General features: G+C 39.8%; 1 protein-coding gene across 3 annotated transcripts; it reads left to right on the forward strand.

The window, feature by feature from the left end:
- The first annotated feature begins 12,028 nt into the window (after positions 1–12,028).
- On the forward strand, positions 12,029–119,024 carry LOC133214750 (versican core protein-like). Of its 3 annotated transcripts, none has more exons than XM_061357964.1 (15): positions 12,029–12,395; positions 22,423–22,498; positions 28,456–28,827; positions 40,087–40,261; positions 40,371–40,498; positions 51,036–51,329; positions 63,202–66,360; positions 85,981–91,467; positions 93,624–93,737; positions 94,497–94,610; positions 100,295–100,453; positions 101,220–101,302; positions 115,870–116,014; positions 117,140–117,322; positions 117,790–119,024. In XM_061357964.1, the coding sequence occupies exons 2-15, from the start codon at positions 22,429–22,431 to the stop codon at positions 117,918–117,920; spliced, it is 10,614 nt and encodes a 3,537-aa protein (XP_061213948.1). In that variant the 5' UTR covers positions 12,029–12,395; positions 22,423–22,428; the 3' UTR covers positions 117,921–119,024. The 3 variants fall into 3 exon arrangements, with proteins under 3 accessions (XP_061213948.1, XP_061213947.1, XP_061213949.1); XM_061357963.1 differs by lacking the exon at positions 12,029–12,395 and adding an exon at positions 12,600–12,670; XM_061357965.1 differs by lacking the exon at positions 12,029–12,395 and adding an exon at positions 12,605–12,670 and having other exon boundaries at positions 63,202–63,612.
- Positions 119,025–136,150: the final 17,126 nt, after the last annotated feature.

Genomic DNA, 136,150 nt, shown 5'->3' on the forward strand with positions numbered 1-136,150 from the left:
TAGTACAGCACCTACAACAATGAAAAAATTCTGGTCTTCAGAAACAGATCACCTTTAAGGGATTTCACTGTCAGAGCCCTTGGCTTCAGCTCTGTACTTACAAACTGGAACATGATTTTTATTGTCATCTTTGAAATATTATAGGTATAAAAACACTTTCATCTTTTATCAATCCAGCATTTTGTACTGAGGGTCAGTTCTTTTCTTTTTTCCCCTCCTTTTTGAGTACCTAGGTTCAATATAAGGCAACTATTGCAGTGTGTGGCTGCAGTGACTTAATTAGTATTTGTTAATAAGGCACCGAATCTGTTGTACAAAGTGGTGCACTGAAAGTCTTCAACATGATGCGAAAGGACTGGACTATGTTAGGAAGTTTTAAAAGGCATTAATCCTGAGGGAAACTCACAGGCAGAAACAATCTAGCCCTCTGTGAATCGAAGTGAAGTGATTGTGGCAGTGCAGGGAGAAGAGGGTGATCTGCGTAGGTTACATTCTGTGAAGGGTTCCATTAGGAATCGCTCAGCTTCTTATAGTGCAAAAACCAAAATTACAAAGAACTGAGCAAATTCTGAGAAAAAGCATTGCTCAAGTCTTAGTTTGTGCTGCTTTAAGTCTGTGAGAGTTTATTAAACTATTTCACAAAAACAAAACTGCACGTGTTTTCATTCAGTGTCATAAAAATACAAATACCTCTATTAAACCGAACATCTCAAGGCACTCCACAAAAACACCTGTACAGACCTTGCCCTGCAAACTGAGGTCTCAATCCTCATGTAACAGCAGTCCCACTGAACACAGAGGGAAGTGGCTGAGCACAAAAAAAAACATGTAAGACTTTGCAAAATCTAGAGCCCTGAGTTCACCAAAGCACAGAGCTAACAAAGATGGATGGATAAAAAGTGCAACAGCAGTGTGCAGGTATGAATGGATATCTGGTTACATCACAGACAATACAGATGCATCACAGTGCAAATACATCTGTGCACACATTAAAACAAGAAACCATGTATAAATCCCCTCATACCCTTTTCCCATGTGCATCCCACATGCTTCCGCTGAGCCACTCAGGGCTGTGTAAAAGAGCTCACTGTTCACCAGCAGCCAGGGAGCTGGGGGCAGCTCCTGAGCTTGGAAAAAGCCACATTTCACTTATCTTTCCCCCTCTTCTCATACCCAGATGTTTTGCAAAACAAACAAACTACATATCTACATATCATAGCCAGAACTATGTATCAGACTACATTCACTGAAAGCCTCACTGTCTGGGGCTGTAAGATTCAGCAAAACTTTGGCTGGGGTGTCCACAAGCCTGCTGCTTGATTTATGTTCTCAGATGGAAACTATATGAAGCTCTTAGTTATCCTGGTTTTCTGCCAGAATCAGTTTGACCTAAACTAGGCCTTATAGAAATTTAAAGCACAAGGTGAAATGTCACGTAATCCTCAGCAAAACCTGGCTTTTTATTTTTTATTAAAGAAGGTGTACATTTTCTTGTGCTGAACTCCGAAGTTTTCACTCATTGTAAAGTTTCTCTGTGGGGTGCTGTGAAAGGAGTAGCTGGAAGGCCCAAACTGGCTTTCTGCTCTTGTCTTTTTCTCATGGAGTATTGGTTGAGTCTGATACCAAGGCAACAAAGAAGGAATGAATGTTGAATTGGGACTTAGAGTTGTCTGTTTTCAATTACAAACTATCTCTAGAGAGAAAGATCCAGCTTTACACACGTGTAGGAGGCTGACAAGTTTCAGCAAAACAAATGCAGCAGCAAAGAAATCATTGTGAGCTCTGAGCATCTGAAAGAAAAATAGAAGAGATAAGAAGCTGAGCAGGAAAACGCTCACCAATCTTTCCTTTAAAAAAAACACAAATCAAACCAAACCAAACCAACCCTCCCCCCCTCCCCCCCGCCGTACATCCGTTTCCATCCCCTTGAGCCTATTAAAAATATTAAAAAGAGTGGGCACCGTTCATTAGCAGCATCAGAGGTTAATTACTGTAATTTGTAAGAAAGGAAGTGCCACCTAGTGGCGCGGGTCCTGTGGCTGCTGCTTAGAGAGGCATCGAGCTCCCGTGCATGGCTAGAGGTCCCGACAGAATTTGCTAAGTACTCCAGCCTCATACATGCTATTAATTCTTCACCAAGTGCCAATGGGAATCATGGCACCAGGCAAACACAGGGGGCCTCCTGGTCTAATTTAGGGGCCCTCCTGGTCTAATTTAGAGGGGACAATAGGGCCCAGGGACCCAAGATGGATATCCCCAGAGTAGATACATTCATTTTAATTCTGTTTGGTTTACCAAATAGGAATTCCTCTAGGAAGCCTCAACAAAGAAGTAGATTAATGAGAACCCTAGCAGACAGTCTTTGCTGTATAAGCAATTCCAAGCCTAAGTAAAGCAATGGGGCAAAGTCTGATCAGTATTCAGCACCAAACTCAAATAAATTCTGACAGAAGTGGGTAAAAAATGCACCAGCTGCAGGTCAGCAAGAAATGCTAACAACTCCCAAACACTGGAGTGCTTATTTTCATTAATAGGCAAACAGAGAGAAAAACAAACACTTATTTTCTCCCTGCCTTTTGTTGTCCTGTGGAGTTTGTTTTGACACTCATCCTCCTCCAGTTATACTGTCCCTTGGTTTCTTCTGTTTTCACGGAATCTCAGTGCTCCTTAGTCAAGAGAGGGAGGTTCCTGTACTTCAAAGTGCTTTGTTGTAACAGCTTGGTTATAGTTGGCATACAGCAGTGATGTCTATAGGACCAGCCAGCTTTTCCTTCACTATGAGTTGTTGCTTCCATGCTGAGGGATTTCCTCTGACTTATACACTCTGTATTACTTGGCTTTCCCAATAGGCCCTACACATTTTGGGGTTGTGGAATAGTTGGTGGGAACTGGCCAGAAGGCAAACTTCCCCCAGAACTGTGATCTCTCCTACAACCCCACAACCAGCATGGACCCTGGAATGGCTGACACCATCTTCAAATGGTTTGCTGCTTGATCCACTGCACACAAATAAGTGTAATATCCTGCAGTACTAGTAATAGAACCTGGACACAGAAGCTGTGAAACTGGGTATGCTACTTCGCAGTGTTACTAATTTGTAGCCCCATCTTCCCTTATCCCTCATATGTGTGAGCCAGGGGAAGAAAAATATAGAAAGAACATGATCCGACTCCTGAAAGCTGGCTTTTCTTGGAATATTCTGGGTAATGGAGCTGAGACCAAAGACAAGAAAAACAAATATGCCCCTTCCCAATATGAGCAGACACAGACCCCCTCCCATCCTTCAAGATGAAATACCAAGCAGCTGGGTTTATCTATACGCTACAGTCCCCCTCATTTCATGGCTCACAGGACCTTTACTGGTGGCAGGACCAGCGGGAAGGATCAGCAGCAATTACAAAATGTCCCTATGGTAGCAGTTTTGGTAGAGTCTTGAGGGAACTTATGCCCTCAGTGTGAGAGCTCCTTATCGGCTCAGCAGCACACCACTGACCCCGTTTACTAGCTCAGCACCCAGAAGAGATAGCACAAGCTGCTATCTAAGCACTTCGGGCATGGAAATGTCAACTGCTGGGGCTATTGTACTGAAGATGTGCTCAGCCAGGTGTCCTGTTCAAAATAGAAAAGAAGAGCCCTCCACTGCTTTGCTGCATCAGACTGGCAGCAGTGGTAGATCCACTTGGATTAGAATGGAAAAGGCTCACAAAGTTTATGGTACTTTGTTCTGGTTTTGTACTAAAAAGGCATTTTTTATCTCCTGTATCCAGTCTTATGAATATTAAAGTTGTTTCCATTCTCCTTCATCCTGGGATATCCCACTCACCACAACAGAGCAAGCCTTCTGCTGATTACCTCAATACAGAAACATTTCCTTTCATCCTTCTTTCAGCATCACAGCCCAGAAAGCCAGCCGTATGCTGGGCTGCATCAAAAGGAGCATGACCAGCAGGTCAAAAGAAGTGATCCTGCCCCTCTACTCGCTCTCCTGATACCTCACTTGGAGTACTGTGTGAAGTTCTTGTGTCCTCAACAGAAAAAGGACATGGAACTGTTGGAACAAGTCCAGAGGAGGGCCATGAGGATGATCAGGGGACTGGAACACCTCCTGCATGAAGACCGGCTGAGGAAGTTGGGGCTGTTCAGCCTGGAGAAGAAAAGGCTCTGTGGAGACCTCATAGCAGCCTTCCAGTATCTGAAAGGGGCCTATAGGGGTGCTGGGGAGGGACTCTTCGTTAAGGACTGTAGTGACAGGACAAGGGGTAACGGTTCAAAACTTAAACAGGGGAAGTTTAGATTGGATATAAGGAGGAAGTTCTTTACTGTAAGGGTGGTGAGGCACTGGAATGGGTTGCCCAGCAAAGTTGTGAATGCTCCATCCCTGGTGGTGTTCAAGGCCAGGTTGGACAGAGCCTTGGGTGACATGGTTTAATGTGAGATGTCTCTGCCCATGGCAGGGGGATTGGAACTAGATGATTTTAAGGTCCTTTCCAACCCTATTTTATGAGTCTATAATCTAAAGGATAATAAACCTGGAGAGGGGCTTTTGACAAGGTCTGTAGGGACAGGACAAGGGGGGGAGGCTTTAACCTGATAGAGGGGAGACTGAGATGGGCTCTTAGGCAGAAGTTCTACCTTGTGAGGGTGGTGAGGCCCTGGCACAGGTTGCCCAGAGAAGCTGTGGCTGCCCCATCCCTGGCAGTGCTCAAGGCCAGGTTGGATGCTGCTTTGAGCAACCTGGTCCATTGGAAGTTGTCCCTTTCCACAGCAGGAAAGTTGGAACTGGATGAGTTTTGATGTCCCTTCCAACACAAACCAGTCTGTGATTCTGTGATATTAAAATTCTATGTGTCCTCAGGAGTGTCCATTGCTCACAGTGGCCAAAATTGGTGAGGTTGGTTATAACTGAGCCCTGTAGAAAACTGCTATAACAGAGCTCTGGGAACAGAAAGAGGGTGGATATGGAGCTTGAGGCTCCCTGAGCAGAGTGCCCTGATTTGGTAGAGAGAGGCATTTTAGCAGCATTGCCTGATGCTGGCCTTCAGGGCTCACCAGGGGAGGTGTCTTTGTTCACTGTACCTGCATGCTGGTGCTGCTGGAGGAGACATAAGCTGCAGAGTGTTTCTGGTGCTAGTAGTGTGTGCTGTGAATGGATTTTCACTTACTGACAGTTCCAGGCTTCCCGAAGCACTGAGCCCATTTTCCTCTCAAAAAATGAGATGGCTTTATAGATCACAGAGTTTTTTTCTGTCTTTGATTATTTTCATCTGTGCACTGGGCAAACTTTAGGGCAAAGTTGTTTCCTTTTCCCAAACTTTTCTCTGGTACCACCACGATTTATGTTCTGTGTCAAATGCAAATAAGCTTCTCAACTACTATATTTCTTGCTCTGAAAAAAGCCCAGCGCTAATGATCACAGAACATTCAACAAAGCATGGTAGTTTTCATCTAAGAGAGACTCCTCCAGCAGCTCCAGCAAGGTTTGGAAGCTGTGCTTAGAGGTCAGCAGGGAGGAGCAGAGAAGCCATAACAGCTACTGGCAGGAGACAAGACCATGTACAGCCATGCCTTCTCCTCAGAACCAGAGAGTCAGTTCTCCAGTGGAAGGACTAGATATTTCTCTCTGCTTTTACACCTCTCCTTTCCCCACTGAGCACAAAAGCGATCACTTCCTAGAATAGGATGTGATAAGCTTTCTGTGGGGGAAATGTTTGCAGCTACCCCAGGTGTCGTATAAACTGAGCAAGACATATTTGCAGATGCCCTTGCCTATTTACTTACTTATTTTAAGTGAAGGTGTCACAGATATTATCCTGGCCATGTCTGGGAGACAGACAGAAGATGTGGAATGCCAGGAACAGGCCTGGCTCAGCTCTTTCAACCTGCTTATACTCTCGTTTTCTCAAGGTGAGTTATGAACTCTTCTTGTAGTCATGCATCTTTTCATCTTCCTTGCCTGCTATCAGCTACCAAAATTTCCACCTTCTAATTCTGATCTGGAAAAAGGAATTTTCAGGGAAGAAAAGTAAAGGTTTTCTTGTATGACACAGGACAGGAAAAAAGCCTTCAGTCTCCCTTTCCTCATCTTTTTGAGTCTTCCTGCTCTATTTCATTTTCTTGCTCCCTTTTCTCACATGGCAAAGGAAAAGAAACTACAGACTGACATTTGTGGAGTCAGTGGGCTCTTTCTAGTGACTTCAGTGGACTTTGGATTAATCACACTGCGAATGTTTGTTGTTGCTTTAGCAAAGGATGAGAAGGCCCAGGAAAAAGGGTTAATCTCTCTTAATCTGTTTCAAGAGCTTGCCCTATCAATGTGGAACCAGACTCAGTGAGTTTACTCTTTGCACAATGGTGGTACCGTAGTATTATACAAAGAGAAAAGAAAAAAACCCCGAATTTATGGAAGGTTCATTTCATTTGGTAACAATAAGTGAACAAAACCACGCTTGATTGTTCAGGATTACTTCTGCACTAAAGATTATGATGCAGCCACAGAGTTATCAAAACAAAAATAATGTGTGTCAAAGACAGAGTTTATCAGAGGAAGCCCAGGACAGTATGTATTAGCACAACACTTGACTATGGTTCAGGCCGCCCTGTGCTGATAAGTTTCTTAGTTTATCTCCCCCTTGCTTGCCTTGCGTTTGGTCCTTATAGGGATCAGTGTGGAAAAGGATCTCAGCAGTGACCTGCCCACCCGAACAGCTCCTCCCCAAAATTACAAAGCAGCTATTCTTTAAAGTCTCGGATCTGGATGCATAAATCAGACTGCTTTTTGAAGCCTGATGTGAAGATGGAGCCTGATACTTTGGCTTAAAGCAGGCAGAACCAAATGCCACCAGCTTTCTGACACAGGTGCTGGTGGGATGAGTATAAGTAAAAACATCTCAACCTGGCTTCTTGTCCTTTGAGTCAAGGCAGAAACACTGAGGCAGAACAGAAATACAGCATTGAAATGCAAGAGAAAAGCATACTCTCATGTTTGCCATCATCCAGTGCTGCTGAAAGCCTCTGTGTTCTGGACCTCCTCCTGATAAACTCTGTCCTGGAAGCTGACTATCTTAGTGTAGGTAATGCTGTGTCTGCATCATTACATTTAACGTAGAAATAATACCTAACCATCAATTGTGGTTTGTTCTGTTACCAGATGAAACACTCTATTCATGGTTTTCATTGCTGAGTGAGTGCTCTCTCTCCTCCGCTACAGAAATACGGAGTAAAAATAGGTGGAGAAGGGTTGTGCCACAAAAGAAACATTGACATAAGCAATCAAGTGCTTCATTTGAGAAAGTGGTTGTATACACTACGGTTACCTCTGCTGCTAAGGTGGACGCCTTTAAAGAGTTTTAATTTGGCTCTAACAACATATTCGACTTGAAGTGTAGGAAAGAAGAACTGGGAGAAGCTTTTCTTAAACACGAATCTGAGAACTTGCAGAAGTCTATTGTTTCGAAAGGTTTTGTGGTTTCTGAAAACACATTGGGTTTTAGATAACTGAATCACAGCAGAACCAGGAAGCAGCCTGCATTTCTGCATCTTTAAGAGGAAAATTGGGCTGATGGACTCATTTTCAGCAGAGCTGGCATTGCACAACCCTCTGCAAGTGGATGGGAATGGGAAGTTAGACCTTCAGAGCCAGCGGCCAAGTGGAATAACTTTGCAAGGAGCTTTGATTTGCCTGAACTGACCTTAGTACTCTTGGCATCCAAATCACAGAAATTATTTCTTTGACTTTTACGTAATGGTTTTCACACACAGCAACTCAGGAGAGAAAAAAAAGAAAAAGGAGAAAAAAAAAAGTATAGGAAAAGACAAAATAAAGGTAACTGTAAAGTCACAAAAGATGGCTTGACAGAACCTATGCCAGATAAATTAGTGTTTCCTTGATAGACTATATTTCAGAGTCACGATATTCTCTCAAGTGATGGGAAGTTGTATTTTCTTCTTTTTCACAGATGTTTAATTTGATATTTGCACATTGGCTGTAGCCAAGGTCTAATTAATTTCAGATATTTCAAAACAATGGTTTCTCATAAAGAACCCTTTAGGGTCTGTGTTTCACGTTTAAAATGGTAATCATTGTTGAGTCAGTAACATAAAACCTGTACTTAAAAAGTGTGTAATGAAAATAGTATTTTTCTTCATCTCAGGGCTACGATGTAGCTGGAAGGATTATTTTCCTTTTTCTTTCCAATGATACTGCTTTAGGATGAAGACAAAGCCTAATTATTTTCCCTTTGTTGGGTTTTCTCACACAAATCTGAACATCTGAAAAGAATGGGAGGTGTTTGGCAGCCTGAGCAAAGGTTTACTGTTTCTACTTTGCCTAAAATATTTACAAAGAAAAATATCTGACATTCACAGTAAATCAGACAATGTTTCAGGCCTCTGATATAACTCATGGGGGAAGTCTGTGTGGTCTCTCTGAGAGAGGAGGAGAGTTGGTCCTGTTTCTGGAAGCTTTTTGGTTCAACTGCTCTCAAGGGAGGAGAGTTAAATAAAGTGGGATGACAATACCTAGAGGTTGCAGGGGACTGTTTTTCTAGCTTGACCAGCTCCTCACTTTCCCCAGTTCTCCCTCCAGGGTCTCAAAAACCCTGAGAGGGAGGGTCTCCAGTGCAAACCACCCTCCTTCCTCCAGGGTTTCTTTCTCTCCCGGGCTGGGGATGCTCAGGATGAGTTCCCTCTTCTGTCCCACCCCACATTTTGGCAGCAGCACACCCCGAACATGCAAAGGGGGGTGGGGGATCCCTACCATCTCCTTCACCTTGTGCCTTTGTCTCCCCATCTCACCTCCCAGTCCAGAAATCTCCATCCCCCCGCGGAGGAGAGCAGCCCCCTAAAAAGGGAGGGGAAGAGGGGAAGCGGCGGGGGGAGAACACTTGGGTTCTCGTCTGCGTCCTCCCTTTGTCGTCTCGCTCGGTTTCATCCTTCGGGAAGGTGAGCAAGGGGAAGGAAGGGAAAGGGGCGGCCCCGCTCCCACTGCCGCGGGGCGCCTCCAGCCCCGGGGCCGTGAGGCTCTGCGGGGGCGCCGGGAGCTCCGCGCCGTGGAGAAGGAGGAGGAAGAAGGGGGGTGGGGGGGGGGGTGGGGAAGGGAAAAGGAGTGGTTTCTGCATCCTCCGCTTTCTTCCTAGCTCCATGAATGAGCTTCTCTGTCGTCCGGTTCCCATCAAGGCTCCCAGCATTCGGAGTGTGTGAGAAGAAAGGGAAGGGAAGAAAGGGAAGGGAGGGGAAGGCATTTTCTTTAAACGGTAATCGCTTTTCTTTCCCTTCGTGAGAACTGAAAAGGATGCAACCAAGCAGACCTGAAGCTGGGTTAGTCCCGGGGTTTAACTCCTCGTTGCTTCTCCGTAGGGCCTGTAGGCAGGAAGCACCATTTCCCACCACTTCCCATATACAAATTTCCAGTCATACCCAGTGTCTCCCAGTGCCTTCAGCTGTACCCCAGTATGTGACCCAGTGCACACAGGCAGCCACGGATTCCCCTCATGGGGCTGTCCCACTCACTTCCAGAGCAGCCACAGCTATGAGAGGGTGCTCATAGACCAACCGTGCAGAGCAGGTATCTTCACATGGCAAGGACACCACCATCTCCTCTCCCCTTCCTTTGCCTGGAGCAGTTGCTCAACCTTCAGTGGCCAAGAGTCAAGACGTGATGGAGAAGCAAGACCAGGGCTGCAGAGGTGGCTCCTGCTTTGTCAAAACCTGAAGCCAAGGCAGGGAGCAGAGCAAAAAGAGGTGAAGCTGGAAAGAACAGGCAGATGGTGGAAGCTAGAGGGGACAACTGAGCTACCATCAGTTGGACCATGGTGCCTGATCATTTATAAGTTTCCCATTTGTCCTGGAGGAGTGGAGGCACCCAAAGCCACAGGGTGTGTCCTGCCCTCCTTTCATGAGGCCTGGGATGACGGCGGAGAGTCCTGCCACTTTGTCCAGAAAAGAGAGTGGGCTACTGGCACTGATGCAGAGGAGATTTGTCCAGACAGGTTCTCGCATTATGCATGTGTCTTCAAATGCAGCCCGAGAGGGGGCTGAGATAGTAAGGAAAGAGGAAACAGTGCCCTAAGCATGCATCTCACACAGCCCTTTATGTCTGGGAGGGCTGAAGAGGCTTGTCTGAAGCAACACTGGAGAAATTCAGTGGTAGATTTCTCCTTTCATCACAACATTGTGATTGGGCTGCCAATGAGGCAGGCAAGGCCAGGCTAGAAAAGAGCAGAGTTAACTCTGAGAACCCCCTTTGCATGGCTTAATATGAATTAAAATGCCTTTTTTAATGTGAACTGCAATGCCTTTGTGTGAATTTGCATCAAAAAGTCTCAAAAATAAGCCTGCAGCTTACATTTCTGTCTGTTGTGACACTGCAGAAGGTTCAAGGATGGAGACACCCATCCTTAGGTGGAGCAGGTTCACACTATTGCTGTGGCTGTCTCACCTCTGGCAGTGCTCAAGGCCAGGTTGGACGTGGCTTGGAACAACCTGGTCTAGTGGAAGGTGTCCCTGCCCGTGGCAGGGGTTGGAACTGGATGAGCTTTAAGGTCCCTTCCAACCCAAACTAGTATGTGATTCCATCGAGACAGGGCACAGCCCAGGAGGCACACATGCCATGTAGGGACAGACCTGTGCAAGAGGGACTGGAGGAGCTGGTGCCAGAGGGGTGGCCATGCCAGGGAGGCTGCTACACACCGTCTGTGTTCACATGGAAAAGCAGGGTCATACTCTCATTGCACCTGCTAGGAAGCAAGCCACTGTGGATTTACTCTTTTTAAGGAGAAAAGACCACCAAGCTCTGTGAAGATGAGATAAAGATTCCACCCTTCTGTCTAGCTCCACATGCAGGCCACAGCTCAGGCAAACTTGATCTGATTTAAGCCACTAGGTCTCTGTTTCCCATTGCTTGACTGCCATAGCTTCCACCTCCTGCTCCCCCAGCTTGGCACTGAGGGTAGTCTTTGGAAACGTGGGCTTTGGGCTTGTCTCAAACCTGCTGTCAGCACAACACTGTGGATGGAGTAAGATAGAATGGTACCAGTGAGAGGAAATGGAGGAAAACTCCTCCTGCCTCTTCCTCACTGTTGTACCTGAGGCTGCCAAAAATCAGAGTGCCCAGAGAGCTGCAGACACACCTATTTCTCCAGGCTTTTCTTTTCTGGCTCCAGATTTAAACCTTCCTAAAGAAGGGGGGATTGTGGCATACATTTTTCTGAGAGAGAGCATGCCAGAAGCACTGCTCTTGCTAGCATTTTGTGCCTGAAGGGTGCCCTAAACGCCTGCCACATACCAGGATAGGTACACCTTTTGGAAAAGGAACTGCTTGAAGAGCACAGCAGACCCTTTACTAACTGGTAAATGTCCCTTGTAAAAGGGTGGTTTAGAATTCTGCTTATGACTTCATCTGCGAGAGGCTTGGAAAGCAAAGGCAGAGTGTAATCTTAAAAAAATAAGGGAAAGAAAAAGGAAAAGAAAAAATAAAAAAGAAAAGTGGCTGGATATGCATGAAACTAGGGTGGAGGAGCTTGGCTCAGGAGGCTGCCGATGCGAGGCTGCCTGTGAATTGGCACCGGGAAGGGAAGTTTGGAACAAGCACCAAGATATTCTTTCGTTTCAGCCTCCGCTGAGACTGGGGGGGGGGGGGGGGGAGAAGGAAGAAAAAAAGGGGGGGGGGGATTTCGGTCCCAGTCACTTTCCCCCATTTCAACCGGCTTCAGGAGCCGGGGTGGAGGGAGGTCTCTCCATTCTCTTCCCTGTTAACTGTTTAATTGGGGAACAATGCGCTTTTCTCACCCTTGCTCCTCTCTGGAGGGCCGGTGTCGGGCGAGCAGAGACCCGTTCCCGCCGTAAGGGCTGCGGGGCTGGGGTATGAGGGGCCCCGAGGGCTCTCCGAGGGCTCTCCGAGGGCTCCAAGAGAGGCAGCGAAGGGAAATTGGGGGTTATTCGGAGAGTGCCGGGGGGCGGGGGGGATCGGGTCCGCGGGGGCAGCGCTGGGGGCTCTCCTTGTGCCCAGCAGCTGCGGGAGCTTTGGAAACTGCAAGGAGGCTCTTGCAGAGCTTGTGAACCCTCCTCTCCCCAAGCCAGCGCCCCTCCTTCTGCAGTGCTGACGGTACAACGATATAATAATGATGGGTGGCTGAGGCTCGCATTTGAACTTGCAGGCGAGCTCCCTGTGCTCACAGCTCGGTCCAGGCTCCGCAGACCGGAGGCAGGTGCTAGCCGGAAGGGAGGGAGGGGAGGCCGGGGAGGCCGAGCGCCGAGAGAAGGGAAGACACGGGAACCACCGTCCTCTTAAAGCACTAACGAGAGGATTTACTCTTTCATGAGGCTACTGGAATCTCTGGACTAGCCCTAGCCGCCACGCTGTAATTTTTTGCAGTCTCTGCAGTACGCTACCTTTTAAGGTAACTATAAGTCTTTCAGTGCGCGTTGGGGTTTTTTGTGTATTTTTCTTTTTCTGCCTTTTTTTTTTTTCTTTCCTCTCCTCCCCTTTTCCTTTTTTTTTTTTTTTTTTCTTCTTCTTCTTTTTTTTTTTTCTTTTCCATGAGATTACGGACAAACACCTAGCGTAAGATTTAAACCGGTTGTTTTACGGCCGGTACCTGTAAGGACAAAGAGTTGTACTGCAAACCTTAAGCGGGAGAGAATAGCGATGATTGGTGAATTTAAACAACCTGGGGTAAGTTCAGCGACACGCGGGGCGGAGGAAGGAGGGAGAGGAGAAGGGATGCTCGGGGTCCCACCAAAATCCCCCGGTGCAAAGAGGAGAACAAAGAAAAACTAGGAAATAAAAGACTTTAGGGTGGGAACCCTGACAGAAATCTTTGGCACTGGTTCGTGTAAGCGGCCGGGAAGACAGAGATGCGTCTTGGTGTGCGGTAGGGCTCTGGAGGGAGGGAAGAAGCAAGGCTGCGGGTGTTTTAATACACAAAGCGTCCGTGCAGTAGGAGAAGCGAGACCTTTCCTCTGGCCACTGGCTTTTCCTGCGCTGGAATAAGCCTGTGCTCAGCTTCCTCCGCTCCTGCGTGTTCCTCACACTCTCCTTCGGTTTTATCTTTATTATTTTCCCCCCTTCCCCCGGTGTTCCTGGAAAGCCGCTAACAGGGCAGAGCGAGGTTGAGGTCCTCGGGCAGCATCTCTCCGAGACGGGAGAGCAAAAGGCGTCCTCTGAGCCACATTTTCTGTACTGGAAGGGGGGCAGTGGGTGAGGAGAAGAATCACCGCGTCAGTGGAGCGAAACGCACACCGGTTTTGTGTGCACGCACAGTCCCCTTCCCGGGGCGCGGGCACTGCCTCGGGACCTCGCCTTTGTTGTAAAAAGTGAGAGCATCGTGGAAAGAAGTTGAGGGAGTCCGGACGGCGGGAAAAGCGGGTGTGTGTGTGATGGGGGGGGGCGGGGGGGGCTGTCCCCGCTGGCACCGGCCCCACACAAAGGGGCGGCAGGGGTGGCCAGAGCCAGCCCTCATTGTCCCCTCGACACGTCCTCCCCGGCCGTCCCTCTTCTCCCCAGGCAGTCGGGATTAAGCCCCGATGGCTTTTCTTTTCATTTTATTTCCAGGCATGAGTGTTGAAACGCGTGAAAGAGTGTCGATATTGGGTGTGTTTGGTTGTGTGGGGGTTTGGGTTTCCCTTTGTTTTGGGTGTTTGTTTTTTTTTTTTTTTTTCTTTCTTCATTTTTCATTGAAAGGGGCCCGTTTCTTCCCCAGAGGAGTGAGCAAAACTTGGCGGGGCGAAAGGGGAGCAGAGTCCAGCGGGGAGCCAAGGTTGTGGCAGCTGTGAAGGGCGGACGAAGGGAGCGGCTCTGCTCTGAGAGTCTCCGACGGCCGCTGCTCAAGCTCGTCCCGGGTCCACCGGGGGAGGGTTCCCCAGGCGGGCGGAGTGATGGTGAAAAAGGCTGGCAGGAGGCGGCGGGACCGGGGTCCCGCCTCGGGCGCGGCCCCGGCCGCTGTCTAGGAACGGCACGAGCCGGGCACGGCGGCAGCGGCACTGCGGCGCCCCCTGGCGGATAAGCTACAGGGTCTTCCTTTCTGTACGCGCTCATTTCCCGCCAGAGGGCTCCGGTGTCCCTCGCCTTCAAGAGCAGGGGAAAGAAAATAATCGTAAATAAATTAATGTATTAATTATATATTTAAATTAATGGTCCTCACCGCTGCGTTTCGGGCTGTTCGTCAAGCTGCCCGGATGGCAGCCGGAGCCGACAGTCGCTGTGGTGGTGACAGGGGGGCGGATTTCCTGCAGCTGGATGGGCTCCCTTTGCGCCCCGGGCGTGAGACGGGTCGGCGGGGAAGGCGGCCCTGCTGCCGAGGAGGGATCAGGACACCCGTTGCTTACCGAGCTCCAAGTGCCGACGCCGGACAAGGAAACAAACCCTTGTCCAACTAACAGACTGGTCCTGGTGCTGAGCTCAACAATGGAGAGGCAGCGTTGCAGAAACCATGAGCTGCATCTCTGTGCCTCTCCCCACCCTGTACTGGGCACTGGTGAGACCACACCTCAAATCCTGTGTTCAGTTCTGGGCCTCTCACTACAAGAGAGACATTGAGGTGCTGGAGCAGGTCCAGAGAAGGGCAACGGAGCTGGTGAAGGGCCTGGAGCACAAGCTGATGGGGAATGAATGTCTGAGGACTGTCTGAGTGACCAGGGTGGGGGGTGGGGGTGTTTAGTCTGGAGAAGAGAAGGCTCAGAGGGGACCTTCTTGCTCTCTACAGCTGCCTGACAGGAGGATGGAGACAGGAGGTGGCTGGTATCTGCTCCCAAGGAACAAGTGACAGGACAAGAGGAAACGGCCTCAAGCTGCACCAGGGGAGGTTTAGACTGGATGTTAGGAACAATTTCTTCCCCAAAAGGGTGGTCAGGCACTGAAACAGGCTGCCCAGGGCAGTGGTGGAATCACCTTTCCTGGAAGTGGTCAAACACTGTGTAGACAAGGCCCTTAGTGACATGGTTTAGTGGTGGGCTTGGCAGTGCTGGCGTAATGGTTGGACTTGATTTTAAAGGTCTTTAGCACCGTGGTTGGTTGTGTGATTCTATGATTTTATGCACTGGTAGAGCGAGAAATGGGAAAGATTTCTTGTGCCTTTGTCAATCTCAAACCCTTGCTAAACTGGCACCAACTTCACTGGAGCACTTTGAAGTCTTTGGCAGGAATGTGCTGTCAGTGTATGGAATGTGTTACAGACGTATGGAATGTGGGGGATCTTATTCTTCATTATTATTGTAAATTCATGCTGCACTTAAACGACATTGAATGTTGACTGGGTTAAACTCAATTAAATATAGTGGCAAGGACCTTAGGCTTTAAGAGGCTGAGGGTCTTACACACCCCTCATATCCCAATGTGAAGTAATACAATATATAACAGAAATCTGATGTTAAATACTCTTAATTTTTAAAACAATAAGATCTTAAATTTATTAGAACAGAAAAAAAACTTCTCCTAGAGGACTACTTTTCCTATGCCATCCAAGCAGTAAATAATTATACTCCTAGGTTTTAAAATGCGTGCTTGCAATCAATGAAAACTTTCATAAAGGAAGTTTCAGTTACTTTTATCTAAAACTTTTACCCATGGAAACAGAAGCAATTTGGGAGCCTGATGGAAGGTCAAGCTCATTAGCTTAAGTTCTGGAAAATGTGCTCTAGTGCTGATAAGAAAGAGCACTCCACTAAAGCTGAATGGATTAAGCTGCTTATTTGTGCTAGAATACATCAGTTTTCATTGAGAAAAGGTATTGTACAAAGAACCGCCATACTTTCATGTGAGCAAAAGTGAGGCAGGTGCACCAGTTGATGAGGGATCTAAGTCATGTTTTTACTGACAGCCTGTGGCACATGGGCAGGTCTAAAGCAGGTGCTCAAATTAATGAAGAAAATAAATGGGGAAACATCCCTTTATGCTAGAGAAAGCACTACACACGTTTCATAAAGAAGGAGCTTGGGACTTCATTCACTTGAGTGGAACAGGAATCCCAGGTCCCTCGGGATAGTGAAGGGCCTGGAGCACAAGTCTGATGAGTAACAGTTGAGGGACCCTGGGGGTTTAGTCTGGAGAAGAGAAGGCTCAGGGGGAACCTTATCACTCTCTACAACTGCCTGACAGGAGGATGGAGCCAGGAGGTGGTTGATCTCTTCTCCCAAGGAATAAATGAAAGGGCGAGAGCAAATGACCTCAAGCTGCACCAGGGGAAACTTAGACTGGAGGTTAGGGACAATTTATTCCCCAAAAGGGTGCTCAGGTGTTGGAACAGGCTGGCCAGGGCAGTGGTGGAATCACCATCCCTGGAACTGTTCACACACTGTGTAGATGATGCTCTTAGTGACATGGTTTAGTGTTGAACTTTCAGTGCTGGGGATATGGTTGGACTTGATGATCTCAAAGGTCTTTTCCAACCCAGTTAATTCTGTGATTCTATGATTTCTTTTTCTCCTTGCCGCTCCTTGCACATGCTACTGGCTCCCTTCAAAATATCAGTGCAGGGCAGAGGTGGGGCAGCCAGAGGTCATGGGTGTCCTGGGCAGCAGGTATGAAGGCAGAGCCTGGGTGCTGCTGGAAGTTGCTCTGGGACCTCACTCCACATGCTGCCTCTGACAACCAGTGTTTCCACCGTTTCTCTGTGAGGCCACTGGGGAGGGCCCAGAGTCACTTCTGGCACAAATTAGCACACGCCTGGGAAGGATGTCTTCAGGCTGCAGCTTCTCAGCATCTGCCAGAGTGAGGAGCGCCAGAACGTGCTGTGCTCTGGTCACTTCTGTTGGCTCTCCAGTCTGTGCTCAGGCTGGGGCTCAAGCACTGGAATTGTTCCCTCTGTGGCTGCCAGTGCTTGAGGAAGGGAGGATGAAGCTGCCCCTAGAGCCTTCTTGAAGGCTTTAGGAGGACCTTTGTGAGTGATGATAGGCTAAGCAGACACCACTGATGAGCCACCACTGATAAGCTGGACGCAGGCTCATTCCACCAAGTGGCAGAGCCATGGACTAGTTAATAACAACATGGCAGAGACATGGTGAGATTGGTAAAGCTAATTAGGCAGCACTCACTGTGAGGTTGGTACATGCCAACAATTAACAGATGTATTGAAGAATAAAAGGCAGAGGAAAGTGCAGACTCTGTATGTTTGAGAAAGTGCAGCAGTGATGAAGGTTTCAGGCAGAGTTCAGAAGGTAGCAAGAAGTGTGCTGAGTCTGGGATTGGTCATTTTAGCTCAGTGTTTCACTGAGGAGCTGTGTAATTTACTGCTTTACTCATTAGTAGGAGCAGCAACCTCAGTTAACTTCTTTAGTGCCAAGTTCTGTTAGGATTTCCCCAATCCCCCCACCCCCCTTTTTATTTTTTTTTATTTTTAATTCTTCAGTGTGAGCCTGACTTTCACTAATTTGAGGCAGCAAGGATCAATCCTTTTTATGTGTTTAAGGAACATGGGCTGGCTTTCACAGTACAGCTGCAGCACATGCATTAAATCGGTCTCAGTGTGACTTGAGAAGCTGCAGCTTTCAGAGGCAATGTCACCTCTGTAGAAGTAGCTAATTTCTCATTGTCCCATCTTCTGAGAAGCTGGGAATAGTTTTGGAATGGTAGTTCTTAATCCATTTCACACAAGGACAATTCATTCTGTCTTAACCTCGAGTTTAAAACAGAGAGACACGATGTACTCCCATCTGGTTGAATTAAAATAGCATTGGTGTGAGATCAAGCTTACACTGTAAACTAAACATGAGCTAGAGTGTCGTCAGAACTTATTGTTCCTGTGAGTTTTTGCTGTGGTAAGGGAAGGTAGCAGTGTCTGCAAAAATAGAAGCCCTGCTCCCTCCCCACAGAGGCAACCTGTGCTTCTAGTTCTTAAAGATGTGGAGTTTGTCAAGAACTTGACATCTTTTTGATTAGATTATGCTGTGCTCAGGGTTACATCCAGTTCAAAAATGCAGTCCAATTCTTGTAGATTGGTCTGCCTGTAGTAGCTCCTAGTAAAATGGATCAGTCTAGTTGGAAACCGGCCAGCAGAAAACGCAAATTCAGTCACATTGAGTTACTTTTTTTAACAGAAGGTGGAAATTAAACACTTACTCAAGTCTTGCAGTCTTGAGTTGGCAGGATTTTCTTACTGTGTCCATAATATTATGGTTTTCTCTTACTCTCTATGGTTTTCTCTTACTCTAGGTGTAGTGACACCAAAGGGTGTGTGTGTGGGAAATGATATGGTTAGAAGGATTTTGGCTAATTATGATGAACTTAGGGGCAGTATGGCAGGCAGCCAGAAGAGGTTTTGCCAGCTGTAGAATGGGTGGGAATGAGAAATACAAACTCATTTTACTGGCTACAAGGAAGCAGTCAGCTGCAGCCCCTGCCAGCAAAAGGGGAGGAAGCAGGAGCAGTCACATCTGCCAGTGGTGGCCTGCAAATGTGGGCAGCACTGAATGGGCACTGTGATGCTATTTGCGAGCAGCAGCCTCTGCCTTCCCAGTGGCCCTTGAGGGGGATTGCTGGTACCAGAGCTCTGCTTTCACACAGTCACAGAATCACAGCCTGGTTTGGGTTGGAAGGGACATTAAAGCTCATCCAGTTCCACCCCCCTGCCACAGGCAGGAACACCTTCTACTAGACCAGGTTGCTCCAAGCCCCATCCAGCCTCACCTTGAACACTGCCAGGGATGGAGCAGCCACATCTTCTCTGGGCAACCTGTGCCAAGGCCTCACCACCCTCACAGGGAAGAACTTCTGCCTAAGATCTCATCCCAGTCTCCTCTCTGTTGGGTTAAAGCCATTCCCCCTTATTCTTCCCCTACAACCCTTTGTATAAGAGCTGCTCTCCAGTACCTTTTTAGATACTGGAAGACTGTTAAAAGGTCTCCCCTAAGCATTCTCTTCTCCAGGCTAAACAAGTCCCCTCTCTGGAGCTAGACTGACCTGGGGTGCTGAGCAAGGTACCACCACTGTGATCAGCACACTGTTGTTTGGAGGTGGTGGCAAGGGTAATTGTACATTTAATTCAGGCAGCTGTAGTGGAATAGTACTCAGCAACTGTTTATGGGATTTCACCAAGGACCTGGTGAAAATTTTTTCTCACCTCATGCCTGGAGAACTGCATGGGAACTGTTGCTCGTGTTTCCTAAGGGCAGAAAATCAGACCTTTGTTCCAACAGTTTTCATTGCTTGAGTAAGCACCTTGGGGTAGAGGATATTTAGAAAAATGAAAGGTTAAGAGATGACGTTCTGAGAGTCAGGTGGGGATTTTTGACAGGTGTCTCATACTAAGCTCCATGCTCAAAGTGTGCCAATTTTTCCTTTTTGAGCTATCCAGGCTCTTAGTGCAGCAAGCATAATTCCTGCACTATTCAGTAAAAGGCTAAGTAGCCATTACAACCATGAATGCTCTCTCCTGTGGCCATGGTTGAAATCAGCAGTCACAGGATATCTTGGAAATTGCCCTTCTGCAGTTGCATTTATATTTTCATATTTCATTGTGGCTGTATATATTATGCTTAGTGACTCAAAGCTGAAGATATGAGGGTCCCTTGAATTGCATTTGTAATGCAGTCTCCAACATGATGTTGGAGGATCAGAGCTCTGTGCCTGTGGACAAAGTGGATGGGAATATGAGATGTTCCCTGTATTCTGGACATGTAGTGTAAGGCAGAAGCTCACTTCTAGTCCACTGAAGTCCACTTCTTTGGACTTGGTGATTTTAAACCTCTTTTCCAACCTAGTTGATTATATGGTTCTAGAGCTCTCAGCTTGTTCTGTGCGTAGCAGTAGAGTTTGTCTTCTTGCTAAACGTGGAAGCAGTTACTCCACCTCTTGTCATAGCTGTACTGTAGTGAGCTTCTGAAAACAATAGGACTCCAATTGGCATGTGCCAACTATGCTGGTACTCTTGGTCAGGGCCAGTGCAGTGGTCTCAACACCCAGCCACCCCTGTTCAGGTGCAGCATGCCCATCTTTCAGGGAAACTGAAATCTTTTTTTTCTTGTTCTATGACTCTTTGTTTCTAGTCCCAAAAGCCAAGTTTGGCTTCTGAAGGAGGAGTGAGATAGAAACATGAAAACCTAAACTTATAAATAGTTTGTTCTAGATCTTTGTTTAGCTGTGGATGTAGCCAGTGTGTGACGCATGGAAACCACATGTGCGCAGAGTATCTCTAAGGGAGGTCTGGAGCCACCCTGCTTTCAGAGGGGCCAGAGCAGAGCACTGTCTGGCAGGCAGGTCCAGCATTTACCACCTTTGAAGGCAGTAGGATGTTGGTCTTCTTTTTGTGCTTTCTTCAGGGTGCTTGTGTTACTGAAGGATCTAGTTGGCTGTGGCTGTGGTCCTTGAGGCTTAAATGAGTTTCAGGATACAAGGGTTGCTTGAAGGCCCTTCTAGTCTGTGCACATGTGTAGTCTCAGCACAACCTCTCTTTTTCTTTTTTTTTTTAAATGTTGTGTAATAATGAGGATTATTTGTTTATCTAAGCAGTCACGTGACTGCATTTCAGAGCCAGTCCTTTGCATTAAAAAGACTTCAGTGTCTGCAGCTCTTATGCTACTTCCTCACTTGTAATAACCTTCTTCAAGGCACATATAATATACCTGGGCACAGTATAGATTTTCACAGTTAAAAAATGGACATTTTAGTTTTCTCCATGTGCAGTTTGGCCTGTGTAAACGTAGAGAGAGAGAAAAACTCTGTCTGGTGTTGAGGGCATGTGTTAGAGTCTTCAGAAAAAGTTTTACGGCAGATGTGGCTCAAACTGAATGAAGTCAAAGAAGTCTTAGTTCTTGTCTGGGACTCGGTCATAATAAGTGCAAATTCCACTAAGTTAGTATTGCAAAATAAGTGATATCACATTATACACTCAGCAATATTGAATGCTGAAGGGGAACTGGGGTGTCTTTGGCAATGTGCAGTCTGCTCTACAGAAAGCAGCTGTATTCTTCCCTCCACGCCCTGGGAATAGCTTGCAGCATATGTTTCCCAGTGCAACTGGAAGGCTCTGGCCATCCATGTATAGCAAATGAAAAGCTCATGGGTTTTCTGCCCTTTTGGGTAGGAATTTTTAACGTGATGCTGTTATGTTAGAGATTGCCTCATTGGAAAGGCTTGGTTTGAGATGTTTTGCATCTTTTCTGAGCTGTTCAGCCATTACAGGATAAATGCCAATTCACACAGACTCATGTGAAGTTTGGACTGCAGCTGTAAGCTGGGGAGAGAATTTTTCTGAGGTTGAACACGACACCAGTAGTTTTCTAAAGATGTGTATCTGTGTGTCTTGCTATCAGGTTCGGTACATCTTGCTGAGGTTTTTGAAATTATTAGTAATGTTCTAACCCTAAAGAATTATATGTAAGTACTAAAGAACTACAATGCTAAAAAATATATATGTGCACAAGTTTCATAGTTATAACAGACATTTAGCTACTAAATGTCTGTTTTGCTGTTCCTTAATGCAGTTCAGCTGCAATCTTTTGGGCAGGGAAAAAGATACTGGTTCAGTTTAGTGGCCCATGTAAAGAAATTAAGTAGGTTATTTTAACAGCAATATCAGCTAACTCATGATTTTGTGGTAAAGTTTCAATGGCAGTGTTTGACAGACTATTGCTGAAAGTCATTTTTTTATGCTGACTAGATAATACATATGTGTAAAAATATGTGGAAGAGGGACTATTTATAAACCCCTTATAGTAGCTGACATTTATAGGACTTTCAATACTTTTGTTAGCGTACTGAAATTTTCAGGATATTTACGGATTCAACATATGCAACTAAAAAGTGGAATAAAAATGAAGGTACACTGTTATGAACATGCAAGATATTGTTATGTGCATGTGATATACATGGAGAACTCTTCAGCTGTTAGAAGGTGGAGCCTGTAAAGGAAATGAGAAGCAAATCCAAAGGGAACTGACATGGCTGAGTGTCACTCTGGATTCGATAACCTGAAACACATTATGAATTTGTATTTGATAGGCACACATTGTCATTCTAGCAAGTTTCTACTGTAAAATTTTATATGGAGAAATCTTGATAGCAGGAAGTTATCTGGCAGCTTGCAGTGGGAAGGGTCATACTGTGGATGTCGACTCCCCATTGAAATTCATGAAAAGTTTGTCATGGGGAATCCCTTTTGACATGAACCAGGTTGTTAGCTCTTGACAAATGACAGGGTAATTTGTGTGATAGACATATAGCTACCCAGAGGTTGAATCTAAACTGGTAACATCATATCAGGAAAAAGTAATCAGATTGTACTCATACATTGCCACCACTATATAGGAATAGTTATAAACAGTGAATAAAATTGCAGAAGATCAATATACTAAGAATTATTCTCTGTCCCAATTAACTTTTTTTTTAAGAAGATGAATGATTTTAATATCAGTGACAAATACTGAGGTACTGAGTTACAACATTTGGTAAGGACACAATACAATATTAACTATGTCTTTGTTCTTTATTTGCAGGTCAAGATGTTGTTAAATATAAAAACTATCTTATGGTTGTACTGCGCTTTAGTTATAACATGTATGCTACCTAAAGGTAAGTCTGTTTTACATAGATCCATTTATTCAAATCTCTTTTAGTGGTCTAATCTGTAGGGTATTTTCTAGTATGCAACAAATAGCCAAAACTCAGGAGTTTCAGTTTCTGGTCTTTCCTCTGTCACTCTTTCTTGCTGCACTGTGTAACTGACTGTTTCTGTGTTCTTTTCCATACTGATATATTTAGAAAACTCTTGGTGTGTGGGCATGCTTTTGACAAGGTTTTACATAACTGTCTGGTGTCTCCTGAAGGTTTTTAAGTGTTGTTACTGCAATTCAAGTAAAAATAAAGTGCCATAGGATTACATTGTGTAAAGCAAAACAGATTGCTTTCTCCAAATATTCGAGAATCCATTTTAATCCTTTTACTTGTGTTTCTGAAATGTGGGACCTGTTGGCCAAGCTGCCTCACACCTTCATTTTCCATCATCCACCAAGGATTTCCGTGGACTAGGTGAGGTGAGGGGTGGTGGGAGGGCAAAATTTAGTGGGGGCAAACATCTTCCATGGGAGCTTCAGCCTGGTGCCACAGAAGGGACAGTGCCAGCAGCACAGGAGCAGAGCAGGTTCCTGGAAGAGACCTAGCAAGTGAATGAAATGAGGGAGCTTCTGGCCTACAGGAATACAGGTTTTGCATACCTCCAGGCAGATCCCAATGTGTATACTCATGTATGTCATGCCACAGCAGCCTTTTGGGTCTATAGGTCAGTACTTGCATCCTCTCTGTGTTCAGGCTGAAACCAGTAGCCCAGTTTCTGCTTTGATCTGTGATCTGTCAAGGAGCAACTGGGGACATGTCTCTGGAACAGGCAGTCTGCCTGCCAGCCTCCTGTTGGGGTCTGCCATGAGCTAAACCTGGTGGCAGGTCCCTTGGGTGCTGAGGTCTGTAGCAAGGATATGTTAAGGCAGCTGCTGGCCTTCTGTTTGGGTGGAAAGGAAGAGTCCTTACTACTTCTTTTGACAGTGACAGACTAACACTAAAGTATGTATCCATATGTGGTTGCCATGGCTATTTGAAAGTTTGAGTCAAACCTTTAGTAAGGAAGAGATCCTCACAGCAGCTGAGACTCACAAAATTGGGAAAATAGCTTTCCCAAGTCTCAAAGCAAGATTTTCCTTGATTTCCCACCCCTCCCCCCCCCTTTTGTTTTTTCTTTTTTCCGCAGAAACTCCTCAAACTGACTGTAGCTTTTGGGAAAATCAAATGCACTAATTCCACCCCCCCCCCCCCCAACACGGTTACCAAAGTCTAGGTCATCTTGTAAGATGAATTAAAACGCTGCTGTGCTTAGTTGAGCCAACTAAAAGAAGTGTGTTGTTTTTTCCTTTGCTTTTTCCCGCATCAGTTTGGGAGCACCATCCGTTACTGTTTCCCACAATCACATCTTCCATAGAATAAGCAAGGCAAAGGATTGTGACAAGAAATTTAAACCTAACGTTTCTCTTAGGACCTATTGAAAGTCTCTTCGTGTTTACTTAGGGCATAGTTCCATGGTCTGTCTAATAGCGCATGCATTTCAGCACTAGATGGGACAGTCCTGCCCCTTTTCCATCCCCTGGTGCTAGTTTTCATGCTTTTCTTTGTGCTGACACTAGCAATTATGAGGGTATATGGCCAGCTGAAACAGGTAAGCGACTTGTCTGAAAGAGCATATGGGATTTCTTGAAGGTTATTTTTCCACTGAATCAGACCTTTGACTCAATGACTTGCGCAAATGCTAGTTCTGGCAGAATTCAGGGACTGGATCACTGGAAGTGGAGTGGGATGGATCCTTAGAGTGCTAGAAAATGGGATGACACCTTTAGATGTCCCCTGACTTACTCCACCTTTTATCACCTCTTAAATGGCTTGTGTAGTCTCCACTGTAGAATCTTTAGTCCTTAAGTAAGTTTCATATGAACATGCTGGTAAAAAGCTTCTCAGGAATATAGATCAGGTTCTGACTGATCCTTATTTGCCTGAATCTTTTGGAATACATTCAGAAGACCATTATGTTCCTAGAGTACACTGTCAGCTTTGAAGTTAAGGGACATACTATTGCGATACAGGGTCTTAAATATGTTCAAAGTATGGTCATGGTGAAGAAGATGAAGATGAAAATTTTTTTCATGGATTGATTCTATAGAGTCTGTGGGATTAACTCATACCTTTCTGTTTTGTACAAATGTCAGTCAGTTTGTGTATTAACATTTTTCAGGTTTAGTATTACAAGATTACAGACGCTCCTTAGAAGTACAGCTTTTGTTTAAAAAATAAATAAAATATATGTCTGCACTTCTAAGAGGTACATATTTTAATTTTTATTTTTTCTTTTTAAATCCTTAATTTCAGTATAAAATTGAAGCCTTGAAATATTTTATGAAACACAAATTCTCATGCTTTCATTCCCACAGAGTATTTAACTTAATTACATTTAGTCACACAGTCACTTCAATATGATGTATTGCAATATTTCCTTTAGAAAGCTTTCAGGTGAAATTGCTCTGAAAATTTAAAATTTTTCTTTCAAGGGTCATGTGGGAAATTTGTCAAAATCAGCAGTTATTTTTAAACTGTAAATCCTGGAGTCAGTGAGTCTTAATGTTAAGTCATAACAAAATTGAAGCTTAATTTAGAACCACTAATCATTATTCCTCTCTTTTCCACCCTCATCTTTGTGAACAGTCCCATTCATAAATAGCTAGCCCGTTTGCATGGCACGCTCATTAGATTGTAGCAACAAAAGTTTTTTTCCTTTGAGGGTAAATTGAGAATGGATCTGTGTGGTTTCTTTGAGACTTTTAATTCTCAGAAGATGTGTGTCAGGAAGGCAGAAGGAAATACGGTGTAAGCTCCTGGGGTTACGAGTGTGCCCCTCTGGAAGACCTTTGCTGTTTGCTCTGGTTCATGTGAAGGATCAGTGACAGAAGTTCATGAGCAAGGTTTACAACTACGGTTAGTGTGGCATTTACTCATTTTGAGCCAGCTGGTGTTAAGATATTTTAGCTTGCTAGCTCAACATTGTGATTATGATTAACGCTGGAGTTCATATTACCTGTTTTAAGTGACTATTTGTCATGCCATGAGTGACTATGCTTTCTTGAAAGCCCTCTTATCCCAAAGACAGTAAAAATGCTCTAGAATACAGAATGTGATAGTCTTTTCAAATGTAGATGAATAATATACCAGTTTAAACATCAGTTTATCTGATCATGTTTATGATCTGTATGTGCTATAAAATACACATACGTATGCCTATGATGTCTGCATGTTATAGTATTCTGTCATGACTTTTTTGTTAGTTTGTTTGGGATATTTTTCCTCTTTAGGCTTCCATTTTAAGAGTTTTGTAATATTTACAACAGAAAAATGTAAAAATTCTAGGGGAAGAAAGACTTTGTTCTCAAGCAAGAAGTTCTTCACACACTAAGCTGGTGCCAATCGGCTGAGTAATTTCAAAACCATCCTTTTGTTTAAGGGTACATGATATTACAAGCATTGTAGGTCCTGTATAACGAAATGAAGATATGGTATAAAACAATGTTGGCAAATGCCTGCTTTTCTCAGCTTGTGTTCCAGTTTGCAAACAGTTACAAAATGTTTTGTTCATATTTTTGCCTGCCATGTCCCTTTTAAGGAATAGTCTGCCACATACTGTTGATAGTGGCTGAAAAGGAGATGTGACATGGGGTGTAAGCACTGAGAAAATGCTGAAGGAAAAAAAGGGCTATATGGATTCGTAGAAGATATTGATGCGTTCCGTATTGGCCAGTAAATTCTGCTTGACTAACCCAGACTGCTGCAAAAAAATCAAGCTTTTTGGAGCTGTTCAGGATCATCACATAATTTTATGTTTCAGTGGCAAATATTATTTTTTTCAATAAGGAAAATTTTCTCCTCTTTTCTTTTTCCTTTCCCCTCTTGTGAAAATAAAAAGTGCTTTTATATAGTGTTTTATAATGCTTTCTACACATAGACAGGCATGTGTGCATCTACATGGTCTCCTATTCTGGGATGTAGCCCAGTTTAGGCTAGATCTAGTTTGCATGCCATGATCATACATGATGTTTGCCAAGGATTTCAGTCTGTTGATGTGAAGACAGATTTTAAAGAGAAGAAATTTCCTCAGGGTTAATGCTGATGTTCCAGATCACTCAGAACCAGAAACAGTGTTCTCAAAAATTTAGTAAAATTCTGTCAGTCAGGATAATTATAACTAGGTCATTTTTCATTTAAGAAGTTCCTGTAATGTATATAAGATGACAAGTGATCATACTAAATACTAAATATTTTGAGACTGATTTTAATCTCCCACCTGTGCAATTTGGCATTAATTCCATTGCAACTGATAGGAGTGAGTGTTCATCCTGTTTCTTTATCTCTACCCCACTGTAACTTGGTGAAGTTTCAAGAAACTGAAACTGATATAAAAGGCAGTGGTGTTTCTATACTGTACATCTTCAGGATAAAAACAGTTCTTTCTATTTTTTATTAATTGATTCTCAGTGAGTTGAGTTTTTATTTCCTTATGAACATAAAAATCCACCCACCTGCCAATAGTTTTTTTTTTTTTTATTTTCACTTGAAAGTATATTCAGTGAAAGCTTTTGAGCTAGTCTTTAATCTCTACTAACTTCTGCAGGCTTGTCTTCAAACCTTGTGAATTCTCTAGTCTTCAGTTTTATATTGGACCTCCTTTTGTCTTTCCCTGTTTTATATATAGATTCAACCTAATGAGCAATTTTCCTTTTTTCCCTGCTCTTCTTTTTTTTTATTCTCTCTCTCTTCTCAAACCTTTTTGTCTTTATGGAAAGATTATATTTGTGATGATAGGTAAATTGCTAGATAATTTTCATGTGTTGGTGTCCTCTATTTAATGAATCACTCTGTTGGTGGCTAGTACTTGAAATTACTGTATTTCTACACTTTACTAAGCCTAGCTAATGTCAAATTAAGGCTCAGCATGTTTCAGCTTTCAAAAAATGTTAGAGTGCAGGACAATGAAAGAGGTAAGTTAGATACTGTTGTGCATCAGCTTTTAATCTTCATTAAGCCATTATATGTGATGAAATAATGTAATGAAAAAAATAAATCTAACAGAAATTCTCTCTTCAGAGAGCTGCTGTGTGCAGGTTGGATGATCAGTAGTCAACTTCTCCCTCAGGATATTGTCAGATGGAAACATTTCACTGTAAGATGTTTGCAGCTGGCGATGTCATGAAAATGATAAAGGTCCTATCATGTCAAGTCTGAGCCAAGTAGGGACTTTCTGTGTGCTTTGCTTCCTTTTTTGCTTAACATCCTAAAATACTTTATTTCTGCAATGTGTTAAAGTCCCTGAGGCCACAAGGAAATAATTTTAAAATAATGACTCTGTAGGAGGATCTCTCTGGAAAGGTTTTTGTTTCAGCACGTGTGCAATAAAAAGAGTTAACCCTTGAAAGAATAATGGAGTAAGGGTTATCATGTATGCAAAGTCATGGACTAGCTTTTACTTTGAGGAGAGGAGCAAATGAACAAGCTGCTGTGAGGTAAGGCAAAGTGTAAACATCAGTAGCTCCCCTGTATGCATACTTTTGGCCAAAAATAGATGTGAGGCAACTCATCCTCATTCAACTCAGAGTGGTCTTCCTCCTAAGAAAGTAAAACTCCACGACTCTTACAGTTCATGTCATCTGAAATACCAAAACACTTTCTAAAAAGGTCAATAACTCCGTGGCTGTAACAAATGGAGAGAATAAGTCAGAGAACAGTGAATTAAATTTGCCCACACACAAAAGATTCTATCAGCAGCCTAGATGAGAACTTTTTTTAGCTTATACTAATCAGTCCTGTTGCAAATCAGATAAGGTTCATGAATTTCAGTTATTGCATGCCTTGTATTGTTAAATAACTATATCTGCTTCCAATTTTGCTGTTCCATTAAAGCAATTTCTCCTTTCTCTCCTTTCTCCCCCTCTCTCCCCTTTTTCTAGTTAAAGCAGAAAAAGCCACCATGATAAAGGGATCCCTCTCTGGAACTTCAGTCCTGCCATGCCTCTTTTCAACCACACCCACCATATCTTCCAGCTATGCAGCTGAGTATCTTCGAATCAAATGGTCAAAGGTTGAACTGGATAAAAGTGGAAAAGACGCAAAAGAAACCACAGTCCTGGTGGCCCAGAATGGCAACATCAAAATAGGTCAAAGCTACAAAGACAGAGTGTCTGTTCCAACCCATTCAGAGGAGACCGGTGATGCTTCACTGACCTTCTCTAAGCTGCGTGCAAGTGATGCTGGAGTGTATCGCTGTGATGTTATGTATGGAGTTGAAGATACTCAAGACATTGTATCACTGGCTGTTGAGGGTAAGGATTTGTCTACCTCATCATAGTCAAAAATGATTCCAGTTAAAAAAGTAAAAGTTACTAATTAAACATATAAATAGGAACGTCAAGCACAAAGGAAGAGTTTATTCTGTCCAAATAATAAAGCTTTGATAGATAGGAGGAAACCTATATAGCAGAAGCTGCAGGAAAACAAGTAGGGAGGTGGCTGCTTATGTTCTTCCATGTACTAAGATTTTGCTTGTCATAGCAAAGCATGTAAGTGGCAAAAGGAGCATCTGAGCTGCAGGTATTTCTGTCCTGCTTATATAGCACATTAAGTACAGTGTGGAGACTGCTCCAGAGCCTGGTGCTCTATAGCCTTGTCAGTTTGGCACCGAGCCTGAGCTAACAAACTGTGCTGAAAGGCAGGACATATTAGCCAAGGCTCTGTGCCATGTAAATGCCAAATCTGGACGCAAATTACTGTCTGTGCTTAGAACAACACTGTGCTGTTTGGATGTACCAGCTCCCCTGAGCCTTAGTTTGGACTCTGTCTTGCACTCCTTTGCACATAGGTGTTTTTTGAAAGTTCAGTATTTACTCAAGTGACTGAATCTGAAAACAAACATTAATTGCTGCTGGAAATTATGGCTTTAGCTAAGATTTCTTTTTTTGTGAGCTTCATACTGCATTGTTCTTCCAATGTGCTTAAGCTAACTTGAACAGTCTTTTGGCATTGATTCAACAAAAGCTTCTGAAGGTGTGGTCTTAATTTGGAAATGCAGTAAATTAGTGTAACCATTAATGTCTTTATAACTTCATAAACTCTTTAGTCCTAATGGCAAAAGCAAAAGAAATCCTGTTTTAAACATTACTTTTCAGTAACTAGCGTACCTGGCATTCTTTACTCCTTTTCAAGTGCTCCCTTGACTACACATATATATGCATCTGCAGGAGTAGCAGATGTTTACTGCAATAACATATGTGATGATTTATGAAAATACTTTGACTTCTGTAGTTAGTGTTTCTGCAAAACACTGACATGAGATAAGATAATCAGATTTATTATTTTTTTTTTAACTGAAAAAAATTCACACACTCCATTTTCTTTCTGCAATTGTTCTTTTCAGGAGGGGAAAAGACCAGATCTTGATCAAAACGAAAAATAGCATTGTTAGACTGTAATTTGTGATCTCCATTCTCCATTTTCTGCATTAAGCAAACAAATGCCATTTGTCGCACTCATAAGAATTTCATATGAATGTTGCTGCTCAAATCTTCTGCCCTCATTTCAGTTAGGCTTTATAGTTTTTTGTGATTACAACTTCTATTTTAAAACGAAGTCACCACCACCGCACCACCCTCTCTCCCCCTCAAAATATTAGTCCCAAATATTATTTATTTCCATTATATTGTCTTTATGAATCTGCACCCCAAAGTCATAACAGTTGGAGGGACTTTTTGTAACCTCAGAGCTGAGGGCCAGCATGGTTCAGCACTGCACTTTGGTCAGCTCTCCAGGGTAGAGCAGGTGCTTGCAGGATGACCCATGAAGTAGTGCTAGAATTATCACCAGTTTTGATAGTCTGCAAGTTTTTTGTTTATCACAAATGAAAAGTAAAATGTGTTTGTGTAGCACTCGCTTGAGGACTAAGCAGGTGTGTTGCTTTAGCTTTTCAGTCAATTGAAAGTATGCAGAAAAAGTGGCAACTCTGGCTCAGGTAATACCTGTTTGATCACACAGCTTAACTCTGGAGTGAACTACAATTGCCTTATTAAAGATAGGAAGCTTCTGCAAAATTCCCCTGTGTGTGGCAATTTAGGTATGGTAAGAAATTTTGCTAGTGCTCTAGAAAGCAACATTCTTTTGTTTAAGTGCTAACACTGTTTGTTAAGCCTAATTTAATAAAATTCTTGAAAACAGCCAAATGAAGTATGCCAAACTTTGTCTGCAATATTCTCATGAAGTAGGTGAAATTGCTCTTTTTTATCATAATAACTTTTCAGGCTTTGTCATGCTGGTGTTTTTGGGGGGTATTTTGAAAGCATTTCAGGACTTGAGTTTTAGATATTGTCAGTATTTCCATTTCTTTCCATGGTCATTCCCTCACTTGAAACTTTCAAACAAAAAGCATATTCCAGGATTAATGAAGCCTAGTAGACAAGTTTAGACAGCTGTGCTGTTTGTTTTTCAAATCAACCTTTGCAAATAAGAGAATAAATAAGCTAACCGGAATGAGAAAAAAAAGTACTGTAATTGCTGTTTCTATCCTTTCATTTAGGTGTGCTACAAATATAAAACCTCTACTGAACCCATTGTGCATTAATAACTGTATTTTACCAGTGGTAGAATGTATTGTGAATGAAAAATAGGATTTCTAAGAATCTTTTTCTCTGTAGCATAGTTTTTCCCAGGTTAAGCTGTACAAGCTGAGCACCTGGTATGTCATTGAAAATAATCAGTAATGTTTTTAATGACTTTTTTTTTTTTTGCCTGAGCCTCCACACCAAGACTGTCCACAGAAGATGTGTATAATTGTGCATCTATTTTTCTTCGTATAGCTATCACAACAGATAAATTTGTTAATTTTCATGTAAATATCCAGCTGATTTGCTATTTTTACATGCCAGATGAACTTCTGAAGTTCAGAAAAGTCAGATTTATATATTATTAACAACAGTGTAAATACTAGCTTTACCAAGAAAATGGAATGTAAATGCAGAACTTCCCCCTTGGACCATGACAAGCCCATATTTCAGTGCTTTGACTCAGTGATTCATCATTGAATCCTACCTTGCCATAAATATAAGCAACTGTTGCCTGATTTATGCTCCTCAGAGATTAGGCCAAAACCAAACTCGTGTCTTTATCATTTCAGACAAAATGTTTGTCTGTCCCCGTGTCTTGTTCCCATGAAAGCAGCCATAGCTGATACCCAAGGGCAAACATAACCATTTTTGCTGTACATTCTGTTGTTTTCAGAGACTTGTAACCTGTGAAATTCCTGAGGCAGAGGCTTTATGTTAGACCACAGCTGGATAAGTTAGTTATTATTCACAAAGAAGATGTGTGCATTTAATTACCCACATTGCCTTTGTCACTACATTGTATATTTCTACTACATCCTTTCTTTTGGCAGGTAAACTAATTCTAAAGAATAACAGGATCTTGATAACTGCCATAATTCTATGGTTTTCCTTTGATTATATGCACACCGTCTGCCAACCAGTTCGGTATCAACAGCTGCTTTTATTCTGTTCATGAGGAGATAAGAAACATCACCAGAATACTGTAGTTTAACGTGGTGTCTTATATCTGCTTAGCAGTGCTAACCTGTGTGAGCACGAGTAGCTTGTGACAGAGGTGAAATAATTTGCTTTTAACACTGTTTAAACTGCTGAACCTAAAGCTACATCTGAACTGCCTTGTTTTTCCTAAGCATTTGTGTTTATGACTCTGTTGCGTGTTCAGTCCTGGTGATCTAATCTGGGAAAAGTCAGAGCAATGTAGGACTAGAAGGATATGCTGGGTCACTTATTCTAGTTTGTTTGGTTTTCCAAGTGAGCATGTTACATACTGTGCTATATGCCATTATTAATCCTGAAATCAAGTGAGAGCACACATTCACATGGGTTATCTGGCTCTTTTCATGTGTCACCTCTAAGGTCAGTGGGGTTAGATTGAACTGTACCCTATATGGTACTATTTTCATTTTACTGCTGATGAAAGTGTAAAAAGGAGGAGATAAACACTTAATTTTAGCCCACACAGGAAGTTTCAGGGCAGCCAGATGCCTGCCCCACTCATTAATCGCAACTGCAGTGCTGGCCCTTGAGGCAGGGGACGACACTAGTGCTGACAGGTCTACAGGCTCATGCAGAGGCAGTTTCAGCACAGGAGATACCTTCTTTCCTGATACTAATAGTGGTAAATAATTTCCTTACACACTGGTTGTTGCTGTAATTACATCGACCTCTCAGGGATATTTTACATTCAAAATGGATCTAACAGTATTGCAGTGTTATATGCGCCAACTTCTTACAAGAAGAGAAATACGGAGAACAAGTCATTAATACTCATTTTTCCTTCCGTGTGTTGTCTTCCCTTCATGTCCCTCTGAAATTTTCCCTTTTCCTCAGAAGCAACTTTTCATTTGTCAGTTCTTGTAATTTTGCCATTATTACAGTGTTTTGAGTGTTTTATTCTGATCCTTTGTTGATGTTACTAAACCCACACGTCATACTATTTTATCTTAGGAGTCCTTGGCCTCACAGCGTTTGAATGCTGAATGTCATAGCCATTCTATGATTTAACGGTCTAATTGGAGGTGTCGTTGCCCATTGCACAGGAGCTGGAACTGGATGATCTTAAGGTCCTTTCCAACCCAAACCATTCTATGATTCTACGATTTTGTCTTTATTCTTAGTAATTTCCTTACCACTGTGTCTTGAAAATGTCAGGTCTCAGGAGAATTCAAGTACTTGAGAGATGGTTTTCTCATCTCAGTAGTTAACGCTGAGCTGCCACTTCCTTCCCACCTTGAGCTTCTTTTGGACACTGTTGGATTTTCACTCTTGGGTTTTCATTGTATCCCAGTAGAAACACTTGGGACCAAGGTAGGGGTTGATGACCTTCTGAAGATCATCCCCAAGTGTTCACTTGCCTGCTAATAATTTACCAAGTGCTGTTTCACAGTCTTCACTTGGATGTCAGGCCTGAAATCAGGAAACCTGAAGTGAGGGTGGGGCTTATTTCACCTTTGATAATTTAAGGTCGCCTGCTAAGCCTAAGCTGAACGCACAGGCTGGTACTACCTTCAGTTCCTCTGATGAGAATCTTGGCTGAAATATACTCTCTGCCAATCCTATCCCTGGTCACCAGTTAGAGAGGTTTAGATGACTAGTTTAGACTAGACTTCTAACCTTCAGGCAAATAAAACTTTGGTAAGCTGAACACCAGAAAGGATTTTATAAAAGTATTGCTATTGTCCACGCTTATTTCCTCTTTCTGCTTATAACAAATCCCACTTACATAAAAAAGTTTTTAGATACTTTGCGAAAAGCTGACCTACAAATGCAATGTAACAGTGTTCTTCATTCTGGAACATAATTGGATATCTAATGAAATTCTCATTTTGTTTGGTGCTATGATATCGGGCAATAAAAAATAGCGCGTATGACCAAGTGTAATCAAAGGGGAAAAAATCCACTCATTTAAGATGACTTTTTACTATTCTTCTTGGAGATTACTTGATTTAAAGAGATCAAAGTAACAAATGGGATGCCTCCTGTTTTGCTGCTTTTTTTTTTTTTTTCATACCTTGCAATTGAATATATTTTAAAGAGCACTTTATCATTTTCTTACTGTTGTTTTGGGAAATCGCTGTTTTCATGGACCTCATTTTGGTACTTTGTGTTTGACTTTGATGCAAACCTGAGAGACTATTTTAGGCTTTATCCTTTTTTAAAAAGACAATAAAGAAAATCCTAGACTTAAAATAGTGACCTTGTTAATGGAAATAAGCCGCAATTAGGGAAGCAGAGTAGATGGCAATTCACATTTTCATTTTTATGCAAGCTCTTCTTTCTTACAAGCATTATAATGATAATAAATGGGAGTTGTTCGTAGTGTGCGAAGCTGCCACTCACTTGTGCTGTTAGCCCTGAGACATTGTGTGTTGACAACCTATTTGATTTGTTCTGTCCACAGCCATAACTCCCCTTCATTATCACTGACCGCATTAGAAGAGGTGCTTTTATTTAATCTTTTAGATTTATCTATCCTGAAACCTTACTGCCTCTTAATGATGAAGCTCTGTACTTCTTTGCTAACATTAACGTGGGCTGGTGCATTTTAAGCCCCTGTTTTACTCTCTTGCATCATAGATTCCAAGGAATCTCTGACTTTTGTAGCTGGGAAGGAGAGAGCACAACGGGTAGCAGCCATCAAAGGGTGGATGAGGGAAACTGCTTCTGGGTGAGAAAGTCCCAGCGTCTATATACGATGCACAGAAACAGGGAAGCAAATGTTCTGATCAAGCTGCTGTGTCCCTCATAGCATTACAGAGTAACGTGGTTGAAAGGGACCTTCAAATGTTATCTAGTCCAACCCCACTGTAATGAGCAGGGACATCTTCAAGTAGATCAGGTTGCCCAGAACCACATCCACTCTGGCCTTGAATGTCTAATGTCAGCTAACATGCAGGCTGGTGGAATTTCTACATCAAGCTGGATGGAGGGCCTTTGGTTCATGCAGGACGTGGCATGGCTTCACATGCAGGATGCTAGAGCAGAGACCAGTGCTAATGGCTAAATTGGTTTTAAGTTGTTGCCCACCCACAAGTATGGGAACAGTTCTAAGAGACTGTGTATTTTTATGTTTGTCTTTTTTTTAAAAATGATTTTAATGTAAGTAGCCTTGGCCTTAGTGAACACTTGTGTGACCTAGTATGTTGCAGTGCAGAGGCAACAAGCTGGGGCAGGTGGTCCTGCTGTGTATTCAGAGATTAATATAGATGTTGTAGCAAAGAAGTCATCTTTCTGAGAAAAATACATACAAATCTCAACATTAATCACTTTTTTAATCTGGATCAACTTTGTCAGAGGAGCTTGTGTACACCTGCACTCAGCTGCATCACTCTGTGAGGGTGGACATAAAGATTTTGCATTGAGCAGCATGGTGTGATTTGATCTCTGTGCCTGGAGAGCAGGAGGGCTGGGACTAGCAGAGCAGAGGGGTTGGTATGTGAATTCTCTCCCCACGAGGAAGAGTTCCCTGAGGCATTTGGCAAGGAAGCTCCCACCTATGCAAAGCATGCCTGTTCTTCTCAGATTGCCAAAGCCCAAGACGGGGTCAGAAGGTGGGTGCAAAACCTTAAATGAGGGACACAAATGAATTATTCATGCAGGAAGCTGAAAATCGTGCCCTCTTGCTTCCTTTCATACAGTGCTCAGTCCTGTAGCATTTATGTTAGCATGTATTTGTAATGTAAATTGTCTTCTGCATTCAAGGTGAAGAGGATCACCAAACTGTGTAGTAGCCGTGGCAGTGGGTTGGGAGTTATTTCATGGGTCTGCTCCGCAGTAGCTAAGACTTCAACATAAAAATTATCAGAGTGACAACCACAACCATCTTAGTATTTTCTCTTTAGATTTTCTCAGCTGTGTGAGACAACTTCTGAAATTCGGGCTTTATGTGACACCAAGAATTCATGTTGCCACAGTATGAGCTCAGTAGTGAAATGACTAGTGTTATTTCTGTATAACTGTAATTTATTAGCTATACCAAGAGCCCTTCTCCTGCAGTTCCATGACATTTTGCTGCACAGTACCCTGGCAAGTAATAGAGCAGTTGCAACCCAAAGGTTGTGAAAGCACAGAACCAGGAAACCCTAGTTTGTTGAAAGTGAAATACTTTGCTTTCATTTTCTGGTCTAAAAGATAAATGATTAAACAACATTCTCTTTTGCTCTGACAGAAGTGAATTTTGGATGCTACAAAGTACTTTTCTGTGAGTGCTACTTCTTTCCTGTAATTACACTGACTTTGTTTCCCAGATTTTCAGAGACAATGTTATACTGCTGTAGTCTGTTTTCCAGTTGCTTTATTTGTTCCTAGGACAGCTCCTTTCTTGCCTTTTCATTCAGAGAGGAAATAGACAAAGGGGAGGGGGGGGGGGGGGGAAGGTTTTACAAATGTTTTAAAGTGCAAAAACTTGGACAATGGATTTTGCTCCTCTCTCTCTGTCTAACTGAAACAATGAAAGTCCTGCACTTTAATCTTCTTAGCCCCAGGGGGTCTTCTAATTATTGCAGCTGTTGCACAGGCTTATACATACTGATGTCCTCCTTCTCATTCATCTTGGAGACTCTTTTATGTCCATTAGCTCCTCACTGGAAATGGAAAAGCCTTCAACTCTTAAGAATAGGTGAAGTTTACCTTCTGGATCAGAGTGAGGAGAACAAAGCATTCTCCAAGTTCCTTTCCAGGATTTACAAATGACCAAAGGCTATTCTCAGCACTGCAAAAGCTACTTTAAATTGCCAGTGACGTTAACTCTTTAGTCTTGCCTTACTGAGGTATCACAGGGATACCAAACATACACCAGCTAGGAAGGCCAGTGGTTGTTTCCAGCGTCGAAGAAGTGAGAGGTGAGATAGTTGTTTGTGGAGAATGCACTCATATATTTAAGTAGTAGGAAGCTTTACAAAAAATACAAGTTCAGAGAAATATCTTGCCATCTCCTACTAAGTTAATTAAACTTTTTGTGGTTGTACTGAGAAACTCTCCTCTTGTGCCCAGTTAGAGCCATATAACTTCAGATAAGCAATCTCACAACAACAACAAAAAAAATCAACAAAAAAGAGGCAAACAAGCTAATACAAAATGCATTTTAATTAATTAACCACAAATGAAATCAACAAATTGATTCACATACTTGAGGATTTGACCCTGAGTTAGTGCTAAATATTGTATACAATAGAAACACCAATGTTACAAAAAAATGTTTAAGATGTTTGTATATTTTCAACAATAACGTGTAGTAAAGCCAGATGCCCAGCTTGTGATGATTATTATAGGTTCACACTTATAATTCAGGGTAGATGTTTTATCTGCTTCTGTTGTAAGCCCTGTAGAATTTGCCCATTTCTTATTTCTGGAGCCAGAACACCAAGCAGGTCACCTGAGCTCATGCACTACTCTACCACTGAAAATAATAATGCTCATTTATACCAGCAAGTATATTGCTAATGCTGTCAGCCAATGTTACTAAATTCTGTATATGTCCAACATGTGCTACATGTCCAACATATATGTCTAACAGGCCTGTCGGACATGCGGTCAAGTACTGTGTTGTTTAGGGCACACAAAGCCAAAATATGTGTGTAAGCACACACAACCCATATAAATAAATATACTTATAGATAGATAGATAGATAGACAAAGTTTTGCACATCTTAATCCAATGTAAATGATATGTAAATTTGCCCTAACCAGGCAATGCTGGATGCCTTATAACAGAGACAGTGCAGGGATATAGGAGCTAGGTAAAGCTGTCTCTCTGATACTTCCTTTCAATCCAGCCTGGTACAGATAGTCCACATTAACAAGAAAATGTACTTGAGGCTGTGGTTTGACACTGATGCTGTCTGAAACAGTGTGGTCCCCTCCATACTGTTATGCTCATTTGCCTTCCAGCACACCTGAAGATGCCCACTGGAAGCTGATCCTGGTCTTTGCTTGCTCCTGAAGTCTGCCTGCAAGTTGCCTGGAACAGTGTCACGGGGCCTTGGCCAAATAATAAAGTGAACTACACTAACAATCTAACAATCCTGATGACTGAATTTCAGGCAGCTGGTATATTTAATTTAGCTATATTTAACATAACCATAATTTTTCAGGGTGCATTCTTGTCACTTTTGGTAAACAATGGTTGGGTCCTTTTGAAGCTAAAATTACACTGTTCTTGGAAGAAGTACCGCTTGTAATAGGTTCTGTCAGTGGTCTGAAAAGGTGCTTTATGGGGACATTAGTGGTCTATAAGCTTCCAGTTAGAGGCTGCAGCTGCTGTATGACTCCATGTTAAATAAAGAAACATGGGGAATCCCAGTGTTTCCTCTTCCAGTTCCTGTTTCTCTTCCAGCAGATTTGATAAAACAAGATGATAATTGAGGTCTACCTGTGATTAGTTTTCAGATAATGTATTCAATTCTAATTTCAGAAACTTTCTTAGTGAATCATGACAAGAACAAAATATGTATTTTCAATTTATTGGCCATATCCAGACCTTTGACAGTTGGCAAAACTCGACTGAATTTGCCTGCATGGGAAAAAGTATTTATAATTATGTTGGAAGCCCTTGAATCAACATTTTATTGTTACCTGTATTTCTGTTTACTTGTAAATTAGCAGACTTCTTCCATCTTTCAACGACATTCTAATAACAAGGATTTGTTGCCACCATTTTCCCAAGCTGTATTACAGTATGTTATTGCCTCATCATTAAGTACTCCAATAAAATCAGCAGAGAAAATGAACATTTTATGGTTTATTTTCTTGCTTTGTAGGCATTCTGTGCAGTGGCATTATATTCTGTAATGCTTTATGGTGCTGTAATTTTTCTGAAGCATTGAAAGTGCAATAAATGATGTTGAATTTTTTTTTTTTTTTAGAGATCAAGGGACATCCTTTTGGTGCTTAACTTTAAAAGACACAATAGAGGAGTGATTTTGCCAGGTGCAATATCTGTTTTTTTGCCACTTAGGAGTCCGTGCCCTTTATGGTTTTAGATGTGCATGTGCAGCTGTTGCTGAATTCAGTGGGACTTATATGTAGCTAGAAAACAGAATGTAGCTTCTAAGCGGATCCTGTCTTAACTAAAACCATCTTAACTCTAGGCCTCGAGCTCCAAAAGTCTGATGTGCTCAAGTAACTTCTGAAATTGTCGAGATTCTTTCCAGAATCAGAAAGGTCCCAAATAAAAACAAACTTTTTTTTGTCTGTGTTGTTTGTAGTGTTTGCAGGAAGAGACAACTGTGAAAAATGGACCAAGAACAGCCATGTATTTATAAATGTCATATTTGTAGTAGGCTTTGATGCATAGGAGCAGGCATTTGGGACATCATCTATTAACAAATTGGCATCAAAAAGTACAATTACTTTGGTGTTCAGGTTGGTTGCATGTCTCAGTGCAGCTACCAGACCTCAAGCACACAGGGATCCCCCATTCCATGTTGGCACCCCTGCGTGCTGTTACAGGAGCTGACTACTTTAGAAAGCCTATTTTTAAGCCCACTTTTTCTGAAGTCTAGATGTGCTTAGTCTTGTTGGGTCACACAGTTTGACTCACAGTTGGATGTATAAGCCAATAAGCCAACGTCAGGTAGTACTGCTGGCATAAACAGCCTGCAGTGCAATTAGCTGACCAGCACTTGGAACTGAAGGTGTCTGGGTAACTATGTGATGACATTGACAGATTTTAGCATTCATTCTCCCTTTTAATCACCATTTTATGTAATACAGGAGTGAAAATACATGTATGGTTTAATAACCTTTTTTGTAAGTGTACAGTGAATATAATTTCACTACTAATAGCATAAGGTATTATAGAGTTACTGGTAGCAGCCACTAGAGGGAGGGACATCACTTATATGATAACATAGCTTTTAGCTTTTTGCTGTTTGTATTCTACCCATCTTCTTTCAGCATTGTAAGAATACCTAGGTAAGGTTACAGTATGATGATAGTTGCAGAAACAATGCAAAATGTGTCCCTAACATAAGGGTTTTGCCTTTCCAGGTGTTGTGTTTCACTATCGTGCAGCAACCAGTAGATATACTCTGAATTTTACACAAGCTCAGCAGACTTGTCTGGACAATGGTGCTGTCATAGCAAGTCCAGATCAACTGAAAGCAGCCTATGAAGATGGATTTGAGCAATGTGATGCTGGCTGGTTGTCTGACCAAACTGTTAGGTAAGTAATTTAAAAGGCCACTTGACAGTTTCTCAAAATTAATATGCTTAGCCTGTACAGACTTAAGATGCTGAATTATCATAACAAATATGAGCATGTTGCATTTCAGGTACCCAATTAGACATCCAAGAATTGGCTGCTTTGGAGATAAAATGGGGAAGAAAGGAGTCAGAACATACGGCCGCCGTTTTCCTAATGAAACTTATGATGTGTACTGCTACGTTGAACGTATGGAAGGTAAGATAGGCCCATATTTACTATGCACTGCAAAATTTAAAAATGACTAGAGATTCTGATGTGGAAAGGCAAAGAAATACGAAATCCAGTGTAAATTAAGTTTTTGCTGTTTTGAATCTGAAGAGAATCGCTGAATGGAGTGAACATATAATTTGTGGTGTAGCAGGCTTCGATTAAAATGTGGGGTCTACAAAAAGGTTTAAAGCTGCTCTAGTCAGTGCAGTAGATCTCACAAAAGTTTCTGTTAAAGCATCTTGTTTTTTGAATGTTCTGAAAACTTTTTCAAAGAAACACATTTAAAGTTTGCGAAACTATATATACTATATGTATCAAGATATATATGGTATATATACATCAAGATATACATATCAAGATGGATATAGTACTTGTGCTAACTGTATTATAGCTCATAAAGTATGCAATTAAAGCTTTTATATCATAAAATATCATGTCATAAAATTAGACCTATATTTAATTGCAATCCAAATTTAATAGTATTTAATTAAAAAGGGGGCATCTCAACATCAAAAAGAAACAAGCAAGAACTTTCCATTTAAGAATCTGTATGTTCTTTAGTCAGTCTTTGCAAAAGCTTTAATGCAGCAGAGTGATTACGATTCTGCCACATGGTGACCTTGAATCATGGATCATTTTGTGAACCACACGGTACCTTGTGGTCCATGGTTAGGCTCTGTGATCAGTTTGATGGTAAGAAAAAATATATAGTAATATTTTCTGTGATTGGGCAATTCTAGCATGCACAAATCTCTGCATCACAGGTGTGACGTTCTAATTGTTTCTTATAATCTCTCTTTGGGAAGTGAATTTAAATGTACCTTTGAGTGAGATGTTCCAGACACCAGAAACACTTACGCTTAGACATTACCGTAGCTAGTTAGATATGTATACTTAAAATATAAATGTAGAAATGGCCTTTCCTGCACCCTATCTTTTTTTTTTTTTTTTTTTACTCCATTTACCCATTTGATATTGTGGTCTGAGTGTGTGACACAGTTTCTGTCTTGAAGATTTTATTTCATACCAATTTTACTGTTCTTTTTTAAAATAATGTCCTTAATAATAATAATGCTTCTAAAATAATTTTCCTATTCTTTTGGGCTGATCTTTGTCAGATATGCACTTAGTTTAATGCTCTTGAAGTTAGCAGAACAATTAACCAATCATGCTCTGAAGCAAGCCTGCCTCTTTGTATGTATACATATTTGTAAGGAACAACTGCACAATTAAAGTGCTTATTTTGTATTCTCTTAGAGCAGAAATAACGCAGATCATGCAGAGTTTTCTCCTGCTAATGACTTAGAGAAACTTTAGTCACTGAAATCAATAAACTTTTTCACTTGATTGCTGAGAATCTGTCCCAGTCTATGCTCACGTTGGAGAGTTATAAAATACACGCCATAAAAGTCTTGCAAAGACTCAAAAAACATATAAGGTTGGGAAGTCTGAAAATTAAGTGACAATTTTGTTAGTGCTCAAAATTTTCTTAAATTTATTTATCTTCTAGCTACATCTGTCCGTGAGCAGCACATCTGCTCTGAACCTTGAGTTCATAATATCAATCCCTGATGGAATTCAGTTCTGAGTCATCTCTGAATCAGGGCTCCTGAATTCAATTTGGGTCTTTTCCTAGCTTACTAAAAGAAGTTTTGACTAATCTGCATCATTCCTGGATGAAGAACAATGGCTTGCTCTTTTCCCTCTTAAGAACAGAGAAGTGTAACTAATATGGACAAGATATGAAGAATTTCATCCTGGATGCATGTGAGCCATCAGTTTCTCAGGTTCTCACTGAGCTTTTGAAAATAAAAATTAATAAATGCCAAAACTGAAGCCTTTGTCACACTGATGCTCATGTTCTGTGCTCAGAACAGCCTGGTGCCAGACCATGAGGTTCAAAGAAGCTGCAGCTACTGTGCAGTCATCTTTGGTGAAAATGCACATGCATTATGTTTGTTTCTCATGAACATTGATTGATTCTTCTTTCTTATAAAATTTCATTACCAAGATTTATGAGCTGCCTTTCTTTCTCAGATAGATATAAGTTTCTGTTTTATTATTATGGGTGACATCCCTGTCCATGGCAGGGGTGTGGAACTAGATGATCTTAAGGTCCTTTCCAACCCTAGCCATTCTATGATTCTATTATTTTATGATATGTTTAAACATATGCATGTCTTTGTAGCCTGTCAACTGGACTGTGGTAATGTGAACTGCTTGTATATGAAACTTTCAGCATTTAAAAAATACAAGATAGTATAGAATATTGGGGAGATTTGGTCTATCAGACCTGGTAGCAATAAGCATGTTTATTTTACTTTCTTCCTTGCACAGTAGTTTCCTGTGGAGAAATAAATAAAGCAAATTCCCAGTTTTAGCCTGTACTTTAGGGGCTCCTTAAAAGAAGTTGTAAGTCCGGCATGAAGACTATGACTGACTATGTCACCTTTGGATCCATTGAAACTCTCCAAGCTACCTTTGTGTGGTATCAGGATGCTCATAGAGATATAGGTACAGGCTCAGGATGGAAACTCTGCAGGAGTCAAAGATGCCTGTGAGCTTCACTGCTGCCCTTTCCAAAGGCAAAAGGATAAAAAGCCTTTTTCCAAATAATTATCAGAATATGCATTTATAAAAATGCTCTAGAATCTTCCATATTGGGGAAATAGCACTCCATCTTAGGCTTGGTACATACTGCAGTCTTTTTTCCTTAGAAAGAGGGTGTGAAACAAAATAATGTGATAAATGATGGCTGCATGTTTTGTTATGTTAATAGAAAATGTCATTGCTGCTAGAAGTACTTTACTGTGGTGTTAAGCTGAATCTGAGAAGAGAGGAGAATTCCTTTTACATTTACAGTTGGCTTCAAGAAAGTAGGGTCAGATGAACACCGAGCACATAGGATAACTCATCCTAAACCTATTTATGTAGTAGGAGTGTCCCATATGTGCTGTGAAGAGGTGACTGCAGTGAAAGAGGTAGTTGCTAACAAGATCTACAGACTCAACCTACTGTATGGGGATTTATTTTTTCTTATTATATTGATCAGTTTTAGTGGCAGATAATTATAATAGCTATTCAAAGATGTTCCCCTCTCCTCTTTATTCTTTTTTCTTTTCCCTATTTTCTCAGAAAGTTTCAAATAAGCTGGTGTCTGAAAATTACTTCTTAAAGTCAGAAGGAGTGACAGTTTTATAGATACAGAATATAGGCAAGTTATACTGACGTGCAGAGATGTTAATTTATTCTGTTTGATGAAGAGAAACAGATGCATGCTAGGAAGACACAGTACAACAACATGATATAGTGCAGGTTAAATTATTCTTCAGTGCCTTCACAGAAACCTGAGCCTATGAGCCAGATATGATTTTTAAGATGGGTCTAAGGAGCCAGGTTGGCTTTGTCTATATAACAGAAGCAGTTTTCTGTAACAACAAAAGTTAGCTTCAAACACAGAGCTTGTTTGCAGTTACATAGCACCAATGAGATTGCACTTTGGAACCACTCATCCACAGAAGCCAGAAAATTAGATAAAATGTCAATGGAAGTTATTGGAAAATGACCACTGCAGTAAACCAGATCCTGTGTTTTGTTTTCTGCACTGTAATACATTCACGTATTGGTAGAAGACTTGCAGTTCAAGATTGAAGGTTATGCCGAATTTCTGATTGCCCCTGTCCACCAAAGGCTGATTCCACAAGACATGTTTCTCTTGTAATGAGAGCTCTCAACACTACTTTAAGAACAAATGACATTCATGGTACATAATACACTGTAGAAATGTGTTCAAGTATGACTTTTTTTCCATGTGAATTTGAAAGTTCATATCCGCATAGCCTATTCTGATTCAATGTCAAATCTATTAGACTGACTTACACTGAACAGGTCCTTATTTGGAGAGTCTGTGTTGGTGGGATGACAATTCATGGAATAAGATGGTGCTTGATTAATGATATCAAAATGTGGGCCATAATGACAATATCATCATGGAAGTCATAGAACAGTTTTTGACCTGTTGGCCACTATTAGTGTGTTACCCCAGAAGGCCATAAATGGTAGTAGGAATTCCTGCAATACATTTTTAAATGAATGTGTGTTGAATTTACAGTCCTAATGTGGGTACTTGTGCTGAGGATTTGTAGGAGCAGCACCATTTCAGTTTTCTTCCTTTCTGGCCATATGAAATCACAAAGTTAGGTAGAGACATGGAGTTCTCTTTGAAACAAAAATTATTAGCTTAAATTAAAACCAGTTGTCTAGGCTAACTCTTACCATTATAATTTAAATATTCTGAGTTTTGCTAAAACACATAGAAGAATAATTACGGGAATGACTTAAAATTTTTGAGCTCCTTATAACATTCTGGAGTCAAAATATCATTAAATAGGTACTTGGCATGGTCTCTTATTACAAACTGATTTACATTCCTCATATTTCTTCACATATATCAGTGTACCAAGCATTAACAAAAATATTTAGGATATGTTTAACTATGGAAAGTTATTTACTAATAGAGAGTTTAATGTAAAGTGATTTGAGTATGACTCTGAGATACTCTTGACATCTCCAGCTGATGCAGTGTCTGCACCAGTGTCTTCTGTGGAATAATCCCTTGAATGGAAATGGGTGATGGGGATGGAGGAACTTCCATTCTGTCTTCAGATCAGCGTGCATGTGATTGATTTGACAATGCTGTGGTGTCAAAGTAAGATCCACTAGCCAAAGCCCACTGATGAAGTGAGGGACTGTGAGTGTGTGGTGCAAAGCCAAAACACAAACTGCTCCATGCAGTATTGTCTTCTGGCCAAAGCCAGTTAGAAGCCATATATGTCGAGCAAGCATATGTAATATGCAGATGGGAAATAAGAAAGTTATTTTGGGGTGGCTGTGGGGAACATTATACAGTCTCCCTTCCATGCGCCATTTCCCCCCAAAGTGAGTGCAGAGAAGAAAAAGAAAAAACCAAAACCAGATGTCCTTTAAATACTTTCCAGCTTTACTATTATGGAAATTTCTGTGAGAATGATTATTAAAGAATTAATAGTCTAAAATATGGCTTCAGGTGAGAAATTTGTTCTGTGTTGTGGGGCAGGTAAACATCTTTTCCACAGCCCATTCCAATCCTAGAGCAACAGTTAGATTTTAAAAGAGAGACACAGAAAAAAAGGGTCTTTTCTTTAATTTCTAGTTCAAGGCCTGTGGTAGACTCACAGCCTTTGCATTGTCTTATACTGGGTACTTCTCTAGCCTTGAATTGTGTGACCTAATGCAGGGTTGTGGACCCAAGAGTTCTCAAGTGGGGTACAGAGCCCAGATAGAGTAAACCAAAAATGAAATAATACCATGGTGGTTATCAAGCTTGACATTGTATTTGAGATCACAGCATAATAAAGCTCATCTTTGGGAAGATCTGAAAATCCTGACATCTAAAGGAGTTTTGTAAGAGTAAAGCACAAAAAAAAAAAAAAAGAATCATCATATAGGATGTTAAATTCATTTCATCTTCTGTATAAGTAAGAGCCAGTGACACTTTGCAACTACAACAGAGCTATCCAAGGGTGCAGCAGTTGCCATACTATTCTTCATGCTTGAGAGCAAGCCTGTGGGAAACGTCTTGTTAAATGCAGTAAATTCCTGTTCAGCCTATGGTTTTGCATGGAATAGATCTAAGACATTCAGGAGAGTTTAACTACAGCATTACTGATGTGAATCAAAAGTAATCAACTAACTTGTTCTAACGTGTAAGAAAAAAACTTCTTCAGCTTATCTAGCCTTCTGCTTTAAAGTTGAACCTAGATGTTTAGGTCTTTGTGTTTTTCCAGTCCTGGAGAGTGCTTCACAGTAAGTTCTGACTTTGTTAAGGATACCTTTTTATTAGCCTGGTGTGTCAGAGAACCAGCCCTTAACAGCAGCAGGATGGAGGAAGAGAACTGCAGCTGAGACATTTTGTTTGTGAAGTTTGGAAAGGATGAAGACTGGAGCATGAGTTGTATTAATAAGCAGGATAATTATATGAAGGCACTTGACTATGCTGGAGACAAATGAAACTTTTCAGGTCCTGGACAAAATGTATCTGTATGTTTTTTTCCAGAGTATTCAAGACAAGAGTAGTGGTCTCCATCTCAGTGGAGGAATAAGTTCTCTCCACACATGCTTGTGGAATAGTACCTCTTTCCTCGTTGATGTACAAGCAGTCTAGTAGTCCTGTTGGTGGCTGCTGCTCCCTCTTTGTGTGGGCCTTTTGACCAAAGAAAGAAAGAGAGGAGAATTTAATGGAAAAACCTGGGACATGTGATCCTCAGTGTGCAAGAGTAAACATTTTAGTTTCCAAAGCATTGATAGTATTCTTGCTTCCTTGAACACCTGATCATATCCTAGAAATTAAGGCTTGGACAGATTCTATGTTTCTGAAGAAAGTAATGATGGTAGAGTGTCATGACTGTTTGAACTTTGAACTGCCAACCATCTGGCCATGACCAGATGTTTATGAGGAGCAGTAATACCAGGCTACAGCTACAAGTGGGGAAATGTCATTAGAATGTTCCATATAACGTCAGAAAATATATTTTCTCACTTCTAGCCATCTTTCATACCTCACTTGCGACTCTAGTCATGGAACCCTGGAGCTCTAGCATCTCCATAAGTGCATCATTGCTTGATGAGCTTGGTGGGTTCCACCACCTCTCAGAATGATTAGTGAACAGGTCTGGAGTTCACCACAGACCCACTGTGCTCAAAAAAAGAGCTGCCAAATTCTTTGTGAGGAATGATGTTTCTTCTCCTCGAACAAGAACACCACCAAGAACAGAAGATGGAAAGTTACTGGAGCCTTTTTGTCTTGTTTTTCTTTAAAATTGTTGAAGTCAAGCACTTCCATCTATGGGAACAATTATCTTTTTGTGTATTTAATATCCCTTTGGATATATTTACATCTTTCTCTAGTTGGCACTGAAGGTAGTGTAGTATCTGTGCACCCAAGCTCAAGTTAAAGCTTGTGAGCACCAAATTCTGGATGGGACAGTGGTAATGAAGGCTCCTTTGGCACTGGAAATGCCAAATGGGTGAAAAGACTAAAAATATTACAATCAAATAAATGTATCTCCTTAGTATATGTCATTCTCTCACAGGGACTGGTAAGGACATTTCATGGGTGGTTGACTAGCCGCCACCTACAGCAGCTGGTGTGTTAAGAGATGTGCTAAAAGCATTCAGTAGGAGACCCACAGGTTATCTCTTCTCTGCAGTTTAAGAGAATCCTTCAGACATCTGTAAAGCTATTTTCATGGACTTGTAGCTTATTTTATTGTGCTTGGCATGATGGGTGATGCTATGTGAAGCTGAGGAGATGATTCTGTTCTCTGGGAGGAGAGTCCCGCATAGTCAGGCTCAAAGATCTCCTCTAGGAAGCAGCAGCCCAGCAAAGCTTTAATTGTGGTTCAATTTATGGAAAAAGAAATTACTGATGAGTTCTGTGCTGGAGGACTTCCATGTAGATTCACTACTTCTACCCTAGTCCATACATGTTGTGTAGTGACCCCCGGCTATGGGTATAGCCTGCCCTTATTTCTGTGCTTGCTTTTAAGATGTGTGATTCATGAAATTCACATCTACAAACATGCCCAGCTCAGTGAGACGTCTCCTGATGAGAGACAATAAGTGAATTAACCTTCAAAGGGATGGAGCTTGCTATAAAACCAGTTGATAAAACCAGCAGATCTTAAGAGTTTTTTCCTTGGGGGTTCTAATGAATGAGCTTTTGTCTTCAAGAAAAAAACTGGCTTCTTCATCTGGCACGATGGTATATTTGAAAGAGAAGGAAAAAGCATGACTTTCATCAGGTGTTTGTTTTAACCAAGCACAACAAGCACATATAACAGGAATTTCCTGGAGATTCTTCAAGTGCTCTGACCACTGAGGCTGGAGGATCAACGTGAAGCCTGATTTTAAAAAGGAACCAGCAATAATATACATTACATTGTTCTCTGTAGTCTAAATGTTGTTATGGTCTTCATTTCATTCTGATACTGTAGGACTAGTTTCTCTTAAATTGCTGGTCTAGGCCCTGAGGTTTGCCTGCATAATATTGCTAAGTTATTTGGAGTGTGCTCCATCTATAAAAACATTGCACATGGCTTTTAATACACACAGAACTTAATCTGCCCTGCTTTGGTGTTGGTGGCTGTGTCATTTCTCTCTTAATTTCTTTGCTTCCAATGTTTTGGCTGGGAAATGGAAGTGCTTTCAGGTATCATCATAAAGAGACTGTAAGACTGTGATAGGATGAGTTCTTCTGATAAATATGGAACTCACTGTTCTTCCAAAAGTAGCAGTTAACTTTTAGAGACTGCATGGATTCTCTCAACTTCACCCTTAATTTTGGGGGGTTTTTAAGGAAGTTTCATGCAGGGGTCTCTCACGTACTTCAAAAGTACTTCAGGATGTTTCAGCTACATCAATCAACATGCTGGAAGTCAGGATTGGGGTAAAAATTCTTTTTCCGTGGCCTCTTGAAAGCCTCTGTCAGTTTTGAGGTTGAGTCCATGAGAGAGCTCATGAAAACCTGAGCTGCATTTTATGATTTTTCCTGAAATGCTTAGTTTTATTTTTCATATTTCATTCCAACAGTTATTATGCGTATTAAGTGTACACTCAATGCTGCAGAATTTTAATGTATTTACAGACTGGAGAGACGAACCTTGGCATCATATCTCCTAGGCTAAATGGCTGCTATTTGAAGTCTGATTTTTGCACTTTACTGGATATTTTTAAACTGAGAATTCTGGAATCATAGAAAAACATTCTTTAATAAAGCAACTGCAAGCTGCCATGTTTTAATATCTTCTTACCCTTTATCACCATCATTCCTGAAATAAATTAGTATTTACTTGGTATAAGATGGAATGATAGTAAGGGCACTTTGTTGATTGCTCTGGCACTTGTTTGACTTCTTTGTGAATATATCATCGCAAAGCCTTTAATATACCAAATACGTGGCAAAGAATGTGAATTTGGACTTCAGTTAGTGGATTGTTCTGGTTAGCATGCACTTTTCCTTAAACACATGTGGTTTTGATCATTTAGTTTTTCTGGTAAAAAAAAACCAAACACCCAAAACATCTTTGGTAAAGATGGTATGAATATCACAGCAGGTGACTTTCAGAATGAACTAAACAGATACTGGGTGAGTAAGATAGATTCAATACAAAGAAAGATATGCCACCCATATTTTAAATGCTCAGTATTATATTGCACATAGGGCACACTCCAAGGGAAACTTAAGGCAGATTTTCATATCGAAATACTCCTTTGCAATTTTAGTAAGTAATTCTCTGCAAAGTGATCTCTTACACAAGTAGTGATTGAAGTTTTACAGTAAGACATAACTGTTCACTGAGTTGCTTTAACAGAGTGCAATGACAGCTCTGAGGAATTAATACACCTAATTTTAATGAAGTTATGCATACGCTCCTTTTGGAAGCAGTAATTCAGATCAGCTGATGAAAGAATTGCTCTGCATGTCCCATGTCAATAAGCAGTGCTTTCCTGCAACAGTGACTGTTGTGTTCTGACCTACTATAGCTGGAGAATTACTCTTTTGTAACATATTTTGAATTTAACACAGTTTTCTACAGCTGAACTTGTTGATTTTAGGTTTCATCAGTTTTATCTGAGCAAAAACTAGAACGAAACCAGTTTATAGTTTCATTGTCAGGACTTGAACATTAGAGCCTTGATTTTGTTATAGTATTCAGGTGAATGAGGCAACCAAGCTGACTGTATAATGGTGATTTAGTTTGGAAATAAAATATTAGATGTGGTATTTGTTTTGTTTGACTTTCCCACCAGAAGGCTATTATTTACAAATTGTTATTCCATGGAAAGTAAACTATACTTCCAACATTTTAGGCTAATTCAGCTTTGTCACACAAAAGTGGCTTTTCCACACAAAAAAAGGGATATGACATGTCTGTAGCACTCCCTCACCTTTTTTTCCCCATGGGGCAAGATGAGAACTGATGGAATATATGACATTTGATGCTGCTGTGAAGCCGCCGGTAAGGAAAACTTTATTTTACTGTGTGCCTCAAGTGACATTCTCGTGATGACTAAAGGGGTCAGGTAAGAGGCTTGCAGATGTAAAAGATTTGTTTTACTGAGAGAGTAAATTCTGTTGGACTTGATTCAATTAGTGTAGTTGAGTTGTAGTATGCTCCAACGGAGGTCACAGAAGAGCTTAAAGGCTGCTGTTGTCTCTGCCTAGGGACTGAGAAAGGGACTCAAACTCCAACCATGTGCACTTCATGGTATTAATTTTGCATATAAATGCTCATGCTTTGTAGTAGATTGATTTTTATATTCAAATCTGGGAAATATGGTTTTCCAATATTTTTTTTTAATTATTTTTTAGAAAAAAAATTCAAACAAATTTTGGAAAAACCATGCAGGATGTTGACTCAAAGAAGGACTTAATGGTGAAATGTGATACTCAGTCTTTGTTATCTGTGTTCTGTTCCTCTAGATGAAGTGGTTCATGTCTCAGCCCCTGAGAAGCTCACCTTTGAGGAAGCTAAAGAGCTGTGTCGGAAAAGAGATGGTGTTCTTGCTTCTGTTGGGAACCTGTATGTGGCCTGGAGGAATGGCTTTGACCAGTGTGACTATGGCTGGCTGGCAGATGGCAGCGTTCGTTACCCAGCCTCAGTGGCAAGGCCCCAGTGTGGTGGAGGTTTACTTGGGGTGAGAACCCTGTACCGCTATGAGAACCAAACAGGCTTTCCTTATCCACATAGCAAGTTTGATGCCTACTGCTATGAACGTAAGCTTTGTTTTCTTAGTTATAATTTTCAGTATGCTCATCATTCTAACCCTCAAAAGTGTTTCCTTTAATATGTATTTTGTTCCAGTTCTTGCAGAGAGCATGAGTTTTCAAAAAAAAGAATAATTATGGCTTTACAGAAAAAAAGAAAAGTCCAACTAAAAAAATGGCTTTAAATAAACTGGCAGTTAAAGATAGGCAAAGTTTTAAGGTAAGAGTTCAGCCTGGGTAATGTTTTTACACAGAGTTTCACACTGTACCCACAGTCACCCGGCTCTGTGGATGCTACATATTTTGGTGCCCCTGGTATATTTGCATCATGTCAATGAACATAAGGAACAGAAGAAATGTCCTACATGAGTAGTTGAATAACTGTCATGTAACTTAATATTCTGTCTCCAGTGATTGCAGTAAGAGAGGCTGTCTGCAGACTGCACACACACGAGCATGGTCGTTTTTAGGTCTCTGGGATACTAGTAATTTGAGGGCTACCTCTGGGTTCCAGGCATTTTGTCCCATCATAATTTTTAGCATTCTAAAGCAGCTGTAAGTTCTAAAGCAGTTGCAAATTCTCTTCTCACTCACCAAGTGTTGTGTGTGCCAGTCAGCTGGTGCTGTGTATGGTCTAAATTGCCATCTCTCCTCCACACTTGTAGCTTTCCTTTGGCTTTCTGGTTACATATTCCTCTGTAACCCTTCTTCAGTGCCAGCAGCCTGGCTCTGCTGTTCCTATGGTGCAGCCTATCCTGGCATGAGTTCTTTTTGTCCCAAAAGGCTCACCAGCTTCTAGCGTACCTGAGTTTCTCTTCCCTATTATGTCATGTGTTCCAGATCCCTGCCTGTCTCTGAGACCTTCCTCAGACTGGTCACTTCATAGGCAATCACCATGGAGGTCCTGGTCTAATTTGCCTGGTCTTCTCCAGAACATCCCTCCTACATTTCTCTCTGTCATTAGTGATGAGTACTTACTCTTTCCTTACACCTCCAGAAACCCATCAATATATCTTATGATGAACAACATGTAATTTCTGTGTAACTCACAGGTAATTGAGCCTCTTAAGAGAGGATCCATCAGCTTACTTCTATTCTTTGAGTTCTTCTCCATCAGAAGACTGTTCTTTGTGCAAGAGGACACTGATACTGTTGGAAGGCACATCACATCTAAGACGTCAGAGTGCTTCTACCCAGCTGAAAATCTTGCTTTCCTGAGACTTGCAGCCTCCTCAACAGCACAGGGAGGCTGGACCGCTCAGCAGTTTTTCTACTCAAGGAAAGTTCCTGCTCAGGTTTTCTCTGTTCAAGGAGATTCCTGTGGTTGCAAATAGTACAATTGACATTAACGTGTAAAGGCTACTTGAGTTAAAAGTTCTGAACTTGTTTTTTAACTATGAATATCTAGCTTTCTGGACTCAGTCCTGTGACTGTAACTCAGAACTCCTTGAAATGGGCAGCTTGTACTGTCTCCATTTTTGTGGATGATGAACCAACTGCAGCTGCAGATCTTTCTAGCTTGGGCACTGAAGGCTCATTTATGAGCAAACCTGACTGTTTTTAGAATAAATCCCAACATCTGGTGTAAGGTTACAGTCTGGCTGTTCTCAAACACTCTGCAATGTCTTAAATTAAGAATATGTTTTTCCATTATTGTTTGTGGGTAAGAAGTTCCAAAACTTTGCATGTGGAAGTAGTCCTAATGGACTTCAAGGGAACAGGAATAAGAATTAGGTAAGTTCAGGAGTGTGCAAATTGTGCTCTAATTTGCAGAGCAGAGTTTTGTCATATCACACATTCTGTGCCTCTCCCAAATAATTTATTAACAGTTTTCATTGTCGTGGGTAAAACTGATTTTAATAGAGACAAAATTAATCAGTCCTTCTAAAACGACTGAAATAGTGACTGTACATTTTGCCTGTAATCTACTCTTTTGTTAGGACAAATTCCAACTTTCTGTTTGTTTGTGTGAATTTCACCCTTTTCAAATTGTTCTTTCCAGAAGTTTTATTTAACTAATTTTAGTGACATACAATTTGTTCTAAAAACATCCTTGATAAGTGTGGGTTGTTGCCTTTTGTGTCTTGCCCTTGATACACAGAGAATAAATATTTCATCCATTTGGAGCCCAGGAAGTAGACAGTCTATGACTATCAGCCCTTTTACAAGAAAAACAAAAAAAGGCTAAACAGAACCAACACAGTTTGGTAGGGAGTGGGTTATTCTCTAGGAATTTTAATTGCAATCGACATTACATCAGAATTAATTAAACTCTGCAAGCTAGGTCAGTCACGTTTTGTCAGAGACATCGGGTTTTGTGTAGAGAAATGTAGGAGTGCAATGCTGAACCTGGTACCCTACATGAGGGTGCCTGTCTTCAGCAGTTACTGAAAGCTCGCTCTCTCTCAGAAGGTGCTTGGGATCTCACAGGAACCAGCTGTAATTCTTCATTGCTTTTGCTAAATGATTTATGCAAGTGGTGAATAATGCGACTCACTGCCTAACATCTTGCTCTTTCACATCTTGAGCAGCTGCCTGAAGCAGCGGCTGTACAGTGAGTCACTCTCTCCTATTGCAGTCTTGGAGACAGCCCCTTTTTTTGGGGCAGAAAAAGGGAAAGGAAAGAAAAGAATGGTTCTACAGTATAGCAGGAAGCTTGAGTTTAGATCCTTGTTTCAAGCAGACTTTTGTCTGGGAATTTCCTTCAAACTTCCCTTTATCTCTATTTCAAAGTGTCAGTGCAGTAGTCCACCACATAAAGTTCACCATCCCCCAGCTCTGACTGCTTTCAGCTTGACACAAGATTTCAAGCTTTTACACAGAGTTTCCCATCATGCCACACAACAAAACTATCCTCTCTAGGACCTTGACTCTTTCCACTTAACTCCAATCCAGCGCTTACAGCTCATTATATGTTTCAGATTAATTACATTGTTGTGTTTCCCTCCTCACCTGAGTACCCAGTCACACCAGCAAAAAAGCTTCTGTTACTGGAAAAGAGATAAACAGGATATTGCTACATTCATTTATATATCTTGGGTCAGGTAAAGGAAAACCAAATGGGCTTGACCCTACTTCTGTGAGCAGGGCAGGATCAAGCCAGCTACCCAGGTAGCTCCGGGTTTGCAGCACAGATCACAGAATCAGCTAGGTTGGAAAAGAACTTTAAAACCATGTCCAACCTTTTAATAGATATTAATGTGTCGATCTAAGTTTTTTTACAGTATCCCTCTAAAATTTCTTCTGCCTCCTGTGTGAAAATTAGTGAAGTTCCCATTGACTCAGCTGAAAGCTTAGTGGCCACATGCTGCATATTTAGTCTGAAGAGAAATGGCAGTGATGTCTGCCACTTTTACTTGTGTTAAGTAACAAGATACTCCCTAAGTAAGGCCACCAAAACAAGTAGCTCTCAACCACAGGAAGGATGAGTTCAGTGCTTGAATTTTCTCATACTTTGAAGCAACAGATTTGTGGCAGAGCAGGAATCTGTTTTAGTCATTACAAAGACAAATTGTATATTTAAGAAAAGGCATATCTCTTCCTTCAACACTGCTTAGAGTCTTCTATGATTAAAAGTGTTTGGTAGAAACCCTCAAAATATTAATTTTAAATTGCAGTTATAAGACATCTTGATCAATATTTTGAACATTTGGCTTACTTCTAGAAACGAATCACGTGTATTAAAATACACGATAAACAGTAACCAAAGTGGTAACTTAAAAATGATGCGCACTAGTTTCAATGAAACAGCCAACCTGGACAATATTTAACAGTACAGTTAAGTTCAGGATTTTAACTTCAGCAGTGATTTGGCTAAAAAATTACATTATACCATGTGCCTTGCCTTTATGAAAAGTGTCCTAGATTAATAACACATGACTTAAAATCTGAAAATCTTGTTTAAAAAAAACCAAAACCACTTCATCATGTTGATTGCAAGTGTTTTTCATTCTATAGAAACCACATGGCTCTCAGTTTCTGAAACATTATCTGCATGTTTCATCTCAACCCTCCAAGATATTTTCCAGGCATTTTTTTATTTTTTTTATTTTTTTCTGAGAGGTCCCTAATCATGGATCTCTTAGGACTTGAAAAAAATTTCAGGTTAGACACATGATTGAGTACTTGAGGATTCTTGGAGACCATCATCAGAGAAAAAGTTTTTCAAGTGTTAATATATAGAACTCATACCATATTAACATATTTGCAAATAAAAGAAAAAAGGATAACAACTGTTGCTGGAGAATTATTAGTAAGAGAATAAAACGTTACATCAGGAAAAAATACTTCATTTTTAGTGGGTACTTATTTAGTCGTTCTTGCATAAAGCTATAGGGTGTTAAATTCCATCCTTCATCCCTCTAGTCTCACTAGATCTAATCCACTGCAGTTTGTGGGAAATTTGCCACAGACTTCAGCTGACTTTGGATGGGGCATTTTATCCTATAGCATCTACAGAATAAATTCCGCTCCAGAAGTGCACTAATCAAAATGCATACAGATTTTGTCTTGCATTCTTGCAGCAAAACTAATCTTGATGAACTTCATACATAAAGGTGGTTGAGTGTTTGAAACATAAATCTGCTTTTTTGCTGAGGAATGCTGATATATTTAGACATTTTTTTTCATGGAACTGCATTGATTTTGGCGCATCTTTCAGCAAAATATTTTTTGCTTGTCTCAAAGCACATGTTGACCATTTTGCTCTGGATTTGGCCATTTTATTTCTTTTGTTTTGACTTTGTTTCATTCACCTTTGTTGTTTCTCTCTGGTTATGCCACATTGGTTTGGCATTATGATTTCATTTTAGCTGAAGATTGGAAAATTTCAGTTCTGAGGCAGCGTTGCCTTATGTGTTCATCAGAGTGGAGTCTACATTGTTTTAATTGTTTCAATATAGCCTCATCAGGAGTGTATCCAAGTCAACCACTGCTTGTGACTAAGGGCTTCTTTGATGCTGCATCCATCTAAAGCTCAAAATCAGAATGTACTTTATAGAAGAAATACAGAAGTAGCAACCTTCTTAGAATGTAGCAAGACAGGATTTTGTAAGGTGAAAGTGGAGACTGTCTCTCTGCAAACATCTCCTCTGTCCACCCCAAGAATTCTCCAACCAAACCCTCTGTTTATTGGTTCAAGGCCACTTGTATACAGTGTTCCTCTATGAAGCACATTAGAGCAGGGAAAGAGGGAAAGAAAGGCCCTTCTTTGAGAGGTCCTCCAGCATCAGCAACCATGATTGTAGTCTCAGAAAACATCAACTGTGCTCCACTTGTCCAGAGGCAGCAGAAAACATAAGATCTTTAGACATAGCCCAAAAGCTGCAATAAGTGTCTTCCCTTTTGCTGCATGTGACTTAATTTGGAAAACTCTGAATAACTAGGCAGTTCCGTCTTTCTCCACAGCAACCGTTGGTAGCTGCGTATCCCAGCTATTTCCTGGATGAGGGAATTATTTCCAGCCTGTTGTCAGGGACTGTATTACGGGAGATCTGCAGAATTTTTAACAGTTTGGGAATGACCTCAAATACTGAAAACATGGGGCATGGTGACATCCAGGGACAAAAATTGTCAATCTGAAGAAAAAGACCAACAAAAAAAGTTAACTTAGATGAAATAAAATATTGTGCTGAATGTAAGAAAGCCGGTGTCCTCCACCATTTTACAGTCCAGTATCAGAATGAATAAAACGCCTTTGAGGAGACAAACTTCTCAAGGTCATGGCACTGACTGCAGTTTTACACTGTTGGTATCTGTTCATACAGTAGGCTCTGTTCATGCTTCCTTCCCACTCTGTGAAGGTGAAGCTGTCCAAAGGGCTTAAGCTGCCTTACTGAGGCTGCTACCACCAGATAACAATTCTCTAGCTTTTATTGTTTTTCTAAGAAAGTAGATCTCTCTGTTTCTCTGAGATAATGCAGTTTACCAGGACCTGCATAGCTGCAGATATCCCCAATAATATCCTGGACCAGGTGTAGGAGAAATAAATCCCTGAAGCACGCTGTTGGCTTTATAGCAACAGGCAAAATTACAGAGGCTGTGCATGCTAACAGCTTGCTGAATGTTTCTTATGCCACCCTGCTTCAGTGCCACGGCGAAGGAATTTTGAGAAAGATCAGTCAGACCATGCTGAAAATGGTAGGAAGATCTCAGTCCACTTCAGTCAGTCCTATGCCATAGACATCACAGTGTAACACACTGAGAAGGAGGAAGAAGTGGTGGTTAGGTGCAGCTCGGCCTTGTAATGCTCTGAGAAACTGATTTATCAATCTAACTGATGTATGTGGAGCAACTGTTTGGATCCTCAGGAAGTGGGGCTTCAGGAGGAGATGCTTTTTTTGACAGAGAAAGTGAACTTACTTTTGTCTGAGTTATTCAAAACCCCATACCTTAACAATAGTCCCTAAGTGCAAAAATTGTTCATGGCCAGAGGGAAAAAGGAAAGGAAAGAAAAGAAGACAGAATTAAAGGCATTTTCCTTTCATTCCATCAGATCACTGAAAGGGTCAGGCAACAAGGTAAAGAAGTAAAAAGTCCATCCAGTCAGGTGTTCAAGTACAGGAAAGATAAATTGGTTTTGCTCTTTGTTGCCTTTGATCACTGTGGGAACTTTGATTGCTGTGGGAACTGGGTACCACTCATGGGGCATAATATGGGTAATTTGTCTCCTTTCACACTAAGTGATAAAAGCAAAGCAGAAAAAATTGTGATGTCAGTTTCTGATCCAAGTTACAATCTTGTCTCTCTTTGTTCTTCAGTTGCTTTTTGCAGTCAGGAAGCAAAGATTATACCTTTTATTTGGTCCTGGGATAATGATTTCAGTAGGAAGATCTGACTAATGAGGCTCATTGATTTGTTGTTCTCTGGCAGATCTATTATAAACAATGGGGGAAGAGAAATGCTTTTGCTGTTGTCCTTTTGTGGATAGATTGACAGGTTACAATTTGTTCAGAGAACTACAGTTGCATGGCGGGAAACCAGGAGAGAGTATATCTTGCCCCCTTAAACTTCTGACTTCAGAAGTTATGAAATAGCAGGTGGTTTTACTGAAGAGTGTGTTCACAGAGCTAATATAGCTGCTGTCTCTGCTGTTTTGTTAGCTGGGAGAAAAGGACCTTGGACAAGGGTGTGAAAAAGATACATGACCTTTTGTCATGTTTTAAGCTTTCCCTTATAAATAATATTGAGTAATAGCTTTTAAATTTATATTTTTTTCAAGAATCTCATTCATTTTTTTCTAATATTGCAAACCTTTTGCAAGTGGAAATGGATAGTGCATTTAGATTTTAAAATTATTCTTATCATTACATTTGTCTTGCATTTTGATGTCAAAATGCATTGTAGGTAAGTGGGAGTATACACTTGGAGGTATAGAAAGACTGTTACAGCTGCAGTATCAGAGTTTGAATCCTCCTTATGTTACCACATGTCCCTTAAGTAATGAACGACACTTCACATCCCCTGCCCATCTTTCTGCTACCTGTAAGAGTGAGAGTGGGTACTAAATCAGTGTCATAATGGGAGGTGTCTGGCTTAGGCTGTAGGCCAGAGTACCAAATTGGTGTTTTTTTTGGTCTGGGGTCCAAATTGGTGTTTTTTTTTGGTCTGGGGTTTTTTGTTGTTCTTTTTTTTGACTGTTACACTTGTCCAGTTTGGAAGATTCTAACAACTATTTAAACCTCAGCTGGCATAACTCTTGGAGCCAGGAGAACATTCTAAACTGTCCCCTCTGCCAGGGTTGCTAGCAGGGAAAGGACAGGCACACGGAACAAACTCCACAAAGCAGCAAAGGAATTAACACCCAAAAATATGTAAAAATTAAGCAAAGCTACCTCATGCTCTAAGTGTGCTGGAAGATGTCAAACCATTTATTTTGACTGTCTCCACATTACCAATATTTTGGAATAGTTTAATTTGGCTGTTATTCACAGAAAGAATACATTATTTCCAGGTTTTGTCCTAACTTAAATAATTTTTTATTGTTCTGGATGCTGGCAATGACTCAAACTGAATTTATTTTCCTATCTGTAGAGTCTGTGTTCTTCCAGGTTCTTAAATACATACCTAAATGTAAACATACAATCAGTATTTCTGAGTGCAGTGTTTTAAGTTAGAGACATGGTTAAAAATATTGTGGAACTGGTTATGCTGAAAATGCATACATATTAATTGTTATAGATATATATAATTCTTAGTCGTAAATCACAAAGTTAAACCAAGTCTAAAATCATGATTTCCTTCAAAAAATACTAAGTTTTAGTATTGTTCCTTTGTTTTGAATGCTTATTTAAACAATGGTAGGAGAGAAGAGAAAGAAAATGCTGTATAGTGAAAACACAAAATAAATCAACAGGGAGAGAAAAAATACAGTGAAAAGTCATATACTCCATCCAAAATAAACTTCATGCAGGTTGTTCAATACAAAAGGAATTGATTAAAAGATGACAATATAGTCTTTGATATGAGCAGCTGTTGGTGAGATAACTTGCTTTCTTGCTGCTAATATGTTCATGAATTTTATTAGGAAAATCTGCCTCATGACTTGTTCAGAGAAAGAACAAAGGAGATAGCATATTGCATGGATGATGCAAGGAGTACAGTAATACAAAACATCTGGGCAGAGTGGATGACAATTAAAACGGATGTTCAGTCTATTAAAAGAGCAGTCTTCTTTTGGTTTAGTTTTGTGTTTTTTCTTTTCCACGGTAAAAAAAAAAAAAAAAAAAAAAAAGCATTGATAGATTTCTCCTTGAAGAAACAAATTCTTTGTGATCCACTCAAATAAGTTTGCAAACCCGAGTGATCTGTATGAAAAATCTTTTACATCATATTTATGACAAAGCAGGTTTAGAGGCACTGTATTTTGATTTTAACCAGAACAGTTCTTTGCACACTAGTAACCCTATGTCAGTTTTCACGGGATAAAATTTGTCTGTTTATTGATAAAGTCTGAAAAATGTGATTTTCTTACACTAGCATATGAATTTAATATTTATTGATTCACTTATTAATACAAGTGAATCAAATACACTTGGTGTTTTTTTCAGGTTTACTTCATAAATGAGTACCTATTTTATTAAGTAATTAGAATATAATAAATAGCCACATCTCCGGCATAAATATGTGAACTTTTGAGACTTTCAAACATTTCTTGGAAACTGGAAAGCTACATAAATGGTAATGAGTAAGCGTATACAATTTCCCATCAGTGATGAAAGAAAGTTATCCCTCCCCCTGCCTCTGATTTTAAAATCCACTCTCGTGCCTTGATTTTTGTCTAGCTTTGTTAGAGGATATTACTTGTTTGTATTCTTTTAGCCAGTGATCTCTATAGTTACTTAAAATACAGTAACTGGGGTCTGAAAAAGTACCTGATGTTGCCTGCAAAATAAATTCAATCTCCATTAAGGAAACTCATCCTGCAGTTAGAACGGAGAACACCACATTACGCTGTCACCTTTCTATTTTGACATAAAAAAAAGAGCTGTTAATCAAATTGGTGGATTCTTTGGTACAAATTTAACAACTACCATCGCTCAGGAAGGGCAGTGATAACTCACTTGTGTGCACTCTTCACTCCCTAGTTGTGAAGTAAAATTCTGGGTTTTTTTTCAAACCATCCTACTCTAAGCAGAGAGGGAGAATAATTGTAAGGATTTGTCGATTCTCAATTGCATAAACAGCACCTCACACCTGAATCACATAGACATGGAAAAGAGCAATAAACTCCAGGTTGTAGGACACCAGAATACAAAAATCATTTTTGTTAAGGCTGTGTTCTGCTAAGTATTTCAAGAACTGTACTTACTTGCTCAACTGAATGTTTTGGCCAAAAGATAGTATATAAATAGCTACGTCTTTTCTTTGTAAAACCACAGAAAGATTTAACTAACAGTAGGGAGAATAATCCATTCCTTTTTCTGCTGGCAAAGAACACCACCACTTCTAAACATAGTGATGTCATACCTTCTTACCCTCAGAATTTCCATTTCACTTTCACTTCTCATTCAAGAAAGCTGAAATATCGGCTCTTCTTTTCCCTATTCTGTCAATCTACCTGTTCTTCTAGAAATCCTAAGCAACCATCATCTAGCAAAACTGCCTACTTCAGGGTAGACTAAACAGGTCTCTTGCAAAGATGGCATTTTCAAAGCTTTGTGTGACCCTGACACATGCAAAATTCATATCTGCAAATATCAAAAGGGTACCTAATTAGATATGCGTGTGTGAAAAAGACTGATTTGTGCATGCATATCGTGCACAAATATGTGACTAATTTGAGTCTGAATTTTTCAATTATTTTCTCCCTCTTGTTTGCTTATACTGTTAGCTTCTGCGAGTCAGGATTGTAACAGAGGCTGTACCATCATCTAGAAGAGCTTCTTCCCCATGTACCAGGCAAAACTCTATCTCTCAAATGACTTTTTTCCTGACAACTGGTATTCACATCTTACATTCAGTAAAGGTTCCTGATCTCTTTTAGTAGCTCACAACTATAATGATGAGGCTTTGGTTTCAATGTTTTCTTGTAAAATAATATGACGGGTTTGATTTCTGCATGTTAGAGGAATATACTTCTTAGCCTTGTTAGAAGCTGAGCAATATTTTCTTTTGGAAGAACCTACACATGTAGTTTTGTCTGTCTGGTAGGCAGTTAGTCCTCATATACACAGTCTGTTTAATGCGTTCTTTATATTCTTCGTGTGATTCAAAGGGCCATGTTTTGCTCTTGTATGCATATAAGGCTTTTGACTCTCTTGGCAATAACAGCACTGATTTAAGATATTTGTGTCATCCACCTGTCTGCTCCCATTGCCTTTCTGAAGAGAGCCAACCTGGTAGAACTGACAGAAGGGAAGATGTTTCCACCCTGCGCTTATCCTGAGCAAATCTTGTTTTCTGAGCACAAACTCACCTTTCCATCTTAAAATCCAGTATCAGACTCTGTAGTGTCACGGTTATAAGAACACATTTCCTTCTCAGATAGGAAGAAAATGTGGGGCAGAAGGAGCAGAGAAAGTATAAGACAAAAGGATTCTTTAAAACATTGCAATTTGGTTCACTTGAAAGGCCTTTCTTTGTGTCTGTTGTGAATCTAGGAGAGCTACCCCCTTACCCTTCCCATCATGCATTACTCTGCCTTTTCATGTTCAACACTACCATTGAAGCACTTTTGTGTGTGGAGGAGATTCAGATATATACCTTTGAAGTGTTTCCCAAAGATCAACATCATTATAGTATTAAGTTTGCAATCTTATGGTTTGCTATTCTCATCTTTTTCCGTAATTATTTTTTCTCAGTATAATTTAAATGCAGGGCAGCAGCTCTCGTGGCATTGTAAAACAGTGCTTTCTGATGACATGTTTGTTCCTGTTGCTTCAGAATGCTCTGACTCCAGTGAGGACTCCTTTTTACAATTTGTAATTACATGCTGAAAATAAACTACACTGGTATTCACTACCTTTAAATACTTGAGTGGTTTGCCACAGCAAGCTTTGAAGAAAACCCACAGGTTTGCAGTACCAGTCATTCATGACATTATGAAACAAACTTTTATATTCCCTCATCAGTACTTAGCTGTCTGAGGGTACTTGTATCATGTGAGGACTTGCAGGGGTAATTATATATACAATGAATACGAAGAACGTTGCTACTCTTCTCACGTCATATGACTTTGTTAGATGTTCTGCAGCTTTATAACGTTATTTTATGTAACATTATGTCACTCTGTTGTATGCTAAACAACTACGTAAAGCCTTTGACCTTTATACTAATTTCTTGGTGTAGCATCCAGATTTTGTTCTGAACATTAAAACTGAAGTAGCATTAGTTTGTGTTCTGACTGATTGACTCCCGAACTTTTTTTTTTCTTTATTTTAAGGTAAAAAAGTCATAACAGAGCCTACTACTGTCAAGCTGATGGCATCTCTGAAAACTGACAGTGTGAAATTACCACCTGCCAAAGTTACTCTTAAACCTCCTGTTACTGATATTTCAATTATTGAAGTGACTCTCACCAAAACAGAGGTTCCTGCTTTTGAGGAAACAACCCTAGAGCCTGAAGAAGATACAGAAACAACTACTGACATGGCTGAGGAAAAAAGGGTAATGGAAGTGCTCATGGAGAACATTCAGCTAACCACCCTTCTACCTCAGACTGTCACAGATGGTGAAATAAGCACTTACGATACACTGGGAAGGACTGAATATGATGTTTCACCTGCAGAGAGCACATCTGCAGCTTTGGAACTGGAGCACACTTACTCTGAAGCAGAATTGCCCGAGGAACAAGGTAGGTCTGAAAGCATTGAGGACGCTTTCTTGACCTCTATAATTTTTCAGGATGTCACAGCTGTAGCTAAGAGTTCCACTGGTTTGTGGGAAGATACTGAAACAGGAGATAAACAAAACCATGATACTGATAATCAGACTGAACAAATAGAAGTGGGTCCCATAATGACAGCTACAGATAGCTTGTTACCAGCTTCTCGGAGAGAGTTTCCCGGGACAGTTTCTCTAACAAGAGAGAGTATGTACCTTGGTGCCCACTCAACAAAAGTACCCACAAAAAAGTCAATGGAGGCAAAATCTGACAAGACATTTACAACTGTTGTAATCCCTGAAGCTTTGTTCACTGATCAGTATGATCTCACTACAGAGAGGGAGGGCAGAGTGAGCATGTACACCATTAATCCTGATAGAGTTTCTGGCATGCTTACTGGTAGCGTCCCAGAACCAGATGTGCCTGCTGCATCAGAGAGACTTGTAGATGAGAATGCAGTAACCACTGGACAGTTTTCTACAGCAGATGAGTCAACTCCATTCATTAAACTTAGTTCTGCAACATTGTTTGGTAATGAGGCATCAGCTCAAGGAAGCAGAGAGGATCTGATAGATGTGCAGCCTACAGTGTCATCTGGAGTACCTGTATCCTTTTCTGTGTCAGCTGTAAATCAAAAAGGATCTGAGGCCATCACTCTCTCAGGAAGTACTGTTTCCCCAGAAAACCTTGGAGAAGGCACCACATCTATTATCCACTCATCTCAGCGAACAGAAGGATCAGCTGCTTTACAGAGGCAGGATAAAACAAAGGAGGCAGAAATGAGAACAACAGATGTCAAGATCACTCATGACACAGCCATCATTCCTACTTCTGTTATAGCAGAGTCTGAGGGACATGCTGCAAGTGAAAAGTTCACACAGGCTCCTCCAGCTTCTGGCACGTGGCTGCTGACAGATAAACATCAGCGGTATATGACAGAAGGGTCTTCTCATACTGAGAGTACACATGAGCTAGATACAGAAGATGGTATCTCTGGAATGGAGAGTACATCATCTCCAGGGCAAATTACAGAGCATCCAGGAGCTCTGATTTCAGCAGTTATAGATGAAACCGAGACAAGCATGGAGACAACGGAAGCAAAAAGTGATGAAGAAGCTATATCAGCCAGTTTTGATCAGAATAAATATAGTACAGGTGTCTTCTACACAAGCAGTTTTTCAGATTTGGAAATGATCACAGTATCCAAACTATCAGTGGGTGAAAGCAGTGCAGCAATGAAGTCTTTTAGCTCCTCAAGTATTACTGTATTACCAACTGCTGCACCCACAATCATGGAGGTAACTGAGCATGAAGGAGATGAAATGTCAGGGTATGTTTTGGAAATGTCTATTCCTACCCCAGAAGCTGAACAAAGAGAGGCTACTGTGGTGTTGGTGGCAACACCTACTGAAGAAGTCTTTACTGAAATGGAAGTCTCAAAATACACAGTGACAGGGGAAGGCCAGACAAGCACTGCAATGTCAACTGAGGAGTCAGCGGCAACACTTCAAGACAGAAAAGGAATGCCACCAGCTGGCACTGGAGAGACAAAGGAATTTATTGTATTTACAGAGGTAACAGAGGTAGATACTACAGTTCCACAGAAAAAATATGATGCTTCTCCAGTTCCAGCTACTATAGAGATCACTAGAGATATGCCAGTTGCTACTCAGACTCATTTTGATGGCATCTTTCATACAGAAGCACCAGAAACGACTGCAAAAGACAGTGATGTGTTTCCAGAGGACCCCTCCGTGAAAGATCAAGATGAGGAAGAAGACGCTGCCAGAGGGTCTACTTTACCTGTGACAATTGTCCAAATATTTGAACAAAAAGCAGGAGGATCAGAATCCTCTCAAACAGCCGTTCACGAAAAACAGGATGAGGCAGGTTCAGCTTATGATGAGACATATCTAGTAACAGAATTGTCAGTGCCAGCAGTGAAGGCCACAGGTTATGGAAGAGTTCTGGGACCTGATGAAACTAGCACCAGGATCTTGCATCTCACAGTGACTCCAAAAGTTGAAAATGTTACTGATCAAGAAGAGGTAACTGAAGTGATGCCTATAACAGTGGGTACCCAAGCAAAAGCATATGAAAGCAGAGGAGCCCCTGCCAGAGAAGCAGACAGTGATGTAGTGAGCTTGGAATCTGTGTTGCCCTCCTATATGATGCCAACAGGTCATTCAACTAGGGAAGCCATTACTCATCTAACTTTGGGATCTTCTCCAAGCCAGACTCTGGAAGGCTCAGGAATATCAGAAGAACCTGGAGAAATCAAGAGAGCTATATTTCCAGCTCATGCAACAGATAAGGCAACAATTGTCAGCGATGTAACAACACCTTCTGTTAGTGCTGTAGATAAAATTCTACCAACATCAGCATCCAAACCTTCTGTTACTCAAAAGTCACCCCATATCATTCCTGAGGAAGAAGAGGAGGTAACAAGCAATGACATCATCATAATTGGTGAATCTATTTCTCCCAGTATAGCCCCTGCTGATGATGATCTGACAGGAAAGATGTTAGAACCAGAAATTGATAAGGAATATTTCACAGCATCAACTGCTACTGCAGTCGCACGAGCTACTGCACCACCCAAAGTAAAGGAGACCACAGAGGCTTTACAACCTCGAGAGGTGTCTCCTTCTACTTCACGCCCTGATAGTGGAAATGACATAAAATTGTACATTATTCAAATCAGAGGCAATGATACAGGTAAGATTTTGCCTTTTAGACCTGCAGTCCAAAAGAATGGACAGTTTATCATAACAAACTGGTGTACTTTAGAATATACTGCAGATGTTTCTTGGATCACTGAAGGATGCAAAGTGCAAGTTTTATTTATACAGCAACTTACTAAATATTGGTAGGTTTAATTTTCTATTCATTAAGAAATGTGTTAAATGTATGGTTTGGGGAAAGATTAACTTCTATGCAGAAATGAGTATGAAACTGATGTATTTCCTCATATAAGTCATTATGTCTAAAGTCCAGGTTTTTTATTTAATGTTGTCAAGTCACTGATTTAACTTCAGCTACCTGTAAAACAAGCATTTTAACTTCATAGCTTCCATTTCATGCATTACTAGCCCTAAACAAAGCACTAGATTATTTTAACATTCCATTAGTCTGTAGCAATTAACAATACCATGTACAGTGTAGTCAGCTAAAGAAGGTTAAGGCACACTACTCTGTCTATAAGTGGACCTCCTGTGATTTGGGGGAAGTGGTTTTAAACCATTTTGTAGCATAACTTAATTTTTTAAGCTGTTTTACAATGTCTGTGATGCAAACTGACATAGTTTTTGGTTTCATTGCATTTTTTTAGCTGATGGCATTGTACATGTGTATGTAGCTTCAGTTCCATGGGTATTCAGAACAGAACATGTCTCCATAGTGAAATAACTGAAGGCTATAGAATTTTATATTAAAGAAGCCTGTCAACTGACCACTGTTTGAGATGTCTTGATAAAACCTTATATTTTAAAATTAAATGTAAAAAGACTGGGAAAAAGGATAAAGCTAAAAATATCTATTAGGTTTGAGGGTGCATTCTGTTTAATTATTTTATAGCTATTTTAAAATTATTTTGTCTTTTTGAAAGAACACAGTAAAAAATCTTGTAATGTTCTATATGCCTTAACTGTATGCAGTGCTTTTGGGCAGTTATAAAAAAACCTGTTTCCTCATTGCTTTTTGACCATAGCATCCATATTTTTGGAGAACTCATCCAACAGAATCTGTAATTTATGGAAGTCTATTGGTTGTTTTTTTCAGGTTTGTGCTTAGTAGAATTTAAATCAAAAATCAAAAGGCAGAAGTAATTCCTTTGAGATGTGCCATATCAGTGTTGGACAGTGATGTTTATATCTGTATTTACTTTATGCTTATTTTTCTACTTTATATTTAAAAAACTGTACAAAGTCGTATCAGTGGTAGCTTAACCTTCTATTTCAGAAAATAATAGCTCTATTATTTTAACATTTATACACTACTTCTGTTTCTGTGGTATAATTTTTTTCTGAAGCTTTAGTTGCTGCTAGTGTCTTGGAAGTCTCAATTAAATGAGACAAGTCTGGTAAGTCAAAACAGAATGGTAATTTCTGAGTACGAGTGAAGCAATATGTTCAGTACTTCTTTACCTGTGGAAATTTGGTAAATTCAGCTTAGTAACTAATGGCTGGACTGTGTAGCAGCGACCTAGTTTTCCCAGTTACATTGCTTAGTTCTGTTACAGTTCATTGCATGTGGGAGAGTGGGTTGTTCTGGGCAGTGACATGTTCCAGGCAGATGGAAAGAAGTAGAATGGTTTGGAAGGGTGAGAAAAATTGGTGTTTTATTCAGATAGTGCACAAGGTATATGATGCAGTATTTCTCTGCATATAGATCAGGGAGAGTCTTCTTTCACACTTTACTCAGAATGGTGTGGGTACTGTGATTCATTAAATTAGGAATTAGTTCAAGGTGGATTACCTAAAAGGTAGTGGATCAATGCAGAGATGCTCTTCATCGCTACTCTTGCTTTTACTTGGGTGATCAGGTCCTTTAGGGTTTTCCTTCTGCGTCTTCAACAGCTACCTAAAGCTGTACATGCATTTCCCAGGTATTTATGTGCATATGTGTGTGTGGGGTGTTTGTAGCAGAGTTAAAGCTCTACATCCCTAAAAGTCTGTCTTTCGGGATGATTTAGTCTGCTAGCATAGAAAAAAATATATATCTTTTTCTTAAAGTATTATGAAATTATTCATATGGTAGCATCTGTATTCTATTTAACCATAAAGGGATTTATCATGTATTTAGTGTAAGGCCAAAAAGGAATTTTCTTTATTTTCATGTGCTCAAAATCTGGCAGTGGAAATTCCTCCATTTAGCTGTCCACAGATAAAAGGCACCTTATACCTACTTACTGCAAGTTAATTTGCAGCTGCCGAAGTTACATCCTGTTTGGGAATTAGGATTTTCTTTTCTTTGTCCAGAAATGAAAAAACAGTCAAACTTAATTTCTCCTCCCTGTTCCTCAGTCCATAAAGATTTCTTTGTGCTGAAGAAAATGTACATAGAAGGTGCAGAAGAGGAGTGAATTTGGCAGATGTTACTAATACATGCCTTTAACTAGGACATACTTCAACTTCTTATCTATCATGCCTTCTTTGAAAATTGATCTGCAATCATACAGGAGCTACCTATATTTTATCTTTGGCTTTTTGTTTTCAGCTAAGTGAGAGCAAGAAACATAACTTTCGTCATTGCACCTGTCTGATAAAGCAAAGCTTTTTCCTCCCGCTGTGTTCTCAAGGCAACATGGTTTAGCATTTTTAAGTAAAGTAGTCAATGGTGATTATAAGCAGAGACCCTCGTGATTTTTAAGTCGAGTCCAAAAGTGCCTCCTAAGAAATGACAATTTGCTTACCAAAACCCTTCAAATAATAGCTGTTTCAAACAGGAACAATAATGAGAGATTTGCTGTATTAATCAGAACTGGGTATAAATTAATGTAATATTTTCCTTTTTGTGTATGCAGAAGTGTTGCAAATATATGTGATTTAATGTTGTTTTTTCATCTTTCTTCACTTCCTTGTTATTCAGATTTTGCTAGAAGAAACAGTTTAATAGTAAAGTTGTGTTCAGCAGAAATATGGTACCATGTTTTGTTTCCTATCAGCCATATCACCTAATTACAGTAAAAACTTGCTATTACACTTACACAGCTGAATATTGCTCTCTGCAACTCCATTTACCATGTAAATGTAGGCATAATAATATTTAAATGCTCTGTGGAGGTGCTATTAGGCTTTATTAGTTATGTATAACATCTTATGCTCTGTATAGAAGAGAAGGGTCCAAATGAATGGAGTTTTGACAGGTTGAGACTTTTTTAGCAGTTCCCATAAAGTAGGACAGAGCATATCTCTTGTACAACAGAAATCCCTTTGCCATCGATGGGTGTCCTACTTCCCGTTGCTGCTCTGGGTCTGATGAGTTCACCTGTGGCCATGCTGTGCGGAGTGGGTCCAGGGAAGGGCAATGGAGCTGGTGAAGGGCATAAACCACAAGTATGAGAAGAAACAGCTGAGGGAACTGGGGAGGTTTAGTCTGGAGAGGAGGAGGCTCAGGGAGGCCTTACTGCTCTCAACAACTACCTGAAAGGAGGATGGAGCCAGGAGGTGGCTGGTATCTGCTCCCAAGGATCAAGGGATGTGACAAGAGGAAATGGCCTCAAGTTGCACCGAGGGATGTTTAGACTGGGTATTAGGAACAATATCTTCCCCAAAAGGGTGGTCAGGCTTTGGAACAAGCTGCCCAGGGCAGTGGTGGAATCACCATCCCTGGAAGCATTCACATACTGTGTAGATGAGGCCCCTAGTGACATGGTTTTGTGGTGGACTTGGCAATGCTGCAATAAAGGTTGGACTTGATGATCTTAAAGGTCTTTAACAACATGGTTGATTGTGTGATTATACGATTTTATGCACTGGTAGAGCGAGAAACAGGAAAGGTTTCTTGCACCTTTGTCAGTCTCAAACCATTGCTAAACTGGCACCAACTTCACTGGAGCACTTTGAAGTCTTTGGCAAGAATGTGTTGTCAATATATGGAATCTGTTACGGATGTATGGAATGTGGGGGATCTTATTCTTCATTATTATTGTAGGCACAAGCTGCACTTGAAAGACTTTGAATGTTGACTGGGTTAAACTCAAATATACCGGCAAGGACCTTAGGCTGTCTTACACACCCCTCACACCCCAACCTACAATACCCCAGTATGCACAATATATAACTGAAAGATACTGTTAAATAAATTCAGTTTTTTTTTTTTTTAAACAGTAAGCCCTTAGATTTATTTGAACAGAAAAAGATTCTCCTAGAGGACTCCTAGCTTTTAAAATGCATGCTTGCAATCAATGAAAACTTTCATAAAGGAAGTTTCAGTTACTTTTATCTAAAACTTTTACCCATGGAAATAGAAGCAATTTGGGAGCCTGGTGGAAGGTCAAGCTCATTAGCTTAAGTTCTGGAAAATGTGCTCTAGTGCTGATAAGAAAGAGCACTCCACTAAAGCTGAATGGATTAAGCTGCTTATTTGTGCTAGAATACATCAGTTTTCATTGAGAAAAGGTATTGTACAAAGAACCGCCATACTTTCATGTGAGCAAAAGTGAGGCAGGTGCACCAGTTAATGAGGGATCTAAGTCATTTTTTTACTGACAGCCTGTGGCACATGGGCAGGTCTAAAGCAGGTGCTCAAATTAATGAATAAATGGGGAAACATCCCTTTTTATGCTAGAGAAAGCGCTACACGTTTCATAAAGGAGCTTGGGGCTTCCTTCACTTGAGTGGAACAACAGGCTGTTCCCTTGGGATTGTTGCCATGTTGTGAGAGTGAGAAAGCAGAACAGTCCTGCACTGTGATATGTTATTGCATTAGCAGCTTTTCATTGTATCAGATAGGATGGAAGGGTTTCTTTTTCACTGCAAAAGTGCAAAACTTGCCATCTCATGCTCTTTTATGTTCACATAGCTCCTATGCATTGTAGTGGGGAGGGCGGATGCTGTTGCTGGAAGGTAGTGGATTAGCAGCTGAAAAAAAAACCCAACCCAAACCTGAAGTAACTTTTCAGCTCATAAAGCTTTTACGAGCTGAAAAATGCTTGTGGGGGTGTTATTTAACAGTGGCTGAGGGGGTGCTGGAAACATAACTCCTGTTTGTATCAGGAGTAATTTGCACACCTGCATTTTTTGGAGGCATTTAAAAGTCTTTACTTAGTGAATAAGTTTCAAAGTGCTTATTGGACCCTGGGACTCAAACCAGCTCTGTCTGGTTTCTTGTCCCCTCCAGCTTTGAACAGAATGAAATTGCAGGAACTTGTGCTTTGTAGATGTGAAATTTTATGGAAAGAGGTTACAAACCTTTGTGTTTCAACATGCAATTCTCTGACATGCATATTTCTGTCTAAGCAGTGTAAGAAGGCATGTGGAATTTGAATGAAATGCAGAATGGTAATGAGTCATAGTCATAAACCTTAACAAAGAAGGCAGAATAGAGTCTTTTCAGGTCTGTCTTGGGCCTTGTCTTAAAATTCATATAATCCTGTTGTCTTCACAGATCCTTCTGGAGGGCTGTCTCAGATCATCATGGCTCTCTTTAAGTCTGATTCCAATATTGAGCCTGAATTGCTTCTCGGCCAGTTTATTCTTATGTTTATTCTTGCCAATATTGTCTTTTGCTTGAATAGGTCTTTTTTCTTTCTGACATTTATCTCTTGATATTTGTATTTCTCTGTTCAGTTATAGAGAATAACCACATCCCCTTTCAGCCTTAATTTTGCTAATTTCTGAGGGGTGGGCAAGTGAAAATGTGCTAGGAGGAAAGACTCTGGCTCTGTTCTGGAGACTGTGGTTATTAGCATGGTGCTCTAACCAGACCAGATGATTGGGTGGAGGGAGAGAAGCGGCATGCCTTGCAACACCATTTCCAGGCAGCACCTCACTTGCAAGAGAACCAGTTTAAAAGCATTCATTGTGTAGGCTTGTATCTGTCTGCACCTGTACCCACGTTATTCTCTTTAAATTATTTTATTTATGCCCTCTGGCAAATACCCATCTGGACAGTCTTTGTAGTATACACACGTGTTACATGCAATTTTTTGTGTACCTTTTAAAAATTACATGTGTTAATTATTGTGTTGGAAAGACTTCTGTAATGCCATCCTTCTGGTAGTGTTTTGTTTTGAGCCCTGGGCTTATGTGTTCAGCTAGGAAGGAAAGCCACCTAGTAGTTCTGAAAGGGGGGATGACAAGAAATTGGGAGAGGGGCTTTTGACTGTAGCGACCAGACAGTGGGAATGGCTTTAACCTAACAGAGGGGAGACTGAGATGAGCTCTTCGGCAGAAGTTCTTCCCTGTGAGAGTTTTGAGGTCCTGGCACAGGTTGCCCAGAGAAGCTGTGGCTGCCCCATCCCTGGCAGTGCTCAAGGCCAGGTTGGACGGAGGTTTGATCAACCTGGTCTAGTGGAAGATGTCCCTGCCCATGGCAGGGGGTTGGAACTGGACGAGCTTTGCGGTCTCTTCCAACCTAAACCACTCTGTGATTCTACAGTTTCAAATGAAACAGCTTTGTCAGTGTACTATCACTACTGAAGTAATTTTCATGCCCTGAATGAGCAAAATCTCTGTGTTATTCATACAGTGTGGCACAGACAGAGTCAAGTTCTTGTTTTGTCTAGAATAACTGAAGTGTTAAATGCTAAGTAACATGGCCAGGTTCTGATGTCATCTTCCACAGTGTAATTACACCATAATAATTCCAATGAGGTGATTGAGAGTAGAATTGTTATAGGAATGTGGGGATGGTAGGCATCAGAATGTCTTCATAACAGTTATAACTTCTGGTTCATTCAATAACTAGATGATTTTTTTATTCAGAAGAAGTTTGCTTCATATATTTAACCCAAACTCATAAACTTATTTCTTAATTGAACTGATTGGAATTTTCCTGTATCAGAATACTCATGTTGTACTGACTAGGGCTTTCAAAAATAGGTTGGACACCACCACATATAAATCATATTTAAAATGCAATAGCAGCAATTCCATGTTTGAATGCAAGTCCTAATAAACAAATAATTGTAATAAATTCAAGGTTTTAGTACATTGCTTTCCCAAAACAAAGGAAAAAATTCCAACCCCATATACAAAAGAGCTAAAATTTGAGGCTTAGAAAGTTTCACAAGAAGGTAAGACTATGAATTAGTAAGTAGTCCTTAGGCCACTATTGCTGGCTCTTCCTAAAGGCTTATTATAGAAAAATAATTTTTTTTTTCACATTCCTTTATAGACTTCTATAGATACAAGAAACAACCTTCTCACATTAAATGCTGTTCAGAGGATGCCTACATATTTCCTGCTGCTTTTGCATTGTTTCCAAGGAAACATCTCAGATCTAGACTAGGGATTACACATTTCTGGCTTTCTTTTAGCTATTTGTTTATTCATGAGAGAAATTAAAGGATTTTATTCATAGGTACAATGTAGTTTTTCATAATTCTGTTGTGAAAGATTGGAATTCTTTTAGAAGTTTTGTTTACACATGGACAAAGTCTTAAGAAATCCTGTTCTAGAAAAGATAAGCTGTCTTGCAGATAGAAACACAATCTGATTTAATTTTTCTTAAGGAAAGTGGTTTTCTATACCAACGTTTTTTGAATGTGTCCAGGTTGTAAAAACTCTTACTACCAATGATGAGGATATAATCTTTTCTGCCTCTTTCAGAAAACATTATCTATACCATTTTACTTTACATGAAATGATTCATTGGAGATAGTGAAACTCTGAATACAGAATGTGATCCTGGAAATGTAAATAAAAGGATATATGTAAGTGGCTCAAAGGTAAAAGATCTTAATGGAAAGGCATTCTTTTAAGATGGCTCATTCATAATTGTTCTAAAAGCATTCCAAAAGTATCTGTTGGCTATTCTTTTTGAGTATGTTTTTTAGGGGGGTCCTTTTTGCAGCTGTTTTTTTGCATGTTTTAGATTTAATTAAATTAATCATTGCTAATCCATCTAGGTTTTTTTCTATCTTTCATTTTTTGGAAGTGTTTAGATGATAAATCTGATTAATAATATACATAAAATCCACTGGTGTCTTTCAAGATACTTGTGAATTATTTCCTGGCACAAGTCAAGATGTGTTCAGAGTGAGTGCTGCATGTTTTATGTCGCCTTAGGGAGCATGGAGCTGAAGTTATCTATTTTCTTTTCTGTAGAGCAATTCACACTTAAAAAAAACACCCCAAAACCTGCTTAGTGAATTGTACTAGGACTTGTCTGACCACTCATCTATTACCAATATGTTTAAATGAGGATAACTCAGTTTAAAAAATTGCATCAAAATTTCTCTTCATTAATGATTTAAGTTAAAATCCCTAAGGAGAGGAAATTCAGTTGTAATTTTGCTCTTCATCAGGGGTAATCTTATCTACCAGCTGTCTATGCCTGCTTTGGTATTACCTCTTCTGTACTTCATTACTTTTTTAAATCAACATTAGCTTATATAGTGCATAAGAAATACTAATTTTTAACCTTTTTAACCATAAACTTGGATTTTCCTCATTAAGAAAGAGTTCCTTAGTTTCAGTGGGAAGTTTTGGGCATTAGGAAAATAATTTCTGCATATGTGATGAATTTTTTTTTTTTTTTTTCCCCAAAATAACAGCAAAATATATGCTTATATCTACACAGACGAGCACCAGGATTTTTATATGCTGTCGTGGGACTTCTTACAAGGGCCTGTAGGCACCGGATAAAGGGGAATGGCTTTAACCTGACACAGGAGAGATTGAGATGAGCTCTTAGGCAGAAGTTCTTCCTGTGAGAATGGTGAGGCCCTGGCACAGGTTGCCCAGAGAAGCTGTAGCTGTCCCATCCCTGGCAGTGCTCAAGGCCAAGTTGGACAGGGCTTGGAGCAACCTGGTCTAGTGGAAGGTGTCCCTGTCCATGGCAGGGAGTTGGAACTGGATGAGCTTTAAGGTCCATTCCAGCCCAAACCAGTCTGGGATTCTAGAGTTTCAAACGAAACAGCTTTGTCAACATCCGATCACTACTTTCACTTTCACTTTTTTTTTACTTTTTTCATGCCCTGAATGATCAAAATCTGTGTGTTGGAACTGGATGAGGTTGTAGGTCTCTTCTAAAACAAGCCAGTCTGTGATTCTACCATTCTATGATTTTATTGTGTGATTTTGTCTAAACTGTCTTATCCTTTATTAGAAATAGTGAGTGAAATGTTTCTTGGGTTATTCCTGTATTTGCTACTCAGGTCTGTTGTAAGTTTTCAGTGTCATATTTGGATAAATATTAAATATTACAAGCAGAATTCTTGAATCCTTTAGAAATGATGTGTATACTTGATATAACTGACAGACAAGGATAAATACCACAGGTGGTTTCACATCTGGTGAAACCAGATAGTGGTAACGGGGTTTCAATGGTAAGTGAACCTAGAAAAAGTTGTCACAGTGTCTTTTACTTTAGTTCAGTTACTCCAATTTATGCTTGAAGAAAACAAAGTTAGTGTAAGTTTCCACAGAATTTCTTGGCCTTATCATCTGCACAACTAAATTTGCTTGATTTCAAGTCATGAGGGAGAAAGGTATTAATGCCAAACTCACCATAGTTTGGAAATTATTAAATTGAAGTAGGCAATAGCTTGGTTTTGCTGATTATGGGTGCTGGATGCAGAAGTTTGGCATTGCTATGTGATAAGCACTGTTGAGCATAGTAGTGCACAGAATGAATAGCAATTTAGCATAGTATTATGTTACCAGGATTACCAGATGACCTAACAGAACATAAGCTAGTTGCATACTCTACCCTACATAAAATAGGAAAACTATGAAAAACAATGAAACTGAAGTATTTCTGTGTCTCCAAAATGTTACTCAAGCATTTATTAGTTCTTACCTTAATTTAATTATTTGGCTTCTTAGGTTATTCAGTTTTTCTTATCAGTTTATTCTGTCCACATTCAGAGCCTGTCAAGCATGTACTAATTCTAAGTCGGTAACCATATAACCAATCTCAGTACAGGATGGAGTTTGTACTAATAGGTTCATAGTCAAAAGTTTACCCCCTTTCGCTGTGGTTTTAGTGCTGCATGAAGCTTGCCACAGCTACACATCTATTTTCAGCTGTAGTTGGATGAAAATTTCTGTTGTCATGTATTGTCCCACAAAAATGTCTTCTTAATACATCGTGTTTCTAAAACCAGATTAATTTTTTTTTCGAAACAAATGTCACATTTTCCCAAGAGAAAATAAAACAAAACAAAACATCTAGATGGAAAGCCTTCTTTTGAAAGAAAAATGGAACCATTCCTCATTTTTATGTATGTGATTATATTGTAAAAAAAGAAGTCCATGCTCTGTGTGCATCATACAGATTTTTTCCCAGGTCTCAGCAATGAAATGGCTAAATATTTGCAGGTAATCTACAGCTTGTTCTCAGATAAGTCTTCTCAAATTACAAGCTTATTCTAGAGTATTTGCTGCATTAGGCTTCTTTTCCTGCTCTGCTTTTCTTTCTGTTTCATCTGCGGTTCACAAGTCTCTACAGAGTTCAGGAAAGTATGAGGATCAAAAGCACCCCAGAAGTTCATCCAGGTAGATAGTATGTGTCAAAATACTGTTTACTACTTAATTTTTGAAAGGCTTTCAAGTATATGGCTCTGCTCTGCTTTCCCTAACATTGTGTCTGAAGGAGGGAGTCACACTTCTGTCATTCCTCCTATGGCAGTGGGGTTTTTACAATCTTACATTTGTTTATCTGAGAATCTGGTCTATTTCTAGGCTGCTTTGGATGTTTAATACCCAAAGTAATCATGTTAACCCCTATACCTAAATTTATACCTAAATTTGCCCTCCCTTTCTCTTTCCAATCCTTCTTCTCTTTCCTCTTTCTTCATCTGTTTCTCTCTTTCCTCCTTTCACCCCAGATTTTTGTTGTGACCATTTTTTGTTCTCATAGGAGGGGAAGATTTTCCCCCGTTGGTAGGGCCAGAACTGGTTCCTTCTTGTGCCATCTATGCAATGGCAGAAGTATTTCAGTTTGCTTCAATGTAACAATGACATAAGTGTAACCAGAGGACATGGTGAAGTGGAGTAAGAAAGGGCAAGACCTGCTGACATCTCACTCTTTCTACCTTAGTCATAGAATACCACACTGAAAGATTTTTGGTGAGAAGTTGCTTTCCTTCCCAGCCAGGTCTTCTGTTTACCAGCTAACCGGGTGAGTTGTTCTTGGAGTTGGACTTTTCTATATATATATCCAAGCAGACCTGCTCATGCAGATACTATGTGACTGTAGAATCTGTTGAAACTTTTTGCATTGCTTAGGAATTCAGCTAAAGAAAATCACTTATTACTTGCCAGTTGTTTGTGGTTGTTTAGCCCTGCAGAGCTTTAGAATTGTCTTCTTGTAGGCAGTAAGTAAAAAGTTGTCATTAAAAGGATGGTCATGTCACGAAGCACTTAGGCAGAGCTACTGCTGCTTGGAGTGTCATTCTGTTAATGACGTGTTGGAATAGGAAGGAAGTGGGAATTGCTGTCCTTAGAATATTGTATGACAAATATTCAGTCACTATCTAGGGAATGGTATCCTGCGCTTGCTGAGGCTCAGACATGACACTGCAAGGCTGCCATTTTTAGCAACTTGACATTTTACTCAATCTGTTTTTTCTTAACAAGTCCACTGCCTCGTCAGGGAGGGGAACACAGGAAGCATTGAGGCTGAAGGAAACACCAGGGGTCGCCAGCAGTCTTCATGATATGCTTTTATAATAACACACTTCCTCAACTCCTGTCATGGTTTTCACATCATCATGTCTATCACTTTAGAATTCAGCAGGGATGTTTAAGGCCAGTCAAAGAGGCCAGAGCCCTGTGCAAAGCAGGTGTCCACATCAGCAACATCCACATCCCACAGGTGTTTCTGGTTGCAGCCAACAAGTTTGTCACGATGGAACTTGAGGTATAGCTGTAAAAAGGTTGCATTTTAGGAACATGCCAGCAATTGATACTCAGGGTTTCAGTGGGGCTGTATCTCACATGGAAACAGACACCCAAATATGCTAAAGCAAGCTGGAAAAGTGAATTGGAGAAGGCAAGGCTGACCACCCACCTTGAATTACTTTCGACTCCTACCCAGCCAGCTGCACAAAAATTGTTCTTTTCAAGTACCAGAAATCTACTTGGGTAGTTGAGATTTTTATGCTGGGTCAATTTATATACAGTTTTTTTAATTATTATTTTTACTGCTGATGAGATTTCAGAAATTCACACTTCTCTTTTAACTGTCAGAGAGAGAAAAATATATAAAGTTTGATAAAATTTAGAAGGTTAAAAAGAAAATAAAAGGCTATTGAAATGTGTCCTGCATTGTTAAGCCTTTCTAAAGGGAGCCAAAGTTAACAGAAGTTTTAGAAATATATATCCAGCTGGGGAATATTTAAGTTAACTAAATAAAATGTTTTGTTTATTTAGACTCAAAAGTAATCAAGAACTGTATTTTACTACACCTTATCATACATACTAGTCATGTTAACGTGAGGTAGAAGGATTAAAATAATCAAGAATTTAATTCTTTCTGGACCTTTCTTTGTTGCCTTTTACTTAAGTGTGTATAATAGTAGCTGTGTTTCTTTAATACCTTAGACCAGCTCTTTGGCAGTATTCCCACCTTTTCCTGACTGGGGAGATGGGTATGCCTGAAGCACTATTGTACTTTGACTGTGCTTAGTAGGCTAATGATATTACAAGATGGCACAAGTTAGAAGAATTGCATGTACTGAAGGCTGACACTCGTAATTTTCCTTCAGCAGGAAATGTCTGTATTTCAAAATCTTATTTCTTTTGAAATGAGATGAAAAAAGCAATTAAAAAAATCCCTCTTCTATGAAACAAAATGGCCCAAAAGATGTTATCATAATGTTTTATTTCTGTAGAAGTGAAGCTTTCTGTTCCAATTTAAATGTAATATTTTAAGGAGGAAAAAGCCTCTAAATACAAAGGTTTTGAAACAACAGTAACAAAAAAAAAAAAAATAAATATCTTTTTGTTCAATTTGGCATGGAGAACATCTTGCCAGATCACTACTTCTTCAGTATGCTTTTAAAACAAAATCTATTCAGTAATGGCACATTTCTGGGTAATTGGTTGGGTTTTGTTTTGCTGAAAGAGTTTCAGCAAGCTGCAGTCATAAAACTGCTTGAATCCAGAAAGACTGCAAATCTGGTCCCTGGCAGAACTGAGGTTTAGGGGAGTCAATATGTGACATAAAGCTGTTAAAGACTTTCCTTGTGCTAGTTCTTCTCCCAAGCCAGATACGAGACATCACTGGACTTTCAGAGGGTTTAAATAAAACTTTTTAGACTTCTTCTATTTAGAGGACTCTTAAATATTTTCCAAATGAAATGGAGACACCTGTTGGCTTAATTTATGTCAGCTAAATTTAAGTCTGCTGGCTGTAGCCTTGCTCTTTAGAAGTCACTAAACCTGTCAAGAGTGCTCCACAGATGTGCACAGATTTTGACATGACACATTAAAGACATTGGTTTATGTTACTCAAAAAGTCTTAATCCAACACAGTGTCCATTATTCTGTGGATTGTTTGCTTGGATATGCTTTTCATAGCAGCTTCAATCTGCAGCAAATCGTAGAATCCTAGAGTGGTTTGTATCACACAGTATCACAGTATGTTAGGGATTGGAAGGGACCTCAAAAGATCATCTAGTCCAATCGCCCTGCTGGAGCAGGAACACCTAGATAAGGTTACACAGGAACGTGTCCAGGCGGGTTTTGAATGTCTCCAGAGAAGGAGACTCCACAACCTCCCTGGGCAGCCTGTTCCAGTGTTGTCACCCTCACTGAGAAGAAGTTTCTTCTCAAGTTTAAGTGGAACCTCTTGTGTTCCAGTTTGTACCCATATGTATCCATTGTGTTGGAAGGAACCTTAAAGCTCATCCATTTCCAAACCCCTGCCATGGGCAGGGACACCTTCCACAAGACCACATTGCTTCAAGCCCCATCCAACCTGTCCTTGAGCACTGCCAGGGATGGGGCAGCCACAGCTTCTCTGAGCAGCCTGTGCCAGTGCCTCACCACGTTCATAATTACAAAAATAAGTAATATAATGAATCATGTCTTCCTTCAGCCTTCATTGCTGTCTATGTGTTTTTCATAGCATATTTTTACAATCTGTTCCTGCAACAACTTTCTTGGAATAATGTTTTTTGAATGAATACGGGTCTGATCAGTTGCTGTTTATGAAGCTTGAGACATCTGACTTGATTGTGCCAAGTGTTAAGTATTAGGCATTTTGCAACTTTCTTCACAAGATATATATTTAGGAAAGAAAGGAAAAGACATAAGGTGACACAACATGGAAAACAGAGTAGTTAAAGTGTATGCACGGGAGAAAACCCCATGGATTTTCTTTTTTTTTTTACTTTTCTGTCTGAACCAAACTTTTTTGTTTTCATTGCAAGTTACTGCATTACCTTTGTCAGTCACTGAATTTGCAGAAATTTGATAGAAACCCACATATATATGATATTTTAATGTCATATATAATATATACAGTACTCTAGTCATACCATTGTCTAAATTAACCCTGATATAACTCAGTTGAAGCCCAAACCCAAATATTTCAGTTATTGAGTGCAGGAAGAAAATTGACTAATGCAAGCATTCTGTTTTTTTTCATTCTAACCTGTGTTGTGTTTACCAGTTCTTGGTAGTGAATGTCATGAAGCTTGCAATAGTGTCACATTATGCAATGAAATGGATGTTTTTTGAAAAGAGCAGTCCAAAATGTTTTTTGGCTTCCCCCCCCCCCCCCCCCCTTTTTTAGATCTATTCTTGTCAAAATATGAAGCCTGATTTGAAGTCCATAGAACATTTTATGAGTCCTTCTGTGAATTTCATGGGTTTATTATACTTCTAAAAAAGCCTGAACTCTATTACCTGTCAGAAACAGCTCACCATGTTGCTCTGAAACAATGAATGGACAAGTTGCAGCAATCTATTCTGTTACATGTAGGATGCCAAGTTAGGTGTTATCAGCTCCATTTTCAATGAGAATTCACAAAAATGTCCTAAATCCATAAATCTTTTAAGTGAAATAGTTTAGTTTTTGAAAGCTTGGAAAACATCATCATCTGTGTTCTATTTAATTCTCTGTTAATTCTTCTACAGCTGCTTCTCTGAAGTTTGGGTTTTTTTTTTTTTGAGAGAAAATGGTCTTTACTGCTTACACTCTCAAAAATCATCTTTCTCAAGAAAGAATTTTGCTATGCATTACACGTTCTTTGGGTGTTGAGAAGTTAGCTTGGTCGTCAGTAACACAGACACAACTTCTATATTTGACCCAGTGACAAATTAACATGGGCTTAGAACCAATTGTCATTAGAAAGTTTGTAATGAAAATAAGCGCTGAATCAGTCAGTCTTTCTGTGATTATATGTAGTAGCAGTCAAGTCTTCTTGTGGCTAAAAAGCACCCTGTTGCCAGAAGGATTTCCATTTCTTGCACATAGTTGACTGTTATTGAGATAGATGCCTATTCCATACAAGCAATTTAAGACATTTACAAATATGTAACGGGTGGGTGTCAGGATGATGGAGCTAGGCTTTTTTCAGTGATATCCAGTGATAAGACAAGGGGCAATGGGTGTAAACTGGAGCATAGAAGGTTCCACTTTAACATCAGGAAGAACTTCTTTACTGTGAGAGTGACAGCACTGGAACAGGTTGCCCAGGGGGGTTGTGGAGTCTCCCACATTGGAAGCATTCAAGGCCCGCCTGGACAATTTCCTGTGTGATGTACTCTAGGTTACCCTGCTCTTGCAGGGGGGTTGGACCAGATGATCTCTTGAGGTCCCTTCCAACCCTTGGGATTCTGTGATTCTGTGATATTAAATGGATCAAGGAACACTCTAGGCTGCACATACACTCATCCACCTATCTATTTAATTTTCTAGTGTGTACCTCATCACTTTCCTCAATAAAGGCTTTACAGATAAATTCCCTTTTGGGCTTGTTTGGATTGGCAGTCTGAACTGGCAGCCCTTGCTTTTGCTACTTTTTAGCTACTTCTTTTTTACTTTCTTTTTCTTGGAATCGTAATAATAAAGCACCTTTTTAAACAAGTGCTCCTTTTGGCTCATTTGCCATGATAATCTATGAACTTTTGATAAACATATTTAGAAGCCAAACTCCTTCCTTTTAAAGTCCGCATTTCATCTCTTATTAAAAGTCTCAAGTCTGCATGTTTTTGCCTGCAGTTGGAATGGACATGAACATAATTAGGGGCAACATATGTCAGCTGCATCCAGCCAGCTTAAAACTGCTGCAAGTTTTCTTGTGTCTGCCCTTAGGTCTAACAGACCAGATCAACAGATAAGACTTTTCCCTCCTGTACTGATATTTTACAGTAGCACTTAGGTTTTTATTTTCGTGTCTTACTTATTCTTATAGGACAAGATAATATGAGCCAAATTGTCGCATAGATTTTTGACCACCTCTGGGGTTTAAGATATTTTCCACAGCTGTTATTCCTGAGCACTGTAAACTTGATTACTAACACTGAATAATCAAAGCTCTAGAAAGGAGAAGAAATTCTAATTAAAGAAAAGAAATCCATTTTATTCATCACTACTTTTTAAAAAGCTGATAGTTTGTTTTTCTTTTCCTTTTTTTTTGTTTGTTTGAAAAAGAGCCCAAACAAAAATGCTTAGTATTTAATGAAAGAGCCTTCTGAAAGTTAATTATTAGAATATCATACCTTTAGCTAATTTTCTTTAATGTGGATCTTTGTGGCATGTGAGATCTTGAAAAAGCTAACAAAGTAAAAGTAAGGTCTGATAGAGATCTTTGCATATGTAAGAATTTGTATATGTCTTCTAGGTGAATTTTGAACAGATGTTGTTCACTAAATTTATTACCTACCATAAATGACTTAGCGTGAGCTAGTAATCTGAGGGACTCCCAGGTGTGCACTGTTACAAAAATAATACACTGGTCAGAACTTGCTAGTCATGGTACCTTCCTACAAATTGCAGCTTATCCAGATCCATCCAGGTTTAATATATTTTTTAATGTCTACTTCTGTGCAAAAAGCATGCTACATACATTGTTCACACAATCGTAACAGCTATGTATGAAATCATAGTTAATTCGTATTCTACATTAGCCTATATAGCAGGTTAGGTCCACGTATTTCCTTCTGAAGTTATGCACAGAGTAAGCCATCTTTCTTGCCCATGCACATTTCAATATATAGTACTCCGGTTCTGAATGTTGGTGCAGTTATTTTATAGCGGAATTACTGAGAATCACAAGATCTCAAAGCTCCCTAGCAGCTCTGACTTGCCATCTTCCTTTCAGTTAGTGAATTCCCATTTATTATTGCATACACTGTTTTGAAAAGAAGGTGTACAATTCTGTGTTGATTAGAGCTTCTACTTCTATGAAAATATGATTCTTCAGTATGTTATATGCTAGAATTTGTGGATTGTGAAAGTGATGTTATTAGACATGCCTCCTTACATCATATTGCAGATCTTGGACAAATAACTAAATTATTGTTTTTACGTTTGAATGAAATTTTGAAAGGAGATCCAGGCAGACAAGTTAATGGCTGCAGAAGATATATTTTTTTCTGTGGCATTGGGCAGCCTCTGTAAATGTTTCTAACCTATTGGAGAAAGGAGCAGGGAGAAATCCTGTCTTACAAGCATTGCATAAAACAACTTATAAAACAAGCACTTTTGAGGGAGATTGTAGTTGTTTCTAGTCATTTAATAGAGCTGTCATAGCGCAAAGTAAACACTAGGCTTTATTGGGGTAATACAGAATAGCCATCCAGAAATGAGGTTAAAACCAGATTTTTTGTATTGTGCTGGGAACACTGAACTTAGTGCCATACATACTGAATATTTTAGTGGAAGTACACAATGTTGAAGGTGATTTATTCTCTGTAAGACTGGAACAGGTCTTAATTTTTCCCCAAGTGGTTTAGAAATTAGATCAAATCCTTGCATTCAGAGAACCTCATTGCATGTTCTTTGTAAAACAGGTCTGAAGTTACCATTTACTCTTCAGCCAGAGGTTCAGCAAGATGAACATTTGGTAATACTTCATGAGTTTAGCTGTAAACACAGCCTGAGATATTAGAACGTCAATTCTCAATAGAGTTGCAATGACCTTTTCAAGACCCACATTGCAGCCAATTTGCACACACAGAACAATGTAAGCCAAAGAATCACAGGCTGATCACGGTGCTGTGCATCAGTTTAATGTGATTTAATACATTCTTTTCCAGAGTGTTCACCTGATTATCTCTGAGGGCTCAGTTGTCATAGAGGTTAAACAGTGTTCCTACATGGGGACTACTTCAAACTACTGAAGTAGTTTACCTGTCAGCTTCTCATAATTTTAAGTATTCTAAACAGTTTTAATGAGGAAGATTTGCTTACAGATGTGTGTTCTGTTATATAGTGCAAATGTTCTTTGGGGAGCCATCATTGCTGACGATGGTCTAAGAGAAGGTTCTATTGGTTCAGATCCTCTACTGACAAATGTAGACAGCTCCATTGGTAACACCAGTTTATACCAGCAAACAGTAATTTTCTTTGGGGAAAAATGTTGTAAACATAGACCCAGAAGAACGATACATTAATGGAATAATGTTTCAGCACAAAGTTTCCAGCTTCAAGGCAGCTGGGCAAGCCTGAAATTTGGCCTTTTTCTGAGTCTTGTATCCTCTTTTCAGTCAGGTAGCAGGTATTGTCTAGAACAGATGCTTTGAAGTGACGTTTGTGCTGAGAAAGCACATTTAAACAGTGTCTATGGAATTTGAGATCATTACTCTTAGAGGAAATTTACAATGGCTTCTGCTGATAAAAACTTGCTTACTTAAAACTTCCTTCCTCTTCTTTACCTACTTGGCCACCTAGAAAAAATTTTGAGAGCTTTGCATTCTGTGGAAGCGTGTAAATCATTCAAAGTGAGTACTAAGCAGAAGAAAATAGCTAGCTGGGTTTTACTCATATTACTGTCTGAATGGCAATTGATTTTGGATCTGAAATATTTTTTCTTATTTGCTTTATAATGTTTTACATTGCCAAGTAGCAACAACTTTACAAAATGAGACTTTATTTACTGACCTAGTGTAAAGAGTAGAGCAACTGATGTACTTTTTATGGTGTTCCTAGGAATTTATATTACATTATACTGAGAAAAATTAGAATTGTAGAGGCATATTCTATAGGTCTAAATATATTTTATTTGCATTGCTTAGCTTTGTCTAAGTTGGATTTCTGGTAAAGGTTAGTGGGTTTCTCATATCCATGGAGGCAGTTGCTGCAGGCTGGGGCCAGGGTCTTTTGGTTTTCATATGGTTTTCATCCTGTCTATTTCTTACCTCTGCTGAATAATGTAGGATAAATTAGCTTATATGTGGGTTCAGGATTAAACATTCATGGAAATGGACAGCATTATATGAGCAATGTGTTCAGTATACACAAAGATTTTAATTAGAAAGTTAAACACTGTGGTGGCATTTAACTTGGTGTGACTAGACAAACCCGCTGAATTTACTGTATTTCACTTTGACTTTTTTGTTGTTTTTTTGGTTGGGTTTTTTTGTGGGTTTGGTTTTGGTTTGTTTTGTTTTTTTTTTTTTTCCTCTGGTGGATTGCTTGTACTTCATATATCTATTATAATGCACAACTGTTGTTGTCACTTAGGGATTATGAAAAGCTCTTTTTTTTTTGCAGATCATCCGGTGAATGAATTTTTGGATCTGTTCAGTCACCACATGCTTCCTCATGCAGTAGATGAATCCCACATTGATGCAGAATCATCTCAGACTGAACCCTGTACTTCAGACTCTGTGCAGGATTCATCTGAATATATAATATTGGATCCTTTCTTTCCAAACTTTGTAGAGTTTGAAGAAGAGGAAGACTGTGAAAATACTACTGATGTTACAACTCCTCCAGCTTTGCAGTTCATCAATGGAAAGCAACAAGTTACTAGTGCACCTAAGAGCACAAAAGCTGAGGAAGCAAGAAGTGACCAAATTGAAAGTGTTGCACATTCCAAAAACGTAACCTTTTCTCAAATCAATGAAACAAACACATTTATAATACCTGAAAATGAAGCATCTGGTACTATGCAACCAAGCAAAGCTGGAGAAGCGATAGGGGCATTTGAAGTTACACAACCAACAGCAGATGTTGCAATGTTAGAACCTGTTTATAGTGGTGAGTTAGAAGTTGCTACGACTGATAAATCAATAGCCATTACTTCTTCATATGAGCAGTCTCTGCAAAAAAATAAAGAGACCGTAGCACGGCATGGAACTGAGGAGACGTCTACCAAAGATACAAAAAACTTGCTTCTGATTAGTAACGAATCTTCTGGAGATGGCTCCACTGAACCTGACTTATCCAGATCTGTCTTCTCAGAAATTGTGAAAATGTCAAGAAAGGAAGATAGTGGAAAAAAATCTGGCATAACTTATGTTCGTGCTGTATTTGCTGTGGAAGGTTCTGGTGTAACTGCTTCTCTGAATACAGTTTTTAATACTGCTACAGTAGGCATGGGTATGAAAGACCTTATTTCAGAAGAGGCATCCCCTACTCCAGGAAATCATCATATATCAACTATTAAACTTACTGCAAACTCCCCTGTTGAAAGTCTTATGGAAACAAGCAGTCATACAGCAAAGCCTGAGATGGGTGCTTCTACTTTTATAGTTCCAGAAGGATCTGGAGATGTAGAAAAGGACATCAGTATAACTTCAGCCATGACAATGGAAACGACAGTAACAGAAGCACTTTCAATGCAAGATATTTCTTTGGGTTCTGAAAAAGTACTGCCAACAGAAATTTCTATAATTACTTCAGGAATCACTTCTGCTTTGCCCAGACGAATCAGCACTCTGTATTCTGCTTTTGATCAAAGTCCTGAATTAACTGTTGCCACCAATTCTGTATATGAGTTTATTACAGAAGTTGCCAGCTCTTTTGTAACTGAAAAGAATATAAAAAATGAAAAAGAAGTGCAAACCACTGTTTATTCAAGTCAGGAAAACTCAGCTACTGCTGCAGAGGGGAATTTAGAGTTGAATGAACTTGGGAGCACTATTAGTGAAGTCAGAACTGTAAGTCAAGACCCCACCCCCCCCCGAAAAACAGAACTGGTAACAGGTACCATAAGTTCTGAAATAAAAAAGGTCACCACTACTCCTCTGTTGAGAGAGAAACAGCTTTTTATAAATGAAGGATCAGCAGAAGAACCAGCAGACATATTTTCAGGGGGTCCCACAAGAAAAGTAGTAAGTACTGACTCACCATTAACTGAGCCGGGTTCTGGAGATATAGATGTTATCATTGAGTCTGCTACTTTGACTTCACTTCCAATAAGAGCTATCATTGAAACACAAACAGAAAAGCATGAAGGAAAAGTTTACAGTATATATGACACTTTACTGAAGAATGCAACAACAGACTATGAAGCACATGCAAGACCAGATGAATCAGGAATATCAAGTACTAGGTCAGATGGCTTGACAAAGGAGCCTGAAGTAACAAATCAGATGCCTCAGGATGTGTTTAGTACAGGAAACCTGGGAGAACAAAAGCAGGAAACAGAACCAGCTTACACAGCTCCTTCTGAAGTAAAATCTAGTCCTGATTCTAGAAAAGAGGTAATATCTCATGTTGCATCAGGAGTTAAAACTCAAGATTTAGGAACAACTAAGGTCACACCATCTCCAGAATCAGTGGTTAGTAACAGCCCTTATGACATCATGGTGACACATGACACTGGCAGTGCAGAAGGAGTAGCAGTATCTACAGAAAGCAGAAATGCAGAAGTTAGTTCTTCAGCTTTCTCATTCGGAAAGATTCTCCTGATTGAGCATGGCTCTGGAGAAGAATTCAAAGGTGACAGCAACACCACAGAACTAAAGTCTAAGGGACCCATTAAAGAAATACTTGGAAGTTACTTCCCATTTATTGATCAGGGATCTGGGGAAGCAGACACATTTATTGAATCATTTACAAAACCAGCAGTTTCACCCACTGGGGAACCAAAACCACAAGAAAAGTATGACAAAAAAGTTGTCAACACACCACCTATGAATCACGCCTTCACTACAGAACCTGGCAAGCTAGTCACAAGTACTGAACATGAATCAACCACAATGGAAACTGTAACTGACATGCGAATGGAAGAGAAAAAAATTGATGAACTGATAGTGAGAGATTTTTCTACGAAGACTCCTTTGGTGGAAGATATATATTCTGGAGAAGCTTTGCCACAGGAAATTTCAGCAAAAACTTCAGAACCCTCCGAAGAAGCAACAACAGACCCTTTATTTAAAAATACACAGGCTACCCATAAACATCTAGGATTTTTAAATGTTCCTACTGTCAGTCTGTACTCAGAAGAAAAGGAATTAGAAACTGAATCTGTTAAAAAAAACCTTTTGTCATTTAATGATGACAGAGTAACTGAACCTGCAAAGATTGAAAGGAAATACATGAGCTATCCAGGTACAGATACAGAGCAAAAAGAGGAGTTGGTACAAAATATTTTCACTATGAAAGATATTCCCAGTTCATTCCTGACACTTGAAGAAGAAAAGCTATCAAATAATGAGCTCATCGGTGATGCATTATTTTCAGGACAAGGGTCAGGAGATGACCTTGCTGTTATTTCTACTGTAGTGCCATTAGCTGTAAAAGAAATCACAAGTACTTTAAGTCCTCATACTTCTCATCCTGCAAATTTGGGACCCAAACTATCAACTGACAGGACACAAGACTTTGACAGAGGAAGCACTGAATCAAATGGTGAAGTTAATAAAGAAGTTACAAGTGCTGTAACTGGGCTGCTGTTAAAACCAGAAAACCAGTTTCCCAGCTCAGTGATCACCAGTTCCCCAGGTTTAGCAGAAGAGAGTTACAATAGCTTCACCTCTGAAGAGATTAAAGAGGTGACACATTATTTTGTCGCAACTGCAAAACCTCATGATAAGGAAACTAACTATAGGAAAGGAAAAAATGAAATAAGTGGAACAACATCTACTTCTAAAGCTGTTTCTCGAGAGGAAACTTTACTGATTAAACATGGTGTAACTCCCATTTCTGTAATACTGAGTGGAACTCCCAATCTTGAAACAGAAGGATCGCTTGTAACCTCAACAACAAAAATGCCAGACAGAGTATTACCTGAAAGCTCTGCAGAAGGATCTGGCTGGGTTGGTGATTTGGATTCATTTTCGGATATGTTTACTCAGTTGTCAATACCCCCTGTGTCAAAGGTGGAACTAAATGCTTCGTCTAGTGTTCCTGGGGAAGCTTATTCAGAAGTTACAACAGAGGCACTGATAGATGGACCACAGACTGTCATCACAGGACTGGCACCCCTTTTTACAGAAGATAAAGAGATTGTAGCAAATCCATCTGCTGTTCAATCAAAGACAGCTGCATCAGAAGAGCTAACAAGTGATACTGGGATATATGAGAAAATTATCCCAGTGATTGATGATAAAAGAAGTGTTACATTGAACGTCTCTGTTTATGGTGATATTACACTAATTGAAGAAAGACTTCAAATCCCATCAGAAGAAACTACTATTATAGACATGGATCACTCTAAATCAATGCCTGAAGATATAATAAATGTGCAGACAATGCCAAATCTTGTTATACAATCAGCATATGGTGGTGATGATAGCATGACAGCTGAAGAGGAGAAATATGAATCAACACCTAAAATTTTCATAACCAAAGAGAAGACACTTGGATCTGGTGATATTCTTTCTTCAACTACTTCCAGTCAGCTAAGCAGTGAATCAATAACAGCTGGGCACAGACCAAAATCAGATGAGAAAGATCTGGCTTCAGGGAATTCAAGGAAGTTTGCAACAGAAACTCTCATTGCTGCTGAACTCTCTGAACTGGGCATTTTCCTTCCTACAGTTCCATCACTGGTAAACTCTCATGTGTTTCATGAGTCTAAACATGTTGTAACAAGCACAACAGACGACAACTACAAGCTGAATACTTCAGCAAACAATCAAGTAATAGCAGATCAAAGTGAAACAGTCTCTGGCTTTTCTGGAATGGGACAAGAAGAACTGGATGATAAGCTGCCTGTGATTCCTTCTCTTACACCAGTTTTTACCACTGAGATAGAAAGGGCTTTGACAACTGACATGCTTGATGTAAGTACTGTCACCACACAGAGTACATCCCAGCTGACAACTGCATCATCTAGCAAGAATGGCAAAAAACATCCTACAGTATACACAAACACAAAATCGGCATCAGCAGAGTATGAAGAAACAGATTCAGGCTTTTATTCAGTACACCAAACTCCTAAATCTTCAGTGACAGTTCAGTTGGTTAATGGAGTATCTGAGTACTCTGATGTAAACATTCCAAGTACATCATCTTCAAAGGATTCAGATCAGCCTGATCATTCATCAGACGGAACTTTCAAAGAGGTCAGTTCTGATATTGCGGCAACATATAAACCTCCCACCACTGGCCTTCTTGACAGGACAGAGTATTCTCTGCTGGAGTTTTCTCCCAAGCCTGTTTCAGAAAGCACAGCTACTGAAAGTACTCCTCAGTTTAATAGTTTTGTAACAGACAGGACAGAAGAGACAAAAACCTCTGTAACTGATTTGGCTGTTGAAGAAGAAACTACTGTTTCTGGAGATTCTCCATCAATACATGTCTCGCCTACTGCTTTTCTGAATTTCAGAGAAAGTGTGAGCACAGATGTTCCAAATGTTAGCACAGTAAAAGTTGAAGATTCCTCTAGGAGAGTGGACAATCCTCATCAAGAAGATGACAGAAGTACTGAGAGAGAGATCCCATGGCTTTTTTCCACACCTGTTTCAGATTCACCCAATAGCAGTGAAAGTGAAGTATTTAAGCCTGACCAGGAAGCAGTTACAATGTTAGCTTCATCTTCACAACCTTTGGATGCAAGTGCAGAAACACAATCAGCTTTGTCTGGGCAAGAGGAAATCACAACTATTTCTTCTAACATTGCAACAAACAACTTTACCCCTGGAAACAATCTGTTTCAAAATGAGCAGTCTACGATGAGCTCTGAGGAGCCAAACACTACTGAACTTGTAACTTCATCATTTTTCCTTCGGGAAGTCACTAATGGATCAGATTTCCTGATTGGCACCAGTGTGGGTTCAGTTGAAGGCACAGCAGTGCAAATTCCAGGTAACTTCCAAATACAATCACTGTTGTATATGTTTGTTGTGGTACATGTAAATGTGTGTCTTAACTCTGATAAGAGCTATGACAATCAAAGCACTGTGAAATAACAGCAGAACTGGTGAGGCTGAAGCTTTGAAATCCACATGATTGTAACCCTTACAAAGTGAAGGAAGATAGGAGGACCGTATCTCAAGCTCACTGACTTTCCTGGGCTGTTTTATTTCCTGGGCATTGTGAAGCTTTGAATCAGACTCGAGGTGACACGCTGGTTCTAAAAGACAGGAAGTTAACATTGATTGTGGTAGAGAATTTCAGATAATTTTGTCTGATAGCTTTTCTATATGGGCATGACAACAGTACTTACACAATTGGTTTATAGTTAGAATTGTTTTATAACATCTTGAAGTTGACTAAGAGAATAGATCTATAGTGTGTATTCTAGGGTCAGAATTTTCTATTAAAAGCAATTTTTCTTAGCCTGCAAGATGACTTTTTAGACAAGAGAAAACTGAGACTTCATGTTTTCAGCCTGTCTGTAACTTTCAATGGTTGGTACAGTGTCTGACTTATAAGTTGAAGATCTTTTAGTTAAATGTTATTTGTCACAGTATTCTGTTTAACATAATTGTTATTAGGCAGCATTTCGCCAAATACACAGATGATGCAGGTAGGGTCACTTCAGTTGTCACTTCAATTCACATTTTACCTAGATATAGTTGACGAAAGAATCAAACTGTCTTAATTTCATGTGGTTTTCTATTATTTTTTGTCAAATAATCCAGGAAGCTGTTAATCTGAAAATGTTAACTGGGAAAATATCCAGTCCACAGGAGGACAAGCAGACAGTAAACACACAAGAAACATCCTTGGGTGCTTAACATAGTCTTATGTTTGGGACTTTCAGGAAACAGTCCCGTAGAAAACACCCTATTTGATGGATATGATCAGAATAATTTCAAAACTTCCAAAGCAAAATCCTGGCCACTAAATTACAATCCCAAATTTACGCAGACAGGGTTTTCATGTGGAGGCTTCTAACTGAACCTTCTGCTCTCCCATGACTAGATAGAGAACTTAGTACTTTAAGGAGATGTCTTTGAATGTCTAATTTGTCAAGGGTAAAATAGACGTTACTTACCTTTTATTTCATACACTATAGTCAGACTGTTTTGGAAAAATGTAACCAAAAATCTAAACTTTTCTCATGTTTCTAGATTACTTTAGGTTACAGAACTCACGTGTTTTTTTTTTTTTAAGTTTCCAAAGCCAAGTCTTTCTTCTTGTATCCCAGAAGGGCTATCTTCCTGATTATCCTCTGACTCTGAGGTACTAAAAAATGGTTACCTATACTTGTTAATTGCTCCTACACATTAAATAAAATGCAAATACCTAGGTTTCTAAACTCAGCTGATATAAGCATCACCAGAAGGCATAAAGCTCTTCAAGGAAAAGCCGTTTAAATGGTAACTCCCATAACAGCTGAGGATTTCACAGCAGGTAAGCATTTATCTTAGTGTTTAGTTCAGTTATGGATGTATTCAGTACCTTTGTTTGTGTTCTTGAGATGTGTTTTGAAGAAAGGTGGGAAATATGCATGTGTGAAAGTATTCTTTCAAAGAAATAAGACCTTTGGGGAATTGACTGATTACATATAAGCAAGTGAAACAACAGCAACCAGCTAGTATGTTCTGTGTACCCAATCACCCAATCATTCCATATAAACTAACCCTGCTCAAACAAAACAACAACAAAAAAAAGCAAGCATTTTCCATTCATTTTGCATATGTTTAACTATTTTCAGCTATAATTAATTACCATGTCATGCAAACTAAATCCTCAGTAGAATACCATCGCTTTTGAATATAGTACAAATTGCTATGAAAAAATGTAATTCTATAAGTTATTTATACTGGTTCATAGTAAATGCCATGTTGTTAAAGTTGTTAAAATTGAAAATAACAATGCCTGAAAATAAGCTTTACTACTATATAAAATGATCTTATTCTCCTTAGCCTATTATGTTAATAGAGTTTCTGTAACTACAGTAAAGCCTGATGCATCCATGCAGAAATGAAGAACTATATTTTCTTCCAAAGAATCAAAAGACACCAGTTCCTTGAAGCTACAGAGTCAATTTCCTTTTTCTACTCATTCAACAGGCCAAGATCCATGCAAAAGCAATCCCTGCCTTAATGGTGGTACATGCTATCCGCGTGGCTCATTTTACATCTGTACATGTTTGCCAGGGTTCAACGGCGAGCAGTGCGAATTAGGTAAGCTGATGCAATCTAGGCACTTACTGAGTATAAAACCTTCACACATGAGATCTGCAGAAGAGCTGTGTTTTGAAGTTAAAGAATACATAGACATTTGAAAAAACCTATAGTGAGGCCTTATTAAGAAGAGAATAATAAAGGGAAGGAGGTCCACTTATACCCCTTTTCTCTCTTGCCTTAGACTGGACAAATATGTACACACACAAATGTAAGATTTGTAAATGAACTACATGACCTAGAATTCATTGCATTAAATTCGTGAATACATCACATGAAACCAGACAAACATTAATATTTGGGATAGTTCTTGGGATAGTTTTTAAGGACTCAGGAGTCAGAGCGTAGGATATAAAATTGTGGATCAGTAATGTCACATTTCCTAAGAAATCTGCTGCTTGGCTTGTGGATGAACGGGAAGGAAGACTAGGCATAGTAAAATTAGTTATCATGCAAATAAACCATTCCCTTGGATCTTTTGCAATAATTCTGGATTATCATAGAACCACAGAATAGTTAGGGTTGGGAAGGATCATCTAGTTCCAACCCCCCTGCCATGGACAGGGACACCTCACACTAAACCACGTCACCCACGGCTCTGTCCAACCTGGCCTTGAAGACTGCCAGGGATGGAGGGGTTGTACTGCTCCTAGTATGACTAGGTCCAGTCCTAGTGATGACTGCATGACTAGGTCTGAAGAACATTTCCCTTCTAGGAAGGGACTGGATTATGAAAATACTTTTATCTTTATGTTGTAGATATTGATGAATGCCAGTCTAACCCATGCCGGAATGGAGCCACGTGTATAGACAGCCTCAACACCTTTACTTGCTTGTGTCTGCCAAGCTATATAGGTGCTCTTTGTGAACAAGGTAAGACGTATTCTTTAATCTATGGTGATTGAGTTCATCCCTTTCCATTTCAACACTCCTCTGGAGAAACTAGGCAAAACCTTCTAAAAATGAGAGGATGAAGAAACCGTAAAAATGTGGGGAGTCATCAGTGGTGAGGAGAGATTATATTTTTTGAGTATGTTAGACTCCCATGATTTGTGGTTCAGGAGTTTTTGCATAAGGTTTCAACTGCACCATCTTTTGCAGATGGATGACAGCAAACTCGGATAAAGTACGAACCTGACTGGAAGTAACATTACTGTTGTACCAAGTATAAATGATTATAGTGGGGAGTTTCTGTGCCAAAATAACAGCCACACAGTTTTCAGGTGGCTCCAAGGCAAGCACAGCCTGCCTCTGTTGGCTTGCACATTACAGGGAAGTCATCTAACAACATTTTCTCATTACTGTAGTGATGCTTGTGGGGTAATGTGTGGGAGTAGAATTACTCTTTGATCAAGCTTCTCTCTTAAAAAATAATATACGGTGTGAAAGACATATCAGAACCCATCACTTCCAACAAGCTTTACTGAAAAGCAGGAATAGTTTACTGAATATGCTAGATTATATACCCATCCACTGGGGACCATAGCCTTGATGGCTTCATCCCAGAATTTTCAAACTTATTTGTTCTGTGATTATTTTACGCAAAGTAGGTACAGAATCACAATTACGAGGAAGTTGTAAAAGGCTTTCTAAGTAGACAGCAGAAATCAGATTAAATATCCAAGTTTCTCTAATTGTTAGAATATTACCTCTAAGAAATCCCACTGTACTTGCAAGAAATATTTACAGTGCAAGATGATTACTCAATATGCTCATGTAGGGGGAAGAGTAGGGTAGCAAAATCTGTTCTGTCAGTAAAATTAGTGAAGGAATTTCCATGGGAAAAATAAATGGTGTTTTAAAGGATACTTTCCAAAGCCTGTGAAAATACTTTTTTCCTTCAGCTGAATAGTTTTAGTCACAGGTGAATGAAGTAGACCTTTGAATTTGTTTAATTAACATTGGGGTATTTTTCATGGTTTTTTTCTCATCTTCAGTGAAAGGCAGTTTGCAAACTCTCCCAGCTTAACACATAGAGATTTGTTAGTTAGAGCTGAGAACTCTTGAAGCTGATAACTCCAGCGCTTTTCACTGGTTAACTTTTTCAATAGACTGTCTAATCTTGTAATTTGAAAAGGCTTTCCCAATCTGTTCTCCCAAATTATAAACTGACAGTGCTTTCATAACAAAAGAAATAAATGTTCTCACTCCCTTCTTCTTCCCCCTCATTCCAGGAAATCCATAATAAAGAGTAGCTGTGAGTACCATGGTAGCTTTCAGCTGTTTTTTATGATCAACCTGAGAGCGCATTTTAGGTGGTTAATGGGAACATTTCCTCATTTGTCAATCAGAAGCAGAGCTCTGCTCACTCAGCTTTGGAATTTAAATTTCCTCCACTTAAAGTCCTACAGTGGTTTGGGGCTTAGGAAAAGCACTTAGTGCCAAATTTCCACTCCACCAGACAAAATAAAACAGTGTTGGCAATTCAGACATGGCTGTCTGGCAAACAGGTTTTATTTCAAGGCACCAGTCCTGACCTCACTAGATTTAAAGACCAGCCAGGATGACAGAATGCGTACCTCAGTGCCACAGGAAAGGTGGAGTTGAGCACACTGAGATTATATTTCATTACTTCTGTAATTTTATTCCTCCAATATATATACTATTTGTTTTAGAAAGCTTTGAAAAAAGGGAAGAGGAAGAGCTGTCTTAGGCACAGTGCTGAGTATTCAAAATGGCATGGGAGACGATAGCAGCAAGCATTCATTTGCTCTGGAAACGAAGCTCAACGAAGTAGGAAACAAAGTAGGGGACAATTCCACCATGTCCGGGTCCCACAGCACTGGTGTAGAAAAAACATAGAGCTCAGAATTTTACCCAAATGCCCCCATGAGACTTTTCTAGTCTAAGGGATCTTCAGCTGGTGTGTTATGCCTATGTCTGTGTTAGGAAGGGTCGTGACAACAGGACAGTGCAGCTTCACATCAGGAAGCTTCTGCAGGAGATATAAGTTAGAGAAGACTTCAGGGTGATCCAAAATAGGGTGAGAGAACGCAGTCCTGTGACTCAGTGAGCTGTAACTGGCTCCTTTACAGATGTTTCTCTTGCCAAGTGGAAACAGTGCAGCAGAAAATCTGAGCCCAGGAACTTCTTCCTGAAGAGTTAAAGTGATCTGATACTAGAAATAGAGCAGCTGAGGGTGTTTCTTTTTTAAACTAGATTGGTAAATCAGTAAGCCAGCATCACTTCTGGTTCAGACTAGATTAAAAGTAGAGTACCTCTGGGTAGATAGTACCCTTTTTTGCTCACCACATATATCTTTTCAAAGTACAGACGCATATTTTGAATGTCACTTGGTGACATTTGAACAACACTTCTTAAAATGCCGAAATATCCCAAGAACACTTTCCGAAGTACGACTGCAGGCTGCAGTAGATCTTGGTGTGAATCTTACTCTGGGAGAGTCATCAGTCTTTCCATTGTCATCCCTCTGTGAAAACCCCTGATGAGAGCTCTCAGTGTCCAGATAAATGTTCTTTATGATAACTGTATGAGCACCTGTTTAGATTTTCCTCTTACTTCCTTCCTCCTTTTCTTTTTCTCCTTTTGCTATTCTAACTGGTGTCTACCTGCTTTCAAGGAACAGTGTTTGTGTCTTAAACTTCAGGTTTGGCTTTCTTGGCTGCAGGATCTTTGCAGGCACACCTAGGCTAGCCTGTTTATCAAATGCAGCTGCATGCATGGGCTTTTGTGCCAAAATGGCACATATGTGTTTGTTATGGGACATCCTTCTTTGGGATAATACAAACAGCTGTTCTCTTCCAGTCTCTGAAAACAAAAAAAAAAATTGATGTTTTTTAAAAGCATATCAGGGAGAATGTTTCCTTACAAACCAAGTTCATTGTTCAAATGTCTGTGATTATTTTGGTCTCATTTGATTCACTTTGTTCTCAGAGCATGGTAGCTTGGGATGGAAGTATTTGAGAAGGTATCAGCAAAGATACTTTCTGAAAACAGATGGTCTCTAATTGATGTCTTTCATCTGAAAAGGGTTTATTTTGAATATTTAGTAGGGAAATGGATTTATCCTCAAAATGTGTGGACTAATGGGCCTTAAACATTTGTTCATTAGCTGAAGGCAGACAGTCAGAAAGAAAATTCACCACTGAGTGAGACTTCCATTGTGTTCTAGTACCTGTGTGTTCAAGTCTTTATTTTCTTTTAGATTCTTATGGAATTTCGTTAAGGACAGTGGACCTATTGTCAGCAGCTTATTGCAGCTATTGAAAAAGTGTGTCTATGTATTAAACCTACAGAGGGATTTTTTTCTTAATGCAGTGTTTAGAGATGTTATACACATACAATTCCAGTTACAGAGAACAGAAGCTGTGTAAGTAACTTCTTGCACACATCATTAAGCAAGCCTGGAAATTGTCATAAATCTTAAGACTAGCCAGGCAACTTTTAAAACACCATAAATATGGCAAGCAGGGTTTCAGTCTTTCCATCACGTTCTGGAAAAAGGTTACGGAAATGTGTGATTACCTCCCTGGATAAATATACAATGAACATGGAGTATTGTATTCAGTTAAGTGCTTGCACTTACTCTGTTCACATGTGATTGAGTCACAAAATTTATAGCCACCTGCAATTAGCCTTTTATTGGTCCAGTAAAGGCATTAAAAACTTATACCCATGTGAAGACCTTACCTTTGTGTCACCCTTTGAGAATTTTTAACTTAATAAGACATACACAGGATGGAGTTTTGCAGAGATGGAACAGTCCCCACATTTTTATTTGCCTGTTTTGCCTTTTCCATGCTCTAGCCTCCTCTCCATTTCCTCTTATCATCAATCTATCCTCTGAAAAAACCCCAAACAAATCAATAATTCCCCCCCCCCCCCCCCAAGCCAACATAACCCAAAAACTTCTCTTCCTTTTCTAAAATTCCTGTGTATTTTGTAGCCTTCAGATCTAGTTTTTCTGTCTTTGTAGACTTAGGCTACAGAAAGGTGCAGGAGTTATTCAGCTCTTCCCTTTTGGAAAATAACGTGCCATATATGATGAGGGAGGTGTTCTATGTGCCCTGCAGTGCATGACTTGCAACTAAGAGTATCTATGTCACTGTCTGGCATCTTCTACCTTAAGAAAAGAAACCTTATTATTTATGATTCATGCTAAGGCCATTATATCTCATTCTTTGAACTGGGTCTTCTAGGTTTCATGTTTTCCAGCCTCTTTGCCTCCCCTGTTTGACTTTCAGCAGATCTCCTGACTTGTGCACTTCTTCCCTAGCAGAGCTCAGGGAAAGCTTGATTAGAATAGCCTGGAAATGCTCTCTGGCTATGATTTTCTCAGCATGCAGTGCTGCTTGTTATTATCTGACTTCTTTCCTGTGGGACAAGGCAGTCCTTGAACAAGATGGATAATAAAACCTTAAGAGCCTTCACAAAGGACATAGCACTGTTAGTCAACACTGTGTGGTTAAGCAAATGTTCTAGAAAGCCAGAGGCAGACTAAACTTTAAAATGGCCTAAATGCCAGAGATTAAAGCATCCTGTACCTCATACAGCATACAAAGAGGGAAAAGATAAAAAACTAAGAGGTTGGTAGTATAGATTACATTCGTTTTTCAAAGCCGGTGTTTCTCAAAGCACAAGCGGTTTTCTACTGCTTGTTGAAGAGATATAATCATTGTAAGCTCTATTATGTGTCTGTATTTGGTACATTTATGTCTGTACTGATGACTTTCAGAAAATGTTTTTTGATACCAGACTCCTAAGACAATGATTTCAGTGTTATTGGCATTACCAGAAATTGTCAGAGAAATTCTGGTAAGCCTCTGAAGAGATATGTTTGCATTTTTAAACCCATTTATGTACATGTACAATTTAGTTTTTATCTGCGAAGATTTAAGTCTGTAAAAAAAAAAATATATATATACTTTGTGCTTCAGGATGTGAACGTCCTCTTCCTGCTACAAAACAAGAACCAGCCTTGTTTTGTCAGAAAAATTATCATACAGTTGTCTTTCAGTTGATAGCTGCTCAAACCTAAGAAATAGTATTGGTAAAGAGTTTGCAGTCATATATCCTTGGCATGTTCTGTAGTATTTAGCATTTTCTGTACTATATGCGGAAAGATCCTGTTTAGCCAAAGCATGGTATTGGCTGTTGATTATATTGACTCACTGAAAATAACAAATCCAATTTCATACCCAGAATGTATCTACATCTCTGGAAAGATTGCTTTCAGGCATGGATTTGTTTGGGAATTGATGAAACTTCTTGGGTATTTCATTTATTCAGAGTTATGGACTGAAGATATCCTGAATTTGTCCACATACAGCACAACTTTATCAGTGGAAGTTCACAAGTTACCAGTTGCAGTTATACTCCGCACACAAGTAATGTTCTTGCAGCTTGTACTGAATGTGGTTAGATAGAACTACCTGAAAATGTAGTAAGGTCTCAAAGATGAGTGTTGAAGGTTTGCGTTTGTACTATTTAATGGATGGCTATCTTCTTGAATGTTTGTCCTGTGGAAAATCCATCTATTTGCATGGAACATGCCTGTGTTATGTACCCATTGACAGTGATTTGTTTGCTTGTCACAGACACAGAGACCTGTGATTATGGCTGGCACAAGTTCCAAGGACAGTGCTACAAATACTTTGCCCATCGGCGTACGTGGGACACGGCAGAAAGGGAATGCCGTCTCCAGGGAGCACACTTGACAAGCATCTTGTCTCATGAGGAGCAGATCTTTGTGAACCGTATGTACTGTTAGGATTCCTCCAAACAAGAGCAGGCTTTGAGGGCTGAGAGCTAGTGAAATATCCTCCTGATCACTCAGCCTTTTACATCTCAATCTTAAAATATACTTTTAGAATGTTTAAAAGGCACACTTTGTGTTCTTCATGTTTACTTTTGCAACCAAACCAAGCTCCCTATCGCTATTAAGTTATTATATGTTACATTGAAAATACTTTGGTTTTGAGGATAAAAACAAGAATTAATGTTCTGGCATTGAAAACTGAAGAAATCTTTTTTAGTTTGAAGGCTTTGGATACTTTATGCACCTGATATCAATGACCACACTACCACATGTTGTATTAAATGGGCATAAAGAAGTAGTTCCTATATGTTTTGTTGCACAATCTAGACAACACTGGTCATAGCTTAAACAAAACTTGAAAAACGTAGATTAAAATACATGCTTTTATTTTTTTTTTTTAATTTTTCTTTTCCTTCTCCTCAAATGCACTCAGGTAGGAAATTAATCTTCCTTAGGGCTGTGCCATCAGGAGATAAGGGACTGGTTTGTTATAAACTGTTAGATAAGAATCTGCATTTTCAGAGACACACCAAAATAAAATGGAAAAGTTGAAAACCAGTCTGTAAATAGTTGTTTGCATAATGAGTGGGAGAACCTTAAGAACATGGTCTCTGATTCATTCTGTGCAAATTCTTTTAATTTTCTTTGGTGAAATCTCTTCCATTTATGTGAAGGTTAATAAAAATATCCTTCTGGTTCCTTAGGCATTGGGCATGACTACCAGTGGATTGGCCTCAATGACAAGATGTTTGAGCGTGATTTCCGATGGACTGATGGTAGCCCACTGGTAAGATGCCTTTGAAATTAAATCACTTGTTCATTTCTTTTTGTGGTGGCTTATCAGATTTGCACTAGGAATGAGCGAAGCTGTATGAAAAAATGCAGTCACTAAATATACACCCAAGCAAACAGCCAGCAAACTTTTGTTCAGGGATAACTACTATTTGGTGGCATAGTACTGAAATCTTAATTTTTAGTTCTTACTATTTCACATGTGGGAGCTCTCAAAGCCTCCAAACAGAAAAAAAAAGTCAAGTCTGAGACCACAGTTTAAGGGTCTCTGCTAGGCTGGCTTGTCCTTTTATGGTCCTATACAAGGACTCATGTGGCAATTCTTCTCTCTGTTCTGTATATGGAATAACATGGGGTTTTTTTCAGATGAGGATATGATATTCAAGCTCTTGTGTTTGCTGGATCTGTGAAAGTGCACAAATGAACTTCTCAAGTATTGCTGGAGATTGTTCTGATCTATATGGCAGAACATCTAGAACAGGGAAGCAGCCATCCTTAGGTGGTTCAAGAGGCCTGTAACCAATAATCTGTTCATAAAAATTTAAGATGCTGTTGATACCTCTTATTGCCTTAAAACAAGAAGGAAAATCACCAGAAGTAGAGGGAGAACACTCTCTACCCACCCTTAACTAACCTAGATAAAAGAATTGGTGGATAGAGGAAATGATTGAGCTTTTTCCAACTGAAAACAGGCTGTTTTGTAGAAGTGACAGGTGATTTGTTGCTATTTAATACCCTTTGGAAAACACTACATAAAAAACCAACCAAATGAGCAAACTGTTCATGCTTATTATTTTCTTTTCTAGTTGTGAATTCTTCTTAAAGAAAGCATCTGGAAACACATGTGCACATTCTCACACATGCACGCAATGATCATTTCTGCATGCCATGTGACCACAACTTATGGAGAAAGACACGTAGGGCAAAACAGGCTTTGTTTATTACCATTTCATGCAAACAACCAGAGTTTTAAAGTCCTCTAAAGTGACTTGTAAAAAAGCCATTTCTTGGGGAAATTACCATGATGTCAGGTGACAACACAGGGGAAAAGAAAAAGATAATGAAACATTTTGTTGCCCTGACTGATGGTTCAGTGCATCTGTGTTGGTACCAATGCACTCATTTGTGCTTGGAGCCACAAAGTCTTGCAGGATGTAGCAGAAGAATTTAATTTAATCATTTTATCTTCCCTGTCCTCATGTATTTTGGGGAGCACAAGAAGGACGATTACTGTGAACTGTACTCCTTCTGGATGAGTTATTCTCTGTCTCCTCATGAGTCTTCTTACACCTCACTGACAGTAATAGGCACCCACTTGAGCATGGTTTAGCTCTGGTTGGAGCTCAGGGGTGGTTGAGGCCATCTGCAGTATTTCGTCAAGGGATGCTTCACTATGCTTCACTAAGGGATCTGAAATTAGGTGAGATTAATTTGGGTATAAATGTAGTGCCTGAAGCGGCAGCCCATCTTACTCTGGGAAATGTAAAACAAGATATATGTTCATATATTCCAAAGACAAATTTGGTATGCCACTGAATAATTGATTGAAGGAAATTAAAATTAGGGCTGAGATTTATTTATTTTTTTATTTTATTCAGGCTACTGTGCAAATGTAGTATTAAATTTCTAATTTTCAATATTATGAAATGAAGATATTTAAGAGCAAAGTAAGACCATCTGTCAAACAGATTTCTCATTCGATTGATCTTTTTTCCACTTTTATTTTTAACAACTTCCCCTCTGCCTCTTCCTTCAGAAACAATTTAGGTGTCTCTTGAAATAACTTATGTTCATTGTTTCAATGGCTTTCCTTCATAACTTATTCCATATGGTTTCTGGATACTGTGGTTCTGAGCAACTTCCTCATTTGCTCCTTTTCCCTAGTTTTTAACTCATTTTTCATACTTTGTAACCACTCTTGTGGTTACAGTGACTTACTGCTTCTTTAGTAATTAATGTGGATATCATATATTAAATATATCTGCCTCGAATGTGTTTCTCTGAGTATGTCTTAAAATTCCAATGAATTTAAATGCTGTGTGTGTCAAAATGTTGCATCGTTTATGTATTTGCAAGTGAAGAGCAGTCATGACAGCATTAAATGCATTAATATAACTTGTGATCATAAAAATCAGAATTCACTCTACGCTCAGGTTCTAACTTGAATGTCTGAGATTTGGGGCAGCTCATGCATACAGCAAAAAACTATATCTAAATAATTCTTGTGTTCTAGATATCAGGGTGCATCTGTAATTCAGCTGTTTCTAACTTTGTTGCCCAGGTCCATATTTTCTCCAATATTATATTACCTACCTACAATTCTATTCAACACTTCTGGCATGGAGGAAATTTTCTCATCTGCTGAGGATTCCCCTGGTATAGGAGTTTTGTTAGAATACTATCAGAAAAGTCATTATATTCTTAGGTAGATTGTGTCATTTACAAGTGATGTACATTCATCTTTACCTTGATACTTGTTCAATTTTTCTGCCAATACAGCTCGCTTTCATCTGAAAATCATGCTTACACGATTTTATTAGATTTTGGATTAAAAGAAAAAAAATAATTTTGATGCTAAAAGAACAAAAAGCAACAGCAGCAACAGCAAAACGTGTTGTGGATGAAATTGTTGGCCCAGTGTGCAGCTGGCCTAGGGTTTTTTTCTGAACCATTAGAAAATTAGAAAATAAACCAAACCAACCCAAGAATTAGGAATCATTGAAACACAGACTCTACCATTGGAGATTATGGAACAAAGTAATGCATTACTTTGGTACTCATTTCCCATGGATGTAAGGAAACCCACACCAAAATATTCAATTGAACAGGAACTCTTTTGCCAGGTGTTGGCATGCATTTTATTAGCAATTTTTTGGAAAAGGGATCAAATAACTTTTTTTTTATTTTCTTTCCACCTAAAAGGTAGTTCAACCAATGAATTCGCTGGAAGGGAATTACTCAATTTTTGGCACTTTCAGCTCATGCCAAGTTGTGTTTCTCGAGATTTTTTTAAACTGAAGCTAAGAGCCAGGCACCATCAAGTACTGTAGTTGGACAAAGCACGTACATGAGTTCCTTAGTGGAGACCAATAAAGGTACTTCCAAGTGCATTGCACGTTGTCTCTAACTACAGTGAGCTATTGGATATACATACCCACTTAGCTGCTTTAGAGTCACATGCAGCACTGCCACATAGATCTTGTGCTGTCTCACTTCTTTCGGTTCCCAAAATCCAGGGAGCACAATTCTTGTCAACTCATGTGAGATAAGAGTGATAAAATCACCTTTGTCATTGGCCTAGTAATGTGAGAAAACTTTAATTCTCAGATGAGGTTGTGGAAATTTCCCTTACTTCATGAATCAGGAGATGGTAGTTTCACCAATCAAATAAACAAGAACCAGTCAGTTTTCTGTGTAGTGTCCAGATGAGACCAATTCTTACCCCTTCAGTGTTATGATAAGTTTGTTTCTGTTTCAGGGTATGTGGGTAATGCTACCAAAGTGAGCATATAGAATTAAGATTCTTACTGGGAAACTTAAAATGAATATAATGTACCCTTGATAGGCTCACAGCCCTACTGAAAACAGGTAATCATTTCAGGTGCCTGGTAGTGGACTAGGGACTATAGTGGAACTATAGTCAGCCACTTTTGGTATTTTGACATTTTCTTTCTATAGAAAATCTGGCTGTTAGCAATTCATCAAAAGTAGAAGCAGTCAAAAACCCCTCTACTCTGCGCGTTTTTCACATATCAACTGGAATTTACATTTAACTTGCAAAAATATTGTCAGTAAACAAGTCTTGGAATAAACGAAGAATGATCTTGTAAATACATGCTCTGATTCTCTGAGTTCCTCAAGGAAAATGTTGGTGTATTGAGTAATGAAACAAGTGTAATCAGATTCAGCAAGAATGCAATGAGTTCTATTTAAAACTTTTTTGTACATATGACATTTGTTCATATTTCTCTACCTGTTTTTCATAACAGGAACCATTAAGACAAGGAAAATTTTCCTAACAAAATATAAATGGGGATACTCCTAAATCTGTAGTACAGATACTGTAGGCTCTGTTCCTGCAAAAAGAACTTGAGACTTTTTGATCTACCACACTGCAGCATTTGATGCAGTTATCTGTGTGCTTTTAGGGGAATTTGGCAGATTTATTTCTTAATTGTAAAGTGATTTTTAACTTAAAACTGCTCAGGAGTTTCCTGCCTTTCAGGCAAAATGGCATCCTCTTATGCAATGGATTGAGTTGTTCAGATAAAGTCTCACCATCTCCTGGTAAAATACACCTTTTCAGCATGCTGCACCCAAACACAAACTGGGGGCAAAAAGTGCAAAGTAACATGAACAAAGTATCTCTGTCATACCTCTCATGCCCTGAAGTCAGTTCAGGTGCTATTTTTCCATAAACAGATTACTTTCCAGGTAACTGATTATTAATTTCATTGAATGTTATTGGCCAGGCAAATTTGATTATATTTGTCTTTTTTTGAAATTTATTAAAAAAACCCCAACAAATTGAGAGCTTCTTGGCTAAGGTCAGAGCGCTTCTTCAAAGGAGCTCCTTGGCTAAGCTTAGGCTACCTTGTCCAATATGCAGAACAAAATAAGCTATAATTATGCTAAACTGTGGAATCCATTGCTGGCCACCCATATGAAACTAATTTGTTCTGATTTGCTGTACTGTATCCCTGTGGCATGAAACAGTCTTTTCTCATCTACAATGTGTTCCTGCTCTCTCTGTCTTTTCTTTTTCTTCCCCCTCCCCTCTTTCTTTTCTTTTTCTTTTTTCCTTTGATTTTTTCTGGTTTTGAAAGAAATTATTTTTTAGTGTTTCTGGTGGTTGGGAGAGGTGGATTCATGTTGATGGACCACATGAAAAACACTTTGGCAGCAGCAACAGTTCCTTTTTTATATTAAGGGAAAAGAGCTGATTGCAGCTGTGCTAGTATAACATAAAAATTGAATGCTTTTTTGGGAACCCTAGCTCCTCACTTGTGGTGCAAGTTCGGTGAGAACTAGAGATTAGGAGCCACTGCCACAAGCATGGACTGGGAATGCCAGCAACATCCAAGATTGCATGGACCAGTAGGAAGGGAATTTGTAAGCTGCAAATTTTAGCATATCTGCCTAATCGTTAATTTCAGATAATTTATCTTAAAGGTGAAGGCAGTGAGAGCAGGTACTAAAGTGTGTTCAGAGAAATCACAGAATCCCAACATTTTTAGAGCTTCATTATTAATTACTTCCTGAAAATCAAGCTAATTTCTGTTTAAGACCTTTCAAGTATGATTACACTGACAGATGCAAGAGGCAGAAGAAAATAATATAGTATTTTAAAGGGTATGTTCTGTTGGATCTCCTTTTTTTCTGTAGTTTCTGGGCCATTCCATTGGCATTTTGTGTGAGCAATCATAAGTTTTCCTCTGATTTACAATCTACACAAGAAGGAAAATGGGTATATGTGAGACATTGTTTACATTAAAAAAAATACAGAATCAAAATTGTACTTTACACTTTTCTGTAGACTTTTGTCTTTGATAGTGAACAACTCTTTTAAAGATGAATCACAGACAATTTTCATCCCATAATTATCATAGGAAGTTTTAAGCAATAAAAGCAAGTACCTTTGGAAAAAATCACAGTGATATGGGAAAAGAAAGCAAAGCCTAAATCTTCATACAGCTATGTGAAAAGAGGAATTTGTCTGTGCCTACTTAGATCTTTATATATTTTCAATTTGATGTAGCTCAGACTACAAAATAACAAAACTTACATTATCAGTAGAGACATTTAATAATTGGCTTGATCAAAGTGAACAGAATGTGACATTTGAAAATATCTTAGGAAATTAAATAATTCTCTTAGTTCTGTGAATAGTAACTTTTACAGCGGTAAAGCACACCCATCCAAATAGAAAAAATGTGGTGCTGCTTTTGGCAGCTTCTCCATTGTATTTGGATTACTGGTGTTAAGGACCCTTGTGAGGAGACACAGCCGGTAAAGGCGTCCTTTAGAGCTATTCATGTTATGCACATACAGCTACTTGGGGTTGTGCCTTGGGCCTCTGTCTCACAAGGGGAGTTACTCATATCCTTTGGAAAATGCTGTTGATAATTAGTGCTTTGTAGGGCGGTGAGCTCACTCCCATTACATAAGATTAGTGCTGTAATAAGGAGCTGGCTAGTGTCTGTGGCCAGATTGTCTGTCACTTGGAGAATGCTACCAGCTAGGAAAGTAATGGGGCATATTGCCACTTTTAAAACTGTCAGAGACTCTCTGTTAGTTTTAATTCTGTTCAGCATAGGAGCATTTATGCTTTGTGTTTTGCAATGCTAGACTTCAGGTTGTCAGTGTTAGGTAGCTACATTTAAAAAAAAAAACCAAAAAGAACCAAAACCAAACAACAAAACCAAGAGGAAAACAAACCAGAAGTTTTGGTTTTTTTTCTGGCAAAAAATAAAGCCCTCTCTTTTCCTGCATTTATTGGTCAGTGAATCAGAATGCCTTAACTCGAGCAAATATGTAACTTCACCCCTCTCAGAAAGAGTAACTTTATTGAACAGGAAAACCTTCAAAAGGCATGTAGTATTGTAGGGAAGGGGCCTGCCTCTGAAGGTTAAACAAAGCAAACAAACTAAAAAGCACTGTAGTCAGCTGCAAACAAAAAGCTCATTGTACACATGTCCCACAGGATCCTTGGAGAAGGAGATTTTAAATTTACCAAACTTTTTGGTTTTGTGCTGCAGTCAGTCATTACAGCCTCTTTGTGAGATGCTCATTTGACCTGCATTTAAATGGAGAGCTATATAACATTATTAATGGCAGGTATGGTTTTAGTTCAGTATGTCGCAGGCAGTAAGGAGAGCCTCTTGGACAAAGTGGCGTTTTGTCTTATTTTTACCAGGAGGGTCAGCAGTTACTTCAGAGCCTCGTTATGGTTGGCTCTGGGCTAAATCTCTTGGACAGCTTCAAACTTGCAGTAATTGTTGATATAAATGACAAAGTCCAGGATTTTCCCGTTTTCAGTGGCTCTCCTGGTAGTTGTGCACAAAAAGAATAAGTCACACCCCAACACAATTTCCATCATGTTGATAATATGTAGTTATGTTAGTGTGATTTCCAAAGAACATGTATTATACCAACCAAAACGTAACACTCTGCAATTCTTTGCTTCCACAGTAAAACATCTGCCCATTAGCAAGAGAATTTCACCAGCTTTTTGTCACTCATTTTTCAGTCTCTGTGCAACAGTGCCTTCTGACAATCAAGAAAGCACAGCATAACTGCAGAATTGAACTGTACTGTGTGTGATGATGGAAGTTTTTACACTAAGGAGAGTTGCTACAGAGCGGACACAAGTCAATGGAGTTGTGTCCACTGGCTTCAATTTACTTTTAAAGAGTTAATAAAAGGCAAATTTTCTGAATTATTAAATTATTAAATTGAACTATTAAACTGCTCGAAGTTAGAAGCTGGACTCAGAAGTGAGTAGACATTGCCATCTAGTGGATGTTCCTTGACATACTTAGTGGTCTTAACAGAAATGTTATCATACTACAGTATTGTTTTAAATTACTGACAAAAAGTTAGTCATCTACTCCATAACACCATCAACTCTCCCCAATGTGGGATTGATACTGCTTTTATGTTTGAGCTCTATCAGCTGGCCTGTTTCACTTGTGTTGTTTGTGTTCCTTAAATTTCTTTCCCAAATTTATTTTTCCTTAGATTTTACTGCTTATTCAATCTGCAATCAATCAGTGCTTGTGGATATTCATAAATATAAATGAGTTTATGTTATTCAGAGTCTTTTCTTTTTCCAACTATTGCATAGGAAATCAAAGAATTTTTTTATAAATCCCACTGCTCTGTTACCAAAAACACTCAAGTGAAATCTTTCACACAGGTTGTTAACATCCAGATCCTGCCAGTTTCCCAAGTCTCATGCAAATAAAGCTCAGATTAAGGGCTCAAGGGAAGCCATGATCCAAAAAATATCAGGCTCATGAGATGTGGGTTTTGTGTGTACTTCTACATATGTGTGTACTTCTACAAAAGTTTAAAGATAGCAGTTGTCTTCAAACAGACTAGAATCTCTCCCAGCAAAGATTTACCAACACATTTAGCTTGGTCCCTCCTGACAAGTTATTTTGTCATGTGTCTGTATGGTGCATGTGATCTACCCTATAGAGTTTAGGGCACCACATATATCTTCAAAGCAAGATATGTGCTTAATCACCCACTGAATGAAGTTTTCAACCTTACAAATACTTTTGGTGAGTTCTGTCAGACTGCTGCCATTCATAAGATTAAACAGAAAAACCCTTTGAAGGGCTGGGGTGAAATTAAGTGAAGCAGGGCTTATGCTATAAGGTAGTCTTTCCCTAAGTATAAACATGTTTACATACTAGGTGGACGTAATGGAAGTATTTCAGACATTGCCAAATCTTCACAGTAATCTGTCTGAGTTTGTTTGTATTGAAAGGAAATGCAATCCCTTTCAAACTTCCCATGAGTGTCTCATGTAACAGAATTGGTGTTGTATAACAGGGTAAGCCACAAATCAGGGTTTTCTGAACTGATCCATACACTCACTGTAACCTTGTTCTGATCTTGTAGTTCAGCCAACCTATAAAGCTAGGTAGTTGCCAGGACTTACTGAAAATGAGATGTAATTTTTAGCTAAGCTATCTAATTAGAACAGAACCTCCACGTGAGGGACTTCTTTAGGGGCTTTCCTTATAAAGATTTCTAAGAATTTGTCTCCTGTTGTGAAAAAATGCACTCCTATTCATATGGAGGGTGTGAGGGGAAGGACAATAGCCAGTAAGCTTTGCAGTCATAGTTTCAGCTTGTTTAGTGATAATTATCAGGCAAAAAGTGTTCCTTCACTTTAACATGAAGTGGCACAGAGAGAATCCAGTCAGCCAGTCCCTACATCTTTCCTTGGTTTTTGGTCATTTTCTTTTTACTTGCCTCATTAGTCTTGCATTAAGAAGCAATCAGACAGGAAAGCAGCCAGAATGAAAGAAAATAAAAATCACATTGGAAATAACAAATGTCAAAAAGTGACAAGACAGATTTGTACTTTAAGCTTATTTAAACATGCTGAACACACGCTTCCTTTCCCCAGAAGGAAACCCTTAACCCTGAAAATCCAAATAGATGTATTTCTAGTAAATTATTTCCTATCTTTAGTTAGGTATAAAAGGTTATTGGCCTTTAGACAATAAGGCGGTCAAGTGGTAAAGGTTTGTTTGCATCAGTAGTTTATTTTGTTGTGCTTCATTAAACACAGTGTTTGTTGACTATTTTGGAAAGCCAAATCCAAGCAATAGATCTCAGCCACTTGGTATGCCTTTTTAAGACAAAGGAATGGCTGAAATTTCCAAATGAGTTGGAAAGCTGAGACACTGCTTACTCACAAATGCACCTTGGTGGTGCAAACTTCTGAAAGAGCTGAGCATGTTACTCATTAATAAGGAAATGAGTCCCTCAAATAAGGCTGCTTATCTGAAAATTAAAATGACAAATCTCTCACAAGGCAGAATCTTGTTCATGATGGGAAGGCCACGCTTATTCATTTTGACTGGCAACCATCGGTATAAGAAAAGCTAGGGACTAGCCAAAAAGGTTAGCTGCTTTAGAGCTTTTGCTATAACCCTGGCTTTCTTAGATTTAATTTATGTGCAATGTCAGCCTGTCACACAACTGGCAGATCATGGCTGTGAGTTAATTCAATGCCATGTAAGGAAATCCTCCCCCAGAATGTGAAATTTTATAAAATGCCTTCATGGGCTTTTGTAACCATCATATCCAAGCTCCTCCAGTGAGGCAAGAAAACAAATTGTCGCTGTTTTACAGGCTGTGAATCAGCCAGCCAACTGCATTGTCTAGTGCCACGTAGGAAGCCTGAAGAACTGAACCCCATCTCAGCTGCAGCTCCAACCCATAGACCATGCACTCTCTGTCTACAGGAAAATTTTCAGTGCTGTTTAGCAGAGAAGGCTAGAGCAAGTAAATCCAATGTGTCATGGTGGACTTTGGTTTAAACAGACAAAAAAAAATGCACAAGAATAATTAACTAATTATTACAGTATAATTAAAGCCATAAAGAGCATAACAGGACCTCCAGTTTTCAGCCTGAAATGATGGGAAGACAGACTAGTGGTGTGTCTCCGAAAGAACCAAATGAATTTACAAAGACCAAAATCCTGCCCCCAAGGCTAGTTGTTGCAGTTACCTGATTACACAGGAACCTCGTTTTTTTTTAACAAAACCCACCAAACTGGTGTCTTGCCATCATGGATGTTGAAAGTTGAGCAGAATATTTGGTGCAGTGGTGTCTGCCTAAGCCTTTGGTGTGCCAATTCCAGCCTTCACTGCCCTGCACTACTTTGAACTTCCCTCCTCAGAGCCACCTCAGAAAAGCACACTTCATATCTGGAGGAGAATAGTGTAGTGGGACAAACCTCCTTTGAAGCACATTTTGAGTCATGCACTTATTAGGATTATATATCCTAAAACAGTCTGGAAATGCTTTGCATTTTAATCCAGGGGAAAACTTCACATGTGTCATGGTAAAGTTACTTTAAAATCAAAGGTAGCAATACTTTTTAGGTCTGTCTGTGTGATCACCTAGTATCAGTATTTCCACTGAGGACTAAAATGGTTTTAGGAGCTTTACTTCCATGTGTTAACTTAGCATTTGAATCTGTCTAGGTTTTAAGAAACGTAAATCGCATCTTATGAATGATACATCTGAGAGTATTGGTAAAGGAATTGACTGGAGATTGGTTGTTGGCAAAAGGGTATCTTGAGCTTTATCAATTCAAACACAGTGCTCCTTAATGCAGCTTTATCGGTCTGCTGGGACAATGACAGTTCACATGAAGACATAACTTAGAAGCAGGGTGGCTGGAACAATATCAGAAGTTTTTGGCTTGTCTGTGAATATGGCTGACCTTTTTTGGATTTGATCTTAAAAACCAAACAAACCTGAACAGTACATGTTGCCAAGGAATTAAGTTATTTTTTTCCCTTATTTTCATAGAATATACTTTTCTAAAAGACAGTAATGAATTGAAATATGAGGATCTTAAATGACATAGACACTTTGGAAAAGGCACCTTATTCAGGATATTTTAAGCAGTGTTTCCCTACAGAATAATTATGATTTGAGTATCTTAGATGCTTACTGTACTTATTGCAAGGATAGGGGAGTCTTTACACTTAGCACACTTGCTATGAGAGATTGTAAGGGATACCTTTGGAAACAAACACTAGAAATCACTATGTGACCTAAGCTACGTGGTTCTTTCCCATTAATTTTTTGCTCATGTAGACTTGCTGGAGATAGTGCAGCCATCCCTGATTTACACTAGGGTAAGTGAAAACCAGAATCATGCTCATGGCCATGCAAAAATGTAATCTGTAAGTGGCAAGCAAAATATTATTTTATTTGTCCAACAACTTATTTCACTCAAACTTTGAGAATTTTTTTGTATCATTATCTCATTATCAGTGGGTAAATAAGGAATTGAAAAACTACAGAGGAGCTGGGTGGAGACCCAAGAAAGCAATTCAGCAGTCTGGAACTTCCTCTGCTAAGCAATTCTGGCACCAAACACAAGCAGTATCAGAATTATTCAGCCAAAATAAATATGTGCAATGACTGTATCAGATGTGAGGTAACAGCAAGTCATGCTGGAGGATATCAGACATTCTTGCATAAACCACAGGGCCTACATTTAATCCTCTGCCATTACACAGCAGCCCTGCCAGCAAAGCAAACACAAATTTTGGAGTCATTATGGTAATGCAAGTAAGAGCATATGGAGTTTAATATTTTGCTTAGGGCAGGAGCTGGCAAGCTGCTGAGCACCTTCAGCTCACATGCCCCCAACATCCATTAAATATCCTTCATTCCCACACTGTGATCCCTGTGGAAGCAAACTGCTCTCTACTATCATTTCCACCAGAAACAGCTGCAATGCTTGTTGAAGTCTTTTGTTTGTTGTCAGGATGGTATTGATTAAACTTTTCTACCACTAGCTTTCTTTAATTTTTCTATGTGTCTTTACATCTGGGCATATTCTTGAAAAAGATTGGATTGCCTTATTTTAAGAAGTTACTGCCCATCATCTGAGCCATGTAACCAGCCATACATTACACTCGTGACTGAGGTTAGCAAATCTTTTCAGCTGTGTTGGGCACTCAGAGGTGATCACTTCTTTCTGCTCACACCACCTCTGCAACACTTCAGACTTCCCCCACTTCCCTGTGGGGCAACTCTTTTTTGCATCCTTAACCAGACCTGCTGTAAAAAGGTGCTAGACCCTCGGCTCAGATACCATTCCAAAATACCCTTTGGGAAATGGGGTCTTGGAGCACACTAAGTTACATTAATACGCTCCATGCATGGGCATATTCCTTCCTCCCACTTTTCCTCCTCCCTGTCCCAGGAGATATGCACAGAGTTTGCTTTTCTTTTTTTTTCCACAATATGTTGCAGGAAGCCTCCCACACCACTCATCCCATTTGACTCACATGTTTGGTATTTGGCTACTGTGCTTGAGAAACTCAGACTCTCATTTATAAGCTAACGTGACATGCTGAATTCTGGACTTGAGTAAATGAGTTAGTAGGTATTGTGGCTTATGTTAGTATATATGTTATACTATAGTATGTTATACTATATGTTACCATGTAATATAGGAATGCAGAGACTGAATTAAGCTGGTTCCACATAAAAAGGGGGATGTTTTATTAAATGTAATAAATATAGTGCAAAACAAATTTATTTAGACCATGATTGTTAAATTGCTTGGATAATATAAGACCTGTGATAGTTAAGTTGACACCTGGTAGGAAAAGGTTAAGTATTTAAGTCAGTTTTTTCATACTTTGATTCATTGTAAAGTAAATACTGCTTGTGTGGGGTATTTTCTTCCTAAAGTATGTTTGCCCAGGCAGTGAATAGGGGTTATTTCATAAAGTTAAGAAAATAGAAAGCTAAATTTTATGACATTTATATGTGCCAGCTCTAGATAGAAAGATGCAAGCACTGAGGAAGATATAAGCACTACAAAACTGTGTCATTTTGACCATACAAGGGACTAGCTGCCTGGTAAATGTCTGGCAATTATGTGAATTTTAGTTCTTTCAGATTCTATTTTCATCCTTTGTTAAATTCTTCTTGGATTGACACAACAGAAATCCCAAAGAAAATTGCTATGGATAGTATCCCAAATTTTCTCTTGCTTTTCAAAAGAAAACATAACATTAGGCAAATCTCAAATTTCTGTGCTTCATTTGGGATCAAGATGAAAAGAAAAGTGGGACAAAGATTATTTCACCTCTGCAAGGACAGTAGGCTATACATCCCCTACCAAGGACCACTGCATAGATTTTCAGTCAGTGTGACTGTTTGTTTCTATTTTTCCTGTTTATTGATTAAAAAAAGACTGAATCCTCCTTAATTTTCATTCAAAAGTGACACTGCAATGACAAGCTCAGCCATGCTTTAAAAAGTGCACTCTACAGTGGAACACATGTGTGTATTTAGCTCCGTGCACTTTAGCCAGTGCATGGAGCTCTGCACAGCTTGTCAGCAGCTGGCATCCGCAGCTTTTGGTAGGGACATATCTTTAGGCAGATGCAGGGATGAAAGCTGCAGTGCTGTGGAGCATGTAGCCAGCTTGGATCCTGATGAACAAACTGCCCAAATCGATATGCCAGATCTGTGGCCCAGGTGCAGTTCTAAGAAACATATATACATATATGCTAAAGATAATTTTCAGGCATTTGAAAGTTCTTTTTATTATTATTCTTTTTTCTGGTCATACACCAACAATCAGATTTCCACTTCTAAAATTAACTCACCAGTTTCTTGTTTTATTTATATGTATCCACAGATGTCTGAAACTAGTTTTTCTACAGAGGGCAGAATTTGAATCATCATTTCTAAAGCTGAAAGGCTTCTGTATATGCTCAGTCTGCCACCTAGGTCTTTTTAATGGAAATACCAATCTGCGATGATCTGGGGGCACATTCTGACACCTTTACTTACTTTACACCTAATTCTGCATGTCATCCTATTGAATGACTTCATTAAATGAGGTCAGAGAATAAATAATCTGAGTCTGAGAGCCTGTAATTTACCATTTGGTAGATGTGGGCTAACGAGGGTTATGTGCTGTTTAGCGCATTTCCTGGCATTCCGCTTCACATCTATGTAGGAAAGAATGTGTTTCAACACACTTAGGAACAGATTTTGCTTGCCATGAATTGTGTCATTTTGTTTTGTCCACCTGACATCAGTTTATAGTAAGTGAGAAGTTAGATCAGAATATTTTTTCCCATTGAGATAATCTGTTAATAAGTGTGGGAGGATATTATAAATCTAGCTTTGCTTAGTTCATGCTTAACAGCCTGAATCAAACAATTGAGATTGCTCTTCACCAAAGGTAATGTGCTTTCTTCTGTAAAAAAGGAATGTAAACACACTCCAACACCTGGAATAACAGCTTTGCTCCTTTTTTTCTGCAGCAATATGAGAACTGGAGACCAAATCAGCCAGACAGCTTCTTTTCTGCTGGAGAAGACTGTGTTGTTATAATATGGCATGAGAATGGGCAGTGGAATGATGTACCATGCAATTATCACCTTACCTATACCTGCAAGAAAGGAACAGGTACAAAGTTTCCAGTAACAAGAACGTCATTCTTTAAATCCCAGTTTTACAAAGTTAAAATGACAAATTCTAGCTTATTTCTGATGACCAGTGCAGTGAGCCCTCAACTGAGTTAGCCTCACAAAGTCATCTTCTGTCCACACATTACATCTCTATCTGATCTGTTCTTGAGTCAGGCACAAAAGTGTACACAGTTGAAAGTCTTGGTTAAAACCAAGCAAATTTCTTCTTAGGTGCAGATCTCAGCGAAAGAAGTCTTCATGTACCTGGCAGGCCTGCTTTACTTGTATACCATGAATATATTACCAACTCTTCTTTCCTCAAATGGCATTATTGTAAAGCATTTGGGAAGCAGAGTATTGGTAGGCAGGCAGGCAGAGCAGCTGCTGACCACTAGTATGTGGTTAGCTTTTCATCTCCAGTTGTGAATGCTTTTGACCCATCAAGTAATGCTGATCTTTGTCTTCCTCCTTTCCCAAACCACCTTTTTAATGGCACAGCTGGAATCTGGAAAATCCATTGGTTTATACACTGTCAGAGCTGATACAGAAAACCTGGCTGACATCAGGGGCTACACAGAATAGTTTAGGAATTGCCTCTGTCTCTTCACAATGGGAAAGTAAGGAAGCAGCCAAAATCTTGTGCAAGCTTCATCATTCCCAATTACCATTTACAACATTCTGATAACATGTTCTCTAAACCTTGATGGATCTGTCAGTTCTAAGTGCTTTTTTAATAGTCTATTGCTGAGGAAGACATGAGAGCTATTGAAAATGAGACTTTTCTTTTAAATGCTTGTAATAACTTCACTAGTTTTGAGGTTTCGCAGCTTTTCAGTGAAAATTACTTCTTTGTGTGACTATGCCAACCTTTTTGGCTCAAATTTACATCAAAAATTTAAACCAAAAAGGCAATGGTAACCATACTATCTGCTGTTTTCCAATTTTCATCATTACTGTATTTGGTCTGCAAGACTGGAGAACTACAGAAAAGACTGATCTTGACAACTCTTAGGAGTCTCGGGTTCCTTGACATCCTCCCTTAGCCAGGGTTTAGAGGTCAGTACCATATTCAGAAGTGCCTTTACAAACTGATGTTTTGTGTTATGCCTTCTCTTCCTTTCAGTTGCTTGCGGTCAGCCTCCTGTTGTGGAAAATGCAAAGACCTTTGGGAAGATGAAACCCCGTTATGAGATCAACTCCCTTATTAGATATCACTGCAAAGATGGTTTCATCCAGCGTCATATTCCAACCATTCGGTGTCAAGGAAATGGAAGATGGGATATGCCTAAAATTACTTGCATGAATCGTGAGTTCTTTGAAAGCAAACCAGTGCTGGATCAGGCAACAGGCTAATTTAGGATTAATAAGTAACAAACATAATATTTTAAGAGAAGCGCAAATCTGGTACAACACTATGTCAGCAGCACTACTCATTCTAGCTGTAGCAAAAAAACATAGAGCCTCCAAAACTAATGGAAAAATGTTCCTTTTCTGTTTTTACAGAAGCCATTAAGATTTTTTTTAAAGTAAACAACACTTTTACAAAACACCTGAAACCATAGGTTCCTAATAACACTAGCAATTCTTCTTGCAACCATGGTCTAAGTGTGAGAGATGTTTCTCCTATCTGTAATGTGATGGTAGTATCAGTTAATCATTTGTTAACCCTCTAATTAATCAATAATAAATGGAACTATAATTTGAAGTGTAGCCAGCTCTTAATCATTAAATAATTTTAAATTAATTTCCCCTTTTCCCTCCTTCTTATTGCAGCATCCACGTACCAAAGGACTTACTCTAAGAAATACTACTATAAACATTCTTCATCAGGAAAAGGAACATCGTCAAATTCATCAAAGCACTATCATCGCTGGATCAGGACGTGGCAGGACTCAAGGCGCTGAGCGAAATGGTGAATGAGGATCTCCACCATTTCAGCCAAAGTCATAACTTTCTGTGCCTTTTTCTATCACTTATTAGGAGTATTATCAAATTGTTTTGAAACTATGGACTGCGGTATTCACAATGCATTTTGCAAAAACATGGTGTTTATCAGAAAATTAAAAAATAAAAAAAAAAAAAAAAAGTGCTTATGGGGATAAAAGGAAACCATTTCCAGCCTATAAACATACTAGTTTTCTATATACCATCGGTGTGGACCATTTTATGATATATACCAGCCTTCTGCAATATTTAAACAGCTCGATTTTAGCACCAATGAAAATGTAAATAAGATGATTTTAATGTGTTTGATTGTGTGTTGTTTTTAAAATCTTGTATATAAAATGAAAAGTCACACTAGTTTCAGGCATATTTATGGTTAGAATGGCCTCAGAGGTCTTCAGTCATTTATGACATTGTTTTTATGTTGTTTACCTAGGCTGGAAATGGTTGAAATAACTTCACTGACTGAAATTTGTTGTTATCAGGTGAAGATAAACACACAAGTGACATGAATTTATATATATATATTTTTATTTTTTTTTCAAATGGGAACTGTGCCGATTCCCATCCAAGGTACAGTTTGTGTCCATGTGATGCAAAGTTTAGGTAGATCATATAGAAGTGGCATGAAGCATGAACTGGAGACTGCAATGTGGAACATTTTTTTTCCTGCTCTCCATTCCAGCTCCAACATTCATGAGAAAGGACTGCATGGAGGAGCTGTGTATGACAAAGCGGGCCTGTAAAAAATCCAAGTGCTAACACATTAACTTTATCAAACACAGCCACTTTTTTAAAAAGAAAGAAAAAATGGGAAAAAAAGAAAATTAGAAAATACTTTCATGACATTAACCACAAGGTCTGTATCACAGGTCTCTGCATTCTATAATGGAGATAGACCTGGTGTTTGGGGGATTTTTTTTTTTTTGTAAAAACAAACAAAAATCAAAAAAGTAAATGATTTTGTATATATAACCATTTTTTAATCTTTTTATAAAATAATGAATGTTTGTGTATGAATGCTGCAGCTGTGAAGCGTACATAAATAAATGAAGTAAGCCATACTGATTTAATTTATTGGATGTTTTTTTACCCATGCAAAGAAGATTCAAAGAGCTCACCAGTGCAGTATTGGCCCATGAGCTCCAGTTTTGGAACTATCGTTCAGTTCTACTGCTGTTTCCCTGGAGAACAAAATTCCTGCTAAACAGGATCATTTGTTTGCAGTTGGATGGGTGAAAACTTGTGTGATCCACAGAAGAATCAGAATCTTGGCTTTCTAGAAAGATGTGTGTGCACAAAGAGATTATAGGTTGTAGCTGGTGCAGTGTGTATGTAGGACTTCTCTATTATGTCTTCTTACCCTGGTCAGCTTGATGACTGACTTGGATGTGTACAGTAAGTGTAGAAGGTAACATTTGAAACGACCTCTCCACAGAAAGGACTGTTATTTCTGCTAAGTGCCTTGTACACCTTTAGGCACAGGAAAAAAAAAAAATGAAAAAAGAGAAAAAGAAAAAAAAAGTGAAAGTAAAAGAACAGTAAGTTCCCTGTGATACACCTTTTAAAATAACATTGCAAATACAGAGCACACCTTTGTGTTAGTGTGGGGTTATGATGCGTAAAAATTGGAAGGGAAAAGATTTGAAACCCAGCCAACATGTAAGTGTTTGTACTAGGCACAGCTGCCCATGGAGTGACCTTGCCACAGCTCATTTGGAACAGTAATTACAGTTCCAGATGACATCTCTGAAGGAATTGCAGTGACCACCCCATTGAGTGTACTCAACCCTTATGCACTCAGTGTGGCAGTGCGCGCTGTGTTGGCCGGTTCATTCCCCACCCCTCACTCCCAAACAGTGCACATAATACTTTTCTCTATTTATATTATTATCTTGTATAGTGTATAATGTGAATGTCTGGGTTTTTTGTGAATGAAAATTTAAAATCTTTGTAACTTTTATATCTGCTTCTGTTTCACCAAAGAAACAAGGTTTTGCTATACTGTGACTTGTCTTGTTATTGCATGTCTTCCTGTTTAAATCTATGCAACGTGATTTTTTTCATATGAATACAATTAGACTGTCAGGCACTTCACAATTATCATGGGCTTAATCAAGTGCCCACTGGAGTCAAAGAGAGTCAGCTGGCTGAACTTTAGTAGGTGGTGCATTTGACTTTATATGAGCAGCTCTAGGGGATATTTTAAGATATACATTGTATGTTTTGAAGTTGATTATTGCTTGTATAAGTCAAGGCTCTTTCATAAATATACAGTATTCTATACATCACTTCCCTGTACCAGAAACATACAGAACAGAAAATATATTTTAACACTTTGCAAACTTTCTCGCCATATGTATAAAAAACCCTGCATAGATTTGTTGTTTTCTTGTCTACTTGTTGGATTTTAAACAATGCTGTAAGGCATTCAGATTACATTGTGATTGTAGTTTTAAATAGGTTAGAAACAGTGCTTATATTGATTTTTTTCCCTTCCTTCTGTTACTCATAATAAAATAGGACTGACAACATTCCTTATTAAAAAAAAAAACAAAACAAACTAACAAAACCAAACCAAAAACCAAGAAAACCTGTTACCCATGCTTGTTTATTTAGACAGAGAATGGAACTCTATTTATCATTGGAAACTTTTTCTGACACTAATCTAAACCCCAAATGTTCCCATACCAACCCCCTGCATAATGCACCACAACGTGCACCTTGACGCCTTGACGTGGAGCATCTCCAAACTCCTGTATGAAGAAGCGTGTTGGGACTGCAGTAGAGGGATAGAAGACAAAAGTAGAGTCTTAAATATAGTTTTTCTAAGTAAGTGTTTCTTAGCTCTGCTTTCTTGCCAATCAAGTTAAAACAGAATTCTTTCTTACCTATTTTTCAGTTACCTTGTATATGTAAAGGAGTGAGATTTAAATTGTGTTTTATAACTACATGCAAAACGAGTATCAGAGTGGCATTCCTGTAGTAGTTTTCCCTTGTGTAAGAATTAAACATTTTGTCTTTACTAACACACCCTCTGCGATTTAAAAGGATACAGAAACAGCAGAAACAAGAAGAGATGGAAAGGTTCAGAGGGGATGGGGCTTTGGTGATTAAAGTATCTCAAAGGAATTTGGGTGTGCACTGCACGTCTTGGGTTGCCAGCGGCACGTGAAGTATTTGGTCCCACAAAGGCTCAGGTTGCAGGTTTGTGCACAGGGCTCAAAATGCTGTGTAAGAGCAACTGCATTTTGTGCGCTTATGAAGGTCCTGTCCCTTCAGATATTGACAGTATCTGAATTCCCAGCATGAGCCTCAGTTCATAGAGTTTACCTCCTGCAGAGATTAGCACGACACAGAGTAGAAATAAGCCAGGCCACCTAATCCAGTATTGCTTTTCAAACAAGAAGAGAAGGTTTTCTTTTTACCACATGGTAAATGCTGACTTTCTGCATTTGGAAGAGCAGTGGTTTTGTCTGCTAATAAGTTGTGCTGCTGTTGTTTCTCAAAAATCCCCAGGCAGTTCCTCTTCAGCGTTAAGTAGGGCTGCTGAAGGAGTACCAACCGCAAATATGCTTCCTAGGGTGAACTTGAGTTGCCTCTGTGGGCACAGGAGCATGAATCACTCCTGGTGTGAACTAGAGCTATTTCTTAGTCCAGATGGTAAGGGGAAGAGGGTGGTAATGTTCTTTGCTTAACTAAAAACTTGTACCATGCTGCCCTGTCCTACGTCGAAGATGACTCAAGCTGTCTGTAGACTCTGTGTCAAAAATTCCTCATTGACCACACAATATTTTAAGATGTGGCATACCAAAATGACTGAAAAAAACCCCTCTGGGTTCAGTGCAACAGTTAATGCACAAAGGCAAATGTATTCTTTCACAGAGAAAACACACAACTTGTATCACTGGCTGTAAGCAGTAACATGGGTAGGACTCTGCAAGCACACTGGTTTTACCTGACAAATGATGGAAGGGAGGAAACACTATCAAAAGCTGTTAGTATGGGTAAACCAAGAAGTGTGGTCATTGTAAGGCCAGAAATACCATCCAGGAAAAGGTGCATCATTTGAACACTCTGGCAGGAGACCTGGAAGGAAACTTTAGAGCCTGTAAAGCACAAATTGATGGTAAATTTTGGTTTTCACAGCAAATAACTATATTCAAGTGGGGAAGCCATCAGCTGTTTCTGCCATAAAGGCTAAGTTACTGTGTAAACACAGATTAATAAAGAGAAATGGGACCTTGAGGTGTATTAGCAAGGAATTCATTGCAAGAAAGGGAATGGATTCATGACACTACAAAAATGCCTCCAGACTTCCAGCTGCCAATAGCCAGGAGAAATGAATTCAGGCTGGAAATGGTCCAGCAGCTTGCTTCTGGGATGATTGGAAGGGTGGAGGAGCCACAAGGAAGGCAAACACTGGTGGTGGTCCTGCACAGATGCAGCAGTCCTAAAGAGCAATTATATGGGTTCTGGTTTTAAACTCTAGAAGTTGTAGTGACGAGAAGTCACTTAGTAATTTAAGACTGGAGATAACCGGTTTAGGAAAGGGAATAAATGGTGTGGTTTTCTTCTGCAGCAGGAAAATAGCAGGAATTTTAATCCTCTGTTTCTTACACTAAATTGTTTGGGGTAATAATTACACTTAATATTCTGATGTGGTAGGGAAAACACGAACAGAGAGGCTAGGCAGAGGTCAGATACAAAGATCTGAAGCAGACCCAGGCAATGGATTCATTTTTGTAAGTTCCCTGTTTTTTCATGGTGGCTTCAAAGTGGCTTTTTCCTAAGCAGGAAAGGGTTCCAAGGTCAGTAGAATCCCAGGATGTTGTCTGCGTGGGTAAAACAAACCTTTAATAAGATTAGAAAAGTGGGGGTGAAAGCAGCAGGTGTTGCTGGCAGTACTATTTGCTTGCTGAATGAAAGATCCTTTTGATAGTGAAAACCACACCTGTTCTTCCACTGCAGCTTGCTCATCTTAAACCATGGCAGCTTACACACATGCTCAAATCCTGACCAAGTATGTGGGAGGATAATGGGACTGGTGGTGGTCCATGTACACTTTCCATGTTGAGCTCCTCTTGGTGGGTGAAAAGGCAGACCCTAGCTCCACATGGCTGCAGAGGTGGTGCTGTACCTGCATTACCAGCAGTGTAAGGTGCCACAGAGGTGCAAGTGCCACACTGGAGCTAATGCCCTGTGTCTCCTAAAAGGGCACTTAAATAGAAACATGTGATGTGTTAACAAAACCTTTGGTGTATTTCAAACCATGCTGTGGCCAGGCTGGTGTTTGCAGATTGAAAATAGCTGATGTACAGGGCTGAAACGCCAGCTATGCTCCTTTGCTTTTGAGGAAAATAAAGTTTTCCTCCCAATAGGCTGAACAGGTCATGCTACTTTTCTCATGCTGTTAGGCTGTAAAGAGAATTCTAATCCCTGCATGGACTCATTGATCATGGAACGAGATCAATTACACCCCATGGAGCCTTGCAGACACCACCTCCATTAGGTATCTTTGTAACAGGATCTGCAGCATGTTTCAGTAAAGGTCTGTCTGCTTGAGCTGTGCCATCACTGACAGGGACCAGCGGCAGACGCTTCAAACATGACTGGAAGAAGCTTGGATCCCTTCTCCCCTGTCTCCTGCAGTCTGGCTCCCCCGCTGCGGCCATTTTCTAGACTGACATTTTCAAAGGCAGACTAGGAAGGATTAAAATCAACAGAAAATGATAGTGTTATGGAAGAAAAATGTGCTGTCAGAGGTGAAAATGCAGGAGGAATGATGGGAGGAAAAATATATAGGTATTGATTAGAAAATGGAAAATCTATCTATGGTTAATATTGTGGAACTTGAATTTATACCAATGAATTTATACCAGCTGGGCAGTGATATCCCTAGAAAGTGCACATCAGCATAATAGCCATATATAATATACAGCATATACTACTGTAGTTTTTATAAACTATCCCAAATGTGTGTGCTCTATGGTTTGAGACACTTTTAAAAACAGCTACTTCAATCCTTCAGGACTTCATTTACGACAGACCTTTTAGCCTGTGTTTGAGCAAGTGGGCTGCACTTTTAGTCACTCTCTAAGTGCTCAAAAATTGTCAGGAAAAATGTTAGCACTTGTGAAGCAAACGTTTTGAATTCAAAATGGCAGGCAATGTGGACACAAAGATTTCTCATGTTGCCTGAAGTGACATTAACACACTGCTGATGTGAAATGGCTTCTGACGATAAGAGAAGAGCTCAAGACATCCAGCATTTACTGTCACTCCTGAGTGGGAGATTATTTCTGTAGAAAAGATTCCAAATGCGAAAATTAAGGAAAAACTTGGAGTTTAGTCTACAGAAGTATTTTGAGCTTTGCAGTATACTGGATGTTAGCCAATACACAATTATTAAGAGAAGTGAGTTTACCTTTAAGGGCATAGTTTTGTAGTTGCATATAGCAAATCTTCATTTTTCAGGGGTAAAAGTCAGATGAGTATATTTTGATTGACTCATTACAGTGGGTCCAAGGCATTATTAACTGCATCAGGGCTAACATTAGAGGAAAAAAATATTCATAGAATCACAGACTGGTTTGGGTTGGAAGGAACCTTAAAGCTCATCCAGTTCCAAACCCCTGCCATGGTCAGGGACACCTTCCACTAGAGCAGGTTGATCAAACCTCCGCCCAACCTGGCCTCGAGCACTGCCAGGGATGGGGCAGCCACAGCTTCTCTGGGCAACCTGTGCCAGGGCCTCACCACCCTCACAGTAAACAACTTCTTCCTTATATCTAACCTGAACTTCCCCTGTTTAAGTTTGAACCCATTACCCCTTGTCCTACCACTACAGTCCCTAATGAAGAATCCCTCCCCACCATCCCTATAGGCCTCCTTCAGATACAGGAAGGCTGCTATGAGGTCTCCACACAGCCTTCTCTTCTCCAGGCTGAACAGCCCCAACTTTCTCAGCCTGTCTTCATATGGGAGGTGCTCCAGTCCATTGATCATCCTCGTGGGCCGCCCAGGGACTCACTCCATCAGTTCCATGTCCTTTTATGTTGAAGACACCAGAACTGCACACATTACTCCAAGTGAGGTCTCATGAGAGCAGAGTAGAGGAGCAGTATCATCTCCTTCAACCTGCTGGTCACTCCTTTTGATGCAGCCCAGGATACGGTTGGCTTTCTGGGCTGCAAGCGCACACTGCTGGCTCATGTTCATTTTCTCATCGACCAAGTGTCCTGGGTTCAGCAGTAGCAGTCATTTTTTCTCTTTCTTGGTAGCTGGTGCAGTGCTGTGTTTTGATTTTCGGCCTGGGAACAGAGCTGATAACACTGATGTTTTAGTCTGACCAAGGACTTTGTGAGCCTCATGGCCTGCCAACGAGGAGGGGAAGCCGGGAGGAAGCAGAGACAGGATGCCTGACCCAAACTGACCAAAGAGATATTCCATACCACAGCACGTCATGCCCAGGATGTAACTGAGAGTTACCCGGAAGGGCTAGGGGACTGCGGGGTTGGACAAGGTATGGGTCGGTGCTTGGGTGGGCTGGGGGAGTGAGTTATCTGTCGGCTGGTGCTGAGGTGTTGTATTCTCTTCCCTTGTTATTTCCTTTATCGTTATTATTATTGGTGGTAGCAGTAGTGATTTGTGTTATACCTTAGTTACTAAACTGTTCTTATCTCAACCCGTGGGAGTTGCATTCTTTTCAATTCTCCTCTCCATTCCCTTCAGGAGTAGGGGGAGGGCAAGAAGGGGGGGAGTGAGTGAACAAGCTGTCTAGCTGGGTTTAAACCACAACACCAAGACCCCCAAGTCCTCTCCAATTTAGTGACAAGGATGTTGTGCAGGACAGTGTCAAACACTTTGCACAAATCCAGATGGATGATGCCAGTTTCTTTGCACCTATCCATCAGTTCTGAGGCTCCATCATAGAAGGCCATCAAATTGGTCAGGCAGGATTTCCCCTTAGTGAAGCCATGCTGGCTGTCGCCAAGCACCTTGTTGATTTTCATGTGCCTTAGCATGCCTCCCAGGAGAATCTGCTCCAAGATTTTGCCAGGAACAGAGGTGAGACTGACTGGTCTGTAATTCACCGGGTCATCCATTTTCCCCTTCTTGAAAATGGGGGTTATATTTCCCTTTTTCCAGTCATCAGAAACTTCACTTGACTGCCATGACTTTTCAAATATGATGGACAGTGGCTGAGCAGCTTCATTTGCCAGCTCCTTCAGTACCCGTGGATGGATTTCATCAGGTCCCACGGACATGCGCACGTTCAGGTTCTTGTGCACATTCACATTCTGCTCAAGATGCAGTATGGAAACACCCTTTGTCCAAGGATTATGAAGAAACCTTAAGGATGAAAAGGTTAATCTTACAAGATATTAGCACCTCCTCCTACTCGTTCTTCAGGTAGATATAGGTTTCTAAAAACTGATTTTCAATACTAAATGGTTCAGTACCCCTGGGATTTGAAGCTTTACTCCAATATTTATTAATAAAAGTATCTTATTTTGCAATATGGTTAACATTATGCCCAGAGGCAATGTTTACAAAGGTAAAGCCAAAGACAACTAAAAGACCATTAAACTATGACTCTATGAAATAAACAAATGATGAAATGTTCATGTTTTCCTCTATTGTGTGTTCAGGAGCAAGTTCAAAACGGCTGGATTAAAGGGGAGGGTTGAGAAACATGACTATCTGCAATATTAGCTATTCAGACAAAAAATCCATAATGAGGAAAATGTGTCAACCAAAACCACATAGCAAAGAACTTCTGCTAATGTCTAACCTAAACTCCTCTCTTTCAATTGAGTTTAATTGAACTCAGATCAAGTTCTAACTTTGGAAATGTGGGAATGCTATTGATTCTTTATTTTTACTTCTTTATTTTATTTTATTTTATTTTATTTTATTTTATTTTATTTTATTTTATTTTATTTTATTTTGTTTTGTTTTATTTGTTTTATTTTTAGGTTTTGCTATTTCAGTGGTCTGAACATCTTCCCTTTTTAATGAAGTCTGCATATCTGTTTGGACTTGGAAAAAAAAGACCTTAACCCCCTGATTATTACAGGCTTGGGGTGTTAGAGTTGAACCTCAAGCCTGCATGGGAAACAAAAAAAATTTTGTCAGGTTATAGACAGGCACTGACACATTCAGAAGTCCCCTTTGAGGCATAAGAATTTGCACTGATACCCACTATGTACATTTTATTAATAATGTTATGGTGAACAGACTTGGGAAATTCTAGTGCCTGTTAATACAGTTTTTGTTATGGTCCTTCTTAAAGTTGCTTGAAACTGATATGGAAAAAAATTTATTATTTCGCTTCATCGCTTGAGTCTTTGTGGTGGTGTCATGTATCCTTACATATCCTTTTATAAAAAGCAGAAAACTCCAGTGGGAGTGTAAAAATGTGTGTTTTCAGTGAATATGGTGCTTGTTCCTCCCTCTTTGTGTGTTGGCTACTTCAAAAGAAATCTGGTATTTGTTACCATATTAGGATCAGTTTTCAGATTTAACCTTGAAGTAGGAGTGTGCCTCCACTGAGAAGACTTCACAGCAACAGGCTCTATGCAGTAAAGAAAGCTCTCAGCTATCAGTTTGTCCTTGTAGGACAACAATCCTTACACATCATGTTATTTTTCTTTTTCATCTGCGCATTTCACTGAAGTAGGACGAGGTCCACTCAAGAACCGTTTGGTCAAACTTCAGTACACAGAGAGCTCACAGTAAGCCTTTCCACTTCAGGCATAAAAAAGCAGCTGTGGTTAAGGATTTCTGCAACTGAGTTAGTTAGAGGAAAAGAAGAAATGAATTTCTGGAATGTGCCAGCTGAGGGGGCACTATTTATAGGAGCACTAATCTGTTGCTCTTGAAGCTTCTAGGTGTTTTAGCTAGGTGAGCTATTCATTTCTGAAAATCCTGGTTGGTTTATGTTAGAAATGCATGTGGCTATACAAGAGACACAAACCTCTGGAGTATGGGATGAAAAGACTGGCAAGAATAGCGGAGTGTTTAGGGGCACTGCAAAGCAGAGCATGTTCAAGTCCAAAGGATAAAGAACTGGTGTGCTTTGTTGGAGGGGGCATATGTGTAGAGAATCTAGGAAGAAGAGGACTTCATTATTCTTCCCTAATAGCCATAACTTCCAATAAATTGGCCAGATGTGTGCTGAGGAATGGCACATTCCTCTGATTTATTTCACTGGTCAAAAAGCAATAAAAATTAGGTAAATGAATAAAAATAGATGAAGTTTTGAGAAGCTTGTGGCAAGATGCTGTTCATTTGCTTACCAAAGATACCTGCGTGAGATATGTACTTTTTCTAGGTAATACATATGATAGCCTTTGTAATTTAACAGATCCCCCCTGAGAATTAGCGACCACTGATTTCACAGTTATTACCAAGGCTATGTAGGGATAGGTCAAGAGAGAATAGCTTTAAACTGGAAAAGGAGAGGTTTAGATTACGTCTAACCTAATCTAATCTAATAATATATAATCTAAGGTTATAACAAAATATAATCTAAGGCTGGAGGGGGCTTGGAGCAACCTGATCTAGTGGAAGGTGTCCCTGCCCATGCCAGGGGCTCAAACTGAATAAGTTTTAAGGTCCTATTCAGCCCCAACCAGACTGTGATTCTGTGATTATTATGGTTTCTTTTTTAATCAGGTGTAATCAACAAAGGTAAATAACAACTAAACTAAAAATAGCTGCCCTTTTGCTAGAATACACAAAGAGCAATGTCTAGGATAGATGAAAGCCAATGACACTAACCACAACTAAATTTTGGTCTCCCAGTACTTGTAGTTTATAAACTCACCTTTCAGACACCATGAGCAGGCCATGAAGCAAAACCTCTGCACAGTGTCTGCTGACCACTGGTAAGGTGAGAACATATTATTTATGACATCTCTAAAGTGCTGTTGGTAGCATGCAGATCAGTTTTGGGGACTTACCTTGAGAGGCAACAACAGTATATAACCCCAGTGTGGGTGGGGATTGGGCCACAGCTACTCCTGGGTGGGATGTAACCTTTTCCCTCCACCACAACCAGGAGAAGTGTTAGAAGCTGTCGTCTAGGGCTTCTTGTTTCCTGCTTTGTACTTAATTGTCTTTGCCTAAAGGAGCTTATAAGTTGTTGGCATTAAAGCTTCTGTCCTTCTGTCTTCAAGACTCTAGTATGATGTCCTCAAAAATTGTCTGCGATGGGGTCTTTCGAGTTAAATATCGGTGCTTACAAGCCAAGACTTTCTAAATTAGTTTCGTGTGCATTTGATTCCCTGCTACTTTATTAGCAGTTTTATTTTCCATTAGTAGCTGAGACGGACAGTGTTACTTTTATTAGCTTTGTGTTTAGTTACTGTCGTTTGCAGTATGAGGTGTCTTTATCACAATCTGTGTTCTGCCAGTGGCAGGCCAAATCAGACTCAAGTACTCCATCTGCTGACGTTTCCCGTACAAAAGAAACACTGACCTCATGTGGCCTACGAATAGGTGCTTTCTTACAAGGACAATGCACCACAAGCTCTCTGCAGAGATATTCTTACATGAAGAAGGATCATCCTTGAATTTTACAACAGCTTTCTGCAACATTCTGTAGCCATGGTGGAGTACACGAAAGCATTTTGAGTATCAGTGGAATACGCAGATTCAAGCCAGACCTCCCCATTTTGACCTAAATATTGTCTGCACTGGGGGGTGAAAAGAAAACATTGCACTCCCTGGAACTCTTTCTCAGTTTTGCTCTTCTAACAGATGATTAGAAGGGGTTCATTTTCTCCTTCTCTATAAAAATGTTCTCTTTGCTAAAACTTGTCAGTTGGAGGAATGAAAAATCCTGTATCTTCCTGTAACTTTTATTATAACCCTAGCCAACCTTGGTTAAAATAGAAAATTTAATCTTAAGCCAGAAACTCTGCTTCAAATGAAAATTACAAACCACATGTTTAAAAGCATATTCCATTTTCCTATCAGCCAGTCAAGAAGAATTGCAGAGTTTGCTTTTTCTCTTAACAATAATTGATAAAGACAGGATACCAAGGCTGAGTGCAGGGGGTTGCAGGATGTAAGTATTGTTTGCCTTCTGCATTATTTTTCCTTATGATTTGTTTAGGAGCCTCTGAAAAGCACTCATCTCTGCTTCATTTATTTGGTGTGTCCACTGCCAGGGACTGAAATTATAAATGTCAGTAACTCTGTGTAGCAGTGTAGCAATGATCATTGCTTCATTAGCCCCATTAGAGTGGACTCATTGAGGGTGGTGAGGCCCTGGCACAGGTTGCCCACAGAAGCTGTGGTTGCTCCATCCCTGGCAGTGCTCAAGGCCAGGGTGGACAGGGCTTGGAGCAACCTGGTTTAGTGGGAGGTGTCCCTGCCTGTGCAGGGGTTGGAACTGGATGAGCTTTAAGGTGCTTTCCAACACAAACCAATCTAATTCTACGATTCTGACACCGAAGTGTAGCCTGCTCAGATGAAACAGAAGCCAGGTGAGAAAAGTCTTGCTGAAACGAGGGTGCTGAGCGAGCAGAGTGGAAGCCAGAGCTGGGAAAGTGAGGCTGTTGGGGCCGAGGTGATGCTGGGGTCTCCAGCACCTATTCATTTCTTCTGCAAAGGGCACCCTCTCTGCAAGGCTCCACTGCTGCGAGCGTGGGGCTTGCACGGGGTTGTCCTTCGGGAAGCCAACGCTAGATGTCACGCGGAGGAGGGTTATTGCATGGGGTGCTCCGCTCCTGCTTTGACGGGCTCTCCTTGCCAGATGCGGTGGGGCTGTGGGAACAGCCTGAGAGGGAGCAGTATTTTCTGTTCTATTTTATTTTAATGTGTTTCAAATGCAGCTACGGGTTAACTCATGCTAGACCAGCAGCTATAAAAACTGCCACTATAGCAAATAAAGCCATTGCATTTCTTACATTTTCCAAAGCAGAATATAATCTACTTCTGTCACAGGTCTGAGCTGAGATCTGAGTTCTCCATTTCCAGATTTCATCTTAGATTCAGCGTGCCTCTGCTTTCAGTAAGTCATACTTAGGATCATTTCAATTAGGTAAACTGCCATTTGCAGGTGAAGATTACTTAAAATTGTGTTTTCAGACATTTGGGATTGTTGGTTGGAGTTGCTATAGAAATGCAAATTCTTGCTGCAATTACAGACCATGGGGAAAATTCAAATGAGCCCAAAGCTCTGAAGAGGTGCTTCATATAAATCTCATATATTTCCTGTGCACAGAGAGCTATCTGGCTCAATTTTAACTGCTCATCTTCTGTTTTCATCAATATCCTCAGTTCTCAGGCCACATTAGGTACTGAACAGTGACAGGTTTGGGTCTGTACAGCAATCTTGTTAACTTTTTTTTTTTTTTTCTGGCTGTGAAGTTCAGTAGCTTTATTAGTTAATGTATGAGCCTTAAATTTTCCCCAAATTGTGCAGGATTCTACAAATCATATTTGCAACCCTATTATTACTTAATCTTTGTGGGCTCTTTGGAGCAGGAGGGAATATGTAGTCTCTTATTTCTGTTAAAATCACTACAGTTCTCCAGTTGTGTTATGTGAGTTTCCTGAACTTTGGTTGTTTTTACTACTGAGTAATCATTTGAAGTGGTTAACTGATGCCTGGAACTCAGACTCCAAAATATTCCAGTCGTACACTTTCTTATCAGCAGAGAGAAATAGACACCATTTTGATTGTCTGTTTAATTTTTTGTGAAAGGGATTTATCTGTGATATGGAAGAATTTAATCCAAGCAACATAGATGTGCTAGTAAAAGTGTGTTAACTTGAAAGTGTAAGGAAAAATACTCTCTGGTGTAGGCTCAGCAAGTCCACTCCATTTGCAGACTTCTAAAATCTTTATGGTTTCCTCCAGCAAGCTAAGCATCCTCATCTACTTTTTTCCAAGCCCCTGCAGCGCCCATGTACATCTTTCCCTGCCACCCTCCTTATCCTAGGTCTGTGAATCAGCACATGAAAAATAACAAGTGTAAAGTGTTTGTAGAAACAGTGGAGTCACTCCCGAAAGGCGGAAAAACCCAACAAACAGTTATTCTAGATTGGACTTTGTTAGGGGTCTGCACCAACATTATAGGCTAGCACAGGTACACCATCTGAGATGCAGTGGTACAGACTGCATCTCAATTATATTGTGAATATAATGCTGTGAAGTTCATGGGAGGTGTACAGGCAGACTATGATTTTCCTACACAGATTTGCAAACGAAGCTGCACAGGGTAGAAGTAGGAAAGTGAATACTTGCTCCTGCGCCTGCTGCTGCAAACAGGTCTAGTGTTAACTCAATGGTTTAGCAAAAAAGTGTGTATAGAAGCATAGTGACAATTGCTTAAGGATGGGAAAATGGCCACAGGGGAACATTGACAAACTCTGTATCACTGTGTGAAGGAATGGCCAACAACCAACACTGGAGAAAGATGAATAAAGCAAACACATTTTTCATCATCTGTACAATTACCACTGAAGAGAATGGATTTTCTTTCCTTGCTACTATAATGAAAAAGCTGCAAGTTTTTCTGGGAATGAAGTATTGAGGAGGAGTACATTGTACCTAGTAGAATTTGAATGTCCTATGGCAGCAGAAAGTCAGTTCCCATCAGGGCTGGCTTCACACTCATCTTCTCAAACCTGACTGTGACACATGGTAATCAGCTTGCAGGATGTCAGGGTTTTTTTTTGCTCAGTTTTGGTCTTAGAAGACTTTGATGATACACACTTGTGTGTATATCATTAAACAAAAATGTTTATTAGAAGTCATATCCTACAGCTGGTATCCTCCAAAGACTTGCTGAGATACTCAGTTTCTTTTTTCCCTTCACAGGGCATGTATTGTAACAAAGATATCAGAGAGTCAGTGTTGTACATACGATATATGCCTAACATAAAATTAGACACTGCATGGTGTGAAATAAAAGCTTCCTGCATGAAAAGGCAGTTAGAGCCCAGGATGGATTGATGGAAGAAGAAGCATGTTCCCATTTGATTTATAACTAAGTGATCTATTTTGAAACTTCTGACAGTTTAAAGCTATACTTCAGTGATTGCCTTCTTCCATGATCAGGCAAGATTTAGGGTGCTTTGAGTAACATGTAAATTATCTTACTTTTAGTTAATCCGTTGACATATTTAATGTCATAAAGCAATGAATCAAACTCGATACAACCAGTGTTCAAAGGTTGTTTTAACCTGAGTGAACTTGGAGTTAACTGTCTACATTGCTGCTAATGACTCTCTGCAAGATTTTGCATTTATCCCTTACCTAGATACTGGTTTTAGTCCTAAGTCAGGAAGAGATGGTGCCCAGAAGCAGTTCTAAGTACCAGCAGTGGTCATCCTGGGGATACGGGGGTGAGCATCTTCACTCATTGAATGAGACTTTCCACAAAGCCATTGGCAATGAAGCCACGATGCAGTGGCCCTGGGCTCCTGTACAGAAGGCGAACTCCAACCGGATGGGGGTTATTTTCTCTTGTGTTCACATCAAGAATCCAGCCTCAAAACAAGTACAGTCATGGTCAAGACAGACCATTGCTGAGTTAAGAAAGAAACAGTCTTTCATAAGTTGTTGACAGTTGGCCAGTACTCTGACTTGTTTTGCATGTTTTATGTTTGTGCCCACTTGGCTGCATTCATATGGGATCACTTGAGGATCAGGTTGTAACTCTTATTATGCAGCAAATGTAACCATCAGTGTGAATAATGGCTTGGTTGTGCTTTATTTTTTCCATCTTACACTGAAATAAAAGGCATCTGGTCTTTCTTTATTATTATTTATTTTAGTTTATTTTTCCTTTCTTTTTTTTTAGGTCCAGAGTTTAAGAAAAATCCTAAAAGTTCTTGTTGGTTTGGTTGAATGAGTGGTCACATGATTAAAACCCCACTTGAGCTCAGATGTAACCCACTATTGACTGGTAATAAAAAATTGCCCAACACTAGAAACAAAACAATTATTTTCTCTTCCCTCTCTTCCAGAGTTACACTTCAAGTTTTTCCTGACTTTTGATTACTAATAATTTTTCTAAGACATTTTGTTATTTGGAAGGCCCATTTTATGTGTAGGGTTTTTTTTTTATGTGCACATTTCTTTATGTCTTCTTTTTGGCTTTGCCCCAGACTTTTCTTAAAACCCTGGTAATGATATTTTTGTTAGTATAGCAGTAAACTGGCCAAGTTGGAAACAAAACCTAATTTTGGAAATAGTGCTGTATTTTACCCAAATAAAGTGGCATGCAGCCATCATAGAACAAAAGTTATCCCCAGTGGTGTCTGCATAGTTTCTTGTGTCAGTGATATGGACCTCTGCAACTTTTATATGAGTTCTTATTTCTTCTTAAATTGTTTTTAATACTTATTTTAGGCCCATTATCCATCTCTTCCCCTTAACACCTTTTAAGGTCCATGGAAATTTTCCAAGAGTGCAACATGGGGGTCCTTTCTGGTAGCCAGTATAGCTCAGTACTGACTGACACAAGACAGTCAGGTCGTGCTGTGTATGGTCAGGGCCAACGTGGAAAGTGGGATCAGAGGAGGGGTTGCTGAATAAGTATTCTTCCCTTAATACCAAGGGCATCTGTGAGAGTTGGGTTTTTGTTGTTTTAACTTGAAAGAGCAATAAAGTCATGAGTTTGCATTTCCAGAGTGCAGCATTTCTCCACTCAAAACTTGTCAAAGAGTGTCAAAATGTGGGAAATGCATAGTTATTTGTACCTCTTAGCAAGAGGAACGTCTTTAATTGAATCCAAGTCAGCTTTCCATCTACTTTTCATTGAATGAATAACGCAAAGGGTTGGAATAGTGCTAAGTATCAAACCCAACACCTGGAAGTGCCAAATATACCAGTCTCCCAGGGACAAAGTTACTTTTGCTAGCTAAAATCTCCTCCAGAGTGAAATATGTTTATCTAAACCTTGTTTACTGTGAAATGTTTGGAAGCCAATTTTATTAGATTCATCTCTTTTTTTATTTTATTTTTTAAATTTGATCTATACAAGCTCAGTTTCTTCTTCAGTCATGCAGTTAGTGGGTGAAACAGGCAAATTTCCATAGGATTCAAATAGTAAATAAGTGCATTTACTTTATAGTTATTCAAAAGTGGGCACTTAATAAAATGCACTGATTATTGTATGTGTACACATAAAAGAAAACCTAAGGAATGAGGAGTGTGAAATATTTCTTAAGTGGAGGCAAGGGGTGGTAGTGATAAGATCCTGGCTGTGCTCTGCTGAGCTTCTCCCCCTTAGCAGAGTCCCAAGCCTCCAAAGACCTGGCATTTGGTCTCTGTGTTGAAAATAGCAGCTTTCACCATTGATTAGGAGAGACCTGCACAGGTTCTCAATGCTTTGATTTGCAAGACCTTCTGGGACCTCCCCTGGAAAACTCTGGCTTTACTGGAAGGAGAAAAGAGTGACCCCTTCAATGTAAACTTGATCTCCCCTGAGACATCTTAATAAGGGCATATTTTGTCATAATCTTCACTGATTTCTTTGCAGGGCATCTGCTCACTTGTGCACTAAATCTTGGAGGCAGTGGTCTCAAAGGCTTTTGCTTCAGTAGCCTGGGGCCTAGAGATAGACCCTGCCACCATCACCTAAGATTACCAGTGACATACCCTTTGAGCAGCCCCATTTAAAGCAGCAAGCCTCCCCTTGACTAAAGGAGTTGCAGCAGAGATGTGTGCTCCCATGGTGTTTTATCATTGTATCCTAGAATCCCAGTCTGATTTTCATTGGAAGGGACCTTAAACCTTATCCACTTCCAACCCCTGCCACGGGCAGGGACACCTTCCACTAGACCAGGTTGCTCCAAGCCTCATCCAACCTGGCCTTGAAAACTGCCAGGGATGGGGCAGCCACAGCTTCTCTGGGCAACCTGTGCCAGCGGCTCACCACCCTCACAGGGAAGAACTTCTGCCTAAGATCTCATCTCAACCTCCCTTCTGTCAGGTTAAAGCCATTCCCCCTTGTCCTGTCCCTACATGCCCTTGTCAAAAGCCCTTCTCTAGGTTTCTTGTAGCCCCTTTAGGCACTGGCAGCTGCTCTAAGGTCTCCCCTTAAGAAGCCTTCTGTTCTCCAGGCTGAACAAGCCCAGCTCTCTCAGCCTGTCTCCAGAGCAGAGCTGCTCCAGCCCTCTGATTTATCACTTGCTTTCCCCACACCCTGCTGAGCAGGGG

The sequence above is a fragment of the Neopsephotus bourkii genome, unplaced genomic scaffold (assembly GCF_033783945.1).
Source record: "Neopsephotus bourkii isolate Nb327-2 ecotype Australia unplaced genomic scaffold, CSIRO-AGI_Nbou_v1 NB_934, whole genome shotgun sequence".
In the NCBI taxonomy this organism is placed as follows: domain Eukaryota; kingdom Metazoa; phylum Chordata; class Aves; order Psittaciformes; family Psittacidae; genus Neopsephotus; species Neopsephotus bourkii.

What these genes read in the sequence shown, in the direction of transcription:
- LOC133214750 (XM_061357963.1), top strand. Translation starts at nt 12,644, where the DNA reads ATGATTGGTGAATTTAAACAACCTGGG. An exon ending in AATCAGAGGCAATGATACAG is followed by an intron (nt 66,361 to 85,980) that starts GTAAGATTTTGC and finishes TTTTTTTTGCAG; the next exon opens with ATCATCCGGTGAATGAATTT. An exon ending in CACAGCAGTGCAAATTCCAG is followed by an intron (nt 91,468 to 93,623) that starts GTAACTTCCAAA and finishes CTCATTCAACAG; the next exon opens with GCCAAGATCCATGCAAAAGC.